The sequence below is a fragment of the Amblyomma maculatum genome, chromosome 2 (genome assembly GCF_055883805.1).
Source record: "Amblyomma maculatum isolate TAMU_Amacu chromosome 2, ASM5588380v1, whole genome shotgun sequence".
NCBI lineage: Eukaryota > Metazoa > Arthropoda > Arachnida > Ixodida > Ixodidae > Amblyomma > Amblyomma maculatum.
The window spans coordinates 141,085,262-141,229,440 of NC_139345.1; the positions used below are offsets into that span (position 1 = coordinate 141,085,262).

The 144,179-nt window shown below is 44.3% G+C and overlaps 1 protein-coding gene across 1 annotated transcript; it reads right to left on the minus strand.

Annotated features, from left to right (window-relative positions):
- Positions 1 to 24,940: 24,940 nt before the first annotated feature.
- Positions 24,941 to 112,637, minus strand: LOC146200079 (neural cell adhesion molecule 2-like). The gene is made up of 13 exons (XM_084592266.1): positions 112,553 to 112,637; positions 112,134 to 112,459; positions 110,490 to 110,664; positions 86,351 to 86,461; positions 73,535 to 73,738; positions 60,363 to 60,659; positions 59,251 to 59,535; positions 40,706 to 40,993; positions 37,771 to 37,946; positions 35,702 to 35,828; positions 34,488 to 34,616; positions 27,897 to 28,853; positions 24,941 to 25,623 (listed from the first exon to the last, which is right to left on the minus strand). Exons 1-12 carry the CDS (start codon positions 112,635 to 112,637, stop codon positions 28,702 to 28,704), a joined length of 2,355 nt encoding a protein of 784 aa, XP_084448392.1. The 3' UTR covers positions 24,941 to 25,623; positions 27,897 to 28,701.
- Between the last annotated feature and the right edge of the window lie 31,542 nt (positions 112,638 to 144,179).

Genomic DNA, 144,179 nt, shown 5'->3' on the forward strand with positions numbered 1-144,179 from the left:
CTTCTATGACTTCCGTACTTACCTACCCGAGTCCTTTGGTTTGTTTACATAACTATACTACAAGCTCATGCATCACGTTAATCGTGGAATGAATACACAGATCCTAAATACAATTCAAAGAACAGACACCAGTTGTAGTGGCTTGCAAACACAGTGCAGTTCTCCAAAAGAGTCATGACAAAACTGCACCTTGTGATATCAAATAAAATATCTCCTCTGAGAATTCAATACTTCTCTGAGAAAGAAGACTGTACTTGGAACTCTGAACTGTCAAATAAAAAAATGGAAGAAAGCGAGTGTGTGTGGAGGTTAGCAGTCGTGGCCAGGGGAGGCTAAATGTCTTGCAAACCCAGATGTTTTATAGTGGCTCTACAAGTAACGAATGCAAAGATACGGAGGTAAACAAAGCAGCACTGAACTGCTAGAGTTTACTAGGACAATTATAATTTCATAAAATCAAAAAGCTCCTCGATAATCATGTCAATTCACAAAAATGCTTTTATTGACTGTTTACAACCACTTGGCCTGTTAGATACTCATTTAAAAAATGCTTGTGATGCCCACCATAGAACCGTTTAAAATTATGGTTTCATTTTGTACTTACACTTATTCCTTTAAACAACTGAAACAGGCAGTGCTTTCTTTCCTCAATGCCACCTATGCTTAAAAACCCATCTAATGTAGCGTTGTGTTTTGGATTGCTCATCACAATATATTTTGTGCAGTTACAGGCCCATGGAGGCTTCTGGGTCATTTTATAATATCATCAAGCTGCAAGTGTATCGTAAAGAGCACATTTCATGCTTTGGCCAACCACTGCAGTATCCTTAGTCAGGGAGTCTGTCTCTACAAAAGCATTGAATGTAAATATATGGACCAGTGAAGCTTTACATAACTGCCCGAGGACGCATGCATATGTAATAGTCATTTGCAACTCATCTATATGTGCCATTTAGCAACTCAAATAGCGTCTGCCTTCCAATGGAAATTTGCCGCTAGGATGCTACACGTGCTGACGATCTTATAATTGTAGAAGTACTTGCTGTAGGGCTAGTTGGTTCACACTGACCAATGGAGCAGAGTTTTTTCGACCACCTGGGGATCTTTAACGTGCGCTGACATCGCACAGCACACGGATGCCTCTTTGTTTCACAGCCAAAATCGTTTCGCGCACATAAAACACAGTTTTCGGAAAGGTCACTTCACATCCACGGCAGTTCTGAAGCACAGCACACACACGAGACACGATTGATATCAGTGATCGGATGAAGCGTGCAGAGTGGGTCAGAGAAATAACGCAAGTTACCAACATTCTAGTGGAAATTAAGAAGAAATGGGCATGGGCAGGACATGTAGGGCGAAGAAGGGATAACCGATGGTCGCTTACGGTAACAAACTAGATAAGTTGGTTGGTTGGTTTACAAGAAGGGAAAGGCGCTGTATCTGTCACACTTGCTCTGTGGACACCTGGACCGCGCCGTAAGGGAAGGGATGAAGGTGGGAATGAAAGTGGAAAGAGAGAAAGGGAGCCGTAGCGGAGGGCTACGGAGTAATTTTGACCACCTGGGAATCTTTAACGTGCGCTGACATCGCACAGCACACGGACGCCACTTCGTTTCGCCTCCATCGAAACGCAGCCGCCGTGGTCGGGTTCGAACCCGGGAGCTCCGGACAGTAGTCGGGCGTCTTACCACTGCACCACCCCGGCGGGGCACAAACTAGATTCCAAGGGAAGGAAAGAGTAGCAGGGGGCGGCAGAAAGCTAATGGGCGGATGAGGTTAAGAAGTTTGCAGGGGTCAAGTGAATTCAGCTAGCACAGAACCGGGTTAAGTGCAGAAATATGGGAGAGGCCTTCGCCCTGCAGCGGGTATAGCCAGGCTGATGATGATGATGATCATGATAATGATCGGCGCGTAACACGAACATCGTACGCTCGCGATCGCTGCACGCAAGCGAATGAATGCGACTAGCACAGCTCAAATTCATATCAACGATCGGAAAACAAAGCGTGCGCAGTGAGCTTTTAACAGATATACTTGGAGGCGATTTCACCAACTTGGCAAAACAGCAGTCGTTCCGAACGTATCACTTTCGCTACACTCTCAATAATTGTCGCTGCTATGAAACTGTCTACACGCATAGAAAATTATTTCACTGCGGGTAGCTGCTTCTTGATGCTGTCCGTGAAAATCCAGCAGCAATCACAAACGGCTCGAACTAAACACGTCGAGGCACCTTACCTGTGTAGCAGTAGTACATCTACGTAGGTCAGATGGCCACTCGTCACCTCGGTGCAGTCCGACTCAACAGGGGGAACTGTCACTCGTCGCTTGTGCACAGGGCAAGGCAAACTTCCAAGTCGCTTTCAATAATTGTAATAAATGAGCGATAGCGGCATGAAGCCACTATTACACTGTTTTCAGAAAGGTCACATCTCACTAAAGGTTTTTTGCAGGCACAGTACTAAGGAGCCACAATCAATATTTTGCGATGGACACGTTGCGGGGACAAGGCCATGCATGCATGGTCATAACAGGGAGAGGAACCAGCGCGACTGCCTGCACAGATCGAACTTGATTTCAGCATTCAGAAAGCAAGATATGTATAGTGAGCTTTTCAAACGACTCAAATACTTCTAGGCAATTTCAGTCATGAAAACAATTATGAAGTAAAAATAAAAAGCAAAATACAGCAATGAGAGAAAGAAATCTCCAGTAAATAATAGGTGGTTGTTATTGCCATTTTGAAAAGCATTTTTTTTGTGTTTTCATAAGACAGAGGGAAATGTATATTGCAAAACAATATTTGTAGCCAAATTTCTTGCCGCAGGTCAACTGTTCACACGATGTCACGTGACGTCTGAAGTGCTTACAAGTGCAAACTGTCGGTCTTGAGAATACAAAAGCTTATTAGATGCTATTTTCTGCATATACCTTTGGCTTTTCATTGTAATGCTCTTGAAAGAACTACGGTAGCAGATCATTTCTTAGAAAACTCAGTCTGAAATTACCGGCTCCATCCTATACCTCTGCAACGCAAACAATTGTGATCCTCATTGAGGTTTTCAGGAAGCATTGAAGCATCCGGTACGGCACGGCAGTTTTGAATGACCACTGAGGAGCATCCTAGCTTCGTGTGCATTAGGTGACATCGAGGGTGGCGACGCCCACTCTCGGATGTGCTTCAAAACTCAAGAGCGCTCAGAAACAGCTTTGATACAAGCAGGCTCGGGCGCGATTGAACGAAGGGAATTCAAATCGAGTTCAATGAGGATGGAAAGTGTTCGTGTAACAGAGGTATTACATACCTTCTACTCATTATTTCTGCTGTAAATATCCCTAAAACTTTTGCTCCTTGAGTCATACTTGAGAGTACCAGCATTGATCACTCTCATGAAGTGTTAGTGCATGCAGCTTAAAGCATGCCAGATGTAAACATTTGTCTTGTGTCATGTATTTTCATCTCAAGGTTCACACCATCCTCTGTGATCCGCATGATGAAGCTGAATCCATGGAGCCCTATATACTTTCGTGCAGGTGGCTTGCTACTCAGATCTTGCTTGCAGATACTCTTACTCTTAACTATTATGGCTCACAGTGCGAGTTTTTTTTATGACAATATTATGAGGACTGTCCGGCACAAAGTTCAGAAAACCATCCTTCTACCTTTATACAGCTCCAATGGGGAAACTGAATAACACATAAGATGGCATTTCATTTCAGATTGTATTTGTACATTTTAATTCTGTGTCATATACACTTCTTAATCTACTACACTTGTGCTAAAATCTTATAGACCTTCTTAGCTTTGTCAACCATTTCAACGGTAATAGTTCCATTCACAAAACAACAATGTGTTTTTGTTTTCTCGGCACTAAAACTTGGTTACGAGCACACCGTGGTTGTGTGCCCACAACTCATACCTATAATAAAGAGGCCAAGAACACTAACAGCAATGCCGTCTGCGCACGGTTGTATAGAGAGCATTCGGAGTACAATGATTATTCACAATAAACGCATCAGTCAAGACACCAAACGAAGCAATGATCACAAGAAACCATCAAAAACATACTTCACGAAGCATCAAGTAGCAGATCGGTGCCGACTTCCCGACGCTTCACTGTATAACCGAAATCGTTTCGTGCACGTAAAGCACATTTTTCAGTTAGGTCACTTCTACCTACGGCAGTTCTGAAGCACAGCACACACACGAAACACATTTGATATCAGTGATCGGCACGTAGTGCGAACAACGTCGCACGCTCGCGATCGCTGCAGGCTGACAAATGAATGCGACAAGCACAGCTAGAAAGTCATATCAACATTCGGAAAACAAAGCGTGCGCAGTGAGCTTTTCCCTCGTAACAGATATACGTGCAGGCGACTTCACCAACTTGGCAAAACAGCAGCCGTTCCGAACTTTTCACTTTCGCTGCAATCCCACTAATTGTCGCTGCTATGAAACTATCTACGCGCACAGGGAATTCACTGTGGGGAGCTGCTTCTTGATGCTGTCCGTGAACATCCTGCAGCAATTACAGTTCAGTTCAATTCAGTTCAGTCGTTCAGTCGTGTCTGACTCTTCGTGACCCTAAGGACCATGTCACGCCACGCTTTCCGGTCTCTCACTATCTTCCTAACATCACATAACTTCATCCGCAGTGCCTCGAACATGCCATCTAACCATCGCGTTCGCTGCCTACCCCTTCTCCGGCGACTCTCAACCTTTCCCAACATCAAATCTTTCTCCAGCGACTCCTCTCTTCTCATCAGATGACCAAAGTAGCTAAGCTTTAACTTTAGAATTTGACCCTCCAATGAGCAGTCGGGGTTTATGGTCGACGATATCGACTGATTTGATCTTCTGGCAGTCCAAGGAACTCTCAAGAGTCTTCGCCAGCACCACAATTCAAACGCGTCAATTCTTCGGCGGTCAGCCTTTTTCACAGTCCAACTCTTGCATCCATACATCACAACTGGAAAGACCACATCAGAGTTATACGGATCTTGGTTGGCAGACTAATGTCTCTGCTCTTTACTAGGCGGTCAAGGCTAACCATTGCTCTCTTTCCCAGATGCAGGCGTCTCCTAATTTGATGGCTACAGTCTCCTTCCGAGGTAATTTTAGAGCCCAAGATGAGAAAATCTGTCACAGCTTCCACCTCTTGTCCATTGATGCTCCAGGACTTGATAGGGCAAGACGCCATGATCTTTGTCTTTTTAATGTTCACTTTATGCCCAAACGTCTCACTCTCTTCTTCTACGCGCATCAGAAGTATCTTGAGTTCCACTTCACTTTCTGCCATTAAAGTGGTATCATCCGCATATCTAAGGTTGTTGATACGTATTCCAGCAATCTTCACTCCAGCTGAAGACTCGTCCAGACCGGCCTTCCTCATGATGCACTCTGCATATAGGTTAAAAAGGCAGGGTGACAGTATGCAGCCTTGCCTCACTCCTTTCTCAATCGGAAACCAATCACTAAGACCATGCCCAGTGCTGACTGTGGCCTCTTGCCCTTCATACAGGTTCCTGAGGAGACAGATGAGGTGAATTGGAACTCCCATCTCTTGGAGAGCTTGTCACAATCTCCTGTGATCTACGCAGTCAAACGCTTTCGCATAATCAATAAACCAGAAGTAGATGGGTTTCTGGAACTCTCTTGCTTTTTCCATGATCCAGCGAAGGTTGGCAATTTGGTCTCTAGTTCCTCTGCCCTTGCGAAACCCAGCTTGCACGTCCGGAAGCTCCCGATCCACATACTGCTGCAGCCTACCTTGGAGAATTTTCAAAATCACCTTGCTAGCATGCGAAATAAGCGCGATCGTGCGGTAGTTGGAACAATCTTTGGCTCTGCCTTTCTTTGGAATGGAGATGTAATCTGACCTCCTCCAATCCTGTGGCCACTGCAGGGTTGTCCAAATCTTCTGACATAATGTATGCAGAATGTTAACTGCGTCATGGTTGAGGCTTTGAAGCAACCCAGCTGGAATGCCATCTATTCCGCTAGCTTTATTCTTAGCAAGGCTGGCTAAGGCCCATTCAACTTCACTCTTCAGGATGCCCGGCTCGAGATTAGGAATCACAACCGTCTTATGTTGGGTTTGCACATTCGGGTCCTTCTAGTACAGTTCTTCTGTGTATTCCTGCCACCTCTTTTTTTATCTCTGAGGCTTCAGTGAGGTCCTTGCCTCGTTTGTCCTTTATCACGCCCAGCTTAGCACAGAAGCTTCCTTTGATGTCTTTGATTGTCTTGTACAGAGCTCTTGTGTTCCTTAACTGGCTGTTGTCCTCAACTGCTTGGCACTGTATGTTCCGGAAGGCATTCTTATCTCTCCTTGCTATTTTCTGAAAATCCGCATTGAGAACCTTGTATCTTTCTCTTTCCCCCATAACTTTTGCCATCCTCCTTTCCTCAGCTATTTGCAAAGCCTCTTCAGATAACCAGTTTCTTTTCTTGCATTTCTTTTGCTTTGGAACTACCTTAGTAGCAACTTCTTGTATTATATCACGAACATCAGTCCACATCTCTTCGGGCTCTCTGTCTTCTAGATCTAATTCTTGAAAGCGATTCCTCACTTCCACAGCTTATTCTAATGGAATTTGATCCAGATCATACCTGAAAGGCCTTCTAGTTTTCTGCGTTTTCCTCACTCGAAGCTTAATTTTGCAAACAAGAAGCTGATGATCGGTGCCACAATCGGCCCCAGGCCTTGTTTTTACTGCTTGTATAGCGCTTCTCCATCTCTGCCGGCAAAGAATATAATCGATCTGATTCCTGTACAGACCGTCCGGTAAAGTCCATGTGTACAGGCGCCTTTTGTGCTGTTGAAAATGAGTATTCGCTATGGTCCGGTTGTTTTCTTGACAAAACTCTACTAGCCTCTGCCCAGCTTCATTTGGCTCGCCAAGACCGAACTTGCCTATAATTCCGGATATTTCTTCACTCCCGACCTTAGCATTCCAGTCTCCTATGAGAAAAACGACGTCTGATGATGAGGTACGGTCTAAAAGGCATTGTAGGTCCGCATAAAATCTCTCAACATCAGCTTCTTCAGCAGTGGTGGTCGGTGCATAGACTTGGATAACTGTTACGTTGAAAGGGGGACCTTGGATTCGAAGTGAAATTATTCGGTCGTTTTGTGGGTTGTACCCTAGTACTGCTTTGCCCATTCTTCTGTTTACTATGAGAGCGACCCCATTTCTTCTCTTGGATTCGTGCCCACAATAAAAGACATAACGGTCGCCGGAGTTAAATTCTCCCATTCCGGTCTACTTGAGCTCGCTGATACCGAAGATATCAATGTTCAATCTGTCCATTTCTCGCTTGACGACATCCAGTTTACCTTGCGTCATAGATCTTACATTCCATGTTACTATGTGATATATCTCCTTGCAACATCGGACTTTCCGGTCGCTTCCCGACACATCCACAACTGAGCGTCCTTTTGGTTTTGGCCCAGCCGCTTCATTCGTCCTGGAGCTACTAGGAATCGCCCTTTGTTCGTCCCCAGTAACATGTGGGACACCTTCCAACCTGAGGAGCTCATCTTCCGGTGCCATATCATTAATGGTATTGTGACTAACCATAGGGTTTTCTTGGCAGGAAATACTGGAGTGGGTTGCCATTACCTTCTCCAGTGAATCTCATTTTGTCAGAACTCTCTGCGGTGACCTGTCTATCTTGGGTGGCCCTACACAGCAGAGCTCACGACTTCATCGAGTTTCGCAAGCCCTCCGCCACGACAAGGCAGTGATCCATGAAGGGGGCAGCAATTACAGACGACTCCAAATAAAGACGTCGAGGCACCGTAACTGTGTAGCAGTAGTACATCTTCCGTGGGTTTGTTGGCCACTTGTCAACTCGGTGCAGGCCAACTCAACTGGAGGAACTGTCACTCGATGATTGTGCACATGGCAAGGCAAACTTCCATGTCGCTTAGAATAATCGTTATAAACGAGCAATAGCGCCATGAAGTATATCTTTCATCGACAGGCACCGTCCAACTAGACCTTGTTTCGCCTACGCTTGGTCGCCGGCTATCTTTGCAATAGTAGGAGGAGCTTGCAATGCGCTTCCGAGAACGCACGCGACCGATATGTCCAGATGTTGAAGTTGACCAACACTATGCGGCAGCCGGGCGGAGGACGCATGCCTCCGTCCGCCCTATTGTTAGGACCTGGCGGATGGCCCCTCGAACGGATGGGCACAGCGCCTAAAGAATGACCGTACAGCAGCCTTTAGCGACGGTGGTGCGCCGGCAGCTAGGCTCTTTTCTTCCGTCGCCCTGCTACTGCCCAACCACCAAACGGTTTTCCCCCTTCCACGCCGACCGGCGAACATGGCGGTGAGTTTGCCTCGCTACAGGCGGTTCTCCTCTACGCGCTTCCCCAGCTGCGGGAGGAGAATATGCGCCTTCGTGGGGAGAACTCACGGGCCTTCGCAAAACAAGCCGAGGTCATTTCCTCTCTGCTTGCCGACGTTCGCGGTATACGCCAGGAGCTTGTGCGGCACGCAGCTTCGCAGTGTGAGCGTACTCTCGCCGAGTCCGTGGGAAATCCTACCCGTGTTGAGCAGCCGTCTGTGGACTGCTCCGCCGCTCTTCATAGAGGGATGACTCCTGGCGGTGTTGCTGGTCTATTTTCTGCCTCTGCTCCTCCCCATGTGGTTAATCCTAATAGTGCAATGAAGAAGCACTGAAATCCAGCCATCACTGGCGCATCGAGCTCATCCGTCCTGAACGTTGCCAATTACCAAAAGAAGCGTCCGAAGACTATTTTCGCCCCTAAGCTCAGTCCCGAAATAACATCGCTAGACCTAACCAATCATCTGAAGTCAATGAATTTTAGCCCCAGTTCCTGCCGGCAGCTGAAAACAAGGTACGACTCATACTCGTCCTTCCATATTGAAGTTGATGAACAATCCTACAGTAAGCTTGTCGAGCCTTCGATGTCGGCGATGGGCTGCATTTACAAGGAAATTCGTGTGAAGTTTCACGACGACATGCTGCATCCCCCCGAACTGAGGTTTAATTGCAATGACCACTAATTTGGAAATCTGTTATCAAAACGCCTGAGGTACGTCTTCAGACTAAGGGATCTGAATTCTTTTCTAGCATTTTGACCAGTTGTTACATCGCTGTTGTATAGTTACCGAAACATGACTGTCAAGCGATATCCCTTCCAGTAATTTTTTTCCCAATAATTACTCGATTTTTAGAAGCGATTGCCCTGAAACAGGATCCAAACAAAGAGGTGGTGGAGTGCTCATTGCCATTCACAGTTCCTGCAGTGTGTTCGACGTTCCGATCTGGAGACTGTTGACGATAGTGTATGGCTCGAGCTCACTTTAAATCGACATGAAAAACGTTTTCTTGCAACTTTCTACATTCCTCCGAATCTTCCTCCTCAAACCTATTATGATGCCCTGCTCGCACTCACACATGTTATAACTTGTCATAGCAAGCACAAACTTCTTATTTTAGGCGATTTAATACTGCTGGTATCAACTGGAACTCATTTACTTCTTCTCGCAACAATAATTATATATTAAGTAAGTGCGACGCTCTACTTGATTTTATTGCCTTTAACTCCTTGCAGCAACACAATTTCATTGCAAACTGCTGTGGTTATATTCTTGACATCTGTCTATCGAATACTGAAAGTGTTCGAGTCTCGAATTCAGACATACTGCTGACTCGCAGTGCCAAATTTCACCCTCCACTTCTAGCTACTACCGCTGTCTCTGCCTAACCTTCAACTAATTCAGATCGGGCGAGTACGCCCCATTTCGCGTATGCATGAGGGGATTATGACGGTCTTTTCAATTTCGTCTCTTCCGTCACTGCCGTCGTGTCAGAGTAGATATGATGTTTATGTAAACACTCCTTCATGGCCACATTATGGGTCCTCAACTCTTAGAGTACATCCTACTGCGCGTTCCGCGAAAGAGCATGAGGGAATTCATATCATTTCAAATTTCTCCGTCTCTTCATTCCCATTCCTCTCTGGACAGAATGCAGTGGTTATTTAACATTTTTTGTCCTCACCTTGATATCTTCCAAAACTCACTCTGTTCATTTTTATTGGATGTTCGTAGCGTTGTATTTCAAACAGCACTTTACCGCATATACCTTTCACTTTCTAGCTTAAATATTGTACTTCACTTTTTGCTTTTTCTCTTGTTCAGTGCTGTCTGTATCATGAACTGCTTTTTATCCGCTTCTTATTTATATTTTAACTTTAAACTTTATAATCGAATCTTACTGTCCTGTCCCGCGTTCAACTCTATTTCTTTATTGTATTTCCCTCTATTTCTAACCTGTGTTTTAGACAGCGAACACTTGTTGCGCCTCGAGTGGTTGTTTATTTTATGTATATGTCTTTATTACTATAGTCATTGATACTTATTTGTTTTTTTCTCTGTCTATCGTTTTTTTTTTTCGTGATGTGCCCTACAATTCTCTCACCGTGAACACAAGATATGCTATTCATTGATTTCTTCCTCTCCGTGACTCATTTCGTCTCAGTTTCCTCTCGTGTGATATTTGTTACTCATTTCGTGTTCTAGCTGTGTGTGTAGAACTTTTGTGTGCATATGTTTATGTGCTGCAGCACGAAGACCACAAGGTTGTTTCTGCGCTCATTAAATAAATATCGACTGATTGATTGAATATGATTATTATTCTCTTCTAATCTTTCTCTTTTATGTGCAACCTCTAAGCTTTTCGAATTAGCGTTGCACAACATACTTTCCTTCCACCTCAAACATATCCAAGAACCAAATCAACATGGCTTCATATCGGGCCGCTGCACTTCTACCAACCTAATCACGTTTATAACGTATGCCTCTGCTGCAGTCCTTCAGAGAGGTCAGGTTGACACTGTGTACTGTGATATGAGCAAAGCTTTCAACGTTGTTACGCACTCACTATTTCTTAAAAAGCTTCTACTCTCTGGCTTCGAAGTCTCACTCGTAGTCCCCCTACGCAACTATCTCCTTGGTCGCATTCATCGCTCCTGCTTTTTCAGTGTCAATGGAGAGACCTCCTTCTTTTACCCTGCAACCAGTGGAGTTCCTCAAGGTTCAGTATTAGGCCCGCTTCTCTTCTCCGTTTTTATTAATGATGTTTCCTCGGTGATCAAGAACTCCTCGTTTCTTCTTTATGCTGATAATATAAAAATATTCAAGCTAATACATTGTTTTCAAGATTGGTTGTTGTTGCAATCGGACATATCTGCTTTTTCTGATTGGTATGTGAAGAATAGACTTACCCTCAATTCTTCTAAAACTAGGGTTGTCTCAATTACTCGTAAAACACACAGCTTTCTCTACCATTAATATGGGAATTCTGTGCTGTTGGACAGGGTAGATGAAATTAATTACCTTGGTGTGCTTTCGATCACACCCTCCCAGCGTCTCCTCTCATACTAAACGCATTGCTCAGCGGGCTATGCGCAAACTCGGATTTGTTTGCAGACTTTCGAGAGAGTTCCGTACTCTACTTCCGTTCTTAAAATTGTATCTGTGCATATGCTTGCTGCTTTTGGAGTACGCGTCGGTTGTCTGGAATGGCGCTTGCAAATCGAACTTGGACAAGGTTGACAGAGTAGGGCAAAACCTTTTACGGATATTTCGATATCGCTTTCCTTGCGCAACTTCCTCCTCTCGTTCCACCAAGTGTATCCCACTAAATCTTCCTTCTCTTCACTACCGTCATGTCAAAGCTGATATCATTTTTCAGCACAAACGCCTTCATGGCCAGTGCATGCTACTGCGCGTTCCGCTAAAAAGCATGAAGGAATTCCTACCATTTCAAGTTTCTCTGTCTCTTTTTTCCCATTCCCCTGTGGACCGAATACAATGGTTATTTACCTCTTTATTCCTGACCTTGAGATCTTCCAAAACTCGCTGTGTTCCTTTATATTGGATGTTCGTAGCGTTTGTATTAAAAATAGTACTTTATCACATATAACTCCCACCTTCAAGCCTAAAATATTGTATTTACTAAACTTCTTGCTTTTTCCCCTGTTCATTGCTGTCTGTATCTTGAACTACTTTTTATTCGTTTCTTAATTATATATTAACTTTAAACTTTATATTAGAATCTTACTGTCCCGTCTTTAATTCTATTTCTTTATTTTATTTCTAGCCTGTATTTTAGCACCACACACTTGTTGCACCTGGAATGGTTATTTATTTTATGCATAATTCTATATCACTCTAATCAATGTCAGTTATTTGTTGTTGTTTTTTCTGTCTATCTATCGTTTTTTTTTCTTTCTTGATCTGCTCAACAATGCTCTCACTGTTTAAATAAGACTTGCTACTCATTGATTTCTTTCTTTCCGCGACGCTTTTAGTCTCATTTTCGTTTTATGTGTTTTTTGAATTTTTCTTTTGTGTTCTATTTGTGTGTGTTAAACTTATGTGTGCATTTTCATTTTTTTTTTCCTTTTTTTGGTGATGCAGCGCGAAGACCACATGGTTGTTCCTGCGCACATTAAATAAATATTGATTGACTGATTGAATATATATTAATATTATTATTATATTATTAATAATATATTATTTGTAGAAGACGTAGTACTAGTAGTAGTAGTGTAATGTGGTGGTTTATTTTAAAAGGGTTGGTAACTAAAGCAGGCATGCAAGCAGACGAGATCCGCCAAAGCAGCCAGCGACGAGCACCAGGCGATGGCCACGCGGCTCGAGTGTTAGCTCATCTTCCTTTTTACAACTGCACCAGGCAGGGTTAAGTGTTGGACAACACACTGGGTCGTGGGCCCTTAGGCTTTGAAAATTCATAGTCTCGCGGCCACGGTGACATAGATCGGTTGAGGGCAAAATGGGCTCAACAAGGTAAAGAACGGGAGACGTTCGCTGCAAGACACTATAGGGACCCTGATATTTGGCGACAAGTGTTTTGAGAGGCCCTGTGCACTGCGCGGTATCCGTAGCCAAACAAGGGAACCAGGCGAAAAATTGGTGGGCATGTGGATCGTCACTGTGGGCTTTTTGGAGGCATTGGGTATCTGTCATGAGGGATTGCGATCTGGCTGCAATCTTCGGCGTGTTTGGCAGCTTCTGAAACAGTGGTGCACTGATATGTGTCAGTGTGCTACATGTCAGTGTGCTAGGTTAGTATATTATCTGTGAGAACGGAGGATGGTGGCCGTAAAGAAGAAATGAAGGAGAAAAATATGTAGTAGATTTTATGGCGGTATTGTAAGCGAGCGTGACGTAAGGAAGAAACAAGTTCAAGTTCAAGTGATTGGAACCGACGTACAGAGCAAGCATGTCACCAAGAGTGCGCTTAAAACGTTCAGTTAAACCGTTCGTCTTAGGGTTGTAAGCCGTGGATGTCCGATTAATCACGTTTCGCTCTCGAAGCAGAGCTTTGATGACGCCAGACAAAAAAAAAAAAAAAAACGCTGTCGCAGGTGCTGAGCACCTCACAAGGAACGCCGTGTCTAAGGATGAACCACCGCAGAAGAAAGGATGCCACATTTAGAGCTGTCGCAGCAGCGAGTGTGGTGGTTTCAGCATACCGCGTCAGGTGATGAATGGCAACAATAATTCATCATTCGCCAAATGCACTGCACGGGATTGGCCCGCATAAATCAATTCCAACGTGGTAGAAAGGACAAGGGGGACAAGGAAGTGGCTGCAACACGGTAGAAATACTGTGGGTCGGTGTCTAGCGGCGTTGGCAGTCGAGGCACGAGCGCACGTACTTCAAAACGAAGTTGTAAATGCAACGCCTAAAGTATTGAAAGCGGAGGCACCTATAAGTCCTGAAAAGACCCGCGTGACAGCATTTCATGTCAACCTGAAAACAGGAGATGTACGACCGGAGGTGTTGGGGAATGACAAGAAACCGTTTTCGTCCATCCAGAAAAGTACATCCGGAGGTAGAGCAGGTTTTCTCGTAATTCAAAATGTAATACATGACGACGCAGGGCGGGCGATTCTGTAACCGCCGATGGGAGGGAGATAAATCCGCGAAGAGGCTTGATTCAAATGTCCTTACGCTGCTCAGAAGACAGATCACTGATTACGAAAGACAGTAGTAGAAATCTCGATTTCGCTGAGTTTGGCAATTTCTGCTGATAGCAAGGAACGAAGCAATGCATCGGCGTCTTGGTGCTTGCGACCCGAGCGGTAAAGGACATAAATGTCACATTCCTGAGGACGCTGCGCCCCTCGGGCCAGGCGGCCGGAAGCATCTTTTAATTAAAAAAGCCAGCAAAGGGCATGATGATCCGTAACGACCTTAAACGAACGGCCGTACACGTAAAGGCGAAACTTGCTACACCCCGAACGTTTTCAGGACATTCTTTTTTCTTTTGCAAAGCAGTTGTGCTCTGCCTTTGTAAGTATGCGGCTTGCATACGCACCTACCTATACGTGGAATTCAGATTTGCTCTGGGCAAGCACCGCATCAAGACCAATACTACTGGCATTCTTGTCATTCGAAGCCGCAGGGTCGAAATAGCACAAAATCAGAGGGCTGTCAGGAGAAGACGCAGGGTTCTGTAGGCATCGTGAAGGGCGGGTCAATAAACCAGAAAAGCGGCATTACTGCCGAGCAGTTGGGTCAAAGGGGCAGCAATTGATCCAAAGTTGCGTATGAACAACCGAAAATAAAAGCACAGCGCTATAAAACTTCGGAGTTTCTTAGAAGAGGATAACTTGAGAAACGCAGTCATGGCACGAAGTTTTAACGAATCGGGGCGTACACTGTCTTTGGCGACAACATGGCCTAATATTGTGAGCTCACGAGTAACAAAAGTGTAATTCTTTAAGTTCAAATGTAGGCGTGCATTTGTGAGGCATGTCAAAAGGCACCTCAGGCGAAATTGGTGTGTTCCAAAGCGAGGCGAAAACAGGATGAAATCGTCCAGAAAGCACAGACACATCTTCCACTTGAGGCCACGTGAAACTATCCATTATTCGCTGAAAAATTTCCGAAGCTTTGCTTGGGCCTTTCGACTCATGCAACGCCCATGCAGATGAACTCGAAGATGCCGTCAGGGGTTACAAATGCGGTTTTCGCACGATCTCCAGCTGCCATAGAGACCTGCAAATTACCAGATCCCGAAATTAGTGAAGAAATAAGGTGTGCACCTTGCAGGCAGTCCAGAGCGTCGTTAATCCGGGGCAGATGGTACACGTGCTTTCTCGGGATCCTATTAATGCATCGGTAATCGATGCAAAATCTAACTGAACCGTTTTTCTTCTTCATAAGTATACCACCAATGAGGCCCATGAACGTTTTGAATGCTGAATAACTCCACTTTGAAGCATGTTCTACTCTTGTTCTTCAAAGATTTGTCCTTCGTTGATGAAAGTACGATAAGTGCGCTCACACAAAGGGTCGTGGCTACCAGTGCCTGTTTGGTGCTTGGTTGTGTGTGTGTGTGTGTGTGTGTGTGTGTGTGTGTGTGTGTGTGTGTGTGTGTGTGTGTGTGTGTGTGTGTGTGTGTGTGTGTGTGTGTGTGTGTGTGTGTGTGTGTGTGTGGGTGTGTGTGTGTGTGTGTGTGCGTGTGCGTGTGCGTGTGCGTGTGCGTGTGTGTGTGTGTGTGTGTGTGTGTGTGTGTGTGTGTGTGTGTGTGTGTGTGTGTGTGTGTGTGTGTGTGTGTGTGTGTGTGTGTGTGTGTGTGTGTGTGTGTGTGTGTGTGTGTGTGTGTGTGTGTGTGTGTGTGTGTGTGTGTGTGTGTGAGTGTGTGTGTGGGGGGGGGGTTGTGTTGTAGGGTTTAACGTCCCAAAGCGACCCAGGCTATGAGAGACGCCGTAGTAGAGGACTCCGGAAATTTCGACAACCTGGGGTTCTTCAACGTGCACTGACATCGCACAGCACACGGGCGCCTTGCTTTTCGCCTCCATCGAATAGTGGCCGCCGAGGCCGAGATTCGATCGCGCGTCCTTGGGAACAGTAGTCGAGCGCCGTAACGACTAGTCGACGTGAGTTCCAAAACAGGTTTGGGGCAATCGGAAGAGGAGCAGAACTCCAAAAGGAGGGTTGAAATCTGGGTCAGTTGGTACATAGTCTTAGAGAACAAAAACTAGCCAAGGGACGAGGACGAAGGAAGACGATGTACACACGGAAGCTGGAACTAACTGTGCTTTATTGAAATAATAGCATTTCCCAAGAAACCTAACAAGGCATGCGCAGCTCGACGTCCAACAAACAGCAAAAAGTGACAAAAAAAAAACCCAAAAGGACCGCAAGAATCTGGGTTCGCAGAGGTGGCGTAAGAGAGGTGCGAATGAAGTGAAGAAATATGTCGGTCGACAACGTAGCGGGCGTAGAGAACATCCATGTTGAGCGGTGGTGATCCAGTGTCGTTGGGGTTAACAACAAAGTCGAATAGCAGCACGGGACCGATGCGTTCGACGCGGCGTAAGAAAATGGGGCTTAAAACGGGTTCTAAATACATAAGTTGAGGCCGGCGGTTATGGTGAGCAGCGCGTATGGCAACGGTATACAGTGACGGCAAAGAAAAATATGAGAAAGCGTGAAGACGACACTGGCATTGCGAACACTCACCGAACAGCGACACACTCATGGTTGAGCACGCAGGAACATTAGTAATTTCAACGACAAGAGCTCTAGCAGAAACAGTGGCATCGCAACGTTCAATGAGTGTCACGAGGTTAGACAGCGTAGATAGTGACACTTGTGCTCGCGTGCCATCGATAACCGCGTCGTGCCGCGATAAATCCCAGCCCAAGATGATCGCATGTGAACATGACGGCAAACCGATGAACTCGAGCGATTGTAAAATATCCTGAATGAGTACTCAGTGGTGGTGGTAGTAGTAGTAGTAATAGTAGAAGTATAGCAGTTGTAGTAGTAATAGTAATAGTAGTAGTAGTGGTATTATTAGTAGTAGTAGTTGTAATAATAGTAGTGGTAGTGGTGTTAATAGTAGTAGTAGTATTAGTAGTAGTAGTAGTATTAGTAGTAATAGTAGTAGTTGTAGTAGTAGTAGTAGATGTAGTAGTAGTAGTAGTAGCAATAGCAGTAGTAGTAGTAGTAGTAGTAGTAGTAGTAGCTGCTGCTGCAAAAGCAGCAGCAGCAGCGTTTGCTGCTGCGGCCGCCGCCGCTGCCGCCGCCACTTTAGCTCTGCTGCTGCTCCTGCCACTGCTGCCGCCGCTGCTGCTGATGCTGCCACTGCTACCGCCGCTGCTGCTGCTACTGCCACTGCTGCCGCTGTTACTGCTGCTGTGCCACTGCTGCCGCCGCTGCTGCTGCTGCCACTGCTACGGCCGCCGCTGCCGCTGCTGTCACTGCTGCCGCCGCTGCTGCTGCTGCTGCTGCCACTGCTGCCGCCGCTGCTGCTGCTACAGCCACTGCTGCCGCTGTTGCCGCTGATGCTGCCACTGCTGCCGCCGCCGCTGCTGCTGCTGTCACTGCTGCCGCTGCCGCTGCTGCTGCTGCCACTGCGGCCGCTGTTGCCGCTGCTGCTGCCACTGCCGCTGCTGCTGCTGCTGCTGCTGCTGTCACTGCTGCCGCCGCTGCTACTGCTGCTGTCACTGATGCCGCCGCTGCCGCTGCCGCTGCTGCTGCCACTTCTGCCGCCGCTGCTGCTGATGCTGCCACTGCTGCCGCCGCTGCTGCTGCCATTGCTGCCGCCGCCGCTGCTGCCGCCGCCACTTAACTGCTGCTGCTGCTGCCACTGCTGCCGCCGCTGCTGCTGCTGCTGCTGCCTCTGCTGCCGCTGTTACCGCTGCTGTGCCACTGCTGCCACTGCTACGGCTGCCACTGCCGCTGCTGTCATTGCTGCCGCCGCTGCTGCTGCTGCTGCTGCTGCTGCTGCTGCTGCTGCTGCTGCTGCTGCTGCTGCTGCTGCTGCTGCTGCTGCTGCTGCTGCTGCCGCCGCCGCCGCCGCCGCCGCCGCTGCTGCTGCCGCTGCTGCCGCTGCTGCCGCCGCTGCTGCCGCCGCTGCTGCCGCCGCCGCCGCTGCTGCTGCTGTCACTGCTGCCGCCGCTGCTGCTGCTGCTGCTGCTGCCACTGCTGCCGCTGTTGCCGCTGCTGCTGCCACTGCTGCCGCTGTTTTTTTTTTTTTTTTTTCGAAGCGTTTGCCACAAGGCATAAGTTGAGAAAGGGGGAATGGGATGCAGGAGATAGAAAGTTAAAAGAAGGAGTGTAGTCCAGTTGTGCTTATGAATTCGAGAAGGTTGGCAGTATAGCGATTGTCCATTGTCCATTTGTCATAATCACTATCGCGATTCCACCGCAGGCCCACCTTCATGATTATCCGTTGCCTGATGTGCGTTGTTGATGGACACGTCGCCGCTGCCGCTGCTGCCGCTGCTGCTGCCACTGCTGCCGCCGCTGCTGCTGCTGCTGCTGCTGCCACTGCTGCTGCCACTGCTGCCGCCGCTGCTGCCACTGCTGCTGCCACTGCTGCCGCCGCCGCTGCTGCTTGCTGCTGCTTGGCGGCGGCGGTGAGGTTGATGCTGTACCACAAGGCCACCGCCTGCTCATCCTAATGCGAGGCGGGGTTTTCAGGTAAGACCTCTCCACTTTCTGTTAAGTCAGCAAAATGCGATCCCTGTTTGTAGGTCTAGAAAGTCTGAGTAACTTCTAGAGCTTCCATCTTGATCGGGTGCTCCGATTTCGTTGATTTCAGAGCATCCACCGAACAGTGCGCGGGGCTTTGACTTCCCCAAACCAGAATCGCTCAGGAAGGGAATCTGGCTTGCTAATTTCCGATTAGCGAGCAGGTGGGTCGGTTTCTTTGTTTTAGGCAAACCTTTGGTTTAGGCAACCGGACTTTTGTATATTGCGTGGTTTAGCAATTGACTCAGTTGCTAGTTAGCGCCTGTCTTCGCCATCTGCTTCGTCCTTTCCGTCTTTTCATTTCATTTCATTTTGTTTCCCTAAAAAAAGAGTATTACATTAGGGTGGGTTAGCAAATACGTAGTAGTAGTAGTAGTAGTAGTCTTTCGTGGTCCTTTTCCGCTATCATGAACTTTAAACTAGGTCCGATTATGTCCACTTCTGCACTATAACTGAGGTCATTAGAATCGGCGCTCTACCAGATAGCTTGCACTAGGCACTCCGCACACTTTTGGTGCGTGGAAACATCAAGAATGCAGCTAAGGACGTACGCACTGTATGAAATTTTCGGCAATCCCTGGCTGTATAATTGTAGAAGTGTTTTACGCTTGTTCTTTTTTGCTTCATAAATTAGGGTTTCATCCTGTAGACAGACGTCTAAGCAGCCCAGCGACGGCGGCGTGCATAATAACACCAGAGCTACCATTAACCGTTATTCACTGCGACCCGCTATCCCTTGTAACTTATCTCTGCATATAAGGCGTCCGTGCCTGCGTCTTTCAGGTATTTGCATGGCACTGTAGTGCTTAGAGCATGATATGAAGACTGAGAGCGCTTCCAATAATACAAGCGCTTTCGAATCGGCAGGTACGCTGCAAGGTCATTACATGCTCATCTCTGCTTTTCTGCATTTAGACTATCCAGGTTTTACTCCTCTCAAACTCTAATGTGTAATTTCTCATTCACTCTTTTACGGAACGTCGCATGTGCTGTCGGTTATTCTAGTGGAGTTTCCTTGTGGAACCTATCTATTCTTAAACATCCTGCTAATTTAGGCAAAAAGTGGCGCGGTTTATATTGAAGAGTGTTTCAGTGGCAAGACTATCGGTCATTCCTCATCGGTCATCAGCCGGACTACGTGTACTGCAGGGTAATGAGCTGTCCCATATTCGGGGCGCACTGTACTGTCTCAGGTATCGGCGCAATACATTGCCACAGCTGATTTACAGGCATTCATTCTGATTTCCTTCTCTGCAATATGAAAGAAGGACGTGATTTAGAGATATAACAAGAAGTAGAATGTCCCGCCTTAAGTTGTCATGACACCAATAAGTACCTCAGGGATCACTGAAGCGCTCTTCGCAAAATACAAACGAATGTTTAATGACAGTCATAGCAAAAGTCAGTCGAGCTGAGGCAGTTGCTCTTTTTGTTTTTGCGGTTTCTGTTCAGTTCGCAATGAATGATGCTTCATACTACCCAGTTATCTGCTGCTCGTTTTTTTATCTCAATTTTTTTTCTTTCTATAAGACTACAAGTTAATGAATGAGTCGTTTCCTACTGCCGCTGCTGCTTTGGAAATGGGGACTGCAGCTTTGGCAAGCTGTTTTTTTTACAGCGTTTTCTGCAGCCCCTCTCTTCATGTATTTTCTGCATGAAATAAAAATTATTATTAATATATTATTGTTATTATTATTATTATTATTATTATTATTATTATTATTATTATTATTATTATTATTATTATTATTATTATTATTATTATTATTATTATTATTATTATTAGTATTATTATTATTATTATTATTATTATTATTATTATTATTATTATTATTATTATTATTATTATTATTATTATTATTATTATTATTATTATTATTATTATGCTAAATTGCAGTGGCCCCTAATTCGCACATCTGTTATCAAAACGCCCAAGGTATTCGGACTAAGGGATCTGAATTCTTCTCTTGCGTTTTGGCCTGTTGTTACACCGCTGTTTAGTTACCGAAACCTGGCTGTCAAGCAATATTCCTTCCAGTGATTTCTCTCCTAATAATTGCTCTGGATTTCGAAGCGACCGCCTTGAAGCAAAACCCAAACAAAGAGGAGGGGGAGTGCTCATTGCTATTGACAGTTCTCTGCAGTGTGTTCGACGTTCCGATCTGCATGGAAACGGTTGAAGAATGTGTGTGGCTTGAGCTCACTTTAAATCGGGATTAAAAACTTTTACCTGCAGCTTTCTACATTTCTCCTAATCTTCCTCCTCTAGCATACGATGACGATTTGCCATCAATGGAACGTCTTATAACTTCTCATAGCAACCACAAACTACTCATTTTAGGCGATATTAATACTCCAGGTGTCTACTGGAACTCATTTACTTATCCCAACAATAATTTTAAATTAAATAAATGTAATATGCTTTTTGGTTTTATAGCTTTTACCTCTTTGTAGAAACACTATTTTATTGAAAACTGCTTTGGTAATTTTCTTGATATCTGTCGATCGAATTTTGAAAGCGTTCGAGTCTCGAGTTCCGACATACCGCTGACTCGCTGTGAAAAATTTCACCCTCCACTTCTAGTTACTATTTCTGTCTCTGCCTCGCCTTCTACTAATTCAGATCGGGCGAGGAATTTGCCCCGTTTTGCGTATGCACGTGGTTACTATGTCAGTCTCTCCAATTTCTTCTTTTCCGTCGACTGGCCCTTTTTAAATGGCATTAGTGATGCCGACGGACAAGTCAGTCTCTTCACAGAAATAGTTCTTGATGGTATGCGTCAGTACATACCTCTGCATACTCCTACTCGTAGGAAGTCTCATTTCTGGTTTTCAAGAGAACTGAGAACGGCGTTAAAACTTTAGGAACGGGCGTAAAGCTAAACGCCCTAGTTTTGAGAATTGAGCAGATGAGTTTCGCCGCTTGCGTTCTCTTTGCAAACGCTTATACCAGCGGGACCACGAGTTTTATCTTGCGTCTTTAGAGAGGAGTGCCTCAAATCGTCATAGTCAGTTCTGGCGATACTTTCGCAAGCGTTCCATTATATCTGATTTGAGTATCAACTTAATCGACTTTCATGGGTCGGAAATTCGGGACGTTGCCGACAGTTTTGCCCATTTTTTCTCCATATACAAACCTCCACAGTGTGATTCTGTGTGCTTTCCATTTGGTGCGCCATCTAATTTCGTTCTCTTTGACCAGAAGTTGATAACTGCGAGTCTTAATCGTCTGAGACCATCTTTGTCTCCTGGACCTGATGGCATTCCAGCCGCCATAATAAAAGTCTTCAGTTGTATCTTTCTACCAGTACTGACTGCTATATTTATAACTTTATGAAAAATGCTGCCTTTCCTCACGTGTGGAAAATAGCAGGCGTGTTTCCTCTCTTCAAGTCAGGAAACAAATCTGATGTTTTCAATTATCGTTCGATTTCTTTTCTATGTCCTACCTCTAAGCTTTTCCAATTAGCTTTGCACAACGTACTTTTCTTCCATCTCAAACATGTCATCATAACGAATCATTGGCTCATATCGGTTCACTCTACATCAACCAACCTAGTTAAGTTTATGACGTATGGCTCTGCAGCCATCCTTCAGAGAGGTCAGGTTTGCACTGCGTACGGTGATGTGTGCAAAGCTTTCCGCGTTGTTACTCCCTCACTACTTCGTGAAAACCTTCTACTCTCTGGCGTCGAAGATCTAATCGTAGTCCTCCTACCTAACTATATCCTTGACCACTCCTGCTTTGTCAAGTGTGGAGTTCCACAAGGGTCTGTATTAGGCCCGCTTCTCTTCTCCGTTTTTATTAGGGACGTTTCCTCCGTGATCAAGAACTGCTCCTTTCGTCTTTATGCGAATGATATAAAAATATTCAAGGTCATACATTTTTTTCAAGATTGCTTGCTGTTGCAATCGGACATATCTGTTTTTTTTTTTATTGGTGTGCGAAGAATGAACTTACCCTCAATTCTTCCAAAACTAGGCTTCTCTCATTTAATCACAAAACACACACATTTCTCTACAATTATTCTGTGATTTTCGTGCTGTTGGACAGGGTTGATGAAATTAATGACCTTGCTGTACTGTTTACCGCATACACAGCTTCTCCTTTCATACTAAACGCATTGCTTAGTGGGCTATGCGTACACTTGGATTCGTCTAGATTTTAGAGAGAGTTCCGCACTCCACTTCAGTTCTTAAAGCTATACCTGTCCATATACTTGCCGCTGTGGATTGGTTTGGTTTGGTTTGGTTTGTGGGGTTTAACTTCCCAAAGCGACTCGGGCTATGAGAGACGTCGTAGTGGAGGACTGCGGAAATTTCGACCACCAGGGGTTCTTTAAAGTGCACTGAGTACGCGTCGATTGGTTGGAATGGCGCTTGCAAATCAAACTGGGACACGGTTGACAGAGTAGAGCAAACTTTTTGCGGATATTTATATATCGTTTGCCTTGCACAACTTCCTCCTCTAGCTCCACCAGGAGTACGAACTGAATCTTCCTTCTCTTATCTGCCGTCGTGCCAGAGTAGATATGCTTTTTCTGTACAAACTCCTTCATGTCACATTATGTGCCCTCAGCTCTTAGAGTACATCTTATTGCGCGTTCCGTGAAAGTGCATGGGGGAATTCAGACCGTTTCAAGTTTCTCCATTTCTTCATTCCCATTCCCCTCTGGACCTAATGCAGAGGTTGGTTAACTCATTTAGTCTTCACCTTGACATCTTCCAAAACTCCCTCTGTTCATTTATATTGGATGTTCGTAGCGTTGTATTCCAAACATTATATTATTACATATAACTAACTTTCTAGCCTAAATATTGTATTTACTTCAGTTTTTGCATTTTCTCCTTTTTAGTGCTGTTTCTATCTTGAACTGCCTTTTATCTGTTTCTTATTTATTATCATCATCATCAGCAGCAGCAGCAGCCTGACTATACCCACTGCAGGGTGAAGGCCTCACCAATATTTCTCCACTCAACCCGGTCCTGTGCTAGCTGCATCCACCTGACCCCCGCGAACTTCTACCTAACCTTCTGCAATCCCCTGCTACGCTTTCCTTCCCTTGGAATCCGGTTTGTTACCCTAAGCGGCCATCGGTTATCCTCTCTTCGCACTACATGTCCTGCCCATGCCCATTTCTTCTTCTTAATTTCCACTAGACTGTCGGTAACTTCGTTATTTCTCTGACCCACTCTACGCGCTTCCTATCTCTTAATGTTACCCTTACCATTTTTCGTTCCATAGCCCTCTGGGTTGTACTCAACATAAGTCCTTAACTTCTTATTTATAATATAACAGTAAATTTTATATTCGAATCTTACTGTCCCGTGTTCAACTCTCTTTATTTATTGTACTTCCCTGTATTTCTAGCCTGTGTTTTAGATACGACACACTTGTTGCGCCTCGAGTGGGTGTTTATTTTATGTATATTTCTATATTGCTATAGTCAATGACAGTTTGTTTTGTTTTTCTATATCTATCGTTCTTTTTTTTTTATGATGTGCTCTACAATTCTCTCACCATGTATACAAGACATGCCACTCATTGATTTCATTTTCTCTGTGACTCTTTTCGTCTCAGTTTCATTTCATGTAATATTTGTTTCTTCTTTCGTGTTCTATCTGTGAGTGTAAAACTTGTGCGTGCATTTTTGTTTGTGCTGCAGCACGAAGTCCACATGATTGTTCCTACACACATTAAATAAGGTTTGATTGATTGATTGATTGATAGATTGATTGATTTTAGTTGGTGACAAGAGAACATGGCGATAAATGGACATTTGAGATGACGGCTTATTGTCCTGCTCCTACTCGCTGTGTTTTTTTTTTCTTGTTTTTTTTCACGTTCAACGCTCAGGACTGAGCGAAGAGGTTCGCTTCATCTCATGTCCAGAGCTTCTATCGAAATACCTTCATGGAACTGATTATCTCTTCCACGCTTTGATAGCGCAAGACACTAGGGTTCCCTGCTGAACCGGATCTAAGGCAGTCGTTGTCGTTTAACAACCAATGCGTTTACCGGTCAAAAGACAGGCATCACACGCAAGGTATAAGCAACACCTACACTAGTTCTTTTGTAGTTTTTTAGGGTACGTTCGTGCATATCTGTCAATACTCTGCAAAATTTGTTTTGTAAAGTACATAGGAATACCACGAACGAGTAAGTAACAGCATATATTCCTTCCTTTACGACAGCTGCATATCCGACGCAGTTTTCAAAAGCACGTTGATTTAATTAAAGTGCACGCTGAGCTTGTTCATCACTTTAGCCAAGTTTCTAAGCAAATATGACGACGACATTTTTTTCATAACAGGCAGCCATGCAACAACACTTGATAAAGAAAAGTCAAAAGACGTCTGTGGTTGCAATCAAGATAAACTTCGTTTTATTGTCAACGTTCTCAAAAAAAGAAAACCAGCAGCAAACACACAAATGTATGGCACATTTCGCGTACAAAGGTAGTATAGATTACACATGCGCGTCTGTGACAAATAACCGATGATCCGAGCGCGCAGCCAGTCTTGGTGTTTACATTTTGAACATCCACACGGCGTACTCGCCTCTCTGTCTTCGCGCTCTCCTTGGTGGGGGGAATTGGTGCCAGCCCTTGCAAACAATCTAAAGAGAAGGGCGCTGATGTAACGATAAGAATAATGTGACGATGACAACCGCGCCGTTATCATCGGTGTAACATCAAATGTCAAAGCAGTCGCTGTCTGTACACGGGAGACGTGAATGGGATTGGGGAAGTTACGAGGAGAGAGCTGAGATAGCCAGATAGACCTAGAGAGAAGATCGGTGCAGGAGCTCAAGTTTGGGAATGGAAGAAATAGCGGGGGAGTATTCGACGTGGGGCATAGAAAAATAACATCTCCAGGATAGTCTTGAAATGTACAAGATCAACGACGTGACGAGTGTAAACCGCTATCACTCTTTTATCGCCGCTTGAATAATTCATTCCAGCTGAGGATGCTTCGCTATCTCCTTTCTTGTTTGATTCCTTTGACTTCTTTGGATCACACTCAGCCGACAGTCGCACGCAGCTGAGAACTGCGAGAAAAGAAAACAAAGTAATTAAGAAACAGTGCGTTGACATGTCTTCCGTACTGCTCACTATCGTTGCGGTTAAAAAAGTAAACTCCCATCACACACTTGCTTCTCATGCTAGGAGAATATTGATTCATGCCCATAGTTATTTTCGTGAGAGTAAAGAACATTTCTTCAGGAGGCAAGGAAATTTGGTAATTTGGTAGATGGCGAGACCTTTCTCTACCAGAATATTTGAACGATAAATCATGCTTCTCGTTTACACTGAGATCCGGTAGGTATTTTACAGTTATTTTTATTTCTATAGTTGCGCGTAATTTTTGTATATATCATGTTAAAAAAAAGCCGGCGGCGTTCATGCCTGAGCAGTGGATAAAAATTTTAGTCACCATGGGCTGCAGAGCAAGAGCAAGGGTGACGTCAAAAAGTGGTCATACGACATAACAGTGAAGACCCATCAGCCACTTTATTGCCATTTCAGACATCCTATATTCAGCAATCATCTATGCTGCCCGGCTTTTTTTTTTTTTTTAAAAAGATATGGAAAATAAAAAAAAATCAATTAGCTCTCTTAAGAACAATCTCTGCTGCGGGCTGCGGCGGATGTCATGTAAGAAGTGGAATGCTTAATTTACTTCGCTACTTGACTAAGTAATTTTTGCATTTGTAATTTTTTATTTTAGGCGTCTGTTGTATTTACAGAATTCAAGCCCGTGCTCCGGGTAGTATAGCCAAAAATATCTGATAAAATTGTAGAGCTCCTTACAAGCACCTCAGATATGAACCTGATAGGCGGTGTCCCATTGCAACACAGCGCCGGTGGGCGCGTCAAGGCGCGCACCGTGCCCCCACGGCGCATTGAGGCCAGATTGCGATCAAAATGATTACGCACATTGGGTACGGTCGCGGCTGCTGTCATTGAAGCCACGGTCGAAGCGAAATTGATAACTAACCGGCGCGCACGCCCGTCTGGCTCTCAGGTGGTGTCAGAATAGAGCTGAAATCTGCGAATGGAGCAATCTATGTCACACAGGTGGGCAGGCGATATGTTACAGCTGAAATCTGTGAGTCTTGTAATACGCCCTACAATTTTTTAATATTTTTTTAGGCTATACTGTTTGGAGCTCGAGCTCCAAATTTATAAATATCACTTACCTCCAAAATACAAAAAAAAAACATTTAAGGTATTTCTGGTTAGAGCTATCTGGTTAGAGCAGTCCGCTTCTTACCTGATGTCTACTGTGGCCTCAAATATAGCACCAGGGGTAAAATTAATCTTAAGTGAGGTAACTGAATGTTTTTTTTTTATTTAGGACCTTCTTAAAGGAACAACGCCCACGTGGTGCCGACATTTTTGACAATCATATCAAAAATATGACTGAACCCTTTTATATTTTGGAGTTACAGGTGACGTCATACTATTTCTCGCTGAACGTACGTAGCATACATGTAGCAATGAAGCTGAGGCGAGATTGCGACAGGGGTTTGAAGCAACAATATATGTATCTCCAATATAGCATGCTTTCGAACCGAGGTTTCGGCGAAGACGTTTGTCAGACGCCCCGAGAAGCATGGGCGTCTACGTGGTATATGCGAACGCCAACATCGAGTGTAACATCAGCATGGTCACACGTCCAGTGTACCTCTCTCGAAAACAGTTACCACGCGGCACCATAATGCTTTGGAAGCACATACCTAAGCAGCCTTATGTACCACATTCATCCTTGAATGCTCGACAGCTTTTTGCACTGACTAGTTCCGGAGAGCCTTTTCTATACGCAGCAGGTTGTGAACGGTGTTTTAACGCAATCAAGGCTAGGCGCTGCCCCCGCTAACATGGTCTCCGCAGTCAATTGAGTCCTCTTGAATGCTGGCGCTCCATATTCCGTTTTCAGACAACGCCCAGCTAGATATCACCCGGAATATTTTGCAAGTACAGCTGTGCGCCTAGTGCATGTAACTAAAATTTGGCTCCAAGGAAAAACGTATCTAAATAGAGAGAATCGCTCTGCTAGAAGCGAGTCAACCTTGGCGGCATAATGTCTTCTGCATTAAAAAAAAATTTATCTCTTTCTCTCTCCATGCGCATAAACTGTTCGCGCTTTTTTCAGTCATGCACGCAGTGATGAAATCGTCTCAGGGTGTGTGTGTATATATATACATATATATATATATATATATATATATATATACGTGTGCACATAATAAATTCACACACGCAATAAAGAGCAAAAAGACATTTCGTTTCTAACGCGAATCAGAAAGGGTAAACTCACATCGTAAAGCAGGCGGCAGTCGTTGAGATGTATTTCTTCTTCCTCCTCTTCTGTTGAGCCTGAGATCACGACGGCGCTTGAGACGCCGCAAGTCACTGAGTGTTCAGTTTTGAATGTCACTTCTAGAGTGTTCACGTACCTACAACACTACGCTGCTGACTGTCGCGAGGCGGCACTTGAGCGTCTCTGAGCTTCTCACCTCTGCGAAACGAGAGGTTTTCTTTCTGGCGACAATACTGTGCACGCGTTCATGTTAGAGGCAACTCAAGCACACACTGATGTCCATCGGACACGCCACCACACTTTTCACAGTCGCCATGCGTTCTTCACAAGAACGGATGCCTCGCTGTCTGGCGCCTCTTGAGTGATTCTCCACTACATTATTCGTGGGATAGAACAGGTCGTGACGAAGTTCCGCGTCAGCACACTGACTCTTCTTACATTTAGACATTCAAACACACTGAAAATGAACCAGTCATCACTTCACACTGAATTATGTTCATAAACACCCTTTCTTCTTCGCTATCACAGCACTCCGACAAAAGGCAGTTTAGAAACAAAAAGAAATGAAAGTAACAGAAAACTTTGTTCGGCGTGCGGCACGATCAGCCGAGCTTAGGGAGGCGGGGTCAAGTGGCTCCTCTTCCTCCTCCTCCAGGTGACAGTTGGTTTTATTCCTCCGCTCGTGGGCGTCCACAAAACTGATAAACCAGACAGGATGCCACCATCGTTGGAGTCCTGACGCTGTGATAGAGGGTGGGATTGGTTGCGGACACTAACGCCCCTGGCGGTGTCGGATAGTGGCTCATAGGCCAGTGCTCTTCTTCACAATCCACACTTGGTTGTCCTCCTTGGGGTAGATGGAGGATATCTGCAGCTGAGTAGCCTCCTGGGGACTGGCAGCGGTCGTTGATGGGCAAGCGTCTTCATCCGTGGCGTCCTTCTTTGCTTCACGACCTGCGAGAGTGAATAAAGAACATAGCGTCGTTTATAAATTTTTGCGGCCCGACTAAATTTCTGCATTCTCATCATTACTGTCTTCATTAGGAGTCAAAGGATAACCTGATAATATGTGTAGCAGACCTAAATATGCCTTTAGTTCGAGATTTTAATGCGAAAGCCCTAATACTACAACCACTATTGACCAAGAATCTTATCTATCACATTTATGTCGTCGCTCTGATTGGCTAAGCTATTCATGAGGTCACAAGCAGGTGGCCTCCTACAGGTAATTCAAGTTAAGTTCCGTATGCGACTCCAATGTACGACTCTGCCCGACAACCTTTAAGTTAGCAGTGAACAGAGGGAGCAATGGAGCCTACTACTGACTAATGACTGGCCACAAACTTTTCTATTGTTTTCAGATTGAAACAAATTATCGGAGCAGATGCGAACCAATACAATTCAGGCTGGGGAGCTGCAGCTCTGAAACTGAGCATTTTAACCGCTGAGTTACGCAGCGGGTGCTTTTGAAGCGAGAGCTTCACGACGCCATGTATTAGCCAAGGTTGTCTTGTCCGCCCTCTCGACCTTCAAGAAGGTAATGTGACTTTGTTGTGATCAGGTGTAGGTGTCCGAAAGCCAAAAGTATACTGCTCCTCTCTGTCCTCAAACGTAATTTCAAGGAAAAGATGAAAAAAAAATTGTGGATTTAAAAGACGGTGTTACAGAGCCTATCGCGGCTACTCCCAAGAGGAAACTTAAGCGTCACCTAATTCAAAACGTCAGACAATGCATAACCATACTTAACAGCTTTTGCTCGTATAACTAGATTCACGTGATCTTAAACCCCAACAACTTCTCAGTATAACATGACACAGCCATTTGACTAGGCGGCTTCGAGATGGCGCTACAAATCCGCGGCCTCTGAGATCTAGCGCGCCATTACACCAGGGTTTACTTCAGAGGCCGTCTAAAGTAATGATATATATTTATTCATAAGGATGACCTAGTTAAGCGTCCGTCATTTGACGCAGTGGCTCCCAGATTGCGACATGTGTACAGCTGAAACTACATCATCTCGAGTTTTCGTACTATAAATGGTATAACAGAGATAACCCTGGCAATTTCTTTTTTTTCTCTTCCGTCAGCTCCGCATACTTTAACTAAGTGCAGCACAACTGCATGTCACCCACTGGAATGTGTAATTTCTGATCTGAAATCTAGTGAAATTAATGCAGTAATAGAACGTATCGTATATCCTACAATACTTGATTAATCATAAAAGGCAGCTATTATTGGCCCTGCGATGATAAAATTTCCATTAAAGATGAAACATATACTTTATGAATTAGTAAAAAGAAACGAAAATCAGCGATCAACCTTTAAAGGGTCTCGGTAGTGAATATAAATTTCATCAGGCCATCTTGGTTTAAATTTCGTCCCTCTCTGTTAACTTTACCTTCCGAGTACTCAACACTATGAAGCGGCCGATTTAATTGTCGTAGTGCTTTACCTTCTGGGCTTTACGACGTTTCTGAAACATTTGGGTAGGCTATAGGTATCCCCCCCCCCCCCCCCCCCCCCCCCCGTCTCATTCACCAATTGCTAACTTACACACACTGCAAGCACGGTCCCGACAAGGAAATATATGCTTTCATGCGCAGTACGAATGGGAAAAGCCTTCCGTGATGCTTCCTCGTTGTAATAAATGTAACCCACAAACTTTCTCTGACTAAGAACGAATACTAATTACCAAGTCACCGCATTGCCTAATTAGGATAGCCACGCTTCTGTGCCCTAAATTTAGTCAGAAGGAAGAAAGCGCGGACCTCAATTTGGGCCGCACATTATCCTGCATAATTACGCCAGCAAGCCTACTTTTACCGCCTTTGACGTGCGAGCGGACCTGTTTTTCAACAAAAACAGCGCCTTTAGGATGCATTTCGCGCTACGCATAGGTCGGTGGAATGAGTCAAGAACTTACTTGCCGAAGTGGGGTCTCCACAAGTTCTAGCTTTACGACGTGCACTTATCAGTCTGCTTAAGTCTACGTGGACGGGGCATTGGCGACTACTTGGAAGCGAACTATGTGCGTGCTTCGTGCTGCTACTTCCATCGCCTTTTTTTAGCATAGAGCACTGCGCAAAAACAGGCACGTGGCAGCTTGGTTTGATGAGAACATGCAAAGGCGATTTCTTGATAACCTGGTTATGCTACATGAACTCTGAGCTTTTTTTTTTTTTTTATGAAACTTCAGTTCGTCTGAATAAAACATTCAATCTTGTTTTCACCGCTGAGGCACGTACAAGAAAAATATATTTTCATGCCTGCTTCATTTGCTGGTCTCCGCAGATGAATCGCAGACGAAGTCGACGCATGAATGTATAGTTGTTTTTTCTTTTCGAAAACAAATGACGGTTATTCGTGCAGTTCCGCCAATAGCATTAATTATTGACCGTCAGCGGCCTCACATCGACAGGAAAGAGAAAGCCCGAGGCCTACACTACGTGTTCTTACTAACAGGGCTCCGAGTTTTGAGCGCCGGCATATACGTAGATCACTACGAACATGTGCCGGATACAAGAACTTGTTTTCAACATAACTTCAACTCTTAGTTTTCTTTTTTACACTGCTTTCATTTAAAAATGATCAGATGAAGCTGATGTAGGAGCCCAAAGACATATTTCATGGCTTCGTTAGAGCGAGCAGATTAGGTCGTTAAGAAAGCACGATATTATTCACTGTCAGAAAGGAATTAGTTACCGAACACGAGCAAGACTTGGTATGTTTCCGGGTGAAGTCAACACCGAATCACGCTCCAAAATTAAATCGGCAGAAATTAGTTCGGGTCTGTACTCCGGAATATTACTTTACTATTTCATTTTCTGACGACAACACAATGGCGAGCAGCGCCATAGAAATCGACATTGTAGCCTAAGTTGAAAATTTATTTGGTCGTCCTGTCTCTTCAATCCTTTTATTCAAATAAAAAAAAAGCAGACCTTATTTCCTTCATTAAAAAGTTTGGTTTTCCTTGCAGAATGCCTCGTCATTAGTAACAATACAGAGCCTGAATGACGTGGCAAGAAGGAAGGCATGACTAAGGATGGTCCAGTAATGAAATGCTATGTTAATCTTACCATCGAATGCCTCATTATTTTTACTTGTAACTTAACTAAACAATGTCAATGTACCTCAGGATTACAAAAGCACGATGTAACGATGGCGGCGAAGCAATAGCAACATGCACCACTAATAATTCCAGTCCGTTACGCGGAATTCCTTCGGCGCAACCGAAAGTAATAACTAAATTCAGCTGTTCAAAAATTATGCGTTCTTTGAAGAATTGTTTTTTCTTTATAACTTTCACCGTTTTATTTTTAACGTAGCTCTGCCTTACCTGATTTGCCTTGGTGGAAAATCTGCCCAGTTGTATATAAGCACTTGGTGACCAATACGGAAGGATGGCACACAAAGCGGAACAACAAAGTATTTACCTCGTGCAAAAGTGAGTAAAAGGCAACATATTAGGTATTCTGTTAACTTATAAAAAATGTTCGCCGACTGGAAGCATGTTCAATGTTTAAAAAACACCTGCGCGGCTATCCGATGTGCAGTGGGTCCCTGGAAGTTGGTTTGGCAATTATTAAAAACAAAAATCCACCTTGCCATGGCTCGAACCTTTCTGCGAGGTGGACGGAAAAGAGTGCTTTACGCAACAACCCAAAAGGATCAGTGTATGCTCCCAACTTCTTCCGCAGTTCAGAATGTTGATAGTGATATGCCAAATCATGCAAGAATACTCATTTGGATGTTTCAAAATACTCAAAAGACCATCCCTCCAATATTGCGCCTGTATTAATAAATGACTCTCATTCGAGCCAGCCCCTCAAACAAAGAGGTGCCCATATTTGCTTTCAAGCCGTCCGCATTCGCCGCTCAAGCTGCACGAATGCCGAAGCACTCTCGCGGCCCCTTCGCGAGGTCTTCCTTTTCGGAAGGCCGTTTTTTCTTTTTTTTTTTTTTTGCAAAGAAGCCATGTTGATGGAGACCGGTGGAGCAAGCAGAGACGGTGATAAATATGGAAGGAAGAACGAAGCCGTGTTTTGGAATGCGAACCTTTTTTCCTGTTGCCAATGCGGCTGCATGGTCATTAGTCAAAGCCAGTGCTTTGTCTTTAACGCTGTTCAGAATGCAAAGGCAGGAGAAAGAGACGGCCTCAGAGTATGCTCTCTTCCTTTGTAGTCTGCTGCCAGTGCCAGGGACCCTTAGTTTTCTCTTACGGAAAGCTCGCTTTTTTAATTTTCTTCTTCTGTCATTTTTCACGTTTACGTTTCTTTCACGCTTAATCTTTGTGAATGCTTCTTCTGAGCTCTGAACAAGGACACATGCCTTCCAACGAGCAGGGGGCCGAGACAAAGAGTTCTTTTAATTCAGAACGGTTGTTCCGCTAATGTTACAGCTGGCGCCATGTTGTCGTCGTGACACAAAGTTCGCGGAATTAAATTTCCACGGCTAGAAAGTCAATGGGCAAGAAATGTTCTCTTGGAAAGACATCGTTCCGGAAAGCTCTAATGACGAAAGTAAAGGTCACGCTTGCCGAACTATTGCTCATAACTTTTTAATGCTGTAGCTGTGTATTACGAAAATAAGGGCAGGATCGTTATCAGCGGAACATAGAGTGCGTCGCAAGACATCAGTCTTGTGAAAAGAACAAAAAAAAAATGTTATTTTTTTTAGATTTTCGTATCGGTTCAAACAGAATTCTGTCTCTATCATTTGAGCTAAATATCTGGCTTTGTTAAGAGCACTAGTCATGGAACAATCTTTTACGAATCGATCTTCAATAAAATTCTGCTATATTCAAATTTTTGTTCTTGTTTAGTTCAACCTTGTTGGTGAGAAAAAAAAAGTAGTTTTCATAGCACTCAAATCAGCGGTCCCTTCGACGTGTACAAAAAAGGATTATACTGCATTTATCAAAACGTTTTTGCAACAAACGGATATCAAAGCATATCTTGCTTTTCAGTTGTAGTCAACAGAACGAATTATGTACATATTTACGAACCAAATTTCCCGTGACTACCTTTTACTATCCGAAACAAAACCTAAGCTTGATATTGCAAGCACGTTTGAGCGCGAGCATGGGGTTCTACTCCTTCGGCTTCACAGTAAAACCCTCTCACCTAAGCGAGCAAACTTAGCATCCCTGTGTGATATGCGAAAATGCCAAAAAGACATACACTTTACCTGCCTTGATATGATAATGGTAATAATAGCGACCACGCAGCATTTGGGCCGAAGCGGTTCATCTGCGCTTCCAGGTCGATGCCTATTCGTGGCCTCAGAACACGTCAACTGAGACTAGGTAGAACCGTAATGCTGTTCCCGTGGCCGAGATGGCGGCTTCTTCATTTACTGGTAATTTCTGCCATCAAATGTTACCCGGACCATTACTGTATCAGCCAGAGAATATAAACGTCCTGCTTAAACACGCGAATACGCTACAGACGTGCCTTCTGCTGAGTGGCGAGCGCTTCGCCAGGAATGTATCTCGTAGGTGACATCAAATATGAGTGACTTCTATTAGTTACTCTGAGACTTGTATAAACGAGGCATCAGGCTTTGATAGCGAGAATCTATACTCACTTTTGGTGAAGAAGCGTCGGCCTTTCAGCTTTACTGCAGCCAGAACCACCAGCGGAAGGAGACAAAGCAGCGCTACGGCGGCAATGACGGTTACCAGCAGTGCGCTCGAGTAGATCTTGGCCGCGCTCCCTGCAGTGGTGCCAGAGATGCGTGTTTTGTAAGTCGTGCCAATCGACAATAAACTCCAAGCCAATAAAGAATATCATATTAGCAGCACAGCTGGTGTAATCCAAGATTAGCATGCCGAAGCGGCACAAACAACCGACCCAATACTGGAGTGTGTTGACAATGCTTTGGTCATATTAGGGCCGACCATCGCCAACACACCACTAATGGGTCGCGCTTCCTGGGCTACTGCCATATTATGAGGCTGTCCAGCGTATCACAGCGCGTGGGCTAACAAGCACAGATCATCTATAACTTCGCCAGTCTGCAGAGTTAACCACCGTAAAAACAGTGTTCTTTTTTTTTTTTTAGTTTGGAGAAATGAAGGCCTAGAGAAAGCAAGGAGCAGGCACCGAATCGCGCAGCTTTCGTTGGAGATGGAACTACCGATATGTTATGCCCAGAAAAGATTACATTCTTTTAGGATGCAGCCCTTACTTCTTTCATCACTCATAATCTGGCCGGGACGCTTGCTTATCTTGCGCTTACTAAATATGCCACTATATTTATGCAAAGAAAGAAAATGTAAATCGAAATAACATCATCCGTTGCAAGAGTTTTAAGGTTTACCTGTGAACATGAGCAAATAATATTGTTTATCTTCAGCAGACCTAAGCTGAATACCAGTAGACCTAGGGACTGTGGTTTTCATACATAATTGACCGGTATATTTAAATACACAAAATCGTTGCTACATATTTACATCGCGGATTTTTTAAAATTTTGAATTTTCTGAAGACAGAAAAAATAATAGAAACATTTGTTTGACCTTACAAATCTTCGAGTTTAAAATCAATTCCATGATTCTGCCATGTAAACTGTGCAATTGTGAGCGATAAATGAATAATAAAGTGAGTGGGAGGCAAACTTGCTTCAAGTCGCTCAAGGACTACCAAAAGTAGCGCATTATGTTTCATGCCTGTATACTGCTGCATTTGTCTCGATGTGTTACCCCGTACTATTGGAAAAACTATTCTCCCAGAAAAGGCAAGTATAAAAAAAGCACTCTCGTGTAAACAAAACTTAGTTTCCTATCCCTTTCTCCCTACCTGATTTGGTGAGCTTTCCCACGAGTGGCATGATTGGGGGCAGGATTGTGAGCTCCTGGCTGCGGCCACGCTCATTCACGGCTGACACCACCAGGTAGTACTCCACGCCGGGAAGGAGGTCGTGAACCTGCGACCAATTAGATGCGTGCAGTGTAACGCATTATATTACGAAGTATTGTGTGCATACAGCATCGAGAAAAAAATACAAAAACGAGTGTTTAGTTCGAATAAGTTCGACAACACTCATGCCTCTTTTTTTTTGCATTGTTATAATTTTTTTCTCGTAACCACGGGATTTCTTCGGTAAGGTCCACAGTGAAGTAGCCAGAGATAGGCCCTCAGAAAATTTGAGAGGGACAGTCAGCAAGCATAAACACGTACTGGTCCAGACAGATACTGTATAACTCATTGAAAGATCAGAAATGCGATTTCATCGTATGAGCTTTGCGTCATAGATTTCCCGGTGTGTAGAAAACGACAGTGAAAGCTCCATAGTCCGAAAGCGTTCAATGATACACCTATAGCACTGACCATCGGCCCTCGAGTCTACCGCGACACAAAATTATCTTTAGCTTTTGGCATCTCGACACATGCTCCTAAGTATATCACAAAATTATCACAATAAAATAAAGGCCACTATGATACTGAAATTAAAATAGAAATATACGGAGCGCTACGCCACTCAGAGCTCCTAGTGAAACGCCTGTCCACAGAATTTGTACGTACATACGTTGGGGGGGGGGGGGGGGGGGGTTATAGTAGGTTAAAAAAGAGTACTTATTTAATGCGTGATAACTAGACGTTCTCATTGCGATAATCAATCCAAGCTTAAAAAAAAAGAGCAGCAACGCGGCACAGTTACGGAAAAAACAAAAAAGAGTGATGTGCGAACCGTAATGTATTACAGGAGCCAGTGATGGCGCTTCCGAAGCAGCGATAAACCTCTCTCGCTAACGCCCAATGAAAGCTTTGAATTCAGCTGCCGTACTTTTCTTCTTGTTTTTCTTACCGTATCACCACATGCGATGCGGGATTCGGAATATAGCTTCCCGAATAAGGCACGTACTATATGAAGTACCACTAAATATGAAATTTGAAAGCAAATAAGCCAAGGGGAAAACCGAAAGAAACATCTTTTTAAAGCGTTCTATGTGATGCAACGGTCTGTGTTAGCCGGTCATTATTTCCTGGTCACCATCGGGAAACGAGCTCTTGCGGTATATTACACCAAGTTAGAGCACAAAACTTATCAAAGGGTTTAAGATGTGCTTACTGAAAAAAAATGACGCTGTGAGAATAACACCTCCGTCACGTTCATGTCGGTGGGCGGGCAAAAAATTCTATAATTGCCATGTAGAATGTATACCTTCCTTTTTTCTGAGCCTCTATTTCAAACAACTTCGCAATTTTATTGTACGCCTTTAAACAATGAAATCGATCCCCTCCCCCTACACCCCCCTGCCCCCCTTCCGATTTCAGTGCACCAAGAGCAACCTGTGTACACGAACTGTTTTTCCTTTTTTTTTCTAAAGTCGTCAGCAGACAAGCGACTTCTGTTGGTATGCACACTTATTCAGACACATCATTTTGTTCTGTGACAACGTTTATGGCAGAAAGATAATATACAGATCAGCCCGCATTGCCAATTATCAAAGAAGCTCAGTATTGCGCCAAACTTATGTATAAGCTTCATCCTAGGATTTGTAATAGTTCAGCGCAAATCGGTTTGTTACTTCGCTGGAACGGGTCCCTGCTGTCACGAAATCTTGAAGGCACACATGATCCACTTACTAAAATTGCAAAGCAACTTAACTGACGCCAAATTTATCCATGCTAAACAATTCTTCGTTCAAATTTCTGCAAACGCTCATGACTGCCTACCCTCTTTGTTGAGCGGAGAACTGAAATAAAACGTGCGCTTCGTGTTTTACAAGGATATATCGCTAGGTGAAAAACTGAAACAACTAATCAGCATCGCTACGTAATCGTACCTGTAAAACTTTGGTGAAGTGAACGTGAACCAAACAGTTGGCAAGACGGTGGAGGTGCCATGGGAGTAATTCACTCACCCAGAAGTCTGGCTTGTCGGCAGTGAAGTTCGCAGAGACGCTGGAGGTGAGCGCGTCGTGTACGGATAATACAAAGTGCGCAGGGAGGTGCCCGTCCGAGCCAGCTTGGCACTCCAGGTGCAATGACCCCTCGGTCTGATTTGTGATGGAGCAGTTCTCAACGGGACCAGGGGGACCTGCTTCCGAGCGAGTCGCGAAAGACAAAAGGTAGGAACAAGAAGGGAGAACACTGAGTTAGATCAGAAACACCGAAAGACTATGAAGGTATGCTTGAAACTATTATACAAAAAAAACTAATGATATTGAACCATCTTGTATTACCAAGACAGGTATATCATGCGACTAACCTGTGAAAGGATCAAAAATATCTATCCTGAGCTAACCAAGCGGTGCTTGTGCTCTCCATAAATACCTTCGCATATTCTTTGCCTCCTTAAAGTAGAAATTAAGCAAAAGCGAGAATCATCCGTTCGGTCTACGAAACGTTGCAAACACAAAGCAGTTGAATTAAAGGTCACCATTATTTATTCACTAATTCGTATTCTGCTCTTTTTTTCTAGCTCCCTGTGACACAGTTTGCATGAACTTTCTAAACATCAATGACGTGTCGCGTGTACACTAAGATGACTGGTTTTAGGTACAATATCTAGACTAATAATAAATATTTAGATACAGGCTGAACATCTTGCTCGTCACTGCATGGTAATTGGCAAACTGTACGTGGTAATGCAAATTATATAATGTAACAAAGCTTTGACTATTTTTGCCTCGCTGAATAAAAAAAATATTTTCCAAAGATGCAAAGGTCGCCCGGTTGCCCTGTTCCTTTTCATTTATTTTTCATCACACTCAAAGAGAAATATTTTTCTGATATCTAAACATTCCGAAGACGAATCTTCCGAGTGTTCCAAACTCTTACATAGTTTGAGCCCTTTGAGGAAATTTGAATGATTCGAAGTGAAACGCTGTCCCGACTGCACATGCTTGTCGCTGAAGATAGCATGACATTCCGGACGCTCGGCATTCAGTTAGTTATTCCAGTCAAAGCGCAGCGCATGATTCCTCTAAGCAGCATGAATAAAGCAAACTTCCACACTGCTTCCATCGAACGAGAGGCTATTCCCTGCAAACGACTAGTGTGGGCGACGTGCGCTGTCAGGTTTAGCCGGACGTATATACAGGAAGTCTGGGATCATCAAAGCGCGGAGCTGAGCTCTTTCTCGATCGGCTCCTCACGAGATCTCAGACGAGTCGACGCATTCCGCTTCTACCGCACGAAACTAGACCAGCGTGATGCCGTACGGTAAAGGGCCCCTAGGAAATAAAGCAAAAAACAGGAAATAAAAAAATATAGCACAAGCATCTAGCGCCGAATGAAGAAGATCCAAATCGTGTCTGACGTCCAACGGAAGCTTTTCGAGACGAGGGACGACAAATCCTCTCGTAGAAACAGCAGCCCAGTTTGGCCGCTCGAGGTTTTCCCATTTTTGGTTTCCCTGCATTCGAAATACCTTTCGTTTTCTTTTTTTTTCTATAACCGAACACGACGGGGACAAAGAAATAATGCGACCCGCCAGAAATAAAAGTCACCTGCAAATCAGGTCGTAGCTGTTTCGGAGGGTACCGGTGCTTGTCTCTTCCGGCTCGTCTCTAGACCCTGGCAGGACGCTCAGCTCAAAGCGAGAGAGCTTGCGACGAGCGTAATCTGTTTCAATATCATTATTCGTGCTGTGTTCGCAAGGGGGGAACGAACTAAAAATAAGAAATCACCGAGCATCGAAGTGAGCCCAGACGATGGTCAGCCGATAGCCAAAACCTTAAGATAGTACTGCCATTTGGAATTTGAGGTGCCTCGGGTGTACATGCTTGCGCAACGGCAGCGATGGAAAAGAGCTGAGAAAACCTTTTACGAGGAAGAAAACGAATAGAACAAGAACGCCTTGCAGTGTTCCCCATCCATGTTACGCGTTTTGGTAGAAAAATAACGTTGCAAAAAAAAAAAAAGCCTTAAATTGCGACGAATCAGTCAGTCGGAAGAATGTTGGTTCACTCTTGTTTATTCTTTAAAAACGTCGTATAGATCTCATTTCAGACTACAAAATTTTGGAAACGAGAAAGACGAGAAAATTGGACTTGATCTAGGTTGCATCGGAAATATTGATCCAGTAGTAATTACACTTTTATAAAAACAGGTTTACTTTGCTGACTACCTTTACTTTGTATGACGTTCGTTAGTTTTTCGTCAGATTGTTGATTTTGTAGAGGACTGAGCTAGCCTAACAAAATTGATCTTGTCAGCTAAAATCATAAATTAGAAAATTCCTGTAAGTCGAAGGTTTAACTTCGCTCTAAAACTGATATCAATGCAAATGAGCAGCAAAGGATTTAGTTTCTCATTCATATAGCCAACGTTTCATTTTATCTCCATTGGTTCTTGCTTGTCTCTCCAGAGGTCAACGAAAATGCTCATTGCAAAAACGCGCATCGCCTACAAATGCGGTGCATTTACAAGTAGCAGTGATTCAGTTTGGTTTGGTTTGGTTTATAAGGCTGAACGTCCCAGTGCGATTCTGGTTATGAACGTCCCAATGCGACTCAGGTTATGTGTGATGCCAGAGAAGCGATGAATTGTATGGGTTATGCAATTGGCATTTCTCAGTCATCTTTACGACTTATGCTCACCTAATCGTGTGAACGCACACATTTAATTAGAACGCCAGGAATTTTTCCCTTGACCCGGCGCGCTCTCCTTTCTTCGTTTCTAGCTTTTCGAACGAAAATCTTCGTTTCTAGCTTTTCTAACGAAAATCTTCGTTTCTAGCGTTTCTAACGAAAATCTTCGTTTCTAGCTTTTCTAACGAAAATCTTCGTTTCTAGCTTTTCTAAGTAAAGCGGGAAAAGTAGAGAGACACGAAAGCGGGTCCGGGAGACCCACCTGCCTGCACGACGTGGAAGAGGCACGGCAGTCTCTGCTTTCCGATGCGGTTCGAGGCGGTGCACAGCAGAGTGCCGTACTCAGTGTGGCTGTGTGGTATGTAGCGGGCAACGCTACGAGTTCCTTGCGCCCAGAAGCTCTTCAGAGGCCGCTGCTGCAAGGTGCTGTTAAAGCGCCACTCGAAGGTGACGTTGCTCGGGTCGGCTTCCACTTCACAGTGCACCTCCACTTCCTGGTGCCTCGAGGCGGCGTACACCACATGCTGGTTCGCCTTGCACAGGGGTGCATCTGTACCGCCATACAGAGGGAGAAAAAAAAGAGAGAAGAAATTGAATTACATTGCCTCTCAGATAGTGAGGGTGCCCACGAGCACGACACGGGAAATTTTAATATGTGCCAGTCCTACAGAATTATGGCAATATGTTCATGTAAAGCCATCAAAGGCTATGCGCAAAAAAGGGCCACACAAAGAACAGAGGCAACAGAGGCCTCTGTTTTTTTGTGTTGTCCTTTTTTGCGCATAGCCTTGATGGCTTTACATGATCCAAGCCAACTAGTCCGACAGCAATTCTTGTTGGCATTATTTTGTTAATGGGGTGTGGAAATGTATATAAAAATCCCTTTGTTTGTATGTATTATTAATATAATCTCCATATTCTTTCTATATGATCATAAGGTACTCATATATTTCCATATTCTTTATTCATTCAGCAAGTTTCATATGCCATCTATATAAATCATATTAAAACCAGATGAAAATAAGGAACCCATCCCACTGAAAGTTTCATTAAAGCAAACAAGTTTTGCTCAATATGTACAGGTGCGGGCATTATTAAACGAAGCAAGCTTTTCTGTTGAAATTGCGATTGCGCTTTTAATATTGGTAAAAATATAACTAATTGTCCAAGATGAAAGCGCACTGATGTCTCCTACCGGTTTTCAGACAGCACGACTCCCACTTTCACTTATAGAACGTGTGAAACATAACAGAAGGAAGTCGCTTCCTCCGTTTACTTTTGTCCGCACCGGTACGTAGATAAATAACAGGAGGATGAGACATCATACGCGACCAAGGCTTTCCTTGCTGGAGCAAGAAGCCTCCTTTTCAGGTCACTTTTTCTTAGAAACGCCACATAGCACGGGCGCAGTAGCACCTGACTGTACATGCAATATAGTTAAATAACAAAGAGATTTAGTACTTCGTACGTAAGCATACACAGAACCCTTGCGTACGTAGGCTGCCTGCGTGTTGATTACAGCGCATGCGTCATACGCAACACAATTCTTGCGTACTGCGTACGTTGCTTGCATAGGCAGAAATCCCTACCTCTGCGTGCGTTCGCTGAACCGTCTGCGTGTTGCTCTCGTGTATGAGAAAGCTCGACAGACACGTTTGGCTATATGGCCACTCATGATAAACAGTAAACACGCCGTTTTTTTTTTAATTTTTATTGCAGATGACTTGGCGTTTCGCGAGCAGTGAAAACGTATATTTCATTTGTTGCTCCGCAGTAGAGGGCGCGAATTTCAAATTGTGCCTTATGCGACGCACAATTGATTTTCTATGAGTGCACTGCGCGAACGCTCCAACTTCTAGCAGGTGTATTTCGTCGCCAGGATCGCTGAAACCTGAAGCAGTAAGTACCAAGCTTCCCGTGGGCTTTACACTATAGACAAACGCCGTGCTTACAAACAAACGGGACGCTCGCGACCCCGCTGCAGACTGGGGATGAAATGTATAGGCTTACCACCCTGAGAAGCTGTGGAAGCGAAAGATTTCAAAGCAGTTTTATGTCTTCACGGAGCACCTATGGTGTTTTTGTTTTGTTTTTGTTTTATTTTGTATAGAGCAAGTACAACATCCTAGAACAGACAGTGAAAATATGAAATGCCATTCCAAAGTCGGAGTATCTATATAACACTGCCAGGCTTATAGGGAGCTTGCATGAAGCGATGCATGCCGGGTAATCCGCCATGATGTTGTCGCTGGCAGCAGATGGCGGGCAGCGCATCCAGGCTGAATTGAGCAACTGCATCGTCTTTTTCGACGGTTCACCGAGCAAATACATGACTTTTTGTGCGCTGCCCTTATGTGCGTGCAACTGTCGCCAGATTCCTGAAGAACGTACGTGTCGACGCTGTGCCCTAGAAACCGGGCGTGCTATGAAAGAATGAAAAGCAGTGCAACGCGGACCTGTTCAGGCTACGTGACAATGACTGACTGCACTATAGGTCTGGACCTGGCCGCCTGTCGACATCGCCGACATTCATGATTTCTAGTTCTTGCAAGTAGTTTGATATTGCCCTGATTGGCGTCGATCTCGCGTGTGTTGTCCCGTGCGAGCCATTTGCGTCGGCGTCGCTAGAATCACGTACCTTCTCGCCCTCGTGCAGACGTATTTTTTGGAATCACGAAGAACCCGCAGTCGGCTTCTCCGCTCGCGCCAGCATCGTCTGCTACGCGACCATGCATGTAGACGAGGCTGTGTGGCATTGTCGTGCTTCGTCGTCTGCTGCCAGCTCTAAGGCTGCCAGCGACAACATCATGGCGGATTACCCAGCATGCATCTCTTCATGCAAGCTCCCTATAGGGGTACGAGATGGTAGGGCCCTTAGAAAACATGTAAACACAACTTACCGTAGTATCTCTCTCGTTTAGCACAGTACCAATGAAGGCTGCCTAGCATTAAAAGTTGGCGAATGCTTTGAACAAATGTGTAACAAAGTGTGCTAAGTCATTCCGCGGGTAATCTATTTATAAACACTGCTAAAATATGTGTTGTGAAGCCGCACATACCGCATACACGCTCGCTATGCACTGGGTGCTTCTCCCAATCGCGGAAGCTTCTCGCATACAGCTGTGGTATGTACTAAATTTTCTTAATACCTTTCATTCAAATAAGCAGCCCATAGACAAAATTACATTCAAAAAGCACTTTTAAACGTCGGAAGGGAACGGTCTATTGTAGCAGACGGTGTCGCAGCCGACGCTCTATTTGATCGCAGACGACGCCGGCGACCGCAAACGACATTCGTGTGAGCAGACGGACTGTTTGTTGGTTGTCTGCTGCTGTGCACGGTTCGTTTTTCGTGCCGAGTGATGATTACCTTCAGCCTAAAAGTTTGTATCATTTGAGAGGCCGCATTTAAGAGGGAACGTTGAAGCCCTCGGAAGAGCGGACAGCTAGATTTCAGGCGTGTCTTTACAACGCAGGTTCATCCAGGCGCGTTAAATATTGTTTGGCTCCAAAATATCCGTAACATATTTTGTCATACTTTTCCTTCAACTTATTGGCTAACTTTTCACCATCTGCCGTGCTCATTGGCGCTGGCCTAAACCGGAAAATTATTTTGGTAAGTTTTCTTTGCATATGCTTCCATGGGCCATGCTCCCGACTTTTACGGCATACGTTTCGTGGCTTTTTAAATATACTCCACCTCTCTATGAGACTTCGTATAGCTTCGCAGTGTGTTCTCCTAAATTCATACTTACTTTGTACTGAATGATGATATCACAGGCGCACTGTGAACTCCGAAAACTGCTTTGACATGACATTGTTTCTCTCGGAAAAACGGTTGGCTTCTTCGGATTTAAATATTTCACGGGGTTGTATTGTTAATTTTTGCTTTCTACTGCGTTTTCAGTGGGTAGTGTCCCAGTTGGGTCAAAGTTATTCATTATATCCTCATCCCCTGCAACAACGATGAACCAAAGCAGCACCTTTGCCGCATGGGCTCCATCTCTCGCCTGTCGGGAAAACAAAGAAGGAGGCGTTTCTGTGCTGGAAAATTCAGTTCTTGGTTGGCTGCGAGATGCCACTATACAGGCCTAGGCGCTTGCCGCGTTAGCTTCCGGACTCCTGCGTACGTATGCGCTTCCGCCTTACCAAACTTCTATGGCATGTAGGCGTACATGCCATAGCGTTCCGCAAAGTACATGGGCTGTGCGTACGCAGCGCTCGCTACGCAGTACTAAAACTCTCTAATTACTACTCCGTAAAATGGCTGCCTTGAACTAGAGCAGTATGCAACAGTCGCTGTCTTTTGGTTTTACCTACGCTCTTCTTTGTGCGCATTGGGCATTTGAGCTCATTGCAGCAGCTTTTAAATCTTCTTCTAGACAGCCTAATTGACTTCGCCGTACTCACGTTTGCAACTTTGCCCTCTTACAAAAATCAACTACTCTTTGAAAATGTCTTACATTCTTTCAAATGAGGTGATGTTCATCAATTGTAGAATCCCTGCTTTCTATTATGTTTTCTTGATTGTGAGAACGCACCACATCTGAAGATTGGAATTAAAACACAAACCAGCGTTTCAAAACGGCAGACGGCGCCTTACTTAGGTATTTATTTCATAACGAAGTCAAACATAGCGAAGAACTAGACGACCGCTAATTATCTGGTTATGTGCGGAGAGACATTTCGCTACCACTTTAGTTAGAGAAACCCTTGTGCAAAGTGGCACGCACAGGAACATACTTAACGGCCTGCTCTAGAAAGTGAGAGTGTCAGCAATTCAAAATAATAAACGCCAACCCATCCTAAGCAACGTATTTCAAATTTTATCTATCCAGAATGCATGAAAGCAGCCAAAACCTGGTGATGGGAACGTTTCATTCGCTGTCGGCCCATTTCCAACTCCTTGCTCGAATCGCAGTCTCGCAACACTGAGGCCGTTCACGCCCGACAGCCCTTCTTTGATGCGAAGGCAGCCACTTCTCTTCCTTAGAAACGGAAGTAAAAATTGCTCTTCCATTTTTAAATCAGAGAAAAATCTCCGCTGCACTTTCACGAGCAGCGTACACAGGGTGTTCGGAGCATTAAAACCAGAACTTCGCAGCTTTCACTCAGATCTTACTGTAAATGCAGGCTTTATACGAATATTACGGCCACGGAAAAAAAAATGGAAAGGAGGTGGAAAGCGCAGGGTGTCGGTGAACGTATGCCAAACGTCGTCATAGCCGTGATTGATAGCCGCAGTCCCGGAAGGAAGTTTCAAAACGCGCGTTCCTTGGCTCTGAAAGGAAATACCGGAAATGTAGAAATTGTACTGCAGATGCGCCAGACGTCGGCGGCGATTTTCTCTTGCGTCTAGCCTCTGAGACGTATTCAGTGCGATGCGACGTGTCAACGAATCGAGGGTCATTAAACTAAAGGATAAAGAAAAGACACAAGAAAAATATAATAGACGGTTAAGGATGGGCGTAGGAGGACTCGAGACTGATAGGAGAGGGCGAGTCCATAAAACCATCTTGGCACTGCAGAATAATTGCCTCTGGGAAATGTCTTTATTCCTCGAAGCCTCCTGCGGGGAGTGCGCTCGAAGTGTTCAGCACATCCAGACTTCGGGGATCATTAACTTGCGCGAGTCTAAGGAGCACAGTCTCTTAAGCCCATCAAATCGCACAATCGGAACATTTCTATGCCATGATTCTGGACGTTTATTACATCTTCTAGACGTGATGATGGCCATTTGCAAAGTTTATCCAAGCTGAGAGAGCAAAATAGGTATTTCGGTCTGGGCGGTAGAGAAGAAAATTCAAATAGGAATAGAATAATGAAAAAAAAAAATACTAAAACAAATATTTTACAGTCTGTTTAGAAAATGCTACAAAGCCTCACTTCAGTAGTCGTTTGCAAGGTTAGAACTGTACTCAGAACACAGACGTGCGCAAGAAAGTACATAGACAAACCAAAGAACAACGAATATGCACGCAGGAAACAGAAGCTTTCTGAACCCCGGCCTTTGAAACTCTCTCTAACGCTTCACTAGCTCTGAAAGCCGGGTGTCTGTTTAAAATTCCGACCTTCGCTGTGCTCTGGGGATGGCAATGCCGGAAAATTAAAATGCAAGAAAGGGCAGACAACATAAATAAAATCCTGCAAATGGAGTAAACACACAGCTATCAAGCCCGCGGCCCCTCTCAGCCACTCGTCGACGAATGCATTAAAACGCAAGAATGAGGATAGTTGGTGAAAAGAAAGAAAAAAAAATAATAACGAGCCCCTATATACGTTCTCGTCTAAAAAATAACTCACACGTTGGCTCCGGAACGTGGAAGCTGGGGACAGGGGTGGATACAGAAAGAACAGGCCAGAATGGAGGAGAGAAGTGGGCAGGAGGGTGAAGAAGGGACAACCGTAAAACTAGCGTCACGGAACGTAAAGCTTGAGACGTTGAAGCCCCACCGACGATAAACCCGTTCAACTCTGTTATCGCTGAGCGGGTAATAAAGCCGTACAACTTTTATCGCGGCCACTTTGTGGGACAGAACGTTCTACGGGCTCCGTTGTTGCACCGTTGACCCTCGTCCTATTGTAGCCCCAGCACAACCTCCGCTTCAAGTGAGCGGCCGCTGCTCGTTTCGTTAAACCTTCTGGAGTTGGTTTTCGTTTCGGTTTTCGTTTACGCAAGATCTCCATACTGCCGCACGCTACATTCTTCTCTCGCAATGCGCCGAGAGACGCGTTGCACAATGCGGTTCATGTGTGGGCGTTTTCTTTAGTTTTGTTTCGTTTTAGTTTGGTTGGCAATGAAGTTGAAAAAGTTCGGTAGTGTTCTCGTCGTGCCGACCGTTCTTACAAGGCGCGTAATGTAGGCGCATGGCTGTTCTCTCCATCTTCTTTAAAAATACCTAGAACAATACACTTATATCTAGCGGACCGCGTTCCAGTCGCTTCGGAGTGTGTCTGTGGTCGTTCGTCGTCAGCGAAAAGTATATGAGAGCTCGCCAAGGTATGTCGAAAACTCCTCTGCGGACTCGGGATAAAGTGTAGAAACTCTCGATGCTTTGCATGTCAATGTACTGCGTCGCATTTGGCCTTTTAGTCCTCGTGCGCACGTTTTGCCTGCGTTGGGCAAACCGTTTTTCGCATATAAACCGGAATTTCACGCACTGGCTGCTACCAGACACATTTCTCGGAGCAGTTCTAAGGGTTCGTTGTAACACTGCTGACGTTAGGCTGGACCCAAGGCCCCAAGCGATGGTGCGGAAGGCCATGGTCTGATTTCTATGTTTTTCGCGTAGACAGAGCCGCAAGCGCTTCGCACGAAAATAACCATTAAAGTCTTGTCGGCGCGTGTGAGAAAAAATAGTTTCTAAACGAGATACGCAAATAGAAGGCGGCCGTCTGGGGCTAATGGAGCCCAGAATAGGCTTTGAAGAAACGTTTTCAGAAGCTGCAAATTTCCGGAGCAGGACAGCTGCAAACTCAAGGCAACTTCATAAAAATGGAGAACACTTTTCTTTTGTGGACGCATTTTATACACATTGCTTAGTTCAGACGCAGTAATCTAAACAATACTGAGTCATTTTTTCTCTGTATAAAGCTATTTTGTGAGCCAAATTTGCCCAGAAGCATACGTTTCGTTTGATGAAGCGCTGCTGTTGCTTTTTTCCCCAGAAGTCCAGTTCTTAGCGATATTTTTACTGAAGTTTCTTCACAAGCTTCGTCCCCAAATTATTCCAGTCTACCTCTCATATCAGTTGTTTGAGAGCTCCACATGCGTGGCTTCAGTTCAGTGTCACACATAGTTTCAGCAATTCTCGGTTTTCCTTCACATAATTACTTTTCAGTCACTTTTTCAAGCAAATGAATTGTTCAGAGACTAGACAGTGATTGATATTTCTTTGACCGCACCTCGCTCCTGATCATGAGAATTGAGATTTCCCTAAAAGCACAACCTGAGTGTTAAGGTCTTCACGTATAATTTTGATTCTCAGTCTTTGATCGTATGGTTTTTCGTTTGAGCCGCTTAATGGAGCTGTTACGGCACCAGTTCAAGTCAAAGTACCTTCACATTCTAGCGCATTATTTTATTGCAGTAAGAGACAGCCTTCTAGAGTGTTTCAAGGCCTTTTGAGTTATAATTGTGCCATGACACCTACATTTCGCGGATGGGACAAAGATTTTCAACCAACACTTCTTGAATGTAACAGCACACGTTTTAAACACCCTGAACCTGAACCAAGCAGATACTGAGGCATGACTAGAATATGCTCAAAAATTGGCTAAAATATTTACCGTTCAAGGTCGGCTATATTGTGTAAACCACAAAAACTCAAAGACAGCGACCGTCCCTCAAATATTCCAAAAGTTTTTCAGTGGCTTACTGCGTGAGTCATGAGCACATGTGTAAATTTTACGCCTAAATAGCGGGTAAAATATTCATATAAATCTTATGTGCATTAAAGTTACGTTTAAAATAAGACTTTAATTAGTCTTTCAAGACGTTCGCATTATTGGCCCCTTTGAGGGAAAATCCGGCGTTGGCGTTGTTAACGAAACATTGCGAGCCTAGCACTGGCAGACGAGGGCTGGTAGCTGCAATCTCCGCGCACTCACTGGAGATATAGGCCTCTCTGAGGGTACGTTCGGTAGGCGCTGGCAACTCGGTCCTCTCTTTTAACGCGAAAGCCTTTAATGGCTCATGTCGCAGACAAAATGTGTCCCGCTTTTGCGGCGTTTTGATTGGCCGAGGCGGAATCGCGTCATAGAGGTCTCGACGAATCACAGAGCGTCACCACAGTATACGTGCCTTATTTGGCAATATATCAATCCGTAATCAATTACTAATAATAAATTAAGTATTCAATAACCAATATTTCACTAATAGGGTAATGCGTTATTCAATCATTATTCATTATTTATTTCCTTAAGTAAATAAATATTTACCTCCTTAATTACCGAATACTTACTTACTAATTAGTCTCAGTTGCGTAACAGAATGCGGCACTCAAGCTTTCGCCTTTCCCTACTTTAGTCGCTCAAGTCCCTCATAATATTTGTAAGGCAGGGAGATATCAGGATCAACCTGCCAGGACTTTAGCATTCCCGCTATCCCTCGGCTACGCAGGCACCTTTGCATGGCTTTATATACTGGGCTATTAGCCAACTCTGTTGTTTCGTACTCTTAAGGCGGAGCTTAAGTGTCCTCCATAAATGGAACACACGCTGATTAACAACATGGAGAGATGAATAACGATCAACGCGAATAACATTCCGTGAAAAATATCACTGCGTCTAATTATCCGAAGTAGAATCAGCTGGCAATGTTTAGATACGCAAATAAAATACAACGGACCTGAAATGCGCGCGCTTAATCACCACAAGGTAAAAGCAGTCGGAATGACTTTGTATACTAAGTTTTCATGTTACATTGTTTAAAAGGGAGATGGCTGGGTCAATCGACGTATAGCCGTTTTATACTTCGGTGAATAATAGACAAGTCTGTGAATCTACTCGTAAAGTTTTAGTGCCTAACCCGCGGCACATATTACAAAAAAAAAAAAAAACGCGATAGAATTCGGAATCGTGGAACTCCTCCCATCGAGAGCGGCCGCCATATTGAAATACTCGTGTGACGACAAAAGAGAATGGACGGCGGATCGTCGTGTCCAATGCAGGCTGCAATGTTAAAGAACACATCTGTTTTTCTTCTGTGAACTATTCGCACAGTGGTCATTCCTCATGCAGGAGTGCTTGATGAACATGTTACTGCACAAAAGCGATATAGGGTAAGGTATGTTTCCTTCAGCATGAGGCACGATCACAATTTGTGGGTGGCATGCACGGTTAGGTTGCTAAGCTTATCGACGCACTGACTGTCTCATCATACCAGCGACGACGGCAGTACGACCAACGGTCGCCTATCGCCGTAGTGTGATGTTTTCGACCACGTGATGCCGACAGAAATGGTCAGAGGATGGTCGTCCGATCTGTTTTGGTCAGATCGGAGGCCCAGCGAGAACTTGCAACACGATGAGTTAACGGCCTGAACAGTTGCGCTTGTTTCTAGGTGCACTATGCTAGAAAAAAAAAAAAAAAAAAAAACAAGCCGCTACACTTTATATTTTCCCCCTTGTCATCAGCAATTACCTTGGCCAGAAATGTCGGTTGGCGCCGAACTTCCGGCCGTTCCGCGGCCAGTAGGCCCAGCTCGAGTACGCGGGGTTCGGCTCGACAATTTCGGCGAATATGGTGCACGCATTTACAAGCTTTAGCGGTTGCAAGTAGCCACCGAGTGCAGTTTTGGCAGTAGCGACCCCAAATCGACGACTGTTTAAATCACAGAGCGAGTGCACATTGAGCGGGAAGCGCCTATATGTGACCCTCTCTAGCGAATGAGGCCGGCAGCTGTCGGCGCCATTTGTGTGTATACCCGGCGCAGGCAGAAGACGTAGCATCAACAGCGCTTCTAACAGCGAAGTTGTTGTTTGTGAAGAAATATAGGTGCAACTAGTGTGAAAATAATTGTAGTTTTGGTATTGCTAGCTCAGCTTGCATTTTATGCCGTGCGAACGAGCAGCATGCATCCAGTCATTGCAAAAACTATGTAAACAAACACAGTGGGGGCGCAGTCGTAATCCGTGAATCGACTCATTCCTGCTGGAGTTAGGACTCACACACTAAATCCTAAATAATGTATATTTAGACTGAAGCATTCAAGAGTCATTTGCTGGACAAGCACTACAACAACGCAAGGTTAGGCTCGAGAGTTGGACGCTGTCGCGAGCGTGCGGCTGCGGGGTAGGCGAGACGGTGGCGTCTGGGAGGCTCATGTTAGGTGCAAGCAATGAATCCTATTCGAATCTAGTTCGGTTTTGCGATAACGGGACTGAAGCGGCAGCAGCGGCGAGGGCTTTCGTCCACTGGCCAAGGCCAGACTGAACGTAGTTTTGCAAAAAGGGTTTGTAGCAACCGAAAATATATTACTTTTACAAACACGCGCATATACCAGCCAGTCGTCAGGAGGTACCGCTTCGTTCAAAAGTTCTGTCAGCTTCTCTAATGTCGCAAAGTGCGCTCTCGCGTCAACGTACACTTGTTTGGGTTTTCTTCTTAGTTTTTAGACCGAGAGATCGAGCGACGGGCAATAGCTCAGCAATAATCAACAGAACGCTAACCCTTCCCCCTTTTGCGGCGCACACGGCTGTAGAAAACGATGGACATGTGTATTTTATATGCGGGAACGCTTGTTGCTAGGACAAGCTAACTCCCATAACGTACGAACTGTAACTTCTGACTGTATGCCTAAATAATGCAGCATGAGACGATCAATATCGGCCTCCTGGACAACTTCTAGGCGGAAGCTCAAAATAAGTCTGAGGAGCAATAAGGTTGCATATTGTAGTGAAGGCTTCTCAAAGAAAAAGGTGAACGTGCATATAAAATTTTTGTGAAAAAAAAAAAAAAGCTCTCAGCGACCACCGTGCACAGGGGGCATGCAAGTGTACAGCCGGCACTTCGAGTATTGATTGATTGATTAAAACTTTAATTTCCACCGATTTAGGAGGCCCCCTACTCCCCGTTCCTGGCACGCAGGCCTGAAGAACGGGGTCTGGAACCTCCTCGACTAAGCACTGGTGAATATGCATTGGTTATTCGGGGCCTCAGCCGCCAGGCGGACGGCTTTCTGCTGGTCAGCGGGGACGTTGGTTCGCAGCAGGGTTACCCAGGCTTCTCTACTTTTAATGTTGTCCCTAGCGCCCGTAGACTTAGGGATTGTGTGTGCTAGGACCCAAATTAGGGTGATTTTGCGATCGATTTTAGCTGCAGCTTTTAGAATTCGGGCGGCTTCTTGCGAGACCCTGCCTTTTCCGATATTTCAGAGAGCAGTTTTACTGTCGCTAAAGATCAATCTAGCCTTCGTTCCGACGCAAGAGAGCGCTATTGCGACCTCTTCAGCCGTGTCTATGTTTCTGCTTCGGATGGTGGCGGAGACGACTGGTGCGCCGCTACCATCGACTACCGCGGCGACTGCCGCCCCTGGTCGGCCGCTTGCAGCGTCTATGTAGGCAACTTCTTTTACTCTGAATTCTTTTGCACTTTTAACCAGTGCTTCTGCTCTTTTCTCCTGTCTCTCCTTGTGGTATTCTGGGTGCATGTTGCTGGGGAGAGAACGGACAATGATGTTTTCGTGACATTGTGGCGGTAGGGCAACCTTGTCGGCTGTGCCCCTATCTATTTTTCGACCCACTCATTCTAAGATGGTTCGACACGTGCTCGACCTACTTAATCTCTCATGTTGGGCGATTCTCACCGCTTCAGCAAGTTCCGTCCAGCTATTATGCACTCCCATTTCTATCAGGCGTTCCGTAGAAGAGGAGATGGGTAGACCCAGCGCCCTCTTGACTCAACGCCTGATGAGTGCGTCTATCTTATCTTTTTCATTGGTCCTGATGTTGAGGAACGGTGTGGCATAGCATATTCGACTTATTATGTACGCCTGCATCAGTCTCAAGAGGCATCTATCTTTGAGGCCTCTGCCTTTGAATGCAATCCTCGTAAATATCCCTGTTACTTGCGTCGCGTAGGTAGTGAGTTTTTTTATCTTTCCGTCATTATACCCGTCCTCTTGAATAAAAAGTCAGAGGATTCTGATTTGCTGGGCTTTTGGTACGATTTTGCCGTCGACCTTAATTTCTACATTAAAGTCGCCCTTGCAGCTCATTGATTTTGGATTATATATTAAAAGTTCGAATTTTTGCGGAGAGCACGCAAGACCCCTTTCAGCCGCGTAGGACTCAATGATGTCCGCCGCCGCCTGTAGACGTTCCTCTATGCTGCCATCGCTGCCATTGTTCATCCAGAGATTAAAGTCGTCCGCGTAAATGCTGAACTTCAGGTCTTTTATGACTTTAAGAGCGGCAGGAAAGCCTCTCATCACCACGTTAAAAAGGAAGGGGGGAGAGCACCGAGCCATGCGGCGTTCCTTTATTTCCCAGGTGGACAGTGGGGGATTCTAGGTTCTGAAACAGTTTCATCGTTCTGTTTGTCAGGAAATCCATTACGTAATTATGTGTGCTGTCGCCGACTCCTAATTCCTGCAGTCCCGCGAGAATTGCCTGGTGTTTTACATTGTCAAATGCTTTTGTTAGATCTCGTGCTAGAATTACCTTCGCGTCTCTCGATTTCGCGTCAATTACGTCATGTTGTAATCGGAGCATTACGTCCTGTGTGCACAGGCCCGGTCGGAACCCGACCATCTCGTGCGGCCACAGGTCATTTTATGCGAAGCATACTAGCCACACAACCGAGCTCTTCCTTGCTGCGCCGCGCGCGGCGCGTAGCTACCACTTGACCTACATCGGCGCACCACGTGATATGACGTCACAACAGCTGTGAAAGCTGGGGCTCTTTCGTTCCCGCTCCTACCGCTAGGAGATACTGACGTCACGCAATTGTATAAGAGGCGACGCACTCGTTGAGTCAGTTGAGCAGCGGAGCAGCGAGATGTCGGCCAAGGTGAGGGCGGCTCACCAGGCCGCAAAGTGCAAGTTACAAATAGCCACAAAAACGGGAGAAGAACGAGAAGTACGGCTTGCCAAACGACGTGCACAGTATGCAGCTAGACGGCAGCGTTCGACAACCGATGCCGAGGTGAAGGATGAAGCTTCGAGTACTTCTACTCGGTTCGAGTGGCGAAATGCTACCAAACGGAAAATGCGTGCTGAAGACTGATCATCATAGTGTATTTATTGGTTTGAGAAAAATAAAGGAAGAAGCAGAGTAACACGTGAGTCGTTCTTGTCTATGAAATGACTAACCAGGTATAGCCAGGTAAGGTTTAATTTTTTAGGCTAGTATGCTTCGCATCCTAGGCTTAACCATAAGCTAAGCCAGACCAATTTTTTCTCTATAATATTTGTTAGCCTTGTTTGCATTACGCGTTCCATAAGGTTTCCAATGCATGAGGTTCGAGAAATAGGTCTGAGGTTTTATAATTTCGGGGGCTTGCCAGGTTTTGGAATTAGCACAACGTTTGCAGCTTTCCACTGCTGGGGAAGACGACCGCTACTGCATACATCTTGCATGTAGTTGGTGAGTGCCTTTATGGAAGCGTCGTCTAGGTTTCGTAGCATTTTATTTGTTATTCCATCAGGGCCGGGAGCTGATCGCGTCTTTAAGCTCAGGATTTCGGCTCTAACTTACGCTTCTAAGATGGGCGCGTCGAGGGCCTCGTTCGGTAAGCCCGCGTATTGCCTAAGAGGGAGGGGTATCGCCGACATATGTGTCTACACGTTTAGTTATTAGTTCCGCGTCATTCCCCTCGAACGCGCGTCTTGCCTTTGCTATTGTTGTGTCTGACTGTGTTTTCGAACTGTCGGGATCAAGAAGATATCGTAGCAGGCTCCACGTCTTTGAAAGGCTCATGTTGCCCTCCATTTCATCGCACCTGTTACACCAGTTTTGCTCGCAGAGTTTAATTGCATAATCCTCAATTTCCTTATTGGGCCTGGCTATTTTTTGCCTTAGGTTTCGGTTCCATCTCTGACACCGGAGGCGTCTTTCCATACTTTTTTTGCTTCCCACATGTGTAGGAGTTTCCTGTCGACGGTGCATCGTCCCCCTCTAGGGTAATGGTAGCGGATTTAACGTGGTGCATGAGGGTTTCTGCCCAATTGTCGATATTTTCAATATTTCCTCCATGTTTGCGGATTCCCTAATTTGTCTGAATTGCTCCCATTCGATTGCGCTGATGACCTTTTCTCGTCTTACTTTGACTCCTCGTTTAAGCGTTATTTCGAGGACATAATGATCGCTTCCAAAGTTGAGCTCTGTGTTCTTCCACCTGAGCTCCTCTATGTTTTTGGTGAATGTTAAGTCTGGGGTTGTGTCTTTGCTCACACTGTTTCCCATCCTGGTCGGGCAGCCAGAGTTTGTCTGCAGGATGAGGTTTAATTCGTGAAAATCTTCCCATAACTGCCTGCCCTTCGGATCTTGCCTATTATACCCCCATTCTTGGTGGAGGCAATCGAGTATATATCGTTGTGACGTCAGCGGCCAATGGTTGCCTGAACAGGAAGCTGCTTTCAAATTAATAAACAATATTCATTTTAAAATTATCTATTGCACCGAATGCGCTCATATTTCTAAGAATTATAATTTATAACGTATGGAGTGAAACGCAACAATCAGTAAATGCTCAAATATTATCTATCTGTCGTGACCCCTAGAACTTCAGTTGAAATCATTCACCATTCAGACTTGCTGAGAACTCTAAGAAGCAAATCTCACGAGCGGGCAAGTAAAGGTCATCGCACATACGTGTTTGTTAAACTATCTGAATTCCTCGCTGAGAGAGAATTCCAAAATTGCTTTCTTTCAAAAACCGAAACGTTTTCTGAGCGCCTACTTTATCTATTAACTAGGCCGGTGGCGTAGCAGTAAAACATCCGCCTCGCATGCAAGAGGACGGGGTTCAAATCCCGGTGCCGCGCAATTCTCCACCGGATTTAAAAAAAAAATCCGCGTGTCGATGGAATTGCATAAAAAGGCTTAGGGTACGACCTGATGCCGGTGAACACCTCCGGCAACGCACTCACTCACCAGAACAGGATTTGGCCACCCTGGTGCAGTAATTGGCCACAACCTCTCATGATAAGCTCCATAAAACCCCGGCCCTCAGTCACCAGCGGCTGCGGAACAACTGACCATGGCGGCGGTCAGACATATGACGCAGCAGGGGGTGCTAAGAACTTCTGACTCCGCTGGACAGGCCGCCATTGGAAACTGACACTGGCAACGTTTAACGTTAGAACCCTAGCTAGTGCAGCTAGCGTAGCAGTGCTGTTAGAGGAACTAAAAGATATGAAATGGGATGCCATAGGGCTTAGTGAGGTTAGGAGGCCGAATGAGGCATATACTGTACTGAAGGATGGGCATGTACCGTGTTATCGAGGCTTACCAGAGAGGCGACAACTAGGAGTAGGTTTCCTTGTCAATAAGTACATAGCGGGTAATAAAGATGAATTCTATAGTATTAATGAGAGGGTGGCAGACATAGTAATTAGGCTTAATAAGCGGTAGAAACGGACGGTTGTGCAGGCCTATGCACCTACAGGTAGTTATGATGACCAGGCAGTTGAAAGCTTCTACGAAGATGTAGAATCGGCAATGCGAAAAATAAGGACGAAGTATATTGTACTAATGGGCGACTTCAATGCTAAGGTAGGGAAAAAGCAGGCAGGAGACCAGGCAGTAGGTGACAATGGCATCGGCTCTAGGAGTAACGGGGGAGAGTTACTAGTTGAGTTTCCAGAGCGCAATAACTTAACAATCATGAATGCCTTCTTCAGCAAACGGAAGAAGCGGAAATGGACATTGAAAAGTCCTGACGGGGAGAATAAAAAATGAAATTGACTTCATAATGTGTTCAACCCCCGCCATTGTGCAAGATGTAGAGGTAATCGGGAAAGTGCGATGCAGTGACCACAGGATGGTGAGGTCCCGAATTAGCCTAAATCTGAAGAAGGAGCGCAACAGATTAGTAAGAAAGAATCCCGTCAACGGATTAGCGGTGAGTGAGAGGGCAGAAGAATTCAGGATCTCTCTACAGAATAGATATTCAGCTCTAACCGAGGATAGCGACATTACCCTAGAAGCAATGAACAATAATTTCAGAGATACCATTACTGAGTGTGCGGTGGAAGTAGGCGGTAGTATAGTTAGGGAGGATACCGGTAAGCTGTCTAAAGAGACGAAAGATTTGATTAAGAAACGCCAGAGTATGAAAGCTTCCAATCGAACAGACTATATCAAATTGGCCGAGATATCAAAGCTAATCAGTAAGCGCAAGGTGGCTGATATAAGGAAGTATAACATGGAGAAAATTGAACATGCTGTAAAGAACGGGGGAAGCCTTAAAGCGGTAAAGCGGAAATTGGGCATAGGCAAAAACCAGATGTATGCGATAAAGGACAAGGCGGGCAACGTCATCACGAATATGGACAAGATAGTCAAAGTAGCCGAGGAGTTCTATACAGATCTCTACAGTAGCCAAAGTAGTCAGGATCGTAACGAGATTGGCGGCAGGGAAAAACAGTCACACGTTCCACCAGTGACGAAGGACGAGGTCAAGAAAGCATTAGAAACTATGAAAAGGGGGAAATTAGCTGGAGAGGATCAGATAACTACAGATTTGCTAAAGGACGGGGGGGATATCGTGCTAGAGAAACTGGCCACCCTTTATACGCAGTGTTTGGTGTCATCGACAGTACCGGAACCATGGAAGAATGGAAACATTATCCTCATTCATAAGAAAGAGGACTCTAAGGACCTTAAAAATTACAGACCAATCAGCTCACTGTCTGTTACGTATAAGGTATTTACTAAGGTGATCGCTAATAGAATCAGGACAACCTTAGACTGCAATCAAGCAAAGGATGAAGCAGGTTTTCGGAAACGGTACTCTACTGTCGATCATATCTATACCATCAATCAGGTGATAGAAAAATGCTCGGAATATAATCAGCCTTTATACATAGCATGCATTGATTACGAAAAAGCATTTGATTTAGTTGAAACATCAGCGGTGATGCAGGCATTGCGAAATAAGGGAGTAGACGAGCCATACGTGAAAGTGCTGGACGATATATATAGTGGCTGCACAGCAACCATAGTTCTGCATGAAGAAAGTAACAAAATTCCCATAAAGAAAGGTGTTAGGCAAGGAGACACTATCTTCCCAGTTCTACTCACAGCTTGCTGAGAGGAGGTATTCAGAGACTTGGAATGGGAGCAGTTAGGGATAAGGGTAGATGAAGAATACCTCAGTAATCTGCGATTTTCTGATGACATTGCCTTGCTAAGCAACTTGGGTGATGAACTGCAAATTATGATTCATGACCTAGACAGGCAAAGTAGAAAGGTAGGCTTGAAAATCAATATGGAGAAGACTAAGGTAATGTTCAACAGCCTCGGGAAGAAACAGCAGTTTACATTAGGTAGCGAAGTACTGGAAGTAGTTGGCGATTATGTATACTTAGGACAGGTAGTAACCGCAGATCCGGACAATGAAAAGGAAATAACAAGAAGAATAAGATTGGGATGGAGCGCATTTGGCAAGCACTCGCAGAATATGACTAGCAGCTTACCGGTATCTTTCAAGAGGAAAGTATACAACAGTTGCATCTTACCTGTACTCAGCTATGGGGCTGAAACGTGGAGGCTAACCAAGAGAGTTCTACTTAAGTTGAGGACAACCCACAGGGCTATGGAACGAAAAATGGTAGGGGTAACATTAAGAGATAGGAAGCGTGCAGAGTGGGTCAGAGAAATAACTCAAGTAACCGACATTCTAGTGGAAATTAAGAAGATGAAATGGGCATAGGCAGGACATGTAGTGCGAAGAGAGAATAACCGATGGTCGCTTAGGGTAACAAGCTTGATTCCAAGAGAAGGAAAGTGTAGCAGGGGGCGGCAAAAAGGGGGCAGAAAGGTGGGTGGATGAGGTTAAGAAGTTCGCGGTGGTCAAGTGGATGCAGCTAGCACAGAACCGGGTTAAGTGGAGAAATATGGGAGAGGCATTCGCCCTGCAGTGGGTGTGATGATAATGATGATGATGATGATGATGATGATGATGATGATGATTACTTTATCTATTTGACTCTAACCTTTCTGCGCTCCACAAAGAATGCAAGTCATGTCACCGAAAACATTCTTGCATCCAAGATGAGCCGCAGTATGCGGCATGCATTTTTTTCTGACAATGACCACAGGCCATAGGCGCATGCATGTGAGAAGGGGCAGGAAGCTTACGTTGAACGCGTAGTTGCAGGGTGTCGCCCTGTGTTCGCCCTTCGGAATTCTCTGCGCTACACGAGTAGAGGCCAGAGTGGTGCGTCTGCACGCGCTGGATGACCAGGAAGTTCTTGGAGACGAGCACGTTCTCCGAGGCCTGCAGCTCCTGGCCGTTGAATTGCCAAGCTACTTCGTCCACGGCTGGGTTGGCATCCGTGCGGCATTCCAGGTATACGTCGTTATTCTCTTGGATGTTCTCCAGGCTCAGTTTTGTGCCCAGTTGAAGGGAGATCTTGGGCTTGTCTGCAGTGCAGCAAAAACAATAAAACACAGTGTCAGACACTGAAAAGGGACATTGAAGTTTCGCCTTCATCGAAACCCAGCCGCCGGTGCCGGTTTCGATCCCGACCACCGGCGGCTGCGTTTCGATGGAGGCGAAAACAAGTAGCGTCCGTGTGCTGTGCGATGTCAATGCACATTAAAGATCCCCACATGGTCTAAATTACTCCGGGGCCCTCCACTATGGCACTCCTTTCTCTCTTTCCACTTTTATTCCCACCTTCCTCCCTTTCCTTTCGGCGCGGTCAGGTACCCACAAAACTAGTGTGATAGATACTGCACCTTTTTTTACCTGTGAACCAATTTTGGTTGGTAACAACTTTATTTATAGTCCTGCAGAGCTTTCGTCAACGGGGCCTTAGGTCTCCTACGTGGGGAAGTCGAGGTGTTGCTTCACCGTCGCATGTCATTATTATAGTATTAGGCACGTGTTAAGAATAAACTCGTGTACAGCTTCGGTAATAGAGTGCAGAAGCAGAGAAGATTGGCTGATTGATTCATTGATTCTTTACGATATTTATGTATCCAGTTGGTTAAAAGGCTAATTGCCTTATACAGTAAGAGTATATAAGAATTTATTTCCGAGAGAACAAGATAACAGCTCAATTTCAATATCTAGCGATCGAAAAAACATACAATAATCATTGGGGACATTTCTCTACACTGGTGACTAAAGGCAACCACTATGCTCGCCTCCCTACAAGAGTTGTCAGTCTCACTTCTTTAAATCCACATAAAAGTATAAAGCATGTGATGCTCTATGAAAATCCGGCAAGCTTCCATTTACTCACACTGGACGTCCATGGTCCAGGTGTCTTCTTCGACGCTGTCCGCCATGGCCGGGTTCTTAGCGCGGCAGGCCAGGCTTGAGCCGTGGTCGTCGCTTGACGGCGTGAACGACACCACGCTCGTTGTGATGTTGCCGTCCGTGGAGACGTACACGAAAGTGTGGTTCAGCTGCCGCAGGCCCTTCCACCAAGTCACCACCGGAGGTGGCCGCGAACCCCAGACCTCGCAAACAATCTCGGCAGGGAGACCCGCGGAGATTGGGATGTCACCACGCCTTATCTTCACAGATGTGGGTCGCACTGAAACGTAGTGTTCGAGATATGAAGACCAGAAGCTGCTGATCTCTCTCTAGGCTTCCGCATGGCTATTGTAGTTCGGAGACAATCACATGGGTAGCCTCACAATTCACCGCGTCAAACACGTAGTAGCGGGCAGCCATACTCATCCATCATAACACACGTTTGGAATTACCACCAGTATTAGTGACTATACTTCCACCTCTTGTTTGCCTGGGATATATCGTAACGAAAACTTGAAACGCAAGCAGTGGTCTAGCACCAAAGTACTTCTACAAGATGTTATTATTTTAAATTAAAAATGGCGCATGTCTAAAGGCTTTCAATTTCAGTTTTCTCATTTGTTCTTATTATTCTAAGAACCAGAATGATTCGTTCAGCTTCCATTTTTTTGGCGAGCATGCGTAATTTCTTCGTTTTTTTTTTTATTTCAGCGTAATATATTGATGGCTTTATTACGATAACAATAATAAATGTGTCTTAAAACACCGGCCAATTTCATCTGTAGAAAAGAAGCAGCCTATAGTTTTAAGCATTTCTAAAGTATTATGCACTCGTTAAGCATTTTGCATCATGCCAAAAACCTACCTTTTTAATCAGTATTATGTGTTCTTCGTCAACGAAGAAAAAAAAAACATGGCACAAACACTATACGTCCTCTTTCAAATTTTCACGGTATTTAATAGCTCATCTTTAATTAGAAGTTAATTCTTGAGAGATCTGGGAGGACCGTGTAAGGAATTTCTAGCTTTATAATTTAGCAGTATGGCTGCGCTTGGGTGGATGTCAATGAGTAATTACTCCCTCATTACAAATCTAATCCACCTTCGAGAATTCCATTAAATATTTGACCCCACACCATTCCCATTTCGAGTTATAGATCACTTCGCCCTCACCCTATCATTTGATCTGCTAACCGTCCTGGTTAGCTCAGTCAGTAGAGCGGCTGTCCCGGAAAGGCGGTGGGACCGGGTACGATCCCCGCATCAGGTCGAATTTTGCTTTAATTACGAAGTTTCCAAGGAAGCTGTACAAATTTCCTTCGGAGCCTTATGGCCGCGCTTGGGTGGATGTCAATGAGTAACTACTACTTTCTTAAGGAATTAAGAAAGAGGTATACACTCCTAGAAATTCATACCTGTGGTGACGCGGTCCTCATTAATTGTGCTTTATTAGGTGAAAGGAATTCTATCACAATATCTGGCAGACTATGCAGCCTGCAGGCTCATCACAACATAGTTGTTCTTTTTTACCCCTCGGCATTATCTTCTCTGTGATTGAGCAGTGAGCTATGCCACCTGCTCAGGTTGCCGCAAACTTCAGCAAGGGCATCCCGGGCTTCGCACTAGCAGTAGCGGTTGACTCCCAACATTATCCTCTGAGCACGAACTACTGTCGTAAATCATCGCAATGTGGCCTCGTGCCCTTGCAGTTCAGGCCTGTTATTCCACGCGCTAAATGAAATGAAATAAAGCACAATTCTAAACGATTATGGTATAACACTATTACCTATATGTATCTCTTTGAATGTGTGAGTGGCCACTGCTGTGGCAGCTAAGTGCTCACAAAATAGATTTCCCCGCTCAAGGGCGCGCGATGATTTACCGTCCTCTCATTAGTTTATTTAGTGGGCTCATTAAACTTCCCGACGCGCGAATAAAGAAAGCCCAAAACGGGAGTAGTTTCGGTCTAATTTATCACGCAATGTGTTCAAAAAGTGCAACTTTTTCCTATTATTACTTCAGTATAAAGAACATGGCAGTGTTTTAAAATAGTTAAACCGAGCAGGCGTCGGAAAGCATCTCTGTAACCTTGTCGGCTCATAGCTTGGCTTTGTGTTTACAAGTTTGGGAAGACGACGATATGCAGCGCAATACGCGAGAGGGTGGAAGAAAAACACGTGGGATGATCGGGTGCGCGGGTAGTTACGAGGGTCTTTACCTGCTCCCCACGTGAAGTACATGGGTTAAAACTTCCTCCGACGAGCGTTTTTTGTTCGTTTGTTTGCCTGTTTCTACGTTAGAAGGGTAAGATCATTTCAAAAACTTAAAACATATATCTGACTTCATACTTAGTACCTCATGAAGTAGTATTCTTTAACGAAAAAAAAAACACGGTTTATTTTTAACTTCGGGGTAAACAACTCATAACGCAAACACCATCCGATCCACATCCTGTTAGTAACGCATCCTTACTTGTAAGAAGGCAGGCATGATATGTCTGGTCGAAAAACCCATTTCGAAAACGAACACCTTCTGGAACACGGCGCAGGACGTGCGCGAACATTACTCAAATCGCGACGCACTAATGATGCAGTCATACTTGGGGTACCTGCATTAGCCAGGATACACTTTGATCGCGTGTTGAAATCTCATCTCGATGAAGGAACCTCGCTTCACACGCCAAATGAGTTGCGTATCTTCCGTGAATAACAAATTGCAAGCACGCCAGCCTGCATTTCCACAAGGAGACCAGCCGGTGCGAGTGGTATCACGTAGTCGCAAGTGTAGCTTCACGGTGCGTAATGGAGTGCCTAAAAGCAGTCTCCTAATGCTTCGTACTGTCGGACTAAGAGGTAGGCTTATCGCTGCTAAACACGTATCCAAAAACTTTCGCACTATCATTCTATTTCACACGTGCTAGCATATTATAATTATTTGCGAATTTATTTGAAACACTCGGCTAAAAAAAAAACAATGTGCAAGACAACTACCTCTTTGGTGAACATTATTATTTCTTTTTTGAAAGCAAGAATAGAACAACCCAAACAAAACTAGGGAAGCAGCAAACGCATTACTCTTCTAGAACGAAATCTCGTGCTATGAAAAACAGCGCGGTGCTTAGAAAAACAAAATTTTCCATGGTCGTTAAGAAAGCCACAGAAGTCGAAGAAAGAGTAGAGAAAAAGTTCCTATACGGCTACGAGAGTATAACGAGAATGGTTCGGCGGAAGCTACGTAGTGGGTGTAACAATTTGTTTTTACTCGCAAACTAAGACAGACGGAGGTGAGTGCATACTTGCCCATGACGGCAACGATACTCTCAAGAACTTCTTTAGAAATATCTTTTACAGCACTGACAGTTAACCTGCATGTTTATTTAGGCGTACTGGTTAAAGTTTACGAATCGAAACTTCGTGTGCCGCCTGCATACCGAGGCAGCTGGCAACTGGCACGTGGCACTGTGGATGCCTGTGACGACGTCACAAACCTGTAGAACGAATTAACAAAACCTAACGCTGACAATTCACTTCTTTCACCTAAAGTTGTTTTGGCTTTTTTTTTTTTTGAGCGGGGGGGGGGAGAGGGGTAAAGGGGTCTTTAAGCGAAGCATTAAGCATTCCATCTTTATGAAGCAAAATATCTATAGAAAGAACAGTATCATGTCGGCATGCACGCATGCGTCAACAGTGCACTTCTCCAAAAGATGCTTCACCATGTACAGTCTCTAGTAAAATTAGCGCAAGTGACTGGCGACTGGTGACTGGTGATACTCTCACCACACGGCGTTGCGGTTCGCCGACATGCCTATTGGGCCGTTGCCATTTTTGCATCACAGGGAGGGGACAGCATGATGTTTGATGTTACAATTATTAAGCGTGCCTCCGCCCGAGCGTCGAACCGGCAGTCTTACGTGACTGCATATATGACATTTATTTTTGGCCCGGTCACCATGAGCAAACATAGCTTCTTTTTTTTTTGTAGTTTTTATGTAAGTTTGAAGTCCGCATTAAAACGGAAAGAAAAGAGAGCGGGCGATACAGAAAAATAAATTTTACCTGGCCGGGGCAGCACGTTGAGCACCCCCTAATACTTAAAAAAGGGAACGGCTCGGTACCCTCGTAATCAACCACTTCTTCAACTGCAGCACGACGAGTTGTCATTCCGGCGATCCGATGATCCATCACGTGTGCAAATCATTTTTTAGTTCAGTTCAGTCGTTCAGTCGTCTCTGACTCTTCGTGACCCTATGGAACATGTCACGCCACGCTTTCCGGTCTCTCACTATCTTCCTAACATCACATAACTTCATCTGCAGCGCCTCGAGGATGCCATCTAATCATCGCGTTTGCTGCCTACCCCTTCTCCGGCGACCATCAACCTTTCCCAACATCAAATCTTTCTCCAGCGACTCCTCTCTTCTCATCAGATGACCAAAGTAGCTGAGCTTTAACTTTAGAATTTGACCCTCCAATGAGCAGTCAGGGTTTTATGGTGGACAACATCGACTGATTTGATTTTGTGGCCGTCCAAGGAACTCTCAAGAGTCTACGCAAGCACCACAATTCAAATGCATCAATTCGTCGGCGGTCAGCCTACTTCACAGTCCAACTCTCGCATCCATACATCACAACTGGAAAGACCATAGCACGAGTTATACGGATCTTGGTTGGCAGTGTAATGTCTCTGCTCTTTACTAGGCGGTCAAGGCTAGCCATGGCTCTCTTTCGCAGAAGCAGGCGTCTCCTAATTTTATGGCTGCAGCCTCCTTCCAGGGTAATCTTGGAGCCCAAGAACAGAAAATCTGTCACAGCTTCCACTTCTTCTACTTTGATGCTCCAGGACTTGATAGGGCAATACGCCATGATCTTTGTCTTTTCAATGTTCAGTTTACGCCCAAACTGCTCACTCTCTTCTTGTACGCGCATGAAAAGTCTCTTCAGTTCCACTTCACTTACTGCCATTAAATAAACATTTTTACTCACGACTTTACTTATTCTTTCATTACACGTAATGCCGCAGTAATTCGCGGAACACTATTTGCTCTCCTTTTTGAACACAGCTAAACATCTGTACAGACGTTAACCTCGTCATCAGCTGCCTGAATTCGATGACTTCACGGCAATAGATCATCTCATAGCCTTCCAAATAAACCAGTTCTGTGACAGTTGCAACGGCTGAATTCATGCGAATCCCCTAAGTTTATCCACCAGCTGATTTTCTTCTCCACCATGATGACCTGCCTTCTCCTAGAATACATGAAATTACCATTAGTGACCCTCGTTATGTTACCTTTGCGTTGCATTCGATCGCGAGGTTAGTGCTTCAACTTAAATAAAAGTCAGATGATACCAGTCATTTTTACAGGCTAAAGTAAATCATAGCTAGTTTTCAATATTGGAGATATGTTTTTTGTTTTTTTTTTTTTTGTTCAGCAATTTGCATGTTTAACCATTTGCTCATGAAAAAATTAACAGAGCGACTCTGAGTGCCATTAAAATAAATAAAACAAATTCTACAGGGGTAAGCAAAAAAAAAAACGAGATGGTCCAGTTATCTCACAAAATTATCAAGCAAGGAGGCAAACGATGGTACTGAACTCAAGCCTTCTAATGTGCCCTTGAATATAGAGGACACCGATATTTGCAGACATAGCTGGGATGTTGCTGCATCAGATTGACGTGCTCAGCAGAGCCGTGATATTTAGGATGAGCGCCGTGCACATTTACGATGCACGGATTACATGGTATTACTGTTGTCTTCTTTTTTTTTTTTTGCATTTGTGTTACCATGCCAGGCAGGGACCATGTACTTCGATATCCTGCCTAAAGGTGGGAATACTGCACGCGTATGAAATAGGGTTGCCAGAGGCAACTTTGCAATTGTGCCTTTGGGAACAATATCTGCACTGGGACGAAAAGCAAATCATTTCTGTAATGTTAAAACAAGATCATTGAGCTGGGCGCTGCGTGGAGCGCTCTCACAGTTACAAAGCATAGCCCTTGCTTTTCTTGGTCGTCCCTCAAATTATTTTCCTGGTCGTCCCTCAAATATATGGTCATCATAGGTGGATTATCGTTGCCCTTGTCTTTATCTGTACCTGACGTTACACTTCGGTCCAATGAACGGTTGTTTCGTGGTGCCGTAGTATTCGAAAATGACGAAGCAAACTACTCAGTCCAGTAAATATAGCTCTGCTTCCAATATAAACGCTTATTCCCGTAAACGAATCGGCCTATGCTCAGATTCCGGCATGTATGATGTGATATCGTATGATATGGTTTTGTATGATATGGTATCGTGTGGCATGTTATGGCATGGTATGGTATGATATGGTATGGTATGGTATGGTATGGTATGGTATGGTATGGTATGGTATGGTATGGTATGGGGGCTATGGTATGGAGTATGGGGTATGGGGGGGTATGGTATGGTATTGTATGGTATGCTATGGTATGGTATGGTAGGGGGGGGGGGTATGGGGGTATGGTATGGTATGGTATCGTATGGGGGGTATGGGGGGTAAGGTGTAGGTGCTGCGGGGGCATACAGGTAGATCATCCACCTCGCGTTCAATAGGAGAGCGGTTTAAATACCGATGCTGCGTAATTATACGCCGTTTATTTTAAAACAGTGGGTACTTGAGTATGGCTTCAAACTAGTTATAGTACCTATGGATCTGTTAAGCAGTGTTCAGGAATGTTTTACACGGTTTTACGGTTTAAACTAGGGGCACACTTAGGCTTCGCCTTTGGAGTGGACGTGATAACGCCTTTTCATTCCATTATCTTTCTATAATTTTTGTTTAAAATGGGTTTTCGAGAAAGGAAAGCGCAGTATCTGTCTCAGCTTTCGGTGGAGACCTAAACTTAATTGGGTTATAGTCATTCTGCACCAACCAGGCGAAATGTGAAGTTTTAGTCTGAGTAGTAGAGCTTATGCTTTACCAAAATAACAGCAAGCTTATTAAATTGCACAACCAGGTTCGGTGTGTGTCTTGACCCCGTTGACCATCAACTGAAATGCACTTCCTCACAAGAAGAGGATTTGGCCACTCTATTGCAGTAATTGGACACCACCTTGTATACGAAAACTCCAATAACCTCCCCCCCCCCCCCCCTGCTCCCCCGCATTTCCCAGCTACTGCGGATCAACTTAACACTGTGGAGGTCTGACGCTACGGAGGGTACTAAAACGCCCAGTCTCCGTACACGCAGCCATCGGAAACTGAACCTTACAACGTTTAACGCTAGAACTCTAGCTAGTGAGGCTATGTCTAACAGTGCTGCTCGACCAACTAGCTAACACTAAATTCGGTATCATAGAGCTTATTGAGGCTAGACGACAAATGAATAACATAGTGTCCTAAAGGGCGGTCATGTACAGAGTGTGGATGTCTAGCTGACAAACAGGAAATGGGTGGTAGGATTGCTTCTGAATAAGCTTTTTAAGTGGCAACATAGACGACTTCTTTGACAATAATAAGATGGTGAAAATATTGTAATTAATTTTAATGAGCTGTACAAATGAAAGTGTAAGGAGGCCTATGCGCTTCCATAACTTTTCATTTGTGCGCTAATCATTACGTGCCGTCAATGTTAAAAGATAGGTGAAAGCGTCTATGAAGACGTAGAATCGGCAATGCACAAAGCGATAACTCAGTGTACTGCACTTCTGAGTGACTTCAATTCCAATGTAGGCAAGAAGCAGGCTGGAAACAATGCAGTGGGTGAATATAGTATTGGCTCTATATATAGTTGAGGGGGGGGGGGGGGGGTGTATTGGTTGAGTTTGCACGCCGCAATAAATTATCAATCATCAATTGTGCTCTCACCTTAGCATTGCGCAGGTAAATAGAACGTTTCGATGCAGTGAAAATAAGATAGTAAGGCCTACAAATAGTCTAGATTTCAAGACAGAATGAAACACGCCACCAAGGAAGAAATAAAGTAGTGAACTAGCGGTAAGACGAAAAGAAGAAGGATCCAGAAAGTCGCTAGAGAACAAAGGAGCTTGAACTGAGGAGTATGGCCTTAATGTGGAAGCACTGAATGCCAATTTCTGATATATCATTACTGAGTGTGCGGTAGAAACAGTTGGTAGTATAGTTTGAGGAGAATACCGGTAATGTATCTAAGCAGACGAAAGATTTCATTAAATAACACCAATGTATGCAAGCCTCCAGCCCAACAGCCAGGATTCAAATGACTAAGATGCAGCCATGCAGACATTGAAAAATCAAGGTGTTGACGGGATGTATTTAAATTTGCTGGAAGATATCTACACTATTTGCACAGAAATTATTGCGCATCATAAAGAGTGATGAAATTCCCGAATGAAGATTGTTGGGCAAGGAAAAACAGTCTTTTTGTTACCATTCACCGCTCGCTTAGAGGAAGTACTCTGAGATCTGAATTCGAAACTGTTAGGGATTATGGTTAAATTAGAATACATCAATAATATAAGATTAGGTGATGACACTGCCTTGCTAAGTAGGTCAATTAATGAGTTAAGAAAGGAGATTAATGACCATAATAAATAAAGTAGAACAGTAGGCCTGAAATTAATACGTAGTAAACTAATTTCCAGCATCTTCAGACAGGATATCTGTTTGCGATAGATAATCAGGCAGTGAATACAATAACCAATACGTCTACTTAGGACGGCAGCGGCCGTAGATCCTAATCACGAAGTGGGATCTCTAAGGGGAATCAGACTGGGGGGGCCAGAGCGCCATCAGTAAGTACTATCCGTCAAGAAGAAAGCGTATAACGGCAGCATCTTACCAGCACTCCCCTAAAGGGCAGAAAGTTGTAGGCTAACTTTACCACTTCATCTTAAATTAAGAGCTGCCCGTATATCTCTGAATAACAGCTTGACGGACGAGTTGGGATGATTGTGCTGCTACCTTTTGTTGTTTGCTAAACATCTGCTTAGTTAAGAAGAGGTGTGCGAAGGATAAGTACTTGGGAGTTGAAGAGGAAGTTGTGGCTGAATGTTGAAGAGGAAATGTTTGTTTAGCTTCATATTACAGTTGGTATAGTGTGCGCCTGCGTTGCGTTTTCTATTCATGTGATTGTCTTCGTTTCGCCGCATTTTTGGTATATCTCTGAAACGAAAAATTTTAGCGTTAACGCTAAGAGACAGAAAGCGAGCCCAATTTGTGCTAACAAAAGCGAGTTAATATTTTTTAATAGTAATCAAGGAGAAGAAATGGCTTGGACGGGTCACGTAAGGCGAAAGCAAGAAAACGGATGCTCCCCAAGTGCGACAGACTGTATTCCAAGGGAAGGCAAGTATACCAACGATCAGCTGAAAGTCAGGCGGACGAATGAGATTAGAAATTTTGCGAGGATCAAATGGATGCAGTTGGCATAGGACTGGGCTTGTTGGAAGGATATGGGAAAGGCCTCTACATTGCAATGGATGTAGTCCGAAGATTATGACAATGATGAGGTTTTTGTATGGCTGATCATTGAAGAGCATCGATAATTTACGGAATGGTGCGAGCTAGGTGAGCCCCCTTCGCATCATCTCTCTTCTTCCTTTCACTGCTAGAATTGCATATCTCTCAGCATGTTGTTGGAGGTATGATTTCATTTACCGCGAATTAGGGATTACCGTGGTTCCACGTGGAGCCACACTACTAACTCAACATTGCTTCTCTCGTTTACTTTATTATATCTCCTTCATTCGCAACCTTCTACTAAGTTGTTAACCTCCTGCGTTTCTTTACTATACCGCTCTAATTTCAAACGGAGAAATGTTTCTGCAGATATTATGTTCAAGGAGATAATCCCTTACAGTCAAATCAGCTTACTGTACTCGAGTTTTTATTTTTTTGTCATAATAGAATAACTGACGACCTGGCGCACTTGAATTTCCAACTGTTTTTGAATTCAATATACAGCTCAGATTGCAAAGGAAAGAAAAACAACAATCGCATTTGCATCCTCTTTCTTTGTTATTTTTTTGTTTATTTTTTTTTGCAATCTGAAACCTTAAATGTAGAGAAGTACAAAAAAATAAGCGCACACGCTGATCAGCTTTTCTGTGAAGAAAAATAAACTGCAAAAACGTAAAGTAGTCTGAGATACTAAAAATGCAAGCAAAAACTCTGCTGATCCGAAAATGCTGAATAAATAACATGCTTAGGGTCCATACATTTACTAAACGAAAGCCGGTGGGCAGCATTTAAGCGAAATGGCAAAACTTTACACAGACGACTTATCAAACGAGACGATTCTCGCAAACTGCATCAGAAGTTTTGCGGGCAAGCTCCTCAGCTGCTTTAAGTTTTATTATCTGTTCCTAAGCTTCTCGTTCCGGAGGATTAGTCACGGGTTCGAGTTAGGTAAACAAAGCTAGAAGATTTCGCTGTATACTCAGGTGGTCGCCTTTCAGCTGCCCCGAAATATTAGAAAAAACAAGCCCTGATACTTACATTTTAGTAACTAGCGCGGAGCTGTTCAAAAGCTTGACAATATTAGAAATTACACCCGTGAGTTTGTCATCTGCTATCCAAGAATCCGAAAAAGGCTGTTACTTCTTTGGAAGCAGCCGTCGCGAAATTTCAACTTCCAAACTCTGCACGTTCTCAAAGTTTAAAATTTAGTTAAACTTGCTGCATAGTTTAGAAAACTTTTATTCTCATACTGCAATACACTGCAATAAAAACATAAGTTAACTGCACTGTACGAAACAGCGAACAGTTTCGATACGGCCTGCGGATGGTGGATAATAATAATAAATGTGTTCGGGCTTTACACAAATCGCTTATATGAGGAAACAAAAAGAAAAAATCTCGTCAGATTCTTAGCCGACGTGAAACCCGGTTTGCGATTTCTTAAGAGCCAAGTCGGCATAGCTTCATATTGTCATTTGACGTCATCACATAAACTACAGCATGTGAATCACGCAATCGACCACAATGACATTTGTAAAAGCGCACCAATAAAAATGTTCCCATTTGCTGACTGACTCCCGCGTTCAAAGTCGTGGTCATGAGTGCATGATCATGGGACATGAGTGGTCTCGTGACACACACTCAGTCGTAATGAATCTCTCAAACAGATCGAAATCGCCATTCTAATTCATGAGTCCTAATAAATCCCATTGAATTATGACATAACCATTTAACACATATTACCCTTAGTTGCACCACAAATAGACACAAAGTCGCCATACACACTACGTATTTGCAACATTTACGCTATGCAATCAATTAGTTCTTAGTAGTTTCCAATGTAATAATAATAGTCGGCAACGTACTGCACCTCATGTCTACTCCTACACCATCGTAAACATACATGTAATCATTGCCAACGCACATAAAGCGCATACCGCCTACCAATCGCGTGTGACACGAATCAATGACTAATTCGCACTTGCAATATTCATGGTATCGCATAAACCTCTTCCAGCCGTGGAAGTTGGCTGGTAAATAGGTACAATGGAGCAACAAATATTGTTGGTTGCTTTCGCGAAATCAGGCACCAGCTAAGACGTTATATTACCACGTTCGAAGTGTGGACACTTGGGAAGGAAAGCGACGACTGATAACGGCCTGTATAATACCAGCAGCATTGCTACGATACTGCTAAAGGACGCAAGAACAGCTAGGATAAATACATGAGATAAAGCCTTAGTTTCGCTCAGGCAACCCCCATGTAGCTATTGCAAGACACGCAGGGTAGGCAAGTGCTTTATTGCACTTGTGGATTAGCTCGTTTTATAGGCAGGTTAGGTTTTATTGAATATCGAGAATGACACAATATTTTATTTCCAGTACCTACTAAACGGTGGCCAGACAGCTAATATTGCTGCACAGCTTTGACACACAACTACCGTAGGTTACTACGTAGAAGGAATAAGAGCTCAAAAGCGAGGATGGGGGGTAAGCGAAGAAACCGCCGTTTCTGTGGAGGTCGCATGAAATTCTCTCCTGGTGTGGTGAATCGCCAGTCTAGCCACTCTAATTTAATGAAACCAGCAAAAAGTATGTAAACACCACGATGAGCACGCGGGACAGTACTGTCGTACGTATTTCGTCTTCTGGTGACCTTAAGCATATTCAATAGTCCCACAATGTATGCTGCACCTCATATAGCCGGCATCGTTGTCGTCTCACCGCGATTGCAACCCGTTGCTAAAGTAGCCATCGTGCGTTGAGAATGCAGTGCTCATTCTTGACGTGAACTCAGCTTGTGAATATATGATTGAGGCCGCGCCAATCATTTCCACAATCATTTTCAGTTCCACAATATATCAAACATCTTAAAATATATTTTAAAAAAATGCAACTTCTCATTAGCATCTGCCTAAATTAACTCTCCCATACGGCACAATGGAAGATCATATCGCTCCTAGAGAGGTTCCGTAAGTTAAAAAAAAAAATCACGCTTTCAGGGTTCGAACCGGGCACCTTTCTCACATTCATAATCATTCCGCAAGTTATCTAATAGTTGCGGCTAGTACATGACGTGGCGAGAATGGCTTAATCAACAATAAGCACCGGTAGCCACTGTGGTGGGTCAGTTGTTGGAGAGGTCGACAGCTGGCCCTCAGGCCCGAGTACGATCTCGGCCGCGGTGGCCGCTTTTCAATGAAAGCAAAATGCAAGGGATCCGTGTAGTGCCTAATATCAGTAACCTTTACAGAAGCATATTTGAGCGCAATTCTCAGCGCCCTCCCCTACGGCGTTCCTCATCCAATGCCACTTTTTGTCGTTTTATAAACCAAACCGAACCGTACGGTAACAGCTCGAGACAGCAGAGCTGTTGCTCCAATGTACAAGGCAATTTCCCCTATCGAAATAGATTTCCAATAATGAAGTGTTATTTCGGAGTTTAAATAAAAGTAATTTGATCAAGAGCTCGAAGTGGGCGAAATGTTGGTTTCTGGAAACTTTTCTCAGATTGAGCTGTGATCAAAACTGGGTTTCTAATAGCGTTTGCTTACGTGTGAGCCGTAAGGATTGCGAGGTAGCCAGTATAGAACCCGTATCTATGTTAGTTTCATCACCTCATGTCCTTTCTCAAACAGGTTTGCACATGGCCATGTTTTTTTATTTTCCAAAATGTCGCCAACCCGACAGACGGCTTAGGGTCCGTGATATCGTAACCAACAGCCAAAGGTCAAAGCTAACAATGAACTTACGGTTGAGGTCCAGCGTGACGGAAGTGTCGGCCGGCGAGGATATGTTGTTGGAGGCAGTGCAGTAGAGCGTCGAGCGGAGGTCCTCCCTTCTCAGCGAGTGAATGAGTAGAGTGGAGGTGGTGAGCTGAGCCTCGGAAGAGGGCCGCACCTCGGCCATCATTCCGTCCGGCATGCCGCTCCACACAAGCGTCGGCTTTGGCTTCCCTGCGAGGCAACGGGAAAGAGACAGGGCAGAAGGGAAAAACGAATTTTCATACGGAACTGCCGAACTACTTTTTGTATAGCAGTGATGTATGAGTCGTTAGTATAGAACAATAACGAGAATGTAATGATGCCACGACCCCGTGATACTACACATGAGGCGAGAATGAAAGTCAGCTGACCCTTTGGGATTTTTAGATTTTTGTAAAAGACATCTCGCGCAAACTCAAAACAAGGGAAAAAATGGCCTGCAAATCTATTTAAAAGGTTTCACATAAAAAGTACTCTTCCCCCTTTCCCCCTCCCTACTTTTACAGGTTTGTCGCATCCACTCTTTTCTTGACCGACTCATGGCGCAGAAGTTAGCCTTAGTAAAGTGAAACTATTTAAAAAATGTCTGAAATGTTGGCTACACTGCCGTTTTTGATATTATAGCAATAAAACGATCAGCTTGAAATAAATAAACTGTCCGTCGATGGATTTCCTTAATACCGATGAGAACGACATGCCACCTACCACTATTGGCACGTGTCAAACGCAAAGAGGGAAAGAAAATCACCCATCCCTATAGTAAGAAAGACAAGGAAGAGGCCAGAATGGGTGATTTATACGGGCACAAAGCAAACGGTGGCACCATGAAAGGTGGAAATGGAGTAAAGAGGGATGAAAAGAGGAGTTAAGATATCAAACAGCTGGGTGCGTTGCAAACATCACTTTTCCGTTGAAGTAATTGTGTGCTAACTCATTTTCGCGGTAAAATGGCTCTTGAATCGATCTCGTTGGAGGGGGGGTCTTCAACGAACGACCAACAATCCTAAACTGTCAAATACGTACGCCGATCCCGGACAGCCTAACCACAACGCCAATACGCGACATACGGGTTATCCTGCTCTCGAGGGGAAAACAAATTGAAGAATACAAGTGTAATTAAGTACAACGAAGGCAATGTGTGCAATAAAGGCAGAGGTATAAAATGTATGCCATGTGTTTTGTTATGCAGGAGCGAGCAGAAATGTCAATTATGATACACAAGTCAGTCGTATTGGCCCGCATCGATCGCCTGTCAGTTATTTTTCTGATAGTATTACTCCATGGGGAAAATTAAAAGAAACAGGGAAGTATGTGTGAAGCCTATACATATAGCATTTGATTTTACAGTTACACGCCTATGTGTTTGCGTACATTAAACATGCATATGATGTCAGCAGTGACGTACGTGGCAGGTGGTTTTACCGCAAAAGCTCACATGATGAGCCACCACGTTGTCACCTTCAATACGGATAAACAGCCTGACCCTTCGTGACAGTAGCCCGAGGCAAGCGAAAAGACAACACCTATATCTACCGTGTACCAAAGTCATAATCATCATCATCAGCCTGATTATACCCACTGCAGGGCGAAGGCCTCTCCCATATTCCTCCACTTAACCCGGTTCTGTGCTAGCTGCATCCATTTGACCCCTGCGAACTTCTTAATCTCATCCGCCCACCTAACTTTCTGCCGCCCCCTGCTACGCTTTCCTTCCCTCGGAATCCAGTTTGTTACCCTCAGCGACCATCAGTTATCTCTCTTCGCACTACATGTCCTGCCCATGTCCATTTCTTCTTCTTAATTTCCACTAGAATGTCGGTAACTTGAGTTACTTCTCTCACCCACTCTGCACGCTTTCTATCTCTTAATGTTACCCCTACCATTTTTCGTTCCATAGCCCTCTGGGTTGTACCAAAGTAAACTACGCCAAACTAGGCATCTCGCACATTACACTAGGTTTGACATCGTTAAACCTGCAATTTATTTTTATGCAGTGAAGGTGATAAACATACATACTGCTGTAAAAGCAATCTTCGGCCTTGTAACAATAGACTTTATAAAGCATTTTTGGTCTTGATGCTAAAGAGCGCAACTAAGATCAAATAAGCTATCAGAAGTAGGAATCTGCGGCTTTGAACTTCCGTGACGGTGAAATTAAACTTGTTGGAATATTTCTTTTAGCCACAGATAAATTAAGCATGTACCCTTTTATCCTTGAACTAATTCGTTTTTAAAGATCCTTTATTGTCATTCGTTCGAGCGCTGAGGTTTTATGAGCAAGAAGAATAAGCTTAAAGTCGAATACGCCGAGTACTTCTAGCATTCAGAATTGTCAGTAGCTGTCCGCTATTCTCTGACACAATTTGAGTTCTAGGGTGTAGTAAAAAGTGTCTTGCTCAGAAAAGAAAGAAGCCAGAAGAAGCCATAGAGAAGCCAGAGAAGCCAGAAGAACATCGCGACGTGACCTTCTAAAAGATAGGACAAGCTTCCCCGAAGGAAGGAATGCCCTTCGCTCGGGGTACCTATTGCGGAGAATTGCAATTACGAAAGCGACTGACAAGTTCGACATCCACCTTGGCGAGATAGACAAAAGGTAAATAAATGCCGTCTTTTCTTCGACTGGAATAATGGACGGGTAGTAAAAGGTGAAGAAAAAAAAATCTTCGCAGGAAGAATTTTGTTTTTTTGTGTGTCTGTGCGCGTGACGACGTTAAGTCCATTCGTTCGAGACTTGAAGCCGTAATAACAAAGAAGCGGCGAGGAATTATGTCGAGGAGAGGCGGTACAGGGGAAAAAGACGTCCGTGCCAAGAAGTAATTAAGTGTGCGAGAAATTGCACAATCTAACTTGCTCCCTTTGGGCGGGCCGCAAAATCTTCAACGGCATAGTGTAGCCCCGTCATCAATCGAAGCGCGCTTGTATTTCTCGACTCCATTCTGTTGGCGGACCGTAATTAAAAGCGCCCGGCGAAGGAAACAAAAAGAGGGTCGAAACGGTGCTTGAAGCCGCCACGGTCTTTTATTTCAACGGCCCAGGATCTCGCGATGAAAGTGGCGACGGGCGCCTTTCAGCGGCCGCAGTAATTGAAATACGTTACTTCCTTTCCTTCGATAACCAATCGCTAGCCCTCATCGTGATTATTGATCCCTGCCTCAGTTAAGCGTGTAGGGGCTTCTAGAAAAAGGATGTGCAATATATACTGAGAGGGCTCAATAATGCAGCATCTAAATAGAGTAAGCAGTACCTCCTACACTGCTTTGTTCATCTGGTAGCAGCACCCAATGTCCTCCAACCAAACGCCCATTTCCCTGTCTGATGAGTCAAGGAAGGATGAAGAAAGTCCATCTAATGGAGCAGGTGTCGGGCTGAAGACAATGCGGAGTAATTTGTCGCTCCTTACAAAGAACGCCTCTAAGAAAAGCGCATTGAGCTCAAACGTGCTCTTAGCTCTGGCAGTCTCAAGGAGACGTATAGGCATGGCCACAGCGTATTTGAGCCAGGAAGGTAAATTTTCGCCTATCCTTTTATCGCGCGCTTTTGGGGCTCGGTAAATCCGCCAGAACCGCTATAGTAATGAAACACGCGTCAGTGGCAATATCTATTTTCTACTGTTTTCAAGATTACAAAAGCTCTAAGAGCAGCAAACAAGTCACGCCTCCAAATAAGCAATATAAGACGAGCTCAATCTGTTTGCGGCTTGAGGCTGTAGACGCCTAAAATTAAGCACCCGCTGTACGAGCACTGAGAGTACAAAAAAAAAAAAAAAAAAATGTCCCGCTGCCCTCGTAACCCCAGTGCTTTCTTGATTATTGTTGAAGATGGAAATATATCGGTTGCAATGAAATGATCGATGAGTTGAGTGATGGATTAGGATGAGGATGAGTCAGCGAAAAAGTTGATGTGCGAGCGAAATTTAATTTTTTTCAGACGTTCACAAACTACCCTAGAATCAATACTACTACGGGCATAACAATTCCTTTTGTCCCATTTCTCCAAATATGAGAGTCGAAATGTCATGGATTGCTGCGTATTTCACACATCCAGAGAGCATCTTCGTGGTCGAAACATTGAGGATTATGTCACAAAAAAGCAGTAGCTAAAAAAAAACAGCAATAAGCTTTCGCTCTGACCGGGTGTGAGCTTATATCATGATTTATGTAATATTTATATCATATCATATCATAACTTATATCATGCTTTCGGCGAAGGCATGATATAAATGCTTGATATCTGTCCCTCTCTGGGAAGCTTTACAAGACCTGAAATATTGCAGAACGTCGTTGCAGGAATAGGACACCTAGAAAAGAAACTGCTGCCCCTGCTTCTTATGATCTTTATCTTAAAATCTGAGAAAGAACCAAAAACGAAAGTTTTTAAAGTCGCCAGCTAGTATGCATCTTCTTTGCCAAAAGTAATCAAGCTGTGGTGTCTACGTGTCAGCCGTGTAATGCAGCCTTTAAGGCAACCTTAAAAGCCGAGGTGGTCTTAAAATCTAAGTACGAAGGATGTTTTTACTGACGAAGTGATTTAAGGTTTGGTAGGTGCTCTGAGTTAGCGTCTCTCCTCTTATTCCTTTCTTCGTCCTTGGGTCTAGTTCGCGCTTTTTTTCAATCATGCTGTGAAGGCGATTTTACAAAGCTGAGAAGGAAACCGCTGAGCTTGACTGCTTTTGACAAAGACGGTACTTGTGCATTGCATGTGCTGTCGTAAACTATAAAATTGCTGTTCAGATTTTCTGTATACCCTTTTGGCGAAGCTCAAATAACACATCGGCTATTTTAACGATGGCAAAAGTTTAAACTAGGGGCTATATTTGCTATTTCCTAAATTTAACTGAAAATCCCCTTTGTCGTCAGTACGACGTCACGAGAGCTCTTCATCGTCGATTTGGACAATGTTGTTAAGTTTAAATGTCATATTATACAGGAGATGACAACTGACAAGCAATCTTCCTGGATTCGTGAGCCAGTGCCGATGACAAAAGATAGATGAAAATTCGGTGGACACACTTAGCACCACCTACATGTGAGAATTCGAAATCTTTACTCTTTGTGGCCGCAATGTGATCTGCAAGTGTCCCGTCTGTCCCACCTCGACGCGCCCCAACATATAATCATGTCAGCACCTGCTGTGCGAGCCGTCTATGCGAATAACAATATTTGGTTGACATGAAGGGAAAGGCGAAGTGACTGTCACACTTGCTTCTGTGGACACCTAAAACTGTTTTGGAGTACGTTTGATTCCACACGCCGTTCGTTTGTCACTTTAGTAAAGTGACAAACGACGAAGGACTTTATACTTTGTTGGTTGGTTGGTTTGTGGGGTTTAACGTCCCAAAGCGACTCAGGCTATGAGAGACGCCGTAGTGGAGGACTCCGGAAATTTCGAACACCTGGGGTTCTTTAACGTGCACTGACGTCGCACAGCACACGGGCGCCTTGCTTTTCGCCTCCATCGAAAAGCTGCCGCCGAGGCCGGGATTCGATCCCGCGTTCTTGGGAACAGTAGTCGAGTGCCGTAACCACTGCGCCACCCCGGCGGGACTTTATACTTTGTAACAGCACCAACTTCACGCACCGCAATTTGTAAGCATTTAGGAGCGCCTTTTCTTACCCAGACTTTGGCATCAAATGAATCATTAACACAAATGTAGCGTAGTCAGTTTTCTGAAGTACATGACAGATGCGTGCTTTTTGCTAGGCATGTTTAGCCTCATCGTCCCAGATCTGAACTGGCAGCCATTTGCTTCTCGCATGAACCCTTGCATATTTCTTTTAGCACGCCAAGTGTTGAATACACGTTTTATCTACGGGTGCACTGCTAAGATGTAGTACTATGTAACTGTTGAGCCTCTAACTATAATGCTAGATTGGTTGGTTGGTTTGTGGGGTTTAACGTCCCAAAGCAACTCAGGCTATGAGAGACGCCGTAGTGGAGGACTCCGGAAATTTCGACCACCTGGGGTTCTTTAACGTGCACTGACATCGTACAGCACATGGACGCCTTGCTTTTCGCCTCCATCGAAGGGAGAGCCTCTACAGCTGTCTGCTCAAATTTCTAATGCGCCAGCTCGCGGGTCAATGGAATGGATGCTGCGCTGTAATGTTTGATAGAAATGAACTGGAACGATCTTGTGTAATTTTGTTAGAGTATTATAATCAACCTTCGTTGCCATAACGTGTCTTGTAACGGAAAACTGATCTGGCCTGATATCATATACGTGCTTTTATCTTCAGTTTCGCCAAGCTTTAATGCAGCTTTCCTTTTATTTTGCATACAGAATAAGAGGTGAATATTATACTTTATTTAAATTGATGATAAAGTTACCACAGTTTTCCGACCTACGTAGTTGAACAGATCGAAAATAGGAAATAGGAAATGAATCAAATATTTTCTTATCAGCTTTAGTTGCGTGTTTGTAAACCTAAACTTGGAGGTGTTCCACGCTGCTACGATAGCACGACACGCGGAGTCTTCAGGTAAATATGAAACAAAATCACCTGAATATAGATATGAAGCCAAAGGTGGAATGAAAGTCGAGAGCCTTTATGATCTATGCCTTTACCAGTGTCTCCTAAAAGGCTGAAACAATAGGAAACCCAACCTCAAGTTTGAGTGCGCGACTGCAGCGCGCGCTCCTCCCCTAGCGGACGAATCCTGCAGCGCTAATCTGGCGCGACGCTACCTCCCCGCCTTGACTATAACCATGCACCATGAGCTGCGCGCTTTCCCTGCCCGCACGCTGCTCGCTCCCGTCGAGCTCGTTGCCAAACATACCTCTTTGCAAACATCCAATAAATGTTTTTGCTAATACCACTACCACCACCACCACTTCTAGACCACGGCGGGTATAAGCGGACGCTCGTCAGCAGCAACGCGCGCCGATCACTTTGGTCGATGGGTAGGTTTGTGATGCTTGAAGAGGCGATGCGTCTTGCTTGCCCTGCTCGCCTTGCTTGCATCCGGCTCTACTCAGATGGCACATTAGCCTACGTGTTTATGTGTTAAGCATTTAAACACAAGACGGGTGGCACGAATTTTAGATGCAACTGAAGTATCAATGCAGCAGGTCATGACTGTACAGCTGTAAACAGGAAGTAATTGGAATAATATATCGTCTGCGACAACAAGAAAAAGCACGCCGGCGGTCTTTCACTATACAGTTCACGTTTATTCGACCCCAGTAAAACAGCAGTGCTTACAATTTCAAAAGCGAAAATGGCAGTCGCCCTCTGATATGCAAACTTCTGTCCTACACATCGGGTAGCAACTAGCGCAGCTCTGCAATTTGCAACCCTTGCGCTTTATAGAGTTCGCCGTTACAGCACAAAAGCGGTGCCGCATTCATATGAATGGAATGTCTTGGCTTTTGATATTACCGACTCAAGGAAGGGTTCCGGATCAGCAGACATTTGATAGTGTACCCCGTATGCAAAAACCGCTAACCCCGACCATAAATTAAGGCAGAACCGCGGATAAGATTACAAGGCAGCTGAGTAAGTGTTGGCTTCAAGCACACGGACATAAATAGGGTGTTGATCGCCGAAGCAGAAACGGGTCGATATTTTGAGAAACCTTAACAGGTTTAGCATTTAAATGGAGAAATTTTGGCCATCTATTTGAAGAGCCGATGTTGTACCTTTCTCTTCGTGGACAACTTTTCATATAATACTTAATCAAGAATCACTTCGGTTTAGTCACGTGCATGGCTTTAACGAAATGCCAAACAAAGACGTCCTCGGAGCGTTTTCTACTCTTTCGGCAAGATGCAGACCCTAGAGTAGCCAGGAGAGGATCGTAAATAAGTATGGTTATTTTTCAAGGTCGGCTGCATCACATTACCCAAAGGAGTTAATTGTTGCGTAGGCATTGCGAAAAGGAGACGAGGTGCTCCTTTAAAGGTGCGAACGCGATGACGCTGCAATGTGTGGTTTGAGAGAACAAAAATGTGCCTAGTCGCAAGCCAATTGATAGCGCGGCCGAGTTCTCAAATATAAAAATTGGGACACTGGCCAAATACTCCTCCCAAGAACAACTGGGAAGTTTTTTGCTGAAGCCATTGCATTACGACGCCGCATCCTGAGTTGTTCACACAGCGCCAACTCAGGCGGTCACGACAAATTTTCTCAGGGCAGTGGACGCGTTCAACTCAGCACCCCTCTCTCGATGTGGACAAACGGTAAAAACTGCACACTCAAATTTCAGCCACCTCACATGCAGCGACATCACGAAATACGTTTCGGTATTTCTTCCACATCAAAAAGCGCCAAGGGTCAGTCAGGGAAGTTCTGGTTAGCAGTAAGGAGACAAGGCGAATAAAGCGCAGCAGGAACACAAAAGCAAAAAAGTAACAAACAACAAATGCCACCAGGACAACATCATGGCGGAAGCAACCACAAGCAGCCGAGCAAGTACGCAAAGAAGATGAGAAAAATAGAAACGCATTCTTGCCGCCGATTCGTTTAGGACATCCTTTCAATTTTCACTTCGTATGCAGTGCTTTCCTCACAAAAAAAAAAAAAAAAAAATGGTGACGTGATAAAAGCCAAATACCAATTCTCTAAACAACGGGCGCAGTGACCTCAGAGCACAGCGGAGAAAGTTTCATTCATGTGCAGATGCAGCAGACGTACACAAGTCAGTAGGAGAGCGAGTCAGTCTGCACGATAGGTTACGCGGAGCTGCTCGGAGACGGCGGTGTTCGCTGGCGCTCGCAGCGCCATGGGGCGATGTTTGGGTACCGTATCAAGCACAGAATGCCTAGCAATCTTTACCGCATTAAATTTAATGGTTACGAAAAACCTTCCCAATAAAGCGCCAAAAACGCAACTACGACCATTTCGAACGTGTGAAAGCGACCCCGTGACAGCAAAAATTCGAGATGTCTGGCCTCATCTCGCGCGCTAAAACCTTTGAAAAATAACAAACAAGCAATAAATACAAACTTTCGCGGCAGTGTCTGTTGCAAGTTTATGTACTATGGCAATGCAGTACGTTCTAAGGCATAGCATAGCCGGTGGCTCATCATCTAATCTCCCACCTGCGAGCACTTTAGGCAAATCAAAATACTGTATAAAGCCTGGACAAATGTTTTAGCTCAACGTGAAGAAAAATTATGCAGTAATTAAATCTGCCAGCTCCTAAGTCCAACGCAAAAAGAAAGGAATATGTTACATATCATTTTTTCGTATAAACAGTGCTGGAGTTGGTCATTAACAAATACCAAACAAAGATTGGTTTCCGACTTGTGGATACGCCGTTAAGTGTAACGAATTTCTTCACAAGTTGATTTCATCAAACATGCTATCAACTGTCTATAATATCAATCAGAGCCTCTAACGCGGCCTACAAGATTTGGACACTATCCGCCTAAGTAGTTTTTCTTTGAAGTAGAGTTTAACCCTACAAGAAATTAAAACAAATACAAAGCTTTTTTTCTAGAGCTGTACCCAACATAACGCGCTTAAAATAGATTAGACTCGTGAGTTACAGCAAAGCAAATGCTCTCTAGGTTCTGTGCTAAGCGGCCTCAAAGAATAGCAGGACAAGCTGCTACGTATGCTCGTCGAGATCCAGCGATAACGAGGTAAGCTTGCAACAGATGTTGCACAAGCCTACCGTTATAGAGTTTTCTCTGATGATGCTTGTATCATGCTCCTCGGCGTCGCGTCTTTGACACTTATGCGCACACATTAATCTTTCTCATACGCCTGGTGATTTCTATTTCGACTTTATTAGTTCACCTGAGCCTTCTCGATTACCACCAGTTAGGTCAGGAATCAACCCTCACTCTTTTCCGGACCCTGCTCTAACTACACAGCCATCGCTGCGATGATACCATAACAAGCTGATCACCTGGAAACAGCAAGAGAGTACACAGCTGGCTCCACAATAAGCCATAGATGAAAACCATGCAGGGGTCTCGTTACTTTTGTGTTTATTTATTTATTTATTTTAATTTTTTTAAGCGCTGTGCGTAAACTATGCTTTAATAAGCAGGAAATGTAGAATGCAAAACAACGCTGGAAAAAGAACAATTGAGGAAAAAAATGCGCGCTTGACTGATGACGACATCTCTAACCACGAAGCGCGCTCCACGGTGGGCGGCCGGAATGAAGCTGTCACCGACACGTGCGAACCGAAAATGGTGAAACACGGAGGACAGCATTAAAATTAAAAACAATACTGGCGTTGAAGCAAAAGGTAAGGATAGAATGCGGTGAAGAAGATGAAGGCACATATGCTAGGCGTTTAGGAGAGAGAGAGAGGCGCACATGTTTTGTGTCTATGTGTGGAAGCGGAAGCGGGCTCAACTTTTGGGGCGCGCACACATAAAAAAAAAAAGGAAGGATACAGAAACCGCAACCGCTGTCTTTGGCAAGGACTTACATATACGTACTTTACACAAAAGGTCGCTCCTACCTGAAGGGAAGAAAGAAATGCAAAGCCGCAAGGAAAAAGAACCGAGGAGTTTTGCCAGCTTCCAGGGCACACCTTTCCGCAACTTATCCCCGCTCAAAGACTAGGAAAATTTCCATTTCTCTCCGAAAAGCACTATATTTGTAAACAAGTAACTGTTATCCGTGTTTCTTCTGCAAATGTTTATATTTGCAGACACGTGGTTTCATCCAGCTGGGAATTATAATTTACACCAAGAGTGAAATGCTGCTCCAGGTCATTTCTTTGCGTGCGAAATCGCACTAAAAACATAAAAAGAAACATTTTCACGCATTGTACTTCACAGTGTGTGACCTTTATATTCTAGGTGGGTGTTTATCATCTTTTGTGGTGGCCTTGTGGTAGAGCATCCGCCTCGCATTCGGGAGGTACCGGGTTCGATCCCTGGTGCCGCCGGTTACCCACCGGTTTTTCAATGGGTACAAGCTTTCCCCCGGCCTGGTGCTCGGCTCTTCTGGGGTGAAATGCTTGGGAAAAGGTGTCACGGCCTAAATAGTTGCGCCGATGTGGCAGTGATTCGTTCCGCCATCGGACAACAATAAGTCCGCCTCTCCCGCACACACACACACGCGCGCGCGCACCGCGCGCGCGCGTGTGTGTGTGTGTTCTGATGAGCCGTCACTGTTGCAGTGCAAAACTTAGCGTAAGTACATCTTTCGCCCCCTTTCGAGGTACGACCAGACCTTGACCTCTATTTCTTACTATATACATCGTCTAAGCGAACCTCTCCAGCGGCGCTGGTCGACCTTGTGTTTTGTAGTATGAAAAGTTCCATCTGCCGGCTTTCTCTCAACTGAACAGTGCTATTTGAATGTGCCTTCAAATCATATCAATACTGTTGCAATCTCAGCACATTCGAACATCTGTATGCAGTGCTTTTACTGTACAAATATCACTCTAGGCCTACTGTATTGAAAATATCCCAATGACGCCTGTCCTGATTCCTTAAAATAAAATCGCCGTGTTTTTTATTTCGCATCACTGACTATACATCGTCTCATCCACCTGTATTAGTTGAGAAAAAATAATTCAACTCTTTTAGAGCAAACGTTCGTGTTCAGTTGCAGAAATTTGCTGTAAGTACCGGCTGGATGTCACGAAATTGGCGGACGTTTGTAAACCAGGTAATGTGCAGAAGACATTTCGCTGTGACCGACAAAGAAAGCCCCTCGTTTGACAAGTAGCCTTGCGAGTAATAAGTGCTGCTCTCGCCACTTCACTAGAAATTGGCAGCGGCCCCACCGGTGGCGAATCAACTGTGAGCTCGCTCTGCGTTCCTATGCATGTGATAAATGATGACAGGTGTCTAGGTAGGAGGAACAGGGGAAGTTCGTATTGTTAATATTGCGCGTACAGGTGAGTGCTCCTGCCTTGGGTGCATTGTTACGAACAGACGTGGCGCGCCCTAATAATGTAGGTCGTGGTGCGTGAGCAATCGCAGACAGCTACCTCCACGGGATTCTATACTGTTTTAGGGAGTGCGGATCACAACGAATGACGCCTTTTTAACGGTTACATTGCAACGCAAGAAATTTTACATTTGCTGTTTCTTAGTAGCCTAAGCAGCAGAAGACGTCTAGTGGAGAGTGCTCCCGCATACTCAAAAATGCTTTTCCAGCTAACATCTTTAAAGTATATGCACCTGTGGACGAAGGCATCAAGAGTAGCGAGTCAGCATACCCCTTATCTCTTGCTAACGTGCCCCCAGCTCCGGCTTCTAAGAACCAAACCATGAGGCATCTTCACTCACCTGTACAGAAATTCTGTGCCACAAACGAACACAAAAAATAGAATCCTGGCTCAGGCAAAAGTTCAGTCAAGAAAGAAATCACTATTCAGAGAACAGCGCTAACGGATACCCCAAGATCTGCGCCCCACAGACTCTGAATCCCAGAACTAAAGAAAGTCCTAAGAAAGCCTACAGCAGGGCGAAAAGGTCGGCCTCTACCATATGATCTCCACTTGCCAATACAACAGACTGAAGGGAATAGCAGCATAGAGACGAGACAGGGATGAAAATAGTATTATTTTTCGTGTTTTGTTCTATAATAGACCTTTAGTTGATAGTCAGCGAGGTTCTTATCTTTATTCTTGATCCCTCGTCTCTGGGCTGCTACTCCCTTCAGTATGTATCAGCTAGCTTCACTCTCCCTTTTATTCAATACAACAGACAGATAACCCAATATTACCCAACCCAAACTCATTGTTTGGCCGCACTGCTAAGCTAATTGGGTGGCGGAACGGGTCCAACGAGCAGACAAAGCAGCGCAATCCGGACACAGGATCCTGCAAGCCCGAATAATTCTCTTTTACTGAAAGTAAAATCCCTCAAGAAGGAACACTTACCACCGTAGACGACGCAAACCAGTGCCAGCGTGCTGCCCTCGTTAAATGGGCCGATGGTTCCGCGAAGTTCGTTGCCTTCACCGTCCCGTATGACAGGTGGCTCCGGCGGGGCTGCAGTGAGAGAGGGCAGATATGTAAGCGCTCTGAAATTTTGCAACGTGAGGAACAACGAGCCTTGTTATCCGCTTTTCAGTCAATTGGTTCTACTCTGATATCTGGCAAGGTCGGGTATAGTTCATACGAGCTTTGTCTTGTTGGCATCCGGATGATTATTTTTAGCTGAGAACTGAAAACTATCATACCATTGTGTACACCTTTGTACGCCTTCTTTGCTAGTGAATGTTATTTGCGCGCATTGGTGACGTGTCGAAATCAGCAACAAGCAATCGGAACTAGTACCTCCGTTAGTTCACATCTAAAGCTGGAATATAAAATATGTGGCAACCGCAACCATGCGGTCAGTCACTGAACGGCAAAGCCACCGAGCCGCCTGTGATCTCCCTAGCGAATCACAGAATCTAAATAAAAGCCGGGATGAAGGCAAGCAACTAGAACAGAGCTGTTTTCTTTTGACTGAATATATCTACGAGTATTCATTCATTTCTTAGTTTTAGTGTTTCCTAGCGGCTCATTCTTTTATAAGAAACACAAAGGAGCGTAAAGGAAAGCCCTAATCGATAATGCAGATGATATTCGTCCAGCAGCAAAATGTGTGTTTTTTTTTTCTTCAGAAGTCTCAAGCAGATATTTAAACACTTCTCTCACCATACACCGCTAGAGTAAACGGCGTGAAAGTAATGGCTACGTTTAGTATACTACACATTGACTATATTTGGACTATTATAGATGGCAATCGTGACTAACTATCAAGTGAATGAGAAGTATCGACGTCGCCAATTTTACATTAGCGAAAGCTGGTGTCTGCAATACTTATGTTCCTGCCTTTATGAAAGCTTTGTTATCAGCAAAAAATACACTAACTGAAGTTACGACCTCTCCTGCAATAGAGAATTGATGTAAGCATGAAATGATTGCGAGCATATCGCCTTGTCGGCAGGGGCAAGGAGTCTTCTAATTTCCGCAAAAGTATTCCTACCTACCTATACATCAGGCCCATTGCTCGGCTTCAGCACCTATGATGGCGACGGCATTAAAACGCAGAGCAATGGAGAAGCGAAAACGACCAGTAGACGACACAGGGCTGACAAGAATGTAGTTGAAGCAACCATTTCGAGTGCTGCCTGAGCATCTATAGATCCACCTGCCAAAGGGGTGAACGTCATAAGCTGACGGAGCAGTACAGTCACATATTGAGCGTGTAGAACCACGGCGCCATTGTTATGGACGACGCGAAACCCTCTGTTCTGCGCCGCACTTCTATCATCCTAGATTATAGACTTGTTAAATTTTGTTTGTGCCCAGACAATCCTCTTTCAGTGCACTAATTTTGGCTCGCGGGTCTGGACAACGGGAGCTAAGAGCATGTTTTAAAGACAGCACAAAACATTAATCCAGAGGGGCACCTTCCGGTTGTCTCAAGTGTTCATTACAGCCAAGAACTAAAGTAAGCTATCCGAAAGCATTTAATTGCGGTATGGTATCTTACATGGCTATTAACGTCCCAAAGTTACTCATACTATGATAGACACTGCGATGGAGCAATGGAGGCTTTAACGCGCCCTCTGCCGCACTGACATCACGTAGTATACGGTTTCGCCTCCATCAAAGCGCGACCGCGGCAGTCGGGATCGACCCATCGTCCTCGGCCTCAGCAGTCGAGCTTCTTAACCACTAAGCCACAGCGTCAGAGTTATTTTCAATCGATATAACTTACAGACATATACTGAACGATATGGTTAGCTGCACCTAGAGGACGCTTATATGCAGTTCTGGTTTAGGGTCACACTTCATGCGATGGTCTGTGCTAAACTACTGAAATATGAATGTTTATACCGAAATGAATCAGAAAACACCAGGAAGAAATGACTGCTAGAATACGCCTGCTACTCGTAACCGTCAAAACTATAAACATATCGGTGGTCACTAAGGTGGGCATCGTTTTTGGGCATCAGACCGTTTCCTCGTGCCATACATCGGATGAATACTGTGTCTCAAAGGTGGGTGGGCTAGCAATTCGATCCACGCGGCATGCGTAAGAAATAAAAGTGCGAGCGATATACGGGGATACAAGTACACGTTTCCCCTAACTTTTCAAGGCCAAAGCGTCATGCGAACAGTCGAGTATAGGTTCCATGGATCGCATAAATCACCAGCGCGCTCCGAGCAAAGCTAATGAAGTGACCAGTATTCAAATGACCTGCAATGCGAGATTGACTCTCATGATGCAGATTGCTTTAATGACATTAAATATGGAAAAGTCAATAGTAGGCACGTGTCGATAATCCGCTTTCCCACTCTGGGGTGAAGTAAGAGCGGCACGATAGGGGAGTGAGTCATTAAGGCAGAAACTTCAAGCCAGGCACTCAGAATGTCGGGAGAAAGGAAACGGAGATGTCAGGCGAGGATTTCGCAATAGAAGGAGTTGGACACGTGAGTTTCATTATGCCCCACGCACAGCCGACATTCATACGCCGATGATATTTGTGCCAACGCATGTGCACGCGCTTCAGTTATCTGATCGATTTGCTCTATAATGTGTCAGTACTAGAAATGGTAACCTTAATTAAGAAAAAGTCTCAAAACTTGATGCAGTAAACTCACCTAACAGCATGACTGCATAATAGAACCAGGGCATGAAATGTCATAACAGTAGGTAAAGTCGCGGATCAACATAAGTAAACGGGGCCTGCTTTTAAGGTCTGACTGCAATCGCGCCTTCAGTATCGGAAATGAATGGCAGTATTTATCCACGTGAAAGCTCAATGGCTTTTAATAGCAGCATGCACATACCATGGCGGCAAGTTTCAGTCATACAACGCGTGAAAAATGTTGAAATAGAATAGCCTTTCTGATGGAGACGAAAAGCTAGGCGTCCTTGGGCTGTGCGATTTCAGTGCTGGTGAAGAGCCCCAGGTGGTAAAAATTTTCTGAGACCCCCACGCGACGTCTCTCCTAGCCTGAGTCACTTTGGGACATTACAATTCATATACCAAACCAGAAGAAAATTGCGTGCTCTATGTACTTTTTTCCGGACATGTACATATTTTGTTCAAAATGAAATTTGACTACCTCTGTCCTGCAGCCTCCAAAGGCTCAGCTTCTAGCCCCAAAAATTTTTTGTGTGATCTACAACAAAATTTCAGAGGTGATTTAAGGAAACATCAGCACCGACATAGACCTCCGCTCATGTTCTTCAAACGGGGTAATCAATGTTTCCCTCTGAAGTTCCTAGAGACAATTTTTTTGTCCGTGAGGGAACAAAATCGTCACAGGCTCCCTCACGCAGATGAAGCTGCCATGTCTGTGCGAATCCCTCATACAAAAGTCAGATTGGCGCCAGAATGAAAGTCAGAATTACGGCCGATTGGCGTAGCTGTATTTACAAAAACGACGTGCTCCAGTGTTCAAATATGTGGTGTGTTGAGTGCGCATAAGATGATAACGAAGTTGGCGTTTTTGTTTTCTTTTTTTTTTGCCATCTGGTTCAAACCTGACTCTGTTAAACTCAGCATACTTGTATTGCTGACTGCCATAAACGCAAGGGTCAAGGTAACATCAGATAAATCGGCCTTAGTATTCAACCCACAAAAGTGTTTACTTCGCTGTCCTAGCCGACTCAGCATTTTCACTTTCTCATTGTTGTCAACGTCTTTGTGAGGCTTTACCTAAGACACAATACAAGTCTGAAATCTAAAACCTTCATCAAATATTTGAAGCCTGGGAAACAAAGAATCGTTCCTTTTAGTCATTTATACGTAGCACAGGGATATTCACCACTTTGTTCTTTAAACATTTGAAATTCCCGAGCTTCATACTTTGGGAATAGCTTTTTTTTTACACGTTTTGGGCTGCTACAATTCGGCCTGTGAACGCTTACCTTTGCGAAGTGAAATGTGCGCCTGAACGATTTATACTAGAATTTCTTATAATATAAACATGTAATAAAACATGTAACATGTATTCTATGCGGTTGTTGAGTGCACAAAGAACGCGTACGATAGTTATTAGAGATCATAATATTTTTGAAACATCTCAAATGGCACATTATAATCCACCGCTTGTTGCAGGTGTTATTCAGGAATGGTTTAAAAATACGTGCCAACCTCTTTTTCTCTACAGGTCTTACATACCAAGAGACAAATGAAGAGAACATGCAAAGCTGTAGGCGAGCTCTAGAGAAAAATACCGGTAGCGATAACCCACTACCTTGAGGACGTTCGCGACGACGAGCTACGACGAGCTACGAGTATCTGTAACACTTGCTCTGTGGACACCGTAAGGGAAGGAATGAAGGTAGGAGTGAAAGTGGAAAGAGAAAGGGGAGCCGTAGTGGAGGGCTTCGGAGTAATTTCAACCACTTGGGGATCTTTAACGTGCGCTAACATCGCACAGCACGCGGACGCCACTTCGTTTCGCCTGTAAAGCTTGAAATCGGTGCAATGGGAGCGTTCCTAGAAACTAGCGCAGACTTGTAAGCAACGAAACAAAGGCCTAAAAGTAAATCTTTATACTGGGTGTTTCACCCGAGGCTCTTTCCCCGAGATTAAAAAAATAATAACTATTTTTTTGTAATTTACAGGGCCACTATCATTGGCATCGCAGTATTACCAGCGGTGTAGTGCATCACAATATAGCCAATACGTTACTGGAAGGCTGGTTAACTAATACTGAACAGTTACATTTTAACGACGTTTGTAAACCTCATTTTCTTTATCGAGGCTTGTCGCACCGGCGGTAACATTTCGTAAAGCCGCTGAAGAGCTCTGTAAGGCACGGCACAACGCGTTCACCCTCTAACACGCTAAACGCTAACTGCGTTAAGAAAGTGCCTGCCAATTACGCCGTATGGTACAAGGTTATTGCTTGTCCGTAATCAAGGCGGTGTGTCGCGCGACATATATTTGTTGATTTCCCTCAGCAGGGCATGGGAGACGAGAATGGTTGTGAGAAACGCTGGCGTGGATGCTCACTGAGCGAGAAAGTATTTCGTTGATAGTTTTACTAATCCGTAGGCAAGCTTTATTGTCCAAAGTGAGAAACATGAAAGGATTCTAGTTTTCATTGACGTGGTTAACCTAAGGCGTCTCTGAAACACAGGGCAACCTAGCCTTACGCTAGCGCTCTTCGCGGTATTTGTGAGACTTTTATTCCGCTACATTTTTTATTGCAAACAGAAAAGAAAGAAAACGCCTTTCTGGGCCCATGACCTTCCGACTCGTATGGCGTGCAGATGACAAGAGTTCGAACCTAAATGACGATTCATTTATTTTAATGAATTACGCCTATTTTCGCGAGCAACACCATTAGAGGAGCCTCCTCGACAATCTTTTTTTTTTTTTTTTGTAGAGCCTCCCGCCATTCGTTAGCTTTGTTTGAATGTGGAGAGCTTAATATTTCCGTGTGAGACAATGTGGTTGAGGCGTCGTCAAGCATTTTCCGACTTATGTCTGCGGCGGCAGTGGTGTTATCGGCAGAACAAGCTATATACGCAATCACGCAAAATTTACCCAATGAAAAGGCCGTAAAGCCGCTATCGCCTTGAGGTTAAGTATCGCCGTAATAAACTGTGCTTCGTTCTCATCTCTCCGCCCAAGAGGCTCGCCGGCGCAATCTAGAGGCTTGAGGTTGGATAAAACAAGATTTCCGTTGCTACTGTCGACAGCCATCGGCTATGCTGAGCACCGGCCCGTCTTGAGCTTCGCCTACCGATGGTGATGAATAGAGCCAAATCATGTGGCATTGATAGTCACCATTGAGCCTGTGATGTTTCTGTGCTCGAATTTCTAAATTGTTTTTCATACTTCCTTTTGCGGTGGACACTTCATTCTGCCTTTCCTTTAATTTACATTCTTTCCTATTTCCGTGCCGGATTTCAAACAGGTACCTTCTACTGGTTAACGAAACTTGAATTAAGCAAAGTAGATTGTTGGGCGAGTTGTCTGGACATTATGTTAAAACCGCGTTAGAAACACGGACAGATAGAATGGCACAATCTGCGTTTGTCTTCATATCTGTCCTTGTTTCTAGCGCTGTTTTGACATAAAGCTCTAGTTGCAATTCATACACATCCCGAAGAAGAACTGCGTTTACTGAGCAAGTGGCGCATTGTACTACGCTGTTTTTCAGATATTTCATGATACTGCTGGGCGGAAGTAACTTTTCCGGTAAGCATACTGAGAGAGGAAATGAGCATACGTTTTTAAAGTAAGTTAGTCACATCAGACCAAGGCGTTGAAGACCAATGGTTATATATGCAAAACCGCAGTTAGAGCTATTTATTTGCGTCCCAGAGAAAGAAGCGGCCTTATTAATGGTCCTCTCATGACAGGACTATTAATAATATCACAACCGGTGTATCATTTTTTCGGTGGTAAACTGAACAACGGCTGAAAACCGCCTTTCAATAAACCCTCCTGCGATAATGCCTCATGTGGTGTGATACAATGTCATAATACGCTGTGCGAGCCGAAGTCTCTAATATCGAATGCTGCTGACGACATACTTGTTGCAAATAGATTTCTTTACTTTAAGGCGCAGAATATAATAAATTTGTAGTTGACGCAGTACGTCCAAGAAAAAACGCTAAAGCGTTACTCTCTGCCAGTATCAATTCGCTAATGTTTATCCTCCTTCGGTTTTTCTCTAATGAGGCCCTCTCTGAGGATGAAGTTCCTTCTTTTATTCCTTTTTGGAATAAAGTACCATTACTGAGTGTTGTACTGTGTGCAAATGTGTATTCTGCGCGCGTCCTGAATTATGGTAATATCCATTATCTTATATTTCCTTAAGCATCTCCTGAAGCAAGCAAGCTCCGAACCTCCTGCGCATTTTCTCTTGCGTCACAGACAAATTGACATTAAATTTCGCTTTGCTCGTGATACGAGGTGCGCATCCGCGCAATGCAGACCCAGGATCCTCTTCCTTTCCTTGTTTTTAAGTGCCTGCACGCTGCACTGCGTAAGTATAAACACCAAGGTCAAAATGCAATCCAGAATGCTTCCTCCAACACACCGCACGAAAACCTCAAAGCGCATGCATGGAAGTGGTGAGGCAGTAAATAAAAGGGATGCGAGCTTCCAAATGCGTATCATCAAGCGGGGCAATAACGGGCCAGCTCACGGCGTGTCGCGCTCTCGCGCTGTACGAACGTCATTATGCGCATTCGATGCCAGAGCAACCTTTGCATTCGACGTAATCGCTGCATTCAAATTATGCGCCGCATCGATTGCTGGCGCGCCCAGCTTCTTCTTGTGAGATCCGCGCACGAAAAGCTCGACGTCTCTTGATGACCGGCTCGCCAGAGCCGCTGGAATCTGGGGTAGAAGCGCATTATGATTGGCACAGAGTTTGGACGCTGACACAAAAGCTGTCTCGCCAAGCGTAACGTTTCCCTGGTCTGCAAGCATGCTGTATATTTTACAGCGGAATGCATTACCGATAAAGCGAGGGTTTTTAAACAGAATATATTAGTTGAAGAATTGTCTTTTATTAGCGTTTTTTCGCGATATTTTTGTGCGCTGTTCTGAACAATTAGAACTCAATATATTAACAAAGTCACTGATATGACAAAGTAAAGTCAGTTATTAACTTGCACGTCTTCAGGGCGGGCTAACCTATGGAGTACGTATATTTTTAAAATAACGAACATTATTAACAAGAACTTTGTTTATTCTTTTCTGTGGGCAAAATTCGCACTGCTACAAAATTGTTCTCGCCTGCCACTTTTCTATTGTATTTGTTTCGACAAGAGTGAAAGCTCGCGGTTCGTAATAGGCAGAGAACTAACGAAGAGAGGACATTATTCTTGTCATCTGTGTGATATCTACTGCTGTATAGAATAAAATGTTGTCGAGGGCTTTTGAGGCGTTCGATCATTAGCTTTGAGTCTGGCAGGCTTGTGCAGCTGATGAGGTTCGCTAAGATGCAGCATTGACGTTTCAGAGTTCATGTATTAAGGTGCCTTCCGAAGTCTTTTGAAGATTGCAGTGAAAAATAAAATTGGCGTTGCAAGCCAGACATGTAGCAGATCATTTATTAGAAAATAATCGTGAAAACGCAAGGTGGGGGGGGGGGGGGGGAGGGGCGGTAAGTGTGTCACATTCTACACACCCTTATGCAGGGCAAGAAAAGTGTAAGCACATTGAGTGGTGAGTCTCGACCGTTCACGCGGCACGAGTCCAGTTTTTTTTTTTTTTTTTTTTTTGTCCTACATCCCGCTAGACAACCTTGTTCTGATAATATATGAGGGACCATCATGAACCGTCCTTGTTTCAGACAATAGCGCAGATTTATTTGCTAGTAAAATGCCCCAAAGCCGCTGATGATTCTCGCCTCACCGGCACAGTGCATGTCGAGGAGCTGATGATGCGAGTCACGAAGCAGTAGACAAATAGAACCGTACTGTGCTGCAAAGTGTTCCAGGCAATCTGCCATATTGGAAGTCGTCACTCGAAACCGACCGTACGGATGAATGCACATCGAATCCCTCGTGCGTGTAACTGTTATGGAGAGTGCTTCAGGTATACGTCACGCGAGCGAACGGAAAGCCGATCACATGTTCTCGTTCTTTCTGGTCTCAAAATGTGGTGGTGCATTTGTTTTCCACGAATGGCAAGTACTTTTTCCTTCGGTCGGTAACGATTGGGGCGTTGCGACGGGACTAAAAACAATAATGAGCCGTGTTAGCAGCATAGTAAAGAATAATACAAAAAGCAAGCAGTCGCCCGTTATAGTTCAGCTGTAGCAGATTTAGTGCATCGGTTCAAAGAACACGCCTGCGTTACCGTGGACTGCACTGGACGCAGAAGCAGAGAAATGGTATGTGATAGAGGGTTTACAGAGATTAACCAGCAACCCATCAAACAAGAAAATATTTGTCTTTCCATAGCGTTTGAGAGGTTTCGTTTCAACAGTACATACAAACAGCAAAACATTATGCAAGTGTAAGACACTTCGAAATGAACCATAAGTGAACACAATGCTTGTTCACGAAAATTCTGGTCGGTAACACTGAAAACGAACATATTCAGATCAGTTTAATGATCATTCAGAATATAGCGCTGGATTTCAGTGAAGGCTATTGTGTAAGACGGTGATCAAAAAAAGACTGCCCGGATAAAAAGCACAAGTCCTTTGTTTTCTTTGTTTTCTTCTAGAGATTGCAAAACAAATTGTTTGGTCGCAAGCCACCTTTAATCAAGAAGATTAGCGTTTCTAATAAGAACGAATGAAAATAATATTTCATGGTAACAAGCGCGGCTTTTGTCGCGTTGTATGTCTCGCCGACAACATGTACCTGCTGTTTGCATTCCTGCACATATATTTTGCTGCCATGCGGTGAAATTGCATGCTTGAATTTTGTTTGAGCATGAGTTTGTGACTCAGGGAGCCTATTGCAGTTTGGATCGAAGGGAGAGAAACCCGTTCAAAAAGAGTGAATGATTGCTTGTTTTTTATTCGTTCATTCATTTGTTCGTTTCCTCCATTCTTTCATTCCTTCCTTCCATCCTGCCTCCCTCCCTCCCTTTCTTTCTTCCTTTCTTTCTTTACCTCCTTTCTTTCTCGCTCTCTCTCCTTTTTTCATTATTTCTCGAATTAAGCCTTCCTACCCCTGTTTTTATTTCTCTGAGACGTTTTCTTTCTCTCACTTTCTTGTCGCCAAATGATTTGGGACAGAATCTCCATCGCCGCGGCCGCTTTTGGATGTAGGCGGTAAGTTAAGCATCCGTTTGCTGTGCGATGCCAGTGGACGTTATTAACCTCAGGGCGTCCAAACTGCGTCGTCTCTCATAGATTGCGTGTGTTTGGGATGTTAAACCCCATAAACCAACCAACCATCCAGCCAACCGACCGACCGACCGACCGACGAACCAAATCCATTGTCGCTTATTTATATACACTCTCCCTTCTTTCATTATCAACCTCTTTCGTTGGAAAGGACCAGTTGCGTCTAGAAACATTGTAAATCCTACAGTTGAATATTTTTTAACTGCAATTATTATTTACTCGAACTCTCTTGCGTACCATTGGAAGATTGCAGATGGAGAAAACTTCGCAACGTATAATTAAAATTGCCTCAATATTTTAGGCGCACAATCGAACGTAACCTATGCTGATGTTTCACTGACATCACAGGATATATTTATGGGGCTATCGATAGGAGATAAATAACAAGGAAAATACCAAGACCCGCCAAGGTTGCCATTGATATTTATATCACTGTTATTTGTACACGCTTGGAAGCGCTGAACTTCACGTTACCTTGCGTGTTTCCTTCATTACGACTTGTGCTGTGCCTGTAAAGCGTGCTTTTCCGTACACCATTTGTGCAACTGGAAGAAGCCCACTACTGCACTCTCTTTGCCCTTCTCAGGCAGCAGAGAAATGCTTTACGATAGGTTATTATACGTAGAATCTGTTTCCGCGTTTTCGGTTAATTTAAAAGGGGATATCATTCAAGCCAAAAGTAAAAAAAAAAAAGAACTTTAATAAACCAACTACCTTGCCTTGAGAGGGTATGTGCGCTGATGTATTCCACCGCTTTCGCAACGTGACCGTGGATTTATGAGCATTTATTTCGCCCCTTTCTCGTTGAACTCATTATACCTTGCTATGATGTCAGATTACATTCAATGCCCTCATTACTGTCGCACTGTAACCCGTATCTCGTCTGAGTCCCGAATGATTAGATTTTAGGCCTCAAAGGTGAATTTGCTTTCTCGTTGCATATTAGTTTGACTTGCTGCACCTTCCAGGTAAGCATGTGCCTAGTCTTAGAAGCCAAATAATAAACGATAATCGTAAAGGGCAAATATTGCACCAGCCCTTAACAACACGCTAAAAAGATAGGTTAGTAGTAAGCATCTGCGTTTTCGCCCTTAAATACATTGGGCATGTGCCCCGCCGGGGTGGCGCAGTGGTTACGGAGCTCGACTACTGTTCCCAAGGACGTGGCATCGAATTCCGGCCTCGGCGGCTGCGCTTCGATGGAGGCGATACGGAGTGGCGGCCGTGTGCTGTGCGATGTCAGTGCACGTTAAAGAACCCCAGGTGGTTGAAATTTCCGGAGTCCTCCACTACGGCGTCTCTCATCACCTGAGTCGCTTTGGGACGCTAAACCGCAAAAACCAAACCAAACATTGCACAAGTTACTTTCATCTGCTGTACGTAACCATGGCCTTGCGATAAAAGAAGAGTCGCTATAAAAAAGATCTGACACTGCTGCTAAATGTCTTTCTTTTCCGCAGATTTCTGTTTTTACAATGTGGGGACCTCTAGATCCCATTTTATTTTTAATAGCATTGCATGCTGTGCGGAATCGGAATGGAAATGCGCGAGCATGATTATTGCATGCGGGGGAAAAAGAAAGATGCGAGGGTGTACTTATTTCCCAAAACTAAAAAGCGGAGTTCCATATATAAAATAATTTGTAATAAAGGGGAATTATTTACCTATAGGTAACATCAGATATGTTACGGGGTGGTTCAGTTCGAAGGAATTGAAGAAATTAAGCGTAAACCTAGGGCGTAACCGTCAGCTAATATGACGCAGACTTCAGGAAGCATAATTTGAGAAAACATTAGGCGGACACTTAGGCTTTGTCTGCAATATCGTCTTTAACAAGGCCTTATCAATTCCGGCAGTTTTTTATTTTTGCTTTGTGTTAGTGTTGCGACCGAGAAGAGCACGCCATCTTGTAATAAGCTGTTTCTCCGTAATATCGTTATCGCCACTTTTAATTCAATATCATCCCGTCAGACGAAAATAAAGTATTTAGCATAATTAAAACCATGTGTTTGACTTTTTAGTGGAAATCAACCCTAACAATTACCGGCATGCAAACTGATATATCTAGGCCGTCATGGGTTCAAAACTCTATCGTAAACTAACCTATGACTTTACAACCAGATTTATGGTAAATGACAAACGAAATGACATTGCTATGAACAAAGTACAATAGTTAGTCGTGTAAGATATGTTAATATCAACTGATATGCTTGTATACTCCGACACGTTTTTCCGCATGTTGTTTACCCGCTATCTCAGGTCCGGGTTACGACGATCACTTTTCGGCCTAATTATCCCTACATGATATCACGTAAACGTTGCTTTTGGAGGTCATGCGTTCAGCATCCATCCCCTGTCTTACCACATGAGACCGCGGTCAATAACGTTCGCCTAGTGCTCTCGTAGGCTGACACTGATTTTCCGTCACAATGTTTTCCTTGTTGTACTGCTGTTCACCCATCGTCATACAGATTTACTCACAAATCGTTATACTCAAAGCATGAATGGACTAATAATTTAATAAAGCTAACTAACAACCAGTAGCGCGTTCCTTATAATCGTCGGTGTCAAACACACTGTAGCTCTCCGTAAGAAGAACGTCTATATTGCGAAGTGTACAAAAGCAGCCGCTGGGGGCTACTCATCGCGGGTCTTACGCGCTGACTTGAAGAAGCGGAAGTGACGTCGTGACGTTGGATGCGAAGAGGCTGAAGTTGGGTACCGACCATCTCTTGGTGCTCTTTACGTGCTTTCCGATGTTTATGGGTCTACCCCTAATTAAACATTATAGTTTAGTTATGAGTCCAGCGGGCTATGTTATACTGGTGGAGGTGCGGGTGATTATCCCCGTACCTCTCGCAACATGACAATATGTAAACTTTTTATGTTATCGATATGTTATAGTTTACGCATACTTTGTGCACTATTTGTGCATTGCACGCCTCTTGTGGGTTATATGTGCATTGCACGTTTAGTGGGCGCATGCCTGAGCGCGATTAAAATAACCTACGCAGCCTTCATTTACTTTTTATGTAGCAAACATTATGTAAATTGGAATTCGTTGCTAAGCCGATTTGTGCGGTGGAGCATGTGTTTTTGTCTTCCTTCACACGCTCTCGTATATTTCGCGAACACCTCAGCGAACTGCGAGTCTTGCATAGCGCCGAGGCCGTAGCTTCCGCGCTTCCAACAAAGACATTCCCCTCCCCTTTCATCTCCTCTTCTTATAAACGTCGCTTCTTCGCGCCATGTCGACGCAGCAGGCGCCAGGCCCGCTCGTTCGAGGACACCACAGACGAGCGCTCGCTGGCTCAAAGTCTCCGGGCTTAGAGCGAGCTTAGTAGAGGCGTTAGTCTCGTTAATGACTCCAGCCTAGTTGAGCCGCGCGTGCTTGCCGTTCGCTCGAGCCAACCTCCCCGAAGCGCCGACACTTGGTCCAAGAGCGCCCTCTTTCTCTGTCACGTCGTCGCAAACTAACCTCTTTCCCCACTTTTCCACACTCCTAGACCGGTTACTGAGTCATAGGACTCGGATCGGCCTCTCTGGCTTCGCTACTGAAGGGGGGGTGGGGGGGGGGGGGGGGGTGCGAGAGCCGCGAACATCAAATGCTGATGCCCTTCTCTCATTTGATGAATTTAAAGAAAATGGATGGTGTTTTATTATCAAACACAAAAATGAAGTCCATTTCTCCCATATTGAAACCATGAAGCAGAAACGCTTGCGAATGATTCGCGATTCACCCTCTAGTCGGCATAGAGACTGATATTTGTTGACCTATTTACCGTGAGATAACAATCTCAATAGTCATGATCTATGAATAGAACATCTTACACGATGCACTGAACTCATTAAGTGTGCTTTTATTTGGCGCTTTTACTTCTATGTGCACCTGCCTTGGCCAAGAAATAAAGCGAACTGAACCGTGACCGAAGTTAAGTTGTGATACATGTTCGTACGCAACGGTAACATATATCTTGGCCATGAGATAAAGTGCTACAATTCGGCAGAAACGCCACCCAGACATTCATTCATTCATGGAGACATGTCCTCCCGCTTACGGCACGTCTATTGCAATGCCAATAATTCAAAGCGCTCATCCATGAGAAGCGGCCCTTCGAGTCAGCGTCGTGCTGCAAAACCGCCATGAAGGCGTTTAATATGCACTAGTGTAGAATGCGATACCTACCAGCTATGTAAATTATTCGGTTCAAATTTCTAACAGGACCTCGTTAGGGCTCCCGTTCAGTGGTATGTCGAAGGCGCCAAAGTGTGGAGAGAGACCGGATTACACGAATAGTGTTGGGGTCGCACGTGGAGCGCCGTAATTAAAAAGTAAGCGAATTGCGCTTAGAAGGAAAGTTTATGGATTGCGAAATGAGAAACGGTCCTCCATACTTGTATCCCTAGTAAGGCACGCCAGTGCAGGTCAAAATGGCAAGTCCGTGCCACATTGTTCCAGTGGGATTTCTATCTATATCGTGAGGGTTTTCACATAACGTTCGAGCTTAGGAATGTATGCTAGGAGTATGCGTGATACCACAGCTGTTATTATTAAGGGAGTTAGTGCCATCTAGCAATCATGCACCGAAAAATTAATTTCAGAATAAAACTGATTTAAAAGAACAGCCGAAATTGTCGGTGATGTTGGAAGCGACATCTTCCCGCATTCAGTGAAATAGGAAATAGCAGAATATTTGAACACCATAACACAATAACTTATCAGTGGTGAGACGTTGACAGGAGCCGTTATCGCTGCCGCATCGTAGTCTTAAAGGTGGAACTTAAAGGTCCACCAGCTTTTTCGAAAAAATGACATCGACGCCGGTGAGATCTGTGCAAGAGGCTTGTGCAGCAAGACGATATAACTTCATAGAGCGCAAATTGTCTGATAATTATTTAGGTAAACTTAGCCAAGTTTTTATTTAAAAAAATGACTGCGAATTATTGTTTACTTCCCGCAAACAATACAAAGCGTAATGTTTCCTGAACTCATCAGTCGAATGTAAATAAGTGATTTGATGGTGTCTAATGTTTACAAGTCATTTGAATTCGTCGAGGAAAGAATGGTCATGTGATCAAACTGCCGCGGATGGTGCAAAATTCCTTTCTCTGCGCACAGCGGCTAAGCGATACATTCATCAAAGAAACAGAGATACGGGAGAACAGAGAGGCGGGAAGGTTACCTATATGCAGCGTGTCCAAACTTACTTGATCCAGGGGTTCAAAAATAACACATTTTAAGCAGGCCTAGGAAACTTGTTTAACACAAATGCCAGCCGCCTGACGCACAAGAAACAATTTTTGTTTTGCAATTGTCTAATATGTAAGTAAGATATTTTTTAATTTACTAACTATTACTTTCAGACATTAACGTTTATTTGAAAATTGAAGACAGCTTTCTGAAGCCTGCATTTTATTGATTCTAAATACTGAAAGCCCCACATGTATCTTTTTTCCCAACTAGGAAGAAAGCCCGCGAGATACAACTATCACGTCACTAGCGCATTCGTGCGCCACGATTGTGGGGATCCCAACCAAGGTTTGAGTGAACAAAATCAGCTGGTGCCATGACTCAATGGTCGAGTTCTAGCAGTAGACGGATATGTTGGCGGTGGCTGCAGCGAGCGAGCTCGCATTTCGGCCTGCGGCTGCAACGGAGCCATGGAGTTCCGGCTGCAGTTGATTTCTTTCGCTCAAATAACAGTTGAGAGAATCACAATCGTGGTGCGCGAATGCGCCAGTCACGTGATTTCTATTTTTGTATTTCGCAGGCATTCCTTGCAGATGGGAAAAAGATACACGTGAGGCTTTCGTTGTAGCAAATAAATTAAAAGGGGTTTCTGAAGGCGTTCTCCAACTTTGGAAATCAGATTATTGTCTAAATTTATTATTTAGACAATATTTAGACAACGAGAATAGTTATATTAATAATATTTCAATTGCAAAACAAGAAATTGCATGTGATGTGCCAGATGGCTGGCATCTCTGTATCTGTCTGCAGCTGGTTTCCCTGGGCCACCTTAAACTTTTAATTTCCTAATTCATGGTTAAAGTTAGCTTGGACACCTTATCTATGGGACCTCTCCAGGCTCCCTTACACGTGGCAGAGAGAATAAGATATAGGGAAAGAAAAGGGAAGTTTCTCGTTGCATTATCGCACATATGTTAAAAGTCCGGTCTTATCCTCTCCTAAAGCAACATACGACGCGGTTGTTTACCAACGTCCTGCAATCTAATATTCGTAAAACCGTTATTTGTGCCGGCTAGGAGTTCAAAAAGAACTTTTATCAGTTCACTTTGAATATTTGAAGCTCATTATGGTTGAGTTTTCAGATAATTGTGCATTAATGGTGAACTTCAACAACGCGGTATTGATTTTACGGCATTATCACGAATTCATTATTCGTGAAATTGATGTTAGTCCATGTGCAGATTCAAGCAACTATTCTTCTGTGTCCACTTTATCTCGGAAATCGGTTTCTTCCTTTTTTTTTTTAGATTTCTTTGTGAACAGGCCTAAAGCTAGAATACTAGCGGGTGATTTATGATTTATCCAGCTGTTTAAAAACGCGAAAGTTCTCAGCCAGCTTTGGCGTACAGTGGAGCGCTAAGTACTTTCGACTAATGTATTGGGTAAATAGCTGCAAATGGCAATCATTTCAGACTCTCAGCTACGCCTGTGAACCCATTTGATGCCATGTTTTGCGTGCATGGATAACGCGAGTGTCCGGGTTGAATTTGCGTGCGCCTATGCATGCATTAAACATGCCTTCCTCATTGCAATATTAAGAAACGGTGTGTTGTCCATTGATTTTGTGATAGTGCATGGTTCGAGAACCACCCCGTCCTTGGAATTACAGCTCTTGTATTCTCGTGTTTCGTCACTTCATTGCCATGCCATTCGTGCTCTCATCAGCAAACACGAAGCCGGACATTTTTACTCTTGCGCAAAGGAATATTAACATGTGTTCATCTTTCTTCACTCCTAAAGGCGAGCCGCAAATTGATTATGCCGTTGCAGTTACGCTTTCCTGTATTATCGTTGGCTAAGTATTCCCCTGTGATCTCGGTACAGTTGGCCACGAATAGTGCTACCCATTAAACGGCAGAGAAAATCACGGTGTTCCCGAAGATTTCCTCATATAGGCAAATAGCAACTTCCTTTCTATGTTATTCGTCATTTCATTTACTCATACTGAATTACAGCCCGAAAATCGAACGCAAAAAAAAGAAGCAGCACCACAAGAGCAAGGACAAATGAGTAGTGGCACATGCTAATCTGTATTACGGTAGCTAAAAGGACTCACCAGCTCAGTGAATCGAACGTCCAACGATTGTTCTTAAGCGGTCGATACGTCCTTATAACCTTATCTGGAGAAATGTCAGCTTGCTACTACTTGGGCATTGTGGTGCGTTGTTTTAGGCCGCAAGAAATGAGGTCACTATCCCCTACCTCCTCATCAACGGCACAATAAAATCACGAGGAACGAAGGACCAATAAGCAGCAAGGCAGAGCAATAAGAGCAGGATGAAAGAAAAATAAAAAAACAACGGACTGCGCTTAAGCTTGAATGCTTCAAGGGAAAAGAGAGATCAATAAACAGGACGATAAAGTCGCACAGGCCAAATCAAGATAGGAGAACAAATCCGCAACATCAATTTCTGCTCGATTCCTCTGGTTCTCGAGCGACGTTTCCCCTTTTTACCGTACTTTTCTTCCCTTTACCTTCCCTTTTCCGCCCTCTTCAAACCTCTTGTTCCTCTCTTTCTGTTACCGTCGCCTCCATTTTCCTCTCCCGCAGTCTCGGGTTACCCCGGGGACATAATAACCTTTGTCATTTGACCTTTGACAAATGCTCTCTGCCGGCGGCGTGCTGGCGGTGCCCCTTTTGTTTCTATTTTGCTTTGTTCTCCTCAGCACCCCAGATTCGCTTTCTCGTTCCAGAATCCTTAGTAAGTTGCCGCTCCCAGTGAAGCGCTACTCGAGCGCGTCATTGTTGTTTGCTTGGGACAAGTTGAGGAGTGATGTCAAAGAGCACAAGCTCAGACGCAAAAACAAAGCGCTACTCAGCAAATTTCTTTTCCCGCCTGTCAGGAAGAGTTTTAGCTTTTTCAACCAAGGGGTCGGAGTTGATGTCGAGAGGGGAGGAGGAGAGGGGGACGTGAAGGGGCCATCAGACGAAGGCCACCGGAGTGACGAGCGTTGTTCGCTCACTTTCCTCAGAAATTGACAACGACCGACGCTGACAGCGCGCAGACACGGCGGAGGGCATTTAGGGAAGCTTGATTCGCTTGCGTAACGTGAGCCTTGACGCGGCTCAATAGTCGCCCTGCGCTTTACGCGTGGACTTGAAGATCCGTGCTCAAGAGCGGCAAGAGATTTGTTTCCAAGAAGATCATGATCGGTACATCTACGGAGGGAAGCACAGCCTGGCTATCCCGATGTCGCATCGACACTAGTTTTCAATTGCTTTCCGTAAGCTGCAAAGGACCCAGTCACAACATCAGATCAGCGTCACGAAGTTTGGGACGAAGGACACGGGTGTGAACTCCATAATTAGGAGCTCAATATCGCTACTAAAGAGGCAACAAACCTGCGCTAGTTTAAGAATTCAAGTGGCGCACTAAGTTTATCAGGACAAAGAAAGATATAGGATATTAATGACTAGTAGAACCAATTGTACGAGTATTGATATTAAGAGCCACTTGGTGTCGTTTCTTTATTAGCCACACACCTGACCACCTTGATAAAATAAAGCCCCTATTACTCATTAGAAACTTTAACTGTTAATAACACCTAAGGCGCTACTATTAAATACTGAGCTATGCATATTGTTATCGTGATTACACCATCTTTTACAGAGTTGCAGAAAAAAAATTCTATCTGTGCGTGGCCTTTAGCAGAGTCCGGTCAGCGCTTTAGGCGATATCGTTTGCATTAAGGAAAATGGGGAGCACTTACAAATTTCTGGGAAGCGAGATTTTAAGACTTAGCAGCGCCTTCGTAAATCGCAGTATTTGATTTTGAACTCCACATCCTTACTGAGGGTGTTATCAAGCTGTTCAGCCTAACTTTGCACATAGTATATTTTCGATATTTGGCAGAGAGCGGTTCATCAGTTTTGTCTTGATTAATAACTTGATTAATTGATTACATGAGAATAAACGTTTCTCAAATCTCATCGTTCTCTTCCTAAAAAAAGCAAATGATGGAAACACACTTAGCATAGCCAAGAATAATTTCATAAAATAAATACCTTGTGCGTATATTAAAAACTCTCAGGATTCCTTTAATAATTGAGCCACAGCTAATTCTTGAGGCCTACGTCGCACCCTGCGACACTAGTCGCCATTTAAAGCTTTTTTCGGCGCAGTGAACGCGTGTACGGAAGACCAGTGAGCACGTCCAACTAAATCTGTATATTAGACAAGATGCACCCGTTATTACTAGCTATCGCAAGAAAAGTAGGAAACTTGCGCTTCTGCGCATGCGGAGATGATACTTGCTATTACGCTTTCCTCATCGCACTGCTTACAAATTCTCGCAGCTTGTTTGTATATGTGTCCACAATAAATTACTGAGCAGCTGATACATCGTCCCTACATTAAGTTGGATCCCAATTTGATACGGGAGAGACCTTATAATAAATGGCCTTCTGGCATTCTGCAAGGCTAACCTGGAAGTTAGGCGTCCAGTAACACATCAAGCGCAGCGTAAGTATGATAAATATATTACAAAATATTATAAGTACCTTTTGGAATAACGCTCCGTGTGTGCGTACGTGCGAGCATGCATGTTTCTCCCGTTGTATTTAGGCAAATCTACATTTTAATCATTCCGAGCAAGTCTACAATTCTATGTAGAATAGAAAAAGAAAAGTTTGTTTGGTGCAGTCTGTCAGCATTTCGTTGCATGTATCCACTGTCCGTAAAATTTTCTGAAGACAAAGAGCAAATTTCGTTGCTTTGTATAGTTTCCGCGTTCCGTACCATGACAAATCATTACTCCGAGTGCTTGACAGGGCGCGACGTCGGTTCAAACACATCGCATATGCTTGCTGCCTAAATAGGGTCTCTATCTCCAGTTACGTCTGCTTAGAACTTGTTGCATCGACGTTCGTAAACAACTTTACATCTTCCTTTTAGTTCCCCTAAACGGGGGCAGTGCTGCTGAATCTGACGTCATCCTGTGATAGGTAAACATACTCCAAAAATGCACGATATTTTTGAAGTCTCATTTTTTTTTTTTTTTTAGTTTTTCTCAGTGCACTTTTTCTAGAAAGCGCGCTTACGTCTTGTTCTATATCGGTCATCTAGAAGCACGTAGTTTTCGGGTCAGTAGAGGTCAAAGGGAGGTAATGGACGCTCATTTCTGAAATAGAATTTTCTTTCTCTGCCCCCCCCCCCAAAAAAAAAAAGCAAAAGATAAAATCAAACTACAGTATCCTATTTGGAAGCAGCCAGCCGTAAACGCCCCTGCTTATAAGATAGAACATAAAAAAAAATGGCGTCTAGAAGTACAGCCATCGCTGCCGAAAATGGTGGTTATCTTGTTTTCTCCGCCTGACCGGGTATTTTTCTTCCGTTTCTGTGGCTTGGTGCGAGTGCAAAGGAACCGCTTCATTTAGCAAGGCAGCGAGGAATGAGGGCTGATTTTGACAGTGAAAGAACTGGATAATAAAAAAAAATGGACTCAACTTTCCTGGCAGGTTTCTCTAATTTAGGAAAAAGCGGTTATTAAGCCTCTATGCACATGTCTTTCTCCAGGGCTGCCTGATATAGCAGCGTACTGAGGGGCAAGAAAAGAAGCTGGCGTGTTTCATGTACTCAGCCTAATCCCAAACTTTCGAGGATAGTGTTTCGAGGATTTAGGCGCGGATTGAAGATGTTTACCACTAATTTTTCTTCCCTCTTTATAGAGGAAGAATATTGTATGTTTATGGGGGACATAATTGAGAAGATTCGTGCAAGTTAAGGAATAAGGAAATCTCTTATCTCGCAACAACCTGTCGGTGTGTAGGCACACACACACACGCACACACACACACACACACACACACACACACACACACACACACACACACACACACACACACACACACACACACACACACACACACACACACACACACACACACACACGCACACGCACACACACACACGCACGCACGCACGCACACACACACACACACACACACACACACACACGCGCGCGCACACACACACACACACATACACACACTCACGCACGCACGCACGCACGCACGCACACACACACACACACACACACACACACACACACACACACACACACACACACACACACACACACACACACACACACACAAATACTGCTCAGATTCTCAATGTACTGCGAGTATTAAACACGTTAGTACGTTGTCAGAAACTACAAAAAAAAACACATTGCCATGCAATCGGTAGGTTAGCCTTTCGTAGAACTACTTAATAAGCAAATCAAAGCACTGATGGCACAAAAAGCTATAAACGAACCTAGAATAATTTATCAGACAAGGGGAATGAAGCTGCAGTAAACAAATAATGAGTGTATTTTGGCGAGTGGTAAAGCCAGTGGGTAAGCAGTAATGTGTTTAGGTGAGCATGGTAAAGTCAGTTAATTTTCGTCAATACTAATCGTAAATGGTCATGGTTCACATTTCCATCCAGCGCTGTGCAACGGCGCATGTTCTCTGATGGATTGATGTCATGTCCGTAGTGGTTTTGTTTAAATACGATTAAGCAATCATTTGTTTCCACTTGAGCAAGTTGATGCAAGCATGCTGCAAAAGGTTAAGGTAAAACGGCACGGAACAACAAAGAGTAATTTCCGCTCATTCATACGCTACGGCAATGTTTGCGCTGTTTCCTCAAGTTTTTCAAACGAAAAACTTTTGGCAAGACAGCTTCCGCAGCAATGACGATTTTTCCGAAGCTACGATAATTGTGCCAGCTACGAGAATAATTATCATTCAAGTCTCACTCGCGAGTAAATATAAAGCATTATCTATTATCACTAGCTGGAATGTAGATACGGCCATATAATCTACCATGTGTAATATATAAGCTCCAGGTGGTCGAAATCATCCCAGCGCTTACCGCTAGGCGCCTCTCATTTCCCCTGTAGAGTTTAAGGACATCGATACTTACATGTCATATGAATATTATACTTTAGTGCGAGCTGCCATTTTTAAGGAACTATGCTGTCTACATCATTGTTTCCTCCGCCTTAACTGACAGAATATTCTCGAAAGCAGCACCAAAAATACTAATAATAATAATAACTGTCGATGAATAAAATACTCGCTATTAAACTTAAGTGTATCTGCTGAGGTATTTGGACAACTAATGATCACATGGGTGATACGCAGTGGCGCACAGCGGCGGCGCTTTGCCTCAGCATTAGCTGTACAGTAGAGGTAGCATGAAAGACTAGCCGCCCTCACATAACACTCCTCCGCTTTCTCCTCAGGCTTCTGCGGATCCATCTATCTACGCCTAAACGTGAGGCAGTCACATCACGGGCGATTTCACTACACGTTGTAAAATTACGGGTGTTTGCAGTTTTCCGGAGCCCTCCACTACGCTGTTCCTCGCAGCTTGGCTTGCTTTGGGACTTAGAACCTCAGAAACCCTAATCCAACCTTCTCGTTCTTTTTTGTGACTCCCTAAAGATCGTCGTACTTTTATCCAACATTATGCTGTTTGTTCGCTTTCTTAATAGAATATCGTTAAATGCCTATTCTCAGGAAAATTCTGTGTCGGTATTGTGAGTGAAAAATTACGGAATTGACTTAAGCTGGTGGTAGCTGGTAGTAGACATGCCCTATCAGTGATTGGCCATACGGTTGTCTCGAAATGGCCAGTTCGACGGCAGCTGTCAGCTACAGATTCTAAACTCAGATGGAAGAGTGAAGGGAATCGAACTCTCCAGTACCCTAGCATTCCAACTCAGGCCTATACATAGGCCATGCAGGTGCTTTCGAACGGCTTTGTGAAGCGGGGCGTTGTATCTATGTCGGGTGCTCCTTCCACTAAAGAGGTGCTTATGAATGTTTGCTAAAATATTTGTGGAAGATAACCGAGGCATAAATTAAGTGATCAGTGAATAAACTTGTAGTCTCCCTTGTGATAACCCACAAGAGAGGCCGGAAGGCAGGAGCAGTTTAACGCCATAGCGTTGTATCCTTAAAGGCAAAGCTTAAGTCCCCCCCCCCCCCCCACCTCTATTTTTGCTACTCTCCGTTGTGTTCCATGTTCCCCTTCTGATCAGAAGGTAGCCCCTAAGTCCAAATCAGGAATGGGTTCATAAGAACGCGGGGAAGACGAAAAATGTGGATTTTCACGGTCGTTAGTCGTCGGCTTTTACCGCAGTCGCTCCTGCGTGTTCGATATTGGCCCACTTCCGCGCTTGGTAAGATTGTCTGCAACAGCTAGGCTAGCCTGGCTTCTCATTGCTCGGTGAACTCGGCAACCTGTCTAGCGGGGCTACTGTTTGTCTTCAGCGAGATGTTCTTTGTGCATGGTGTCTTAGGTTCAATCATGCAGCAGTGGAGGTGGAAATTCATTAATGGTGTTTAGAGCATAACGGAGTGTTTTGTAGTTGGCATGAAGAAGACGACGCCGTGTACTGCATAGGGCGGCAATGTGGTGCAGTTTTACATGAGGCTCGATCGGCTGCGGCTATAACATGGTGCTCTCGTGCTTGGACACGACGATGAAGCCGACCATGTTTGCTGCACATAGCGACGTTAAACAACATGCGCGCATGCTTACGTGGCGCCATCTGTGAAATGCATGGGGTACTAGACGCGGAATAACGCGAATCTTTACAAATGAGTACTGTAGCCTTAACGCTCTGAAATAAGCAAAGCATATAGCGCTGCCATTTCTCAAAGCGACGTATCGACGAACCATCGACTAACATTTCAACGTAGTGTTGAAGGCCCCAATCTCCAGATCGGCGATGTGAGCGAAGAATCACTAGCATGGAATTAAGGCACTGGCTCGTGGTATTCGCAGCTGAAACAAGCGGTTGCTGATTGGTCATAGGATTGTGCGACCTCACGCTACCACGTAACAAGGCTGATTTCTTTTTAATTTCGGGCGCTCTTTTTCATTTAGTACAACTGGCCAACCAAGCAAGTCTTTGAAGTTGAGGACTATCTTTTCCAAGCGGCAGTAGGAAAAGAAAGCAGGCAGTTGATGCAACACTCACCGACGACGTGCAGGCGCACCGTGGAGTTTCTGCGGGCGCCGTCCCTGAACACGGCCGTGCACGTGTAGAGGCCTGCGTCTTCGAAGCGCACGCTGTTCACCTTCAGGCTGGCCGGGTGTCCGATGATGGAGAAGTAGGCCCTTCCCACCCAGCCATGGCCAGCCGAACGATTCACCTGCAGCATTCGTGAATTCTCTTCGGTGCAGTGCAGGTCCCCCCTAGCGGCGTGCGTTAAATCCAACGCTATCAGTAATGTTCCCAGCCGTATAGCTTAAAGTTCCCCGAATATGCAGCGATACGTCTGTGGATAAAGTTATTTCTTGTAAAAGTTGGAAAGTACGGACTATTGTTTGAAAATTAGCAATTTGTTAAAGAGTAGGCATCGGAGAGAGAAATTTTTTGTCTGAAAAATTTATACCTTACATTCACTCTTGAGGGCGACTGTAAGCCTTACCCCTATAATTCGAGTGGCCAAAGCACTTTAAAGGCAATTTAAGCTAGGAATGGCCATCACGTGCACTCCCTATAGAATAGGTATAGGGGTTTAACCATCCACTTCATGCTTTTGAAGAAAAAGGGAAAACTATTGAAATAAAATTCTCTTTGCCCACTATGTGACCACTGTCAATTCTCACGATACTATACTGCATTCCACAGAGTTTCGCGAGAAAAAAGAAAGCATTTCTCCTACCCTAGTGAAAAAATCTATATGACTCACAATAACCTCATACTAATTCCTATACTAAATTCATACTTAACTCGTACAAACCTCATATCATATCATAGAAGCTCTCATTCATCGTATGAGAAATAGATGAGATTGTATGACATTTTTTATGAGTTTAGTATGAGAAATTTGTATGAGGTTACTGTGACTCATATGACTTTTTTCACTAGGGTGACACTTCGAATCGCAAGGCTCCGGTAGAGTAATGTGGGGCCTGAAAAACTGAAACATTATTGTTGCCACCTTTTTGCTGTACCAATCCTAAACAATTTTTCCAATCTCTACACTGAAATGTATCTAGTTCAGCAAGTTTGTTCAAGTATGTTGAATACGGGTGGTTTTCAAATCTTGTTAGCATGTATATTAAACACTCGTGTAAAACATCGCGTCCATGTAATTGACCCTGGTATTTTTCACATTCAGTTAGAAGGCTGCATACTGCAGTAAACTCACTACTCCCAATGAACATATTCGATCTTATAATTATCGGTATCTTAACGTTAATGGCATGATACTCTTTGTAGTGCAGTTCGTGACGCTCGAGATCAATGGCGCACATTAAGCATTTTCTTCTTTCCCAGTCGTTATGTGCACAGCTAGTTTGTTTTAACGGTTACCAATATGTCATGGGCTTTAAAATCTTGTAAAATCCACAGCCAGTAATCTGCAATCCTGCCTTCCAAATGTTCTGATTTTCATTGTTCTCGCTATGCAAATAAAGAAATGACGTAATTGGCCTAGTCTCCATTATTAAGCCACCTACAGGCTCTACCTCCCCTATTCCTACATTGTCGAAACCAGCACTAGGTTTTAAGTGGCAATAACGAAAATTCGACGCCACCCTTTCCCTTCCCAAGCTAGATTTAAAGTGATAATGACAAAACTTGTGCAAGTCACTATCTATCGGCTCATCAGACCTGGAGCAAGTTGTTCCCGCGAGCTCCCGTGGAGGTCCCACCAACTGCGCCCAGTGGCCCGTTGGCACCGGCGGCTCCATTGGCCCCGGTCTCCCCGCTGAGCGCCGGGTCCGGTCCGAAGTCCACCGTGTAGATGGGCTCGCGGCTGGCGGCAGCTGCGCGGAATCCGTATCCCAGCGCTGAGCCTGTGCCGGAGCCATGGGCGTCACGCTCAGGCGTGTGGTACCAGTGCACGAAGGCCAGCGAGTCGTTGGACAGAGCGTCTCGGAGATCGCACGGCAGCTCTGTCTGGTGGCCCTCGCGCACTATGAGACGTTTCGATGTGCCTGCGCCATGAATGGAGAGGAGGCAAAAAAATACAGAAGATGGCCTTCAGTAAAGCTGTATAATCATACGTGCTTGCACACGCGTAAAGTTACCCGTCGATGACGACTGGAACATGATAAAACTGAGCAAGCAGAATTTTGGTCCAGAGCGTGATAGGGGCTCTAAGATCCGATGCATCACGTTGGCTGAGATGTCCGCACAGCGAGGTAATAAAAATGACTATACGACTAGCAAGACGACAAGGTACTGTGTATGAGGGGGCCAAGATAGCTGCTATGCTGTGCTACTTGAGATATGACGCTTTTTTTACCGAGGTTGTTTCTCTCTAAGCTGTTCGTGAAGCGCATAGAGAAAGCTATGGCGGGGCTATCACTTTGCACGGCATAGCGTAGACATTTCTCAGCTTTTTCTCTAGTGTCCCAAACGCTTTGCAATAGTTCCGTGCTAAAAATAAAAGAAGCAGAGAAACCGTTTTAGCAAATTTTAGAACCGCATGCATGTTTTCAAAGGTGGAATTACTCCTCTAACTTTATGCGCACGTCAGTAAAATTTGGATGCCGACTTATTAAGGTTATTTATCAAGTGCCTGAAAATAAGGCTTACAATAATGCTTACAGCTACATATCGAGTGGAGCTACATCCATCTTTAATCGAATCTCTGTCAAATTGGTATTACTTTGCAGCATCGGTAATGTAGGTCCAGCAGCGTAGTCATGTCACCTGCTAGGCAGCTGCCAGATGTATTGCCTTGATTTCTCACTCATAAAGACGACGCAAGCAACGCTAGATTTATATGCGAAGTGAGCTGTAACGCAGTTTCGTTATTTATTTATTTATTTATTTATTTATTTATTTATTTATTTATTTATTTATTTATTTATTTATTTATTTATTTATTTATTTATTTATTTATTTATTTATTTATTTTTATTTATTTATTTATTTATTTATTTATTTATTTATTTATTTATTTATTTATTTATTTATTTATTTATTTATTTATTTATTTATTTATTTATTTATTTACCGAATCCGCTACTTTGGGTGTTATTACATGAACGATGGGCTGTTACAGTTCAATGCAAATCTTGAAGTGTAAGAAAGCGACCACCGCTCATTCGTCATGGTCTTCATGAAATCCTCGTGATAACAAAATGACCTGAGCGTAGGTCTCCAAACGAGACGCGGTGAGATTATAAAAGGGTAAAAGATCTTGCTAACAAAGTATGTACATATCAGTGTCAAAAAACAAGAGTCTTTCCATGAATGCTTTTTGTGGAAGAGATAAGCATGGTGAACTGCGTCGGCAGTAAGGCGATTCCAATCCTTTGCTCTTTTAACGAAAAAATAATTTAGATGCGCAGTGGTATTTGCCGATGGCGGGTGTACTGCTTTACTTTGAATAAGTGGCTCGGATACGCGGTGACAAGGCATGATGACAGTTTTCAAGTGATGAGTGGTAAGACAAAGCCGGGCTATTTTGAGACGAGATTCACGGGAAGGAAGATTAGATTATACCGTCATATCAGTGACACGAATAAAAAGTTAGTGTGAATGAATTAATCTTGCACCACGAATCTGGATGGATTCGAGGGTGAGAGAAAGGTTACACTGGTGAGGATCCCAAAGTGCGCAAGTTTATGGATTTTGTGAAATTATAATAAGCGTGTTCGAGAAACAATTTAGCGCCACGTTCTGAGCATCTCTTTTTGTATATGAAACTGAAACGCACAGTGAAGTAGAAAGGAATGATATTTTGGCAACAGGTAACATTTACCTATAGTAAGCTGCAAGGAATCCCTTGCAGTGAAACGCTTTCGGAACTCTTGTCAACTCATTTTATGAATGACGAATGTGGGCGGCATGAGGGAGGAAGATATCAGCATGAGAAACTGAAGAAAAGAGTTACCGTAAGGCGGTACTCTACGTGCGGATATGAACCATTGCTCAGCCACTGACGTTTATGGCCAAAGCCGCGTATGGCTCACGAGATCAAAATCTGAGAGACGAAAAGCCTGCCCGCAAAATGTGTTAAAGAAAAGTGGCCCCAGTCACGTGATCAGGCGATCATGCGATTGAAAAAAAAAAAAAGATTTTAATTGTGTCCACATCAGGACTGGAACCACTATCCTTATACACCGCAACCAAGCGCGTCAACCTGCTCTGCGCAGGCTTCCTGAAAACCTGTCTTTAATTCTCCATGCCTAGAGTAAAGACACCGGAGAGTGTTGAGGGGAACGAAAGCAGCGCTGCAAGCAATGATGAAGAAAATGTCAGTAGTGACACTGGCCACATCTGTAGCGACACACTCACGACGGCACATGCTCGCAGAGCACTCGCTTGCCTTGTACGCGTCGTCATGTGCCTTCAGAGCTTCATTTCACGCAGCTATGGCTGAGGACACACCTGGCTCTACTCGCGGGCCGGAAATACTGAAAAAGTACGCTAAAGAGGAAGAGGCTCCATCAGCTTGAATGCCGCTCGTCGTAACCGTCGTCAGGACGGGGATGTGGAAGATAGGCGTTGTGTGATTGATGTTTGCACAAGGAGAGTGGGCTGTCGTGGAGTGTGAATAAAAGATTTGAGAAAAATTAACGAAACGCACAATTTGGCTGTAGTTTTCACTTTCTTAGAATCTTCTAATCATCCTCCATAATCCTTAATGTTATCTTGAAAAACACTCGCCTTTATATTTTTTATTATAAAGTCCGTATTTCCGCTACGAAACACACAACGAAAGACAAAAAAAGCTGTAACAATACTTTGAACACTGAATAAAGCAGGGGGAGGGAACAGTTTAAATAGAGGTGAAGCGAGAATGTTTGCCACAAGACAACATGCTAAACATGCGGCTTCTTTCTTGAAGGTATTTAGTACAATATTTGATTTGAATGATTGAGGAACTATCTCCAATAGTCAATTCACTTGTGCTTTATTTAAACGCTTATGAAAGGTTTATATCTGAAACCAAACTTTGACACAACCGGGATTGATAGAACCCGTACACCGAGTGACGTGTCAAAGCATTAAAATTTATTCGGCCAGATCATCTATCAAGCTGACAAAAAAAGAAAAATCTATTTATAATATTTTATTGCAGGACCAGCTTTCATACAGAAATATTATTTGATAGTAACAAAATAATAAATCAGAGAATGTGGGCCTGTCAGAGATGTGCCCCAGGCACCAAAAATATCTCGGCAAAAACTTCCGTAATTAGGTCGATGGGCTGCTAATGCACAACCGCCGTGCTGTAGCGCTCAAAATATAAAGAAAATATGATGCACCTACGCTACGTCCATTGTTGCTTCTGATCGAAAAATAACCTCTCCCTTCGTTTCAAGTTTCGGGTTGCTATTCAATGTTTGAAAAATACAAACTAACAACTAGTAGCTACCTTGACGAAAATTGTGTTTCTCTAGGGAAAGCGTATTTAGTCGTAATGATACCTTCGATAAATATATCAAAGAAAACCCTAAGGTCCATTATGTTGTCTTTATTTGTTCTAATTTTGTGCTTCCCGCCAATAGGGTGCACATGCGTATGCGTATTAATTATGCGACGGTACAAGACCCACCCTCGAAATGTTTTTTTCTAATGAAGATAAACAAAAAATCAGTAATTAATTACATGGCCAAGAGCCATCATATAACCTTGGTGTTCATCATTAATAACAGCTTTGTTGACGTCTTTATACCGTTCCACGCGGAGTAATTACTCCACGCTTAATGGTAAAAGAACATAAGACGCCAGTGCCCGCGAGTTTGCATCGCATAACGATAGAAACCGAACGCCACGCGCCCGGAGGGTTTTTTTTTTTTTCTTTTTAACGCGTTTTTTTTTCTAACTTTGCTCTTCGGCGATTAAGGATTTGCGATGCGTGTGATGCTCTTGGTTGAAAGTAGAAGGTCATCGCAGCCATTAAGCGTGCACTTTCGCGCAGCAAATTAGTCTTTTGCGTTCCGCCACGGGCTGCGCCGCGGCAAGTACGCCGTGTTAATGAATAGGAAAAGTGGCCATTTACGCTCGCGCCAATAAAGCGGCACTGAAACCTCACTGAATCCGAGATTCTCCAGAACTGTGAAGCGAATCTTTCGCAAGGGAATTTCCTCTCAGTTATGGGCTCAATTGCGATTCCGATAGTCTCCCGTTTTCTTTTTCAAGTGAGGGTGATATTGAGTGTTATTTGTCTTCTTTTTTTTTTTTTTTTGGCGTAGCCAGTGGTATGGGCATTCGTCGCGCAACGTGCATGGGTACTCATCGTGATGAATTATAGTTTTTTTCTAAGTAAAGTTCGCTCGGTGATGAATTAGCTACTAAGCCAAATGAGGGGTGGGGCCAATCAGCTCTAACGGTGAATACGCGCTTCACGAAAATATGCAGGAAGAATAAAACTTCTACTATGGCGGGAAGTAATGAAGCAAATATCTATGCCGGGCCGTTGAGGGCTTGCAAGCTTTAGGAGGCCAAATCAGAATGTAGTTCTTTTGCTCGGTCAGCTCCTTACCTTTCCAAGTTTCTTTTTTGCATAAAATTTTAATTATAACAAGGTAAGTTCCCCAATCTTCAATTCGGCGTAATAAGTAGGGTATAGTGTTTATGAAAAGAAGGAGTAGCCTTGACTTATTCATTTTATAAATCAGCCATTACGTCAAAAACTGCAGAAACGTATTTTGCTCAATCGCATAGGTCGCTAAACTTATAAACGCAAGCTACCAACAGCACTAGGCTTTCGTAACACTAATGTGCAAATGCAGCATGCAGATCATTGTGCATAATGAAGCTCTCAAACGAATTATGCGATATTCACTATCTTTTTTCTGACTACTTTATCGAAAGAGGTTTTCAGGATTAAGCGCTGAAATTTATCGGTCTACTTATTGTTTTGCTTTAGGCTCTTTTCATCACAACTCAAAGTACTGAGAATACGAAAGGCTACTTTTCGACAACTGACTTTCAAGAATCACCAGTGGCATAATGAAATACCTGAGCTAAGCTCCGTCCTAAAACACTCGAATTAAAACTCCGAGCTCTGTCTCTACCATTCACTTTGGGACGGAAGAGTCTTGCGCGCACAAACAGCAATCAAAAGTGATGTGGCAGTTTTTGCACGTGGGAGAATGACGTAATGTCGAAACAGAGGCGTGCCTATCTCGGTCCGTACACGCGGGCAAGGGGCGGTAATCTTGTACCATTTCGTAGTGCGAGTTTGGAGCTGACTCCAGCGGCACTGACTTTATTGCGCGTAGTAAGGAGGCAATTTGGAGCACAGCGTCTTTTTTAGGAACAAAAACATTTATCAGATAAGCCAGGCGAAGCTAGGAAAATGAGTAAAAATAGTACCTCGCTGTAGCCTTACTGTTCCGGTCTGCTTCGTAGCACTCTTTCCCTCTGGCGCAGAGAGCGCAGGTGTTTCGTTAGCCTCGTGTAACCGGCCGAGAAGCTTCGCAATCTCACTCCACAAGAGCCTCTTACACGGGCGGCTCCGCTAACCGCGTTATTTCGCTATGAGCATGCCATTTCTGCGTCGCAAACGCACCTATAAAATAGGCGTAGCGAAGGTACAGCGAACACGGTTACAGTGGGACCTACGGTGAAGTAGGCAGCGGAAATTAATGGATTAGTTGCACGTTGCACATTGTATAAAGCATTCCCCGATTGTGGTAAAATTCTAATGGGAAAAAATATGGCGCTTAAAGTAGGTCGTTTTATAAAATTAGTACTAGGCAAACCGCGGTAAAAGAAAAAAAAAAAAGATGGCAGTGAGAAATAAAGGCACTAAGAATAATGAATGATTAGGTGTATACCACAAGAAGTACCATAAGAAGAAAAGCTCCTTCTAGATCTGACACAACTAGGAATAAAGTGTAGAATGGAGTGATGACGCCACAATGAAACTAATTATTTTAAGAAAAGTGGCTAAGAAGAAGCTTATAAAATTGGTCACCAGTATGGACCACGCTTTAAGCATTTTTGCCCTTGCTATACGAAGCTTGAAGGCACGCTGACTAATGCTAAACTCTACAGTATCTCTTGCAAAAATTGAGCTAATTGGCTTTAAATAAAATATTATCGCGTAAAGTCCCGTGTGGCCGAATACTCAGCGCCGGAGTTACCGCCGCTGTAAACCAGAAACCATGGTCAGTTGCAAGAATAATGTCGTGATAGCCTCATTACCATACGTAGGAACTTCAAATGACCTAGAACGCTCCCCTAAGACATGACGTCCTGTGTAAAAAGCAAATGATTAAAACATTATATGTAACTTAAATTAAGGATCGCAGCCATTCTCAAATGATAGAACGATATAAAGAAATTGACTTGGCATGAAGAAGCGTTTCAAGGGTTGTAGGTCTCACTCGGTGTTTGCAACACGACTTTTATATTACGAGTCAAAAAATTTGTAGACTATTTACACCTGACGACCGTATCCGAATTAGTACCTGTGTAGTTAGAGAGGGCCACATTCTATCGAAAACTTGCTCTAGCCATCCTGCACCATTTATTTATTTAGAAACATACTGCTAGTCTGATTCTCAGGCTTTAGGCAGGAGTAGGCGCTGAGTGCATACTGAGCATCATAAAGAAAAAGGTAAATAAATTCATGAAACCGCAATCAATCATCACAAAAACAAACCAACGTTAGGCAAGCGATAAGCAAATATATTTGCAGAAAAGAAAAAAGTACATAGAACCAACTTGCAACAGCACTCAAAGGCATTCCAACTTGACGCCAAGGTCTGAATAAAGGTCAGTAATAACAATGCAGCAAACGTATTCAATGTTCTCGACTGCGCTGTACACAATGAAATAGTAGATGATGTTTTAAACAAAATTGTCTTCGGAGAAAAAGTACTGTGTCTTAAAACCATAAAGCCTTTGGAATCTACTATCACGGCAAAGCCAGCTTAGACGAGTCCAGCAGTACGATTTTCTTGTACTGGCACCAGCTCTCACTGCTACATCATTACGCACGTACGCATGGGGAGAGAAGACGAATTTAAATGCACTCAGAAATCCAGAGCTTCACGGCACCATCTTGGCTATAGGCTCTAATAGGCTATGGCAAATGGACTAGGGTGAAAAACATCGTACTTAGTTTATGTACAGCCTTTGTCAAAAGTCTAGAGCCCAGGAGGTCTGCCTCTAAGCCGTGTAGTGGCGTTGCTTTAATACTCATAGAAATCCATCTTGTTGGGAAGAGTAGAACAAAAATCGGCTTACCGTCAGGAAATTTGTAGCGCTAGGAATGCATTACGAGTCGTACGTTAAAGATCAGAAGTAAACGCCTTGGACTCTAAACTTCTGTAAGGAATGTGCCTGTGAGAACAGCCAGTAGGGCCAGCAATGAGCAATAACTTTGCGTGTACGACAGAAACAAAGCTCCTGTAAAAATTTTCAATTGATAATAACGATGCAGCGTATGTCACCAATTGCAAACTGTTTGCAGATGGCATATCTAAAAAAACATTAACGATGTAAGGATACTTTTCAGGCAAACACTATTTTGCTAGCTAGGAGAAGAAAAAGATTGGTAATGGCCACGTCATGTCAATGAATGCACTAAACGCACGCAAGCAGCAACCGAGCACTGAGTACGAATCCAGCGGTGCGAAGCGTAGTACGCAGGAAAATAATCTCAGAGCGGCCGCATGTTCAGGCATGTTCAGACAAGTTTATCGCTTGCCTTCATTAACCTGTGTATTGTCAGCGCTGCATGCATTGCTAGCCCGCTTTGCCCGCAATATTAATTTGCGCCATTTGAAACGTGAGCCCCAAGTAATGTGGCACGTAACACTTTACGGTCTCCGTGGAATATCGTCACCAACTCACCATCGCCGCTTCTTCTAATGCAGTCAAGACAGTGTTTTGTAAATACTGCTGTTTGAAGAATAAAATAGCAACTGTCACACGATTTTCGTTTTCCTAGTTTTACCGCTACCTAGTTAGTACCATTATAGAGTATTTCATAACGTTGCAAGCAATCATGCCTTCACGTAACGCGGCGTGAGGCAAGCTGGCCGTATGCGTTACTGGTGGCACACCCAGTCCCATGCCTACTTCGAAATGCTGGTGGCTTCAGCCACGCAATCGACTGCAGCTGACATCCCGTCAGACTGATGTGATAATTCTTATCCGCCCAAGCATAGCCTCAGACAGCCTTCATATTTCTCGATGGTCGCCTCGGATGTGGACTGTTTTGTGTACAAGTAACCGCAGGTTTGAGTGACATCTACATAATCAAAGACACAGCCCTCATTCTGTGCACGAATACCAAATAATGTCACAACACTAGGTGCTCTTATCTACTGGTAGCCATTAGCATATATGCCCTTATCTTCCTCAGAGCAGTAACACTGCGACCTTGCTGAAAACAAACCCGCCACTGAATATGCTATCTCCGTCTTGTCGATTGTAAGGCTACAACGGGAGCCTACAAGAGCTTCCAATTTGTTGAGGTTAGAGCATGATTATAGCGCTATTGTACTGTAAATCACCACCGTCATAACAAACTTGATTCCCTAGACCAGGAATACTAATCAAGCAACCTGTTGGTTACTATCTGTAGCAGACGCGAGTGTTGCGCAGAGAAGGAGAGGCGGTATTGAACACGGTCTCTTTTGCATCGCCACATCAATTATACAGGCAGGCTCGGGCTCGGATATAACGTGAGTCACTTGCTAGTTACCACAGAACCATTTTCTCGGTCTGTATAGCGTTACACTATACTCAAAAGCTCTTTTGCATCGCCACATCAATTATACAGGCAGGCTCGGGCTCGGATATAACGTGAGTCACTTGCTAGTTACCACAGAACCATTTTCTCGGTCTGTATAGCGTTACACTATACTCAAAAGTTGTTTACTGTTCGTTGCTGCCGGACAATGTGCCTTAGTCAAAACTCGCTTCAGGGCAGTATGTGTGCGCGCCGGTAATGAATTAGTTAGGCAGTGTAAGCGTTGTGGACATGCACGGCCGTAGTCTGGGAACCAGGACCTGAAACGAATCCATTGGTTTTAGGCATGTAAGAAACGCCATAATGGTGTCCAGCCCCCCTTGTCTATCGCTAACTCTATTTTTCTTCCTTGCGTTCTCCCCTACTATTGGCCGGTGTTGAGAGCCTGACTTTACTGAATAGCACTGATGTTTATTTTAATTTGTTTTTTGTACGTGCACCTTTAGCAGTCAGCGAGTTTTCGCCCAACGTGACTAGTAGAAAGAGCAGTATTGCCTGTTTTGTTATATATTGCTACAAATGACTTACCGACTCGCGAGGAGCCTGTCGGAACGTCAGACAAGGCTGGACTCCCTTACTAGACTATAAAATTTACTTAAATTGCATACGGGATACGGACCTCGCACACCGCTACCTTATATGGGCCCCTTCTCATCAGGGTTTGGCAGGAAACGAGGCAGCAGACGCAGCCGCCCCCGCGCTCTCTCACCGGGCTGTTTTCTCCTCCCTACCCGATCAGGAACCCGATTTTAATCCGGCCTACACCTTCAAAGATACCACGACGTACTATCAAAATTGTCATCGCCTTTACCCCAGCCCATGTAACCCAACCCGGGAGAACTGGGAGGCGGTCCTCCTCGGCTGCCACGACTTACAGGCCCAACAAGCCTTAGTCGGACGCGCCCGAGCGGCGGCAACCGCCACTGTGGTCCCCAACTAGGGACCTCCACCTAGTGCTTGTAATGACCGGTCCCTTATGGGCCGATCCAAACATACCTTCTGTCCCTTGTGTAAATAAATGTTCTTACCACCACCACCACCAGCGTCCAACAAACCGCAAAAAGAACGACTTAAATGACAATACAAAAAATAATTCTTGTACAAGCTGGAAGGAATCCCGAGCATTTTCAACAGCGCTCTCAGAAGAAGAAAAGAAATCAGATTCGACCAGCTGCAGTAATATTGAGTCTCCCTCAAGTACGCCTTCATTCTGGCATATGACTCGTAACTGATAATACAGGTCGGCTTTCCTTGCGCCAGTGTCACCACAGTTCAAAACCGAAACCCACGCTACATTTGAGAAGGCCCTCTGCATTTTTCTGCCATCTCTCGCAATGCTTTGGCCTCCCTCCCTATCGTCAGAGTAGCTCTCCTCCCGTTCCTGGTGCTGGGAAGGGCAAGATAAGAAAAAAAAAACCCTGCCCGGGAGGCTTACTCGAAAATCGTATGTTGCACACGTATGCAACGGGACTATTTCCGTGCCTGCAGGCTTTCTCCCCAATGCATGGAAGCGAAGCCCGACCAGAAGGCACCGATAGGAACGAACGGGTTACTTTCAATGCCTTGATGTGCATACGTTTTTATCTACACATTACTCTTTCGTTCTCGCAGCTTCGGGCTCTCGCTCAGGCGCCATCAGGAGGCGGCCGTTAGACGGATGTTAACGATCCTCGAACGCGCGGCAAAATGACAGCGGTGAAAGAAAAAACAAAAGCAAACACACACTTAGGCCTGTGGTAAGACGAGAAGGGTGAGAAAAGAAGAAAAGTGGCCGAGGAGGACAACGGCTGTGGAATGGGGACAGCATAGGGAAAAGGGAGGTTGGAGGGGGGGGGGGGGAGGAGGAGCTGTGGAAATGCTTCGTCTGCAAGCTTGCGCCGAATAATCGTTTCCCTACACAAATGTGCAGCTGACGCGGCGCGCGTGAGCACGTGCCCCACATCCCAAGTTTTCTCCCTACCGACCTTTCTTTCTTTCTGCTCAGAGCTATATTTTACTTTTCTTCTTTCCGTTTCGCACCTCTTAACATCGCCTGGTTGCGTTATGTTTGTTTTTCCATTCATGGGAACTACTTTTGCTCGGGAAAACCTGCAGTGCCATTGAGCCACAGCATGCTGTGAGGCGAAGTAACGGGTGACAAATAAAATAAAAAAGGAAATGAAAGGAGAACACAATTTAAAGATGCAGTCGTTCCCAAGAGGAGCCTGCTGATCTTAACGAAGCAAATAGAAGGTTTTTGTTGCTGCAAGTCTACTTGTTCTGCTTGCGCTGCACCGTTTACCAGCCCTACGTAGGGAGAAATTGTTTGCATCTGCTCCTTCTCAATCGAGCCGTTGTGCCCGCAGGGAGACTTGCAAGGGCGCATGACAGGACTGGTAGCATGCTATGAAGCAGCGAGTTTGCTTGCTTATTTTTTTTTTTTGAGTAGAGGTGGAGGCAGCGTGGTAAGAAATGCTACTTACTGCAGGCTACACTCGCCTCATGCTAATAAGAGAGAGCAGTAGTCAAAAGTAAAGAACGATGAAGCGAATTAATGAGATATACACTGATGCAACTTTCCTCGTCCTGAAGTACTGCAACAATCAAATATATTGTCTGCAATTCAGTAATTGTGTGCACCTTGTCCCTACAAAGTACGCTCGTCGTGAACGCATAGCATAAGCAAGTTTTCAATTACCACTGAAGCTCGCCGTCTCAAGAACAAAATAACAGAGCTCTACCTCTGTGAAGGTTTATTGTTTTACTTTCTTTAGTTTCCTTTTCTAACAGCATGCCTGATGTGTTCTGTTTACTTGCTTTTTGCACTCTCGTGATGTGTGCTAAATCAACTACACGAATTCAGTGGCTTTATATTTATTCGCTGCAGAAAACTAGAATAATTAATGCCGTGGTGACGTAAATCATGACGCAAACGAACGATAGCTCCGAAACGCAATTACAAGAATGAAGTACACCGAAACAGATTCAACATAAATGTTGGAGCCTTCCTCAGTGATGAAAAGTAAGCGTGAATATTGAATGTATCTGTAAGCAGATTTACTGCACTCCAGAAGATTGGCCTAAGTTCGAATCTACACAAAATACTACTTTTATGACCTCTAATAGATTAGCGAGAATGTGCGCGCATGAGAGGCATCTGCATTTCATAGACGTGTCGGGAGGATATAGAAAACAACTGCTCTTCAATGGGTTTCTCCTTACACCTGCACCTTTTCTTCGTGTGGTTCTGAAAGCTTCTCTAGGTTTGGTGACGCCGCTTAAAATTATGTTCAGAGGAACGTTCCCACGACACCCTTTACACGAATCGCATTGACTAATCTGTGAGCAACACCAACACAATAGCTATGATATTTTGAGCTTTGCTACAGCTGTGATGCGCTAATCCTTCATTGAAAAAAAATGGGTAAAAATGTTGATGTTTTGGTAGCTCGTGTGTAAGACATGGTTGCTTACGCCATGGGTATTAGGCGTATTGAAATGTTGTGAGAGCTTTGTCAATTTTGTTTACAAGGCATCGTTTGATTTTTCGTTAATTCACGCCATGTTTCTTCAAGGAGGCAGGTCAGGGACTAGTTTTACACCATACATCGCGGCTTCTACAGTGCTAAATTCTAGCATTGCAATCCGCTGAAAAGCTACGACAACGCTGCATCCTCTCTTTTTTGTGCTTCGAATTATTCAATTAAACACTGTCTGCTGATTGTCAACTACATGGCAGATTATTCACCTACTTTACTCTGCCTCTTCTGTAATTCTGTCCAGTTTTCTGACATCGTCGTACTGAACATTCGAAATTCTATATTCTAATGGCTCACCGTCAATCGAGCCCCTTGGTTAATATTAAAATTTTTCTGAGGCATCAGCGTTAAGAAGCGGTGACTAAGCAAACATTTCACATATTAGGCAGCACAGTGGTTCTTTACTACAGATTATTTTCGAGCATTATAAAACTATTAAACGGCTTTCCTGGCCCTAGTCCTCCTCTGTCCTTGGGAAAACTTTTTGTTGAAAAGTTTTTGTAAGAAATTTGAGATATTTGCTGTTTTCGCTGTTTTTCATATCGTGGTGATATTTACCACATTTATGTTCTTTTTGCACTTTGCCTCCTCATGCCACGCCATCGTAATAGTGTAGAGTATGCTGAAATATATAAATCAAAAGTTTTTTCCCCATCCCTTTCTTTCAAAGGATCCAAAAGCTTTCCGAAACTGGCGACTTGCTTTCGATGCACTTAGCGGCGTTCCCAAAATACATTTTTCTTTCAATTTTGCTTCCTGCTAGTTACGTTTGTTTTCATTATACCACCGCAATTAGGGTGTACATAAAATTTCGCACTTTACCTAGGTAATGAAAGGCGGATTTTAATAAAAGCACTGTCTTTAAAAAAGTACAAGGCCTGCTGTCTCAGTCTATGAAATTTACTGAAAAAGCGAACTGCACTACAGCGATGGCTATGAAATCAACCCTTGAGGCAACATTTTGTGGTGATATACGCTATGAAATGGTGACTTCCGGTTGTTAACCTTAAAATTCTTAAAGCGTAAAAAAATGCGAATGCCTATAAAGAGGGTCTATTTGTTTTCTGTCACATCAATCTAGTCGCGTTAATTACACTATGCACACACGTACTCTGTCTCCCGCCCTCTCTCTTTCTCTATCTATCTATCTATCAGTCACACACGAGCACGCACACATACACGCACAAAACAGATTAACATGCAATAGAGCCAGCGCTATCTTTCCTTACGCACACAGGGGTAGGACTGGTAAAAAAATGCAAAAACTTAATTACCTAACGGTGGCCTCTATTTAGCAGTTTGGTTTCCCTTGACAGATGCTGCAAGGAAGGTCAATGCACGGTGATAACCACATTTTCAGACATCCTGCCTGTGTCATATACCCTAAAGAGTTTGAGATCCAAGTATTTATTGCCCTCACAGTGAAGCGTAAGTACACATTCAGTTCAAGATGGCTCCCGTTTCACCTATTGGCGCTCATCTGAATCATGCAATTGAGGCCAAGAAACATCGGCATGCAGAAAGTATTGGGCACATTAGCCCTTGTTTTGGAAACTAAAATCTCTAAACGTTACTACAGTTAGCCTCAAGAGGCAGCCTCGGAGTGGGATCGTTCATTCCAAGGCTCTCAAGAGCTCAGTCGTTCCCAGCTGCCAGCGTGGGACTGAGGGTTTGCCCTCTGGATAGGTTCTGTATATAAAAAAAAACATCGCAGCGGCAGACATGACACTTGCAATTACTGCAATAAATTTGCTCTAATTTCAACATTTTTCACCAATATTTAAATATAATTTACTTTTTAGCTAAAACCCCCCGCTCCAAGAGCCACATAAAGTCACGCAAATGCCCCGGCAGAAACGATGGTATGAGTGGTAACCAAGAAATAGAATCCGCCCTTCGCGTGCGTTCTGCAGGCACTAGCGGCAGAAGTAAAGCTCCCATTGACTCTACTTCTCTGTTCGCTGAGATGTCTAAATCCGGGCAGTCATGGCGGGCGTGGCGCCAAAATGCCACCATACACGAATAAAAAACAGGCATACGGAAAGCCTGTGCACCCCTGTTGAGCGGTATATCAGGGACAAGCTCCCTAACACCTGTGCCTAAAAAATAGTAAGGAAGGATCTGAGCGGGGCACTATTCATCTTTCAGCAAACGAAGAAGGTAGCGCAGAGCCAGCAGCCGTAAGTAGACAGATAAAGAAGGGAAGGCCAACCCACACTTTGAACGGAGCTGGCCGATTGCCATCCGGCATACCAGTTCCGTGCTCCCTGCCCAAAACAATGAGCTCACAAGAGACTGAAGGGAACGTAAAGCCCTGAGAGGAGGATACGTTACATGTGCGAGGTACCATATTTGGCCGCAGAAAACACTGTGGTGCCGGTAGCGTTTCTCCAGCATGGGTAGTTCAAAAACACTAGCCGTAGACACCTTGCTTCGCACCTCGTTTAAGACGGAACTCCATACCGAAAATGCTCTCCCACGTGCCTCATAATCAATGCCAATGATGCGGATTATGTCGTGGCGTGTAATTTGCAGGGTACCATTGAGGAGTGCTTCTGTCCTGCCAGTTAAAATATATTTACTTTTGCCAAAATTGAGAGCAGTCTCAGACACCTTACTGTATCTGTCAAAAAGATGAAGGCAGGGCTGCAGGCTGGCTTCATCAAGCAGGTACTAAGTAATATCATCCGTGTAAGCAGTTCCTCGCAGCGTCGGACACCCTGGGAGAGGGAGACAACGAATACTCTGCTCTTTAATGATAGCCCTCAAATAAAGCTCTCTGCTGAGAGCAAACGAAAGAGGCGAGAGGGGACAACCTTGTCGGACACCGCGGGTCACAGGGAAAGGGGCCCTTTCCGGCTAGTGCTTACTAGGTCATGTAATGCATGATCCCGTAGGCTGGTTATTTCACTCTGTATTCCAGATGACCCTGCTATAGTGGAACATGTTAAGAAGGACAAATGTGCGAACGGTTGGTAGCTCTCCAGGAGGTTCCTCAAGCGTAAGAGGCGAAACCGAAGGTCGAACAATACGTTTTTTTAATAATACTATATTCTATTTTCATCTCCGTATGTTGATGAAAATGGTGGGAATAAAACCGATTAACGCTTTACAAAACTACTCTCTACAGCCTGGCCATGTTGCCATGTTTTGTGCCGCGACGGTGGAAAAACAAAATCTAGCATATATAACTTTTGAGGACTTCGTGCACACTGAAAACCGCTGGCGTACATATAGAAAATGCAAGGTGAACTTAATTTTAAATGCGTTAGTGTCAATCTCATTACGTAAGTAAATAACAAATTACAATTCGCAATTTACGAAGATATTAAATAACTTCAGCATTGTTTCATCGGTAGAGGGGATCAAGATGCGAAAGCAGATCTATTAATGTTTGGGAAATTACATATCAAACAACAAGATCTAGCGTTGTCATCTTATAAATATTATAAGTTTTACTTATGTGAAGACCATTACTTTTCGCAAGTGTCGGCGCGAAAAGGGAAAAACAACGGCAGCAATTATTCTCAGCGATGTATTAATTTTTTTTATATGATCCTTACCACTGAGAAGGCCACCAAAATGAGCTGAACGACACTCTTTGGAAACATACCGGTCGGTCACAACAACCGAACAGTTCTTTCTGAGAACCTTAAAATGCAGATTTTAATCATTTTACTTAGTACTCGGCATAGTAAATGAAAAATTAACCAATCGCGCTGTGAATAAGCCCCACCAGGATGTATCGCGATGATTGGAGAAAACGAAGTGTGTGTGTGAGGGGGGGGGGGGAGGGGGGGGAGGGGGGGGAGGGTGATTGAATGCCAGGAACCAGGTACTCCAGGAGAAAGGTACGAGAATATTTCGCCTTAAAAGGCTGCGTGTTTTAGTGCACAGTAATGCTCTTTCGCAATACGTCGTGTCCTTGCTCGAAAACGTGCAACCAGAGGGTGACGATAAATCACCTCATGCATCGACAGCTCCTCGGCGGAGAGTGGGGCCAGAGACGGGCCACTAGGAAACTATGGTGCCTTCTGCCAGCAACAGGGGGGTAACGTATTGCTTCCGCAAGGAGGCGAGGGCATGGGCCGTGACAATCGTGCGTGACTGAGCACGTCGGCACGAGCGAGTAAGTTTCTACGTGGAATACTATATCTACATTAGCTGTGCGGCCAACGAAAAGAACTATAGACATTCCCCGATATTGGATGGCGGCTGTTATTGGCCGGTAAGACCCGCAACCTCTTTACTTTAACAACGTTCCCTCCTCGCCAAACCAATGCAGCTTCGCATCCTCAAAGCGACTCCTATCAACGCGAACTTGTCTGAACCACTCCTCAATTTACCAGCACACGGAAATGCAAAACAACAGCTTACCTAATCTAAACCTCAACTCCATAATGCAGCTCTCATCTTTCTCTCTAGCTGCTAGTCTCCTCGGTCCCTTTGTACGTGATGGCAGACTGCACTCTCATGGGAAGCACTACTTCTACGCGCGCTTTGATTCACGCTGCGACCGTGCTGCCCTTTATCTCTCCCAAGAACATGGTAAGTTAAGAAACCAATGCGCTGTAGTTAGAGATTCGTGGGGAAACGCAGTCGACGCAAGCAGCAAGCGCGCAATCTTCTCCAACACCGAAGGGGGCGAGAAATTACCGCTCTTGTCTGCGCAAGTCAACTTGGAGTTCTGAGCCTCGCGCTGAATACGCATTCGACCATCCACCGCATCAGGTTGATTATCTCGGTCCCTCTGCCTCTTCGACTCTCACTCTGAAGGGAGTGAGCAGTGCGGCGAGAGAACTAATGCATGAGAGAATCCGATAACTTCCCCTATCCCAGCAGGTGCCTGTCTGGAGCAACTTGCACCAGGATTTAATTCCTCTTGTTCCGTGGTTGCGCAACCTAGCCTGACGCTCCACTCAGCGTTTCTCGTCCTCTCAGCACTGAGCTACGGCGCTGAAACGAGATCCTTAGGTGTTCACTGCCGCTTCTTCCTTTTACTGTTCTTCACCCTTCTCGGCCCTCTTCCCTTGACGCAACTTGACCAGACGAGCAGCTAGGCTTGTGCGCGTGAGTTTAACTTCTTCGCGTTTCTGTGTTATTATACCCTCGAAAGATTAACGCTCGGGGCAGATTGGATTCTGTTCTGACCCTCTGTTTTCTATTGTTCGCGAACCAACTTCTACCCTAGTTGCCACTCTTTGGTTAAATTTCATTAACGAAGTTAACACTCCGCGGGGCATACAGTGGTGTTTTCTTTTTTTTTTTCACTCAAGTTTCGAAGCAAGTCAACTTAACATTCTTTTTCTATTTTCGGCCAGGTGCATGATTTTTAAGAAAGCTCACATACATTCGGACTAATTACGCTGGCTTTTACACCGCCGCCTCGTTGGGATTTCCGTTCCTTTTTCTTTTTCCTTGCCCTCCAAATTAACCGCGAGAAAATTTTGCCAAGTGTTTTTCTTCACTTGGCATTCATGCTTATCTTTCTGTGATAGAGGCCACTCATGCTGTCCGCTTTTGCGTCAATTTAAGGTTGTATTCTCAATAGAAACTAGGACAGACGAATAACAGGAAACCATTTATCCTTAGCCCTCATGGGTTCAGAGTGTACAATATAATATCTACGCAAACACCGCCCGTATATACAACGATTATAGGTTATATTAGCGTCCACCTGCCATATTTAGGTCGCTACTACTGGTGCATTTTTATACAATACTAGAATCCGAAACTCACAAAACAAGCATAATCGGTTCATTCCTCATCATGCACAGCCTGCAAGCTCCAATTCCAGCGTCAGTATACTAAAGTGAAATGTTTACTAGCCTCTTCGAGCAAGATCATCGGCGCGGTAAATTCGACTTGAGATGCGACGGGAGGAGTTGGCGAAGCCCGCTTCTTCTTCTCCTTCGCACGTGAGGCGCGCAGAACCGGCAGCGCTCGCTACTTCTGTTGCTGCTTCGCATTTTCTTCTACTTCGTGCACATTTGTCTTCTTCACACAACCTAAAAAGCTTATTCGTACCACTACATACCTCCACAAACACACAACGTTGCCTGACACAATGCCACACAGCCTGCCCTTTCCCTCTACCGTCACCGCTGCACATCTGGCTCGCTTCCTGGAACCTCTCCCATCAAAATGCTCTCGGCACCTTCGTGTAGTAGAGACCAGGCTGTGATGTCCTTAAGGTTCACAGTTAAACCACAGAAAACTGCGTCTGACAATACTTAATCGAGTTTTCGCTCTGTAAACCAGGTTCACGCTTATATGAGTCTAACCTGGCTTAGTAACACAGCATAACAAAAAATAACAAAACTTTCGCTTGCACAGTCAGGCTTAGCCGAGCTACGCCGTAGCCTTTTTAAAGTTTCATTTTACAAATTACCAGTACATCTCCTGTAAAACATCGGTTCAACAGCTACAGCTTTTTATAAGTTTGCAATCTAACTCTGAATTTTAGGCAATGTTTTATTGCCCTTTTTCAACGTATTGACGCTGAAGGCTCTATTCCGCAGCAAATCCGTGTTGGAATCCGCACACTATCCTGGGCGCAGCTCTGGCAAGCGACAAGTCCTACAAATCATCCATCGAAGTATTCGGATAAGCAACCAACTCGAGTTGCTCGTTTGAGATGAGTGGAGGGAGAGGATAGGATTGAAGCCTTTAGGGCTCGGGAATGCCGTGCTTGTATACAACTCCTAGGACAAACCCATTTTCGTACCATTTGTCTACAGCAGGGCTTTATATCTATATCGAGTGGGCTGCTTACAACCGGTATCAGGGTAACGTGTCAGAGTAGATTAATAGAGGTACAAATTAAGGGAGTCGTAACTAAGTGACCATAGACTACATGTACGTGGACAAATAACCGCAAGGTGAGCCGCAGGTGGGCACCGCTAACACTATTGTGTCATACCTTCAAAGGCGGAGCTTGTGTCGCGTCCAAAAAGATTTTCCCAAATTTTAAGGCGAAAACTGATGGAACGAAATGGAAGTTAATGCAACGAAATCCCATGCGCGAGATCTTAGCGCGAGATCTGTGCGCGAGATCTGTCATGTGATATTCCGCGAGATTCCACAACATTAGTTCGTTCTAGCATTCTTGTCATCTGCAATATCACACTTGAGCGCGCTCCAAGAAACGACACGGGACAGGAGCGATGGCGTGCCGTCCAAACTCACACTTGTCGGAGAAAGTGTGACCGATACTGTGCTTACCCTTTCCTGTAAACCAATCATAATTACATGTAGCGCTGTAACGAACGCCGATAAGAGGCAAATGATAGGAAAGGAAGGGTAGGCTTTCGCCATTCTCCTCTTGGGAGACATCTAAGAGACCCTCTTTTTTTTTTTTTTTTTTTTGTAGAGATGGCTTCCACTTTTGGCTGTTTCGTGCAATTTGTCTAAGGCGTGAAAGTATTGCAAAATTTATTTACGTTTTAGCCCAGTGCCATATTGCGTCGTTATAGTTTTACTCCTCTTTCTCGTTAATCAACATAATTTCCGTTTTAATTCAGAGGTCCTGCCTGTACGGCCTAATAACGGCTTAAAGAACCTCGGTAAGCTCTTTCAGTACATTGTTTATTGCTTAATCACCATATCGCTTAATTCGTGCCTTTGTATGTCAATTAGCTGTACCTAGCCGCCGTATATTTTGTTCGAGGCGCCCGGATATACATACATATACAAATCCCCGCTTTAATCAAATCGTACAAAGGTTGGTTGGTTGGTTTGTGGGGTTTAACGTCCCAGAGCAACTCAGGCTATGAGAGACGCCATAGTGGAGGACTCCGGTAATTTAGACCAACTGGGGTTCTTTAACGTGCACTGACATCGCACAGCACACGGGCGCCTTGCTTTTCGCCTCCAACGAAAAGCTGCCGCCGAGGCCGGGATTCGATCCCGAGTCCTTGGGAACAGTAGTCGAGCGCCGTAACCACTGCGCCACCCCGGCGGGGTAAAAATCGTACGAAGGTGCCTGAGTTCCCTAGAAGTATACCTTTCTTGTCAACCAAAAGTACCGAGACCGTCAATTTCCACCTCACTCTCTCATATCAAAGTATATATCGATGCTGACAGCTTCCGCCAACTCGGTCATGTCAGGTAGACTGTAAAGCCCCCAAAACCCGCCGAGAAATGAGCGCCCTTTAATTTGACCTGCCAAATGGCTACCACCTGCAAAAGCGATGCCCGTTGTGTTTCACTCACACCACCAGCTAGGGTAGGTGCATTGAGCCCTATCTTATCAATATTGTATGGATCTTTTTCAGGGCCGATACAAACCTGGGGGCGGCAAGGAGCCTTAAGTTTAGTCGTCAAGGTTTCAAATGAACAATGTAATAAGAAAAACGTGGGACATTTTCATTTTGAGAACGTCATAATCGGAAGGGTCAAAGGCAAAAGTCTTCGTTTCGAAACGTTGGATACGACACTGATGATTTCAAGCCAACGTCTTTTCGCAGCAAAATTGGTGACAAGACTGAGGCTTTCAGAAGACATGCGAAGTCTTTGAACGTTGCTTACAACACTGAGTATATCAAAACAAAAAGCCTTCTTCCAGCAGTGTTGGTAAAAAGACTAATGATTTCAAGAGGGCGAAAAATTCAGTTGAAATGTTGGTCACCACACTGAGACTTTGCAGAAGCTCCGAAGTGTTCCTGCCTGCTATCATGGTTTTCATTCCCCCTAAGAATACGTTATCAATGCATGCAAACATAACCGGGTAAATTTAACTGCAGAAAATTTTTCAGTTCTCATTTACCCAAGAGGGGGGCGTAAATTTCAGGCTCCTGTTTGCACAAATAGACAGTCGTGCAGACTATTACGACAAACAAGACCGCTCGGCTTCGTCGCAAAGAAAAGCTGGCATCTCGACCTGTGGTTGATGTACTTCCAGCTACCTGCATTGCATATACGGACGCATCAATTATAGCAAATGGCGGTAGAACAGCAGCTACTAGTCCAACACAGAGCGAACTAAAGGTACATAAAGAATATCTTTTAGAATACCCGGACCCGCTTGTGATGGAACTCTGTGCAATCCGCGATGCTATGGAGGCCATAAATAAAATAGATTCCATAACAGAAGCCCATATCTATACAGTCTCCTTAGCCGCCATAAAACAACTGAAGAAAGTGACGAAGACGCTATGTGTTACCCAAGAAATCCACGCTCTCAAAAAAAAAAAAAAAAGATAAGCATCCAGAAACATTGGACACAAGACCATGCTGAGAAGGCTGAGCAGAGAAAAGTTGACCACCTCACACACGAAGTTCCAAGCACTAATGCGCCCCCCACTAGGCTCCCTGTTGATGCCCGCTCCGCTGTTCCCATCTTAGCATCCTCTTCAAGGAAAAGTACACGTGCCCTCATTCCCCCGTGTACATTCCCACTCCCTCGTAACTTAACGAGATTGGAGGAGGTTTCCCTTGGATAAGAGCTGGGGCGGCCCTTACCCTCTCGGTAACATGCCGATGGGAATCGCAAGAAGACATCGAACCAACCACCAAGTGTTCCACACCAGCTGCAAAAGTGGATGTTCACAACCTGCTATTGACTTGTGCAGGGACAAAGACATCAAGGACACAGATTCTGCGCGAAGTGAGACTAACCACAACAAGGGAAGAGGACTTATCTAAATGGCTCACCGACAACGCTAAGGGCGGGAGCCTGCTCCGGTTCCTCACGGAAAACCATTTACATGAGTTTCTATAATATGCCTTATGGCAAGCTTGCATACAAAACAAAACTAGACAGTCATTGCTTTGCAGGAAGGCATAGTGAATTCAGGGGAGCGTGACAACACATACACGTATTAAAAAAAAAGACTCTCAATAAAGCCATGAAAATGGTAGAATTTTTTTTTCTGGAGAGTATAGATGAAAAAAATAATAACGAACTCCGAACAGTCAACGTTCTAAACTCGACAGGGCCTCACGCTATGTTTACTACGTCAATATCCCGATATCCACCCAGCACAGTCACAAGCAACGGCCACACTCGCAGAAGTAAATAAGGTGTCTATACAAAAAAACCACAATTACCCCCTCCTTTATACAAGCTCCTCCTCTTTTCCAACACTGTAGTCCATGAGATGACTCTCCTTCCCTCTGTGTTTGGTATCAGATTTTATAGCCGTAGCGGATTTCGTGATTTATTCTTATTGGCAAGTGAATCCCACTTTTTTTTTTTCTGTTTTCCTTCCCTTCCTCCAATTTCCCCGCCCCTAACAGAGCAGCCCATAGGCCGAGCAAAGCGAGCTGTTTTGGCCTATTCGGCGGACGCCGAGAAGAAAACACCCGGGGGCGGCGGGACCACGCGGCTACTAGGCGTTTCAAACCGGCCGCGTAATGGCTTTCGCGGCGATGCTTTTATCGCGACGAGCACGAGCTTGTTCCTGCCCCGGACGCCGCTTTTCCATAGCGCTCCGTTCTTTACGGTGTATGGCTGTAGTACAACGCTGGGTGAAAAAGGAAGAAAAAGAAACGCTCGAGGCCGCCGCCATATGACTGCCCTCCAACCTCCTCTTTACGTGATCCGGGCGTTTCTCATGCGATGCTTTCAAGAGAGAGAGAGAGAGAGTAGGAGAGATTTCGGCCCAGCCGCCAACGCCAAGGCTGAGTGGGTTATGCCGCCCCGGATTCTCCGTTGCGCCCGTCCGAGGATTCACTTTCGGGGTGAACGGCGCGGACTCTGAAAGCCCGTATCATTTCTTCTACTCGCACGCTCACGGGGCGCGTGTATTTGCCGCCATTTTTCTCATATTTGCAATATTGGCCTCCTTTCCTCTTTTTTTTTTCTATTTGTTTTTTTTTTTCTTTGAAATGACGCTGAGATGAAATACCTTTGGAAAGCAAGGAAAGCAAAGAGACGACTCGCGCCGAGCTTGTTTACCCAAGCAACGCTGGCTTCTAAAGGCAGCCTCACCGCCCCCGCAGCTGTGTCCATTTCCACGGACGTAGCGTCCCTCCGGCCCTGCGCACGCCACCGGCCCATTTTTCCCGTTTAGCTCGGTTCATTTAAAGCAGGCGGTGGGTGCTTCTGGCGCTGTCATCTCTATGGGTCGCGGAACGGCGCGCGCGATGGCTGGTTTCACCGTGCTCGATGCTGTTTGCGTTCTAACTGCTCGCTTGGTGGTTGAGAAGCGAATTCGCTATTAAAATATCGATGTATTGCATTTTCTGTGTCGGCTTGCATAGACAGATTTACACATATTCGTACTCGTACGCGAGCGACTTCCAGTCGCTCACTCTTCTTAATTTTTTTTTTTTTTTTTGTAGAAACTTGAACCTTTTACCGAATCTGGTTTTAAGAACTGTCAAGTTTATTTCTGTCGAAAATTTTTTATTTTGCTTCTTTGCCCATGAGCAAGGCAAAATACTACTCCTAATTTATTTTTTAACGTAACCGAGGATATCAATTACACCCGCCGTACCAGACAGCCCGAACCGTTAACAGGTTAGCGCGAAATAAGATTGAGAACAAACCGCAAATAATGCGGCACATTCGATTTTTCTCACAGACCTGTTCTGAAACCTCCTACATTCCCTGTGGCCGTCTGCAGAGGGGCTGCCAATTTTTCACGTTTCTTCGTAACAGCATCGAGTGCCACCTACAGCCGCCTTTAGCCTCGCTTGCAACATCGTCGCAGTGGTATCACGGATTTCAATTAGCTTCCTCCGATTTTGCAACCGAGGCCCTAGTAACGAAGTAGTTTGTCAACGTGCCTGGAGTTCCAGCCTCGGGAGGGTAGACAGGGTCAGAGAGCATTACATGGGGCACAGGGGTCGAACACGTAGCGAAATATAATGGAGTCATTTCGTATTCTCAACAGGCAGGGAGATGGAAATGCCCTCTGACTTCATTTATTGCAGAACTTAAAACCTGCTAGCTGCCACGAGAGACTCCTTTACGCAATCGACCCATGTTGATATAAGTACGTGATATGGAAGAAGACGACTTCTTTTCTAGGCCAGAACGTCGTCATCTAAATAGTATCATGAATTTACTTAATGAAAGATGAGCTAAAGGCATTTTGGGGGTGTCCTGGTAGATGAGAGAATTTTTGATGTATACAGATTGTTTGCAAAGTAAAATAGAGCGCAATAAGTTTGCAAGCTGTCCATACGTTTAAGCATTAATAGTTCACGCTGAATACATAAATCAGCAATCAACTCGCTCTTCGTTTGAAATGTGTGAACTAATTCTAAGGCACACAACTATCTTTTCCAGAAGGCAGGGGCTCAGAAATTGCCGGCTCTCTTCTGCTTTTGAAGACCTGATATAGTTATCATTATGAGGCTGTATATATCGACAAAAAGTGATTGGTAGAAAAAAAAAAGAAGCGACTGCATTGCTCTGACTGGTGGCGACACCCCTAGGATACGTTTCTTACGCTCCTGTCTACATTCTATGACTGTAGTCCGCACCAGTACCATTTTTGAAAAGAAGTAAATATATATGTGACTCGTAGTCACTTCGCTCATTCGTTTATTCATTACATTACTCTCAGGGCCTGCGGGCATTACAAATGAAAGGGAGGAGGAGGAGGAGGAGGAGGAGGAGGAGGAGGAGGAGGAGGAGGAGGAGGAGGAGGAGGAGGAGGAGGAGGAGGAGGAGGAGGAGGAGGAGGAGGAGGAGGACAAAACAGGAAAGGTGCATATCAATATTTCCTTCTATTAGCTGCTTTTTACATGCCAATCCCTACAGCACAAGTGGAGTCAAAAAAGAAGAAGGTAGATTGCGGAAGCACAAAATTTAATTTAATCTCCATGCTATATACCTGCAACGCGTACAATTTTATTTACTGTATGGAGGCTCTTTCTCGAAAGCGCGAGATGCATTCCTGAGCTTGAAATAGACCTTTGAATGAAGAAAAATGGTACATAGAGAAAGACGGCTACAATTCTCTGCGTGTAGCAAATAATTTACTATTGCTCTTTCTGGTACTTTTATCCAGAAATTAATACAACGTTAGGGATGAGATAAAAAGTTTGGCACCTTGTACATAAACCGCCAAAGAACGGAGTGTACTGCAGGCGTTGAAAGTCTTCACGTTGAAGAGAACCCGCTGCAGTTAGCCATTCAGTCTTGAAGATATTATTTATATCGAAAATATGTATCCCAGGAGGGCAGTCCTAACGTCTGGGAGCGCGTCACCTCGCTAAGTGCTGACAGTCCTTTCCCCCTGATGGATGCCTAGATTGTCCAAGGTACATTCTTGATTTTTATCTGCAGTCGAACGATGGGCTTCGTTTTCCGACAACCTGCGTATTGCAACGCGTCTAGCTCCGCCGATAAGAAATTTATTTATATAATCCTACAGTATGCGCTTCCTAGTCACGAGATTAAGTGGGTGACAACTTCCTAGGGCATTTTTGTTGTGGAAAAAACTGCAACAAACAAACCGACCATTACTTCACTCGGTGGAGCTCTTCCTCATTTGAACTGCATTTGCCTTTCTTAGCTAAGTTAAGTACAGTTTCAATTATTCCTTGGCTTTGTTTTTCTTGCAATAGTTTTCACGACCTATCTATCATCATATTGTTTCCGATAACAATTCGCCAGCTAGCGTATTGCCGTTATCTCTGAAATAATAGCTACCGATGATGATGATAAAAACATTGGGATAAAAATTAAAACTGCAAAAATGTTTTACTTTAAATCCCGACTGTTCCTAGTGCACTATCCTACGCCCTTTTTACGACTCTCGCTGCAGTATTGGACGTGGATGTTTAAAGGCTACCCGAAGTGTTTTTTTTTTTTTTTTTTTTTGGGGGGGGGGGGGGGTCAAAGAAAAACGAAACACTTTGAATGGCTGGCGGCTAAAACGTTGCTCACACATATTGACTGCCGAAGAACTGCCTGGAACATGGCGTGAGAGGAGAACAAAGCAAACCCATTTCTGCGAAAAACGTATCTTCCTCCAGATAATTGCAAGCTATCGATTTGTCTGCGTGCGTGCCATTGAAGAGCGACTGTATCTTCGTGCTTTGCTGATACGAGGAGAGAAAACAAATTCTGAAAGCTTTCGGCATGTTTCATTATGTTCCCATCCTGTAAACACATGAAGAAAAGCAAAGAATTCGAAACTCAGAACGTCTGGTTATCGAATGTGACAGTGATCCAAATAGCTATGCATAACATAGGAAAATCATTTTGGGAGCACAGCTAAAGACCCCAGTTTGTCGCAAACACGCTGCCTGATGGGTTTTGAAAGCTTGTTTCATTTTTACTTTTCGGAAACTCTCTTCGTTAAACGGTATAGCGCTTCATATGCGTTACCTTTTACACATAACATAGTATGAGCTGCGGCTTGCATAGATGAAATTGAATTATGCTTAGAGCTTCCCAGACTTCACAACAGTATGAGAAAGAAGTATGCACAGCAGTATGTAGATGGAATTGTTTGCCACACAGACGACGCTCCGGCATATTATTCATAAACATTTCCAGTGTCGTTCCTATCCGCTCAGTATTAAGATACGTTGGAGCTTTCATCATTGCAAGATTTTATGTGCGCAAAACGGAGAATACTGCATCAGAGCTGCCATCGTCTCATGCATGTTTCGTTTATAAATATGTGGTGGCCTGATTGTCAAAGTTTAAGTAAGAAATTTGCACTTTTTGCAGAGGTGGTCCCCTTCCCATTCACTGTATATAGTGAATCTACAAATAGATTTGCAGGTCGATTAAAATAGCCTAATTATATATGTAGTCATTACTATATTACTTATATATGCAGTAGTATATATTTACTCACCTACCTTTTATTCGCTTTCACCCAAATTCTCTCCGAGCACTAGGAAAAGCAAAAGGAAACCAAAGTACCAGGAGCACACGTAGTGCAAGCAGGCACTCAAATAACAATCTATTATGATCGGTCCGTAAATAGTACAATCTAAAGAGAGTAAAAAATTAGTGGTGGCGAAACGACAAGAAAGGCGCGAATAAATAAACGCTTAGCTACCTAATCCGGTATGGAAGAGAGAATGTCTAAAAAGCCATTGGACCCAGGGTAGAACTAATTGTGGACGATGGACACCAAGTCAAAGGAAATCGGACAAGGGTTGACGGGGACATATTATTATGACATATTATGACATATTATGACATCTAGACGGCTTAGTCTATGTGCATATACGAAAACAAGTCTGCAAAGTTTTGAACTGCGAAGATCGTAGTTCTCCCGTACAGGCGTGAGAATGGCGAGAGTAGCCTCAAATTCTTCGAGGCGAGTCGCAGCAGGACTCACGTCAGTTTTGCATTTTCCAACAGGAAAGCGAACACGTGTCCGGCTCAGTATTTGGTACGAAATTACGTACGAAGCAATGTTCAATAATTTTTCCAAAGTTATTCGAGAGATCGTAGATTTAAAGTAATATAAATGTTCATTTCAGAGGCGTAAGCAATGAGTGACGTAAATCTCGAATTCTTTTTTTTTTTTTTTTTAATCTTGTGTGCTGTAGAGCCCCATAGCAACGAAGCTTGGCGAAGTTCGTTAATAAACTCAGTTTCCTGCCGCTCGAGATTCGCAATAATGCTGCGTGATCCTCACATCTCATAATCGAGGAAGCCTTGCACGCACGCTTGTCATACAAGATGCATATGAAACGGGATTGCAACGCCAATAATACATGGAGCCTAGAATCAATGCACTCCACAACTCCGTCCCTTACTTGCTAGCCGTGAACAACGACTCTCTGACCTTTCTGGCAAGACGTGCATGCGGACACATTCTCTGAGGAACAGCGCATCTGCAATGCATCACGTCTGCCTCGTTAGCTTCCTAACATAACCGTCTCGCAAAACTCGAGGGCAAATGTATTCCGTCTATTCCACAGCCTACGAGAGTGTCAGGGTACGACTTACCAAACGAGCACTCGCATCGTTTTGTAAGAAAAAGACTGTAGCCCGTGACTCATGCATATTCAAGAGACGAAGCAAAACCGCGATATGAGAACGAGTGGCATTTTTTTGTTTCGCTCAGCCACTCAAAAGTCGTTACGTTTGGTGTCATGAATTAATTTCTCTTAGGGGTCTCAAAAGGTCTCTGGTAAAGCGCATACACGTTCTAGCGGTTCAAATGTCTCGGTAGTATAATAATATTATAGCAGTAATAAGTAAATCTCAAGGTATCTTTTTAAATTCTTCGTTCGTCACTAAGCCACGCTACTGAGTATTTCTGTGGTTGCTAATAGCCGTATAATATAGATGCTGCAAAACTGCGATCAAACGATTACTTATGTGCTGGCACACAAATCAATAAACGATCATACCCAGCAGTGTTTTCAAAGGGAGACTCATCAAAGGACGGTGTTGATGCCAGATTGTATTTAGAAATACCATTGGGATACTTGAGATGAAGGCTATTGTACACATCGCGATAACTACCAGCACCTCCATTTTTCAGGCTAACCTAGCTACAGGAAACAGTGAGCTCCATAAGGGCGAGGTAGTGCGAATGTAAATTGATACACATTCTTCACAATGCACACACGTGTTTGATAGTGTAGCTGAAAACACATGCGTCGGATTTCGTGTGTAGCGTTACCTCCTTTACCTGTACAAATCTGTTTCGGGGGGCTGTTGACAGGCAAGCCATGGTGGCTCCATTGTGATCACTATGCGTGATTTAAAGTGGTACCTCAACAAACATTGAAATGGCTGCGTCAGGCATAGCATATTCTTGTTCTCTATACCGACTCAGCGATCACACCATTCGAAAACACTGCCACTGTCACTCTTTAAGCACTAAGCATCACTCAACTGAGAGTAAAGGGAAAGTGGGAACTAATGTTTGCCCAAAAGGTATGATGATGAAAGCAAACACTTCCACTTTACGTAGTCCATTCTTAGAGGCTTATAGAGGAGACGTCTCATAAACACCCTTCATGCCCTTTCGGTGTGCTGCCCTGATTATGTTGGGGGTCGAAAATACCAAAAAACAAATTAAAGACCCCTAAAGTAATGCTGTCCGGAAAATGACGACAAGCACTTACCCCGGGAGGATTACAGGGGTTTCTCGACCAGGAATCTTTACATTCCTACCGCAGCAGCTGTAATTATGTAAGAAACTCACCGCTAACAGCTCGCCACGGTACTCAAAATGACGGTCCTGATGACGGCGGCGACTCAGGCAGCTGGTTTCGCGCACGGCATGTGGCATCTATTATTATCATAAATTCTACTCGTTGGCACCCGGGTCAGTGCCATCTGGTGTTACAAACCCACGCACGCAAGTATATGTGCTCGAGTTTCCGGTGATTACGTGAACCGCGCTTAATTACTGCTTCCTTTAACCCATTTGAAGCGCGGCTCGTGCTCCAGGCATCAACAACTTTGGACGCTGCGTGGGATGCTCAGGGGAGCTTATGCAGCACGACGTGGCTAGGGTAGCTGTCACGCAAATAAACTTATTACTAAACAAACAAGCAACTACAGGAAGTATGGTCCAAACTCTGCATTAAACGAAGGTGGACACGTTAGAAGCGGCGTCAAACTATGTTAACAGGGTAATGGTTGCTCATGATCTTCTCAGCACGACAACCAAAACGCTCGCTGCCTTCACAGTGAGAAAGAAGCAGAAACTAAATGAAAGAGTGACGGAATATTACGGGGTTTCAAAGCAGCGTTGGTTTAATTCTCGGTTATGGTTGCCAATTTTCTTCCTTCTTTACTCGTACTAGTGTGGAATGGCAGTACGTGGGTCAGCATAATTTTGGAACTGAGTTAAAATGAGCCCTGCTCTCTTCTCGGGGTAAGTGTGTAGACGCCTGGAAGCATGTCTCTTAGTACATCATTAGCACGCTTCTGGCGAAGGCCGAGAATATCTTCAATGACTGTGAGGTTGCTTATGAGTCTCTTTACTGCCTTAGCTTTCGGACACTTAAGCGCAGAAATGAAAGCAAGAAAAAGCTAATATATTCTTTTAATGCGTTATCTTGATTGCTCAGGAGTTCATTGACGGCCCCTGTATAGCCTGCGATGTGGATAGATCCCGAGGTAACGCCCCGCTGCGTCTAATAGCCCTCGCCTCTCCTCAGCAGAGAAGAGGCAGGAGAGCGATTCTTTGAAGCAGTGCAGATGCGGCCACACCCAGAGAGCGCTAAATGCACTCCTAAAAGCTGCATCGTCTGTTCTGTGAAAGCCATCCTCCATGTATGAAAACAGAAAAGGCAACATCTTTCTTCTCTAAAGTGTCACCCACAATATTCCAAAACTGGGGGCGAAATATCCATTTGCCTCTTGTCGCAAGCTGGTGTCAGCTTTACGCTACGGACATAATGACTTGAACTTGTTCCTTTTTTTTCTTAACCATGTTGGCACAAAGGCTTGAGCCTATTTAACCTTCTAAAAACTGTGACGCCCTCAACACTACAACAAAACTATTGATACCACTTGTAATGTGGCATCTTATTGAAAAGTGACATAACATTTACTTAGTGTATTTGAAGGGGGAGGGGGAGGGAAGGGGACTACGTTCGCAATAAGATTAGAAATAATAAAGTAGGATCAGGTGAATTCGTTAAACGTAGAGAAACATTTATATATCGATAGATATACATTGAAGCGGTCGGTGGAGGCCGGCTCTACAGCAAGGCAGACATCGCTTCCGTTGCAGACCATAATGAATATAAAATTATAAAAATGGAATAACATAATCATAACTTGCAATTTACCTTGATTTCATGTTGCAGTATTATATCGCAAAATTAAAGATTGTCGGCATCAAAGCTCTGCCCATCTTTATAATTTGTTAATCGGCAGAGTTGTTCAAATATTGAATGTCAAAAGACACAATTCAAAACTTACAGCTTTCTATCCCGTAAAGCGCATGCAGACAAATTTCGTCACTTCCACTTCTTTTGCATCAAATGGGGATGCCATTTTTGTGTTTTAGGATGTATAAGAAACTGACGTGAGTATATCAAGAACACAATGGGCGGTGGTGACTCCGTTTCATGACTGCAATGTGGGAAAGTCAACTCAACGTGCTTTGAACAGTCATCTTTGACTTCGGATATTTCTTACTACATTTGCTTAATCATAAAAATAGTATTGAAAGAGAGGCTTATCATCGTGTTTGAAGAGTTTATATTCTGCAATATAATAGTGTTCATTAAACTGAAACAAAACATTTTCGTAATTTTAGTTCATTTATTGTTTATTTCCAATTCTCTGCTGCAGACAGTCTCCAACTTGCTCTAAATTCCAAATGTACGAACTGCACCGACGCACCTATGGCATGTGCCCCGCCGGGGTGGCGCAATGGTTAAGGCGCTCTACTACTGTTCCCAATGATGCGGGATCGAATCCCGGCCTCGGCGGCAGCTTTTCGATGGAGGCGAAAAGCAAAGGCGCCCGTGTGCTGTGCTATGTCAGTGCACGTTAAAGAACCCCAGGTGATCGAAATTTCCGGAGTCCTCCACTACGGCGTCTCTCATAGCCTGAGTTAC

Bases quoted from the DNA above. Each gene is read 5' to 3' on its own strand.
- LOC146200079 (XM_084592266.1), bottom strand. From the start codon at position 112,637: ATGCATCGGATCTTAGAGCCCCTATCACGCTCTGGACCAAAATTCTGC. The intron at 112,460-112,552 runs GTAACTTTACGC...TTCATGGCGCAG, and splicing joins GTTCCAGTCGTCATCGACGG to GCACATCGAAACGTCTCATA. The intron at 60,660-73,534 runs GTAAGTTCATTG...ACTACGTTTCAG, and splicing joins CGTCACGCTGGACCTCAACC to TGCGACCCACATCTGTGAAG.